This window comes from Malania oleifera, chromosome 4 (genome assembly GCF_029873635.1).
Source record: "Malania oleifera isolate guangnan ecotype guangnan chromosome 4, ASM2987363v1, whole genome shotgun sequence".
NCBI classification, from domain to species: domain Eukaryota; kingdom Viridiplantae; phylum Streptophyta; class Magnoliopsida; order Santalales; family Ximeniaceae; genus Malania; species Malania oleifera.
The window spans coordinates 109,176,943-109,321,121 of record NC_080420.1 but is presented as its reverse complement, the minus strand read 5'-3'; the positions used below and the strand labels follow the sequence as shown (position 1 = coordinate 109,321,121).

The window sequence follows — 144,179 nt, the reverse complement described above, 5'->3', positions numbered from 1 at the left end:
TGAGTTTATATAAAGTTTTATATAGATTTTATACAAAGATATAGTGTTCTATATAAAACTACAGTATAGAGTTTTATATAGACATTTTATACAACAATATAGTGTTCTATATAGAACTATAGCGTTCCTTAAGGAACTACAGTACAGATATTTATACAGAGATACAGTGTTCCCTAAGTGGAATTACAGTGTTCCTTATGGAACTACAACGTTCCCTAAGTGGTACTACAATACATATATTTTATACAGAGATACCGCATTTTTTATAGAACTACAGTATAGTATTTTTATATAAAGTTACAGTGATTTTATATAGATATATAGTATGACAGTTTTAACATGGACGTGTTTATGATATCATGTTATATATATTGTTTTGGAAATCGCATTATATGGTTTAAGAACCCTGATAGACCATAGCTAGGCATGGTATCGTAGCCCCAGAGTTGCCAGTGCAGCCACACTTCTTTGATAGGGTGTTGGTGGCATAGTCGATTCTGTCATTGAAATGCAGAGTTACCCCCTGCAGTCCGAACCAGTTGGGTAGGCGAATCGTACTCATAGTTACAGATATAGTTATAGATACAGACATAGTTGATCTAGTATGGTTAGACCAACCATGGCTAGGTCCAGCCTTCGGACCGCACAACTCGGATCATGTGAGGTTAATTCATGATGTTACAGTAATATCCATCCAGGGCAGTTCTTCTATTCATATATGCGCATTTACTTGAATAGAGATTCTTATTTTATACAGAATATGAATTGAGATGCTTATTTCATATATAGAGTATGAATTAAGATACATATTTTTATACAAAGTATGATTTGAGATACTAGTTTATACAGAGAATGATTTGAGATACTATTTTACTTATAACATGTTTTGAAAGAAAGGTGTGTAATATGAAAAGTATTTTTATGGGCATGTATACGGTTCTATATGACTTCATAGAGTAAAAAAAAAAAAGATAGACTATTAAAGTGTATTTGAAACATTAAAACTCTTGTTGCGACACACTGATAATAATCTATTTTATCTTACTGAGAGGTGTCTCACTCTTAGAATTTCATTAGTTTAGGAAACCCACGTAGACAAGCCTTGAGTTTTTTAGAGCAGAGATGAGGAATACTGTTTAGAGTAAGTAACGGTGAGACATTGTGTTGTATAGGAAAGTATTGTGTATTTTTGAAATGGTTATGGATGAACAGACTTTGGGAAATTATGTATAGTTATGGTGATGAATAGAACTCTAGTATTGCTATTGGATGTGTATGTATATAGATGCTTCCGCTGAGTTTTATGACTGTTTGAGGACCATTGTACCTAGTGCCACTTTAGGCAACACAAGTTACTATAGTGCATTTGCTACAGGAATTAAGTATAGAATTTTACACAAGTTATTACAGTCTGGTATTGGAGTTTTCATGATGACAATATTATTCTTATATCAGAGCAGGTTTATTTTATAGATACAAATGGAAAAAAATGGTAGAAAATTAGGGCATAACAGTTTGGAATCAGCGCCTAGGTTGTTAGGTTTTGTAGACTTTAGCGAACAGCGGATAGCAATACTAGAGTATAGGAATGAATTTTGATAAGGATAAGAGATGGGTAGTCTGTGATTATAGTAAGTCATTGTTGGAGGTTAAGATTGATATTTAGGATTCTATCTCGTAGCTAGGAGGCAACAAATTCTATGGTGGTTTCTATGATTTTCTTGGGGTGAAGATTTCAGGAAAGCCATAGTAAACTATCGCTGGTTCTTGTTTTCGAGTGGTAAGACTGAATCTTAAATTGGGAGTAAGGACGTTAAGTTGGTTAGTCATGTAAGGATATAGTATATTTTATATAGTTTAATGACTGTATCGGCTGTATTAAGATAGTGGAATTCTAAGACTGTTTGTTCCATTTTCAGGATGTACCTTGGAAGTAGCAATGCACAAGCTGGAGGTGATAATGCAGAGCCTTCTAATGTGGGTGGCGGAGATTCAGATGTGGTGTTGCGTAGTGTCACCCAGCAAGTGATGGCAGAAATGACCAGGAATGCTAGGGAACAGGGCTGCACGATTGAGCAGTTCACACATATAAATCCCCCCATTATTTTAAGGAGGAGCGGACCCATTCGTGGCAAAAGACTGGGTCTAGAAGATCGAGGAGACATTGGCAGTTCTACCTTGTATAGATGAGCAGAAAGTCTAATTTGCTACCTTTAATTTGACAGGGGAGACAAAACGCTGGTGGAGATTAGCAAGATTGTTGGAGGAGCAGAGGCCTATGCCTATAGCTATGATCTGGAGCCGCTTCAGGGAATTATTCTTCGAGCAGGTATTTCCCTGTTACCACCAGAAATGCAAAAGCGATGGAATTTTTGAATTTGACCCAGGGATACATGATGATACAACAGTATGCCGCGAGATTCATCAAGCTATCCCGTTTTGCCTTATACATGGTGCCAGACGAGGAAAAGAAGGCTAGAGAATTCAAGGGTGTCCTGAGGCAGGGTATTTATGAGTAGGTGGTGGCATTCCAGGTCCATACTTTTTCAGAATTGGTGGACAAAGTTACAGTGATAGAGACTAGCTTGTAGAGAGGTGCTGGGATACAGAGTCAGAGGAAGAGGCCTACAACTTTTGGCTTCCAGGCGAGCACTAGACAGAGTTAGTGGATGAGGCGCAATGTGGGTCTATGGCAGGTGGCGGGACACCGAGTAGCTCAAGGTAATCCAGAACCCCCTGTTTGTGTTAGGTGTGGTTAGAGGCATTAGGGGGAGTTCCGAGTTGGGATGAATGCCTGCTACCGGTGTGGTTGTCCTAGGCATATTGCGAGAGACTGCTGAGCACAGCCAGCTAATCCACCTGCTCCTAGACCAATCTGAGGGAACCATCAAGCACCTGAGGAAATCAGTAGAGGAACACTGCCCATGCGCGGGTCTATGCACTGACACCGGGAGACGCAGAGGTGGTCGGCAATGTAGTGACAGGTATGAATTCAATTTTGTCATATAGAGTCGTTGTTTTATTTGATTCAGGGGCAACTCATTCCTTCATAGCCCGGGAATTCATCAATTTATGTGATATAAAAGCTCAGCCACAGCCGCTAGATGTCAGTTTATCAGTGGCTACACTGATTGGGACCATAGTGTTGTGTAGAAGGGTACTCAAAGATTGTCCGATCAGTATTCAGGGGAGGTCTTTGCCAGCTAACTTGGTAGTTCTAGTCATGCATGGTTTCAAGGTAATTCTAAGAATGAACTGGCTAACTGCCCACTATGCAAAAATTAATTGCTATCAGAAAAAGGTAATATTCAGACCTCCCAGAGAGTAGAAGTACATATTTGTGGGGTCATGTGTGCGCACCCCACCATAGATATTATCAGCCATGCAGGTGAGGAGGTTGCTTAGGGAGGGATGCCAGGGGTACCTGGCCTATGTAAAAGAAGTACCGGAAGGGGAATTAAAGTTGGAGGATATCTTGATAGTGAGAGATTTTCCTAATGTGTTTTCGGAGGATTTATCGGGACTGCCTCCGGATCGTGAGGTAGAATTTGCTATTGACCAATCTCCAGGAACAACGCCGATTTCTAAAGCTCCGTATAGAATGGCGCCGGCAGAATTACAAGAGTTGAAAGAACAACTACAGGAATTGTTAGACAATGGGTTTATTAGGCCCAGCGTATCACCCTGGGGAGCATCGGTATTGTTTGTGAAAAAGAAAGATAGATTGATAAGAATGTGCATTGACTACAGAGAGATAAATAAAGTGACAATTAAGAATAAATACCCGCTTCCCCACATTGATGACTTGTTTGATCAGCTTTAGGGGACATAGATTTTCTCCAAGATTGATCTTAGATCCGGGTACCATCAAGTGAAGTTCAAGGTAGAGGATGTTCCAAAAACAGCATTCCAAACTCGGCATGACCATTTTGAGTTCCTGGTTATGCCGCTCAGACCAACGAATGCTCCTGTTGTATTCATGGAATTGATGAATAGAGTTTTCCATCAGTACCTGGATTAGTTTGTTGTAGTTTTTATTGATGACATTCTGGTATATTCAAAGAGCCTATGGAACATGTGTAACATTTGAGAATAGTTAGTTCTTCAAGTGTTGAGAGAAAGAAAACTGTATGCAAAATTCAACAAGTGTGAATTCTAGTTGAAACAAGTCACCTTACTTGGACATGTGATATCCAGGGGTGGAATTTCTATGGATCCGAGCAAGATTGAGGCGGTAGTGGACTAGGAAAGACTGAAAAATGTGCAGGAAGTCAAGAGTTTCTTGAGATTGGCCAGATACTATCACCGATTTGTAGAGGGATTCTCTAAATTGTCAGGCCTGTTGACAAAACCGACCAGGAAGAGTGTGAAGTTTGAATGGAAAATTGAGTGTGAATAGAGTTTCCATGAATTAAAGATGTGACTCATTACTACACCGGTTCTAACAATTCCTTCGGGAGAAGGAGGTTTTGTAATTTACAGTGATGCGTCACACAAAGGGTTCGGGGGTGTTCTGATGCAGTGGGGGAGAGTTGTAGCTTATGCTTTACGACAGCTCAAAGAATATGAAAAGAATTATCCTACCCATGATCGGGAGTCAGTAGCGGTGGTTTATGCTTTGAAAATTTTAAGACATTATTTGTATAGGGGTAGGTGCGAGATTTTCACAGATCACAAGAGTTTGAAGTACTTTTTCACACAAAAGAAATTAAATATGAGGCAGAGGAGGTGGCTAGAGCTGATTAAAGATTATGACTGCACCATCAGTTACCACATAGGAAAAGCTAATGTGGTAGTTAATGCTTTGAGCCGAAAATCAATGGGATCAAAAGTATCAATAGTGGTGACTCAGCATCCAATCCAGATGGATTTAGAAAGGCTTGGTGTGGAATTGGTAGAGGGAAATCACCAGGAACTCATTGCTAAAGTAGAGACCCAAAAAATTTATAGAAATTTAATAATAAAGAAAGGAGGAAGAAAAAAAAAAATTTAAAAGGGGACTTACAAGTGTCTCGTCGATGAGTATCCTTCTTGGGCTCGTCAACGTGGACATGCGTCTCGTCGACGAGAACTTACCGAGAGGTCTGTTTCCAGTGTCTGAAACTCATTGACGAGTATTAAGTACTCATCGATGAATATCCTTCATGGGCTCATTGACGAGGTATCGTGGCTCGTCGACGAGGCCACGTGGACAGCACTCTGTATATAGCCCCAAAATGGATTTTCAGCGAGGAATTTCATTTTTTATCAGTTTCTCTCCCTCTCTACACAGTTTCTCTCACTTCTCTCTAGGTTTTCGGCTTCGTCTCTCCTCACTTCAGCAATCAGAAGCTACCACAGTGATCCTAGGGAGATTTTTTACAACATAACAAAAGTAAAATGTTGATTTAAGAAGTTTGGGAACCATCCCAAAACCAGGGTAAGTAGATTATTTGGGTATTGTCAGTATTACTAGGTTTATTTAAGCATAGATTTTGTATTATATGAAAATATACTGGAGTTTTGTGAAGTAAAATTAGGGTATTATATTTTTAGGAATATGGTGTTTTGAGACCTTGTAGGCATGGGTTGAGGACCCCAGTGGGTGATATTTCAGGAACTCAAGTAAAATGAAAAATGGTTTATAGTCTAGAAATTGTGCATTATGTGGATTTGGGGAGAATATGTATGTGATAATTATCTAGGTGAATTCAATTGTTTGATTGGGAAATTATACGTGTGTTATCTCAGGATGTTGAAATTATGAACGCCGCATGCGTGAGATTGTAAATAGTATTTAAAACTCAGATAGTCAGGTAAGGGAAATATGCTATGCTAATTAAATTAGTAATATGATCTGTAGGTTTATGTGTTTCAGGAAAATATAGATTTCAGTACAGAGGCTCTTTATTTAATTGTGTGGCATGAGTTAGTATCAAAATAGTACAGTATTTTTATTGCTTTCAAATATCATGATTTGCAATATATTAGCAGAAAATATTATTATACCAAATTTATACAAATTTCAGAATATCATGATGTACGATATATATATATATATATATATATATATATATATATATATATATATATATATATATAGCAGAATCACATTTTATGAAATATATTTAGAAAAGTAAATAATACAGCATTATTAGTATACCATGATTTTCAAATTTTTGAACCATAATACTTCAGATATTCAGTATTCAGATATACAGTTATTCAGATTACACAGCATATTCAGATAAGTTATTTCATGTTATGGTTATTTCAGTTATATCAAAATCATGGTAAAACAGTAATATAGAAATATTAGTTATATATAATATCAGACCCGATGGACCAAATCAGTTTCAAGGCACGGTACCGTTACTATTTTCAGTTCTGAGTGCAACCACAAAATTCAGATAGTATGTGGATTTTCATTAGTCAATCGTACCTATGTAGTGGACATGCTGCTCGTCAGTTAGGGTTGAGGAGGCAGATCTGACTTTCGGAGTTCAATTGACTTATCTTGGTCGGCCAGCAAGTGATAGGTCTCGCCTGCGGGCCGCACAACCCTATCATGAGGAGTTAAATAATGAGTTTCAGTTATCCATCCAGGGACATTTTTTCTTAGTTATTATATATATATATATATATTAATATATATATCCAGATTTACAGAAACCGTAGACATATCTATGAATATTAGAAGTATTAGCAACATAGGTATGAGCTATACTGTGTATTAATTATACGTGTTTTCTCAGACTCAGTTATTTAAGGTACTTTTAAATTAGATTTTACAATTATGTAAACTCATCTGCCACACACTAGTAATAGCATATTTCATCTTACTGAGCGTTGTCTCATCGTAGTGATTTAACATTTTTCAGGTGACCCAATTAGGTGAGCAAATCGGGCTCGCAGATAAAGGGGATTACAATACTGCCCTATCTATAGGGTGAGTATTTTTGGAAAGTCACTTTTTGAGTAGTCCCTACATCCAGGTGAGGGCATTTTGGGAATGGTTATGTATGCAGATTCTGGAAAATTTTGACATTCTAGAAAATTTTGACACTCTAGTATTGTATATATTTGATGTGGATATTTGCTTTCCGCTTCCTGCTGCATAGGTAGTTTATGGTTATACACGTTCCACGGTTTTATGGTTATACAGGTTCCACGGTCCTTACATGGTCCATGGTGATGTATTGGTTTATATTAGAAGGTATTACAATGGTAAAATTTTACAGTTTATATATATGAGAAAAGCTAATCTAGTACTTTAGCCCACCTTATAGGAAAGAATTAAAGCTACTCAAATGAAAGATGTGGAATTAATGAAAATTATGGATAAAGTGCAGAATGGTCAGGGAGCAGAGTTTAATATCTCAGATGATGGAGTTTTGAGGTTTCGTACCAGACTTTGTGTGCCTGCTGATGCTGAAATTAAAAGAATTATATTGGAGGAAGCGCATCAATCCCTTAATACAGTGCACCATGGAAGCACTAAAATGTACTAGGATCTACGAGAATCTTTTCAGTGGAGTAATATAAAGAAAGAAATCACTGAATATGTAGAGCAGTGTTTGACATGCGAGCAGGTGAAAGCTGAGCATCAAAGACCAGCGGGATCATTGCAACCACTTCACATCCCCGAATGGAAGTGGGAGCATATTTTGATGGATTTTGTTATTGGATTATCGCTGGTATTGCACGGACAGGACGCCGTTTGGGTGGTTGTTGACTGATTGACGAAGACTGCCAATTTTCTTCCCATTAGAGTTAACCGCTCTATGAGTAGACCGATAGAATTTTATATACAAGAGATAGTTAGACTACATGGCGTGCTAGTGTCTATAGTTTTGGACCTAGACCCACAGTTCACATCTCAATTTTGGATCAGTTTGCAAAGAGCCATGGGTTCTTAGCTAACGTTTAGTACAACATTTCATCTTCAGTTTGATGGAAAGATAAAGAGGACTATACAAATACTAGAAAATATGCTACGAGCTTGTGTGTTGGACTTTGGAGATAGTTGGATACAATTTTTACCACTGGTTGAATTTGCTTATAATAATAGCTACCAGGGCAGTATTGGGATGACACCATATGAAGCGTTGTATGGCTGGAGGTGCCGATCTCCATTATATTGGGATGAAATTGGTGAAAGACAGGTATTGGGGCCAGAGATAGTTCTACAGACTTCAGAAAAGATCAGACTCATCCGAGTGTATATAATATCAGACCGAGACCCATGCTTTACATCACAATTTTGGAAGAGCTTGTAGGAGGGTTTGGAGTCTTAGTTAGTATTCAGCACCGCTTTTCATCCTCAGATAGATGGTAAGACAGAGAGGACAATCCAGGTACTTGAGGATATGTTGCGAGCATGTGTATTGGATTTCGGGGGTAGTTGGACCCAGTATTTGTCGCTGGTTGAGTTTGCAACTATCAGGCTAGCATCAATATGACACTTTATGAGGTGCTTTATGGTAGGAGGTGTCATTCTCCTCTATATTGGGATGAGATAGGTGAAAGGTGACTTTCGGGACTAGAAATAGTGCAGTAGGCGTATGATAAAGTTTGACTTATTCAAGACTGAATCAGTGCAGCCCAGAGTCGGTAGAAAAACTATGTAGATACTCGTCATCGAGAATTGGAATTTAAAGTGGGTGACCATGTGTTTTTGAAAATAGCACCAATGAAGGGAGTCATGAGGTTTGGGAGGAAGGGTAAGTTGAGCCCTAGGTTTATTGGCCCATTCGAGATACTTGAAAAGGTTGGGTCAATTGCCAATCTGCTAGCTTTACTACCAATTTTGTTTAGAATACATGACGTATTTTATGTTTCTATGTTAAGGAAATACGTCTTAGATCTCTCTCATGTCATCATTTATGCAGAATTGGAACTCAGTGATGCTCTAGTTTGTGAGGAAATTCTAGTACAGATCTTAGACAGGAAGGAACAAGAATTGTGTAGTAAGAAAATTCAGTTAGTAAAAGTCCCGTGGAGAAATCATGCCATGGAAGAAGCTTCATGAGAGTTTGAGGAGGAAATCAGACAGAAATATCCACACCTGTTTAGTGGGGTATAGTAGTGGTTTGTATAGTTCAAATAATGACAAATTTATTTTATTCAATACAAAGTGATGAATGTATAGTTGTAATTTAGAATATAGGATAGGTAGTTTTTTGGTTTTGGGAGAATTTTATTTTATGAGTATAATTGTAATCTCCCATAACTGCTTATGTAACCACGATATTCCTCCGCCATAAGTGAGGGTTAGTAATAAAATAAGTAGCTATTTTTCTTTAAGGATGGTGTTCAATACAAATAGCAAATTTCGAGGACAAAATTTTATAAGGATGGGAGAATGTAGAGACTTGACAAATTTATAAAAATTAAATAATAAATAAAGGAGGAATAAAAGGAAATTTTAAAAGGGGACTTACAGGGTTCTAGTCGACGAATGCGGGGCGCTCATCGACGAGCATCCTTCTTGGGCTCGTCGACGAGCATCCTTCTTGAGCTCGTCGATGTGGACATGCGTCTCGTCGACGATAACTTACCAAGAGACCTATTTCCAGGGTCTAAAACTTGTCGACGAGAATTAAGTACTCGTCAACGAATATCCTTCATGGACTTGTTGACGAGGTATCGTGGCTCGTTGACGAGGCCATATGGATAGCACTCTATATATAGCCCCAAAACGAATTTTTAGCGAGGAATTTCATTTTTTTATCAGTTTCTCTCTCTCTCTCTCTCTCTCTCTCTCTCTCTCTCTCTCTCTCTCTCTACACGGTTTCTCTCACTTCCCTCTAGGTTTTCGGCTCCATCTATCCCCGGTTCAATGATAAGAAGCTACCACAGTGATGCTGGGGAGATTCTCTACAACATAGCCGCAGCAAAATGTGGATTTGAGAAGTTTGGGAACCATCCCAAAACTAGGGTAAGTAGATTATTTGGGTATTGTCAGTATTACCAGGTTTATTTGAGCCTAGATTTTGTATTATATGAGAATATACTAGAGTTTTGTGAAGTAAAATGAGGGTATTATATTTTCAGGAATAAGATGTTTTGGGACCCTGCAGGCATGAGTTGAGGACCCCAATGGGTGATATTTCAGGAACTCAGGTAAAATGATAAATGATTTATAGTCTAACAATTGTGCATTATGTGGATTTGGGGAGAATATTTATATAATAATTATCTAGGTGAATTTAGTTGTTTGATTGGGAAATTATACATGTGTTATCTCAGGATGTTGAAATTATGAACGCCGCATGCGTAAGATTGTAAATAGCATTTAGGGCTCAGATAGTCAGGTAAGGGAAATCTGTTATGCCAGTTAAATTAATAATATTATCAGTAAGTTTATGTGTTTCGGAAAAATATAGATTTCAGTACAGATGCTCTTTATTTGATTGCGTGGCATGAGTTAGTAACAGAACAGTATAGTATTTTTATAGCTTTCAGATATCATGATTTACAGCATATTAGCAATATATATATATATATATATATATATGTATGTATGTAAAAATATCTACAGATAGATAGATATTTTCAGATTTTGCAGAATCGCATTTTATGGAATATATTTAGAAAAGTAAATAATACAGCATTTTCAGTATACCATGATTTTCAGATTTCCAAACCATAACACTTTAGATATTCTGTATTCAGATATACAGTTATTCATATTACACATCATATTCAGATCAGTTATTTCATGTTATGGTTATTTCAGTTATATCAAAATCATGGTAAAACAATAATATAGAAATATCAGTTGCATATATATATATATATAGTATCAGACCCAATGGATCAGATCAGTTTCAGAGCATGGTACCGTAACTATTTTCAGTTTAGAGTGCAATCACATAAGTCAGATAGTATGTGGATTTTCATTAGTTGATGGTGCCTATATTGTCGACAGGCTCCCCGTCAGTTAGGGTTGAGGAGGCCGATCTGACTTTCGGAGTTCAGTTGACTTACCCTGGTCGGCTAGCAAGTGATAGGTCCGGCTTGCAGGCTGCACAACCCTGTCATAAGTGATTAAATCATGAATTTTTCAGTTATCCATCAGGGAAGTTTTTTCTCAGTTATTATATATATATATATATATATATATATCCGGATTTACAAAAACCGTAGACATACTGAATAGAATATTCAGAAAAACAGTTTATGTTAAGCAACATAGGTATGAGCTATATTGTGTATTAATTATACGTGTTTTCTCAGACTAAGCTATTTACGATACTTTTAAATCAGATTTTACAATTATGTAAACTCATCTGCCACACACTAGTAATAGAATATTTCTTCTTAATGAGTGTTGTCTCATCCTAGTAAAAAACATTTTTCAGATGACCTAGTTAGGCGAGCAGATCAGGCTTGCAGATAGAGGGGACTACAATACTGCCCTGTTTGTAGGGTGAATATTTTTAGGAATTCACTTTTTGAGTAGTCCCTAGGTCCAGGTGAGGGCATTTTGGGAATGGCCATGAATGCAGATTCTGGAAAATTCTGACACTCTAGTATTGTATATATTTGATGTGGATATTTGCTTTCCACTGCATAGGTAGTTTATGGTTATATAGGTTCCATGGTCCTTACGTGGTCTGTGGTGATGTTATGGTTTATATTAGAAGGTATTAGAATGGTAAAATTTTACAGTTTATATATGTGAAAAAAAATGGCATGAAAATCAGGTCGTTACAGCTAATTTAGTACTTCAGCTCATCTTACAGGAAAGAACCAAAGCTGCTCAGATGAAAGATGTGGAATTAATGAAAATTATGGATAAAGTGCAGAATGGTCTCAAGGAGCAGAGTTTAATATCTCAGATGATGGAGTTTTGAGGTTCCGTACCAAACTTTGTGTGCCTGCTGATGCTGAAATTAAAAGAATTATCTTGGAGGAAGCACATCGATCCCTTTATACAGTGCACCCTAGAAGCACTAAAATGTACTAGGATCTACGAGAATCTTTTTGGTGGGGTAATATGAAGAAAAAAATTGCTGAATATGTAGAGCAGTGTTTGACATGCCAGCAGGTGAAAGCTGAGCATTAGAGACCAACGGGATCATTGCAACCACTTCACATCCCCGAATGGAAGTGAGAGCATATTTCGATGGATTTTGTTATAGGATTACCGTCAGCATTGCATGGACAAGACGCCATCTGGGTGGTCGTTGACCGATTGATGAAGATTACCAATTTTCTTCCCATTAGAGTTAACTACTCCATGAGTAGACCGATAGAGTTTTACATATAAGAGATAATTAGACTGCATGGCATGCCAGTGTTTATAGTTTTGGACCAAGACCCACAGTTCACATCTCAGTTTTGGAAGAGTTTGCAAAGAGCCATGGGTTCTTTGCTGACATTCAGTACAACATTTCATCCTCAGACAGATGGACAGACAAAGAGAACTATACAGATATTAGAAAATATACTACGAACTTGTGTGCTGGACTTTAGAGGTAGTTGGATTCAATTTTTACCACGGGTTAAATATGCTTATAATAATAGCTACTAGGGCAGTATTGGGATGACACCATATGAAGCGTTGTATGGCCGGAGGTGCCAATCTCCATTATATTGAGATGAAATTGGTGAAAGACGGGTATTGGGGCTAGAGATAGTTCAACAAACTTTAGAAAAGATTAGACTCGTCCGTGACAGGATCAAAATGGGTCTGAGTCGACATAAAAGTTACACTGACATCTGTCGACGAGAGCTTGAGTTTAGTGCGGGGGATTACATATTTTTAAAAATTGCACCAATGAAAAGAATTATGAGATTTAGGGAAAAGGGTAAGCTGAGCCCTAGGTTTATTAGACCATTTGAGATATTTGAAAAAGTACGTCCAGTTGCCTACATGTTAGCATTACCACCGGTGCTATCCTGAATCCATGACATATTTCATGTATCTATGTTAAGGAAGTACGTCGCAGATCCCTCCCATGTAATCAGTTATAAGGCACTGAAACTTAGAGATACCCTATCATATGAAGAAGTGCCAAAGCATATTCTAGATCGTAAGGAACATGAACTACATACTAAAAAGATCCCACTAGTAAAAGTACTCAGGCGCAATCACGCAGTTGAAGAAGCTTAATGGGAATTAGAGGAAAAGATGCGCCAGAGTTATCCACACCTGTTCAATGGAACCTAGAGTTAGACTAGTAAGAGTAAAAGTAAATGACAGTGTGCTTCCATTGACTTGCGTAGTGTAGAGTAGTTAGTGTTTCGGTTTTTGTAATGAATGGTTTTAGGAGAGTTTTCTTTTCTAGGAATGATTGTAATCTTCCAGGACCCTCATTTGTAACCGCGGTATTCCTTCGTCATAAGTAAGGATAATTAATAAAATTGCAATAAATTTTTCTTTAGAGATTGATACATGAGATAGATAGCAAATTTTGAGGACGAAATTTATATAAGGAGGGGAGAATGTAAAAACCCGAAGAAAAAATTTTTATTATTAAATTAAATTAATTAATCAATTAATTAACTAATTAGTTGATTAATTAAATGACATAATAGAATAAATAATATAATACATATATATAGATTAGGTGATGGGATATATATATATATATATATATATATATATGCTACTTATATAATAATATTATATTGGATACATATATATGTTCATATATACAAGTCTCACGAGAAACCAAATGCGGATTTCATTTGAAACCCACCTTTTAGAGGCCATTTCCACGCTCTCTCTCTCTCTCTCCTCCATCCACCTCACTCTCTCTCCTCAATTTCTCTCAAATCTTCGGCCAAATCAACGATCAGACACCACCACGAGGTCTTGGCTTCGATTCTTAGCAAGTTAATCAGAGCAGATTTTTGATTTGGAAATCCTATGCACCACTCCAAGGCTAAGGTGAGGAGTACGAATTATGTCAGTTATTTTAGAAATTCACCCAGTTAAACCATGGTATATAATTACTGGAATATTGTATATGGATTTTTGAGTAATTTTATGGTTATGAAAATTACGGTTTATTTACTAAATTGTAGTATTTGATTAAATTAGATTTGTGGGAATATTTTGGAATTAAGTTAAACTGTAGGGATTTGATTAAAATTAGATTTTTGGGAATATTTTGAAATTAAGTTAAACTGCAGGGATTTGATTAAATTAAATTTTTGGAAATATTTTGGAATTAGATCAAACTGCGGGGATTTGGTCATATTGGTGTTTTTAAATATGTTAGAAATTAAATTTAAATATGGAAAGTGGATCATACCCACGTTTTTAGAATTTAACCGGGTAACTAGAGCATATGAGCGATAATAATTATTCCAGGATTTAGCCGACTAAGCTAAAATATATGAATACAAGGATTTGTGCGAACACCGCAGACACTACTTTAGGATCCCTGCAGGTATTTCTCAGTAAGCAGGTAAGGGAAAAAGATTATTTCAGGCGTTTTTACAAAGTTAACTGCCTAAATTATAGTATGTGATTTCAGAAATGATATCTAAGTTTTCCTAGGTATACAAATGTATGAAATGAGAATTTTGAAATGATAAATATTTTGTGTAAGTTGGGTTGGGTTGAGTAAAACCCTAGAGATAATTATATCAATATTTTCGGCCGTATATTAAAGTACAGATTATCAAAGAAAATGTGTGGCATGAGTTGAATATTATGCATAAATAACTTTATCAGTTTATGGAAATATATATAGATATAGATATAATTTTTACCATATTATGACAGTGCTTTTTATAAAGCTATAGTGTAACTGAATTTATACAGAGTTTTATATAGATTTTATACAAAGATATAGTGTTCTATATAAAACTACAGTACAAAGTTTTATACAAATATTTTATACAACAATATAGTGTTCCATATAGAACTATAGTGTTCCTTAAGGAACTATAGTACATATATTTATACAAAGATACAACGTTCCCTACGTGGAACTACAATGTTCCTTATGGAACTATAGTGTTCCCTAAGTGGAACAACGACACATATTTTTTATACAGAGATACCGCATTCCTTATGGAACTACAGTGTAGTATTTTATACAGAGTTACAGTGATTTTATAAAGATATATAGTATGACAGTTTTAACAGAGATGTGTTTTTGATATCATGTTATATATATTTTTTTGGAAATCACATTTTATGGTTTAAGAGCCTTGATGGACCATAACTAGGCATGGTATCGTAGCCCCATAGTTGCTAGTGCAGCCACACTTCTTTGATAGGGTGTTGGTGGCATAGTCGATTATTCCATTGAAGTGTAGAGTTACCCCCTAGAGTCCGAATGTAGTAATCCGGATAATTATAGAAATTAAATAATAAATAAAGGAGAGAGAAAAAGGAAATTTCAAAGGAGACTCATCAGGGAGCATTCATCGACGAACAATCTTCTTGGGCTTGTCGACGTGGACACGTGTCTCGTTGATGAGAACTTACCGAGAGGGCTGATTTCAGGGCCTAAAACTCGTCGACAAGGATTAGGTGTTCATTGATGAACCCCCTTCTTGGACACATCGGCGGGGTGTCGTGGCTCGTCGATGAGGCCATGTGGCAAGAGGTCTATAAATAACTGAAAACGACGTTTCAACGAGAAAAATCATTTTCTCTCAGCCTTTTCTCTCTCCTTCTTGGTTTCTCTCCCCTTCTCTCTAGATTTCTCGCCTTGTTACTCCCTGGTTTGATGATCAGAAGCAGCCACGTTGATCCTGGGGAGTTTCTTTACAAGTCTGCTGGAACAGATTGTTGATTGGGGTAACTTGGACACCATCCCAAAATCAGGGTAAGTAGATTATTTGACTATTTTCAATTTTACCAGGCTTATTTGAGTTTAGATTTTAAGTTATATGGGAATATACTGGATTTTTGTGAGATAAAACTAAGGTGTTATATTTTCAGGGTTAGGGTGTTTTGGGACCCTGCAGCTATGGGTTAAGGACCCCAGTAGATATCTTTCCACGAGTCCAAGTATATTTTAATTTAGGAAATTATGAGTAGGCAGGTTCAGGAAATATGAGTACTATAATTTTCTAAGAAAATTCAATGTTTTACTAGGAAATATGTTTATATGCATTATTGCAGGATTTTGGGGATAGTACACCGTGAGCGTGAGAATATTGTTGGAGGCGAGCCTCGCAGCTAATTAGGTAAGGGAAATATGCTATGCGAGATAAATTAGAATTTTTTTTCCAGTAAAGATAGTATCAGATTATGAGTATTTTCAGAATAGATATTATATAGTTATACAAATTATATTTAATGAATTATTAACTGTTGTGTGGCATAAGTAATATGAGTACAGTACTAAATTTATACAAATGTTACAGAATATTGGTAGGTTATTATTGGATATGATGTAATTTATGTGTTGTGATTAGAGGCCTGTTTCTTGAAATGACTAAACTTACACAAAATAAGGGATTTAGTGAGACATTCTAGGGGCAAACCGTCGATGGTTTTCTGTGGCATTCGCAAACCGTCGACGGTTTCAGGAATCTCAAGAAAACTGTTGATGGTTTTGTGTCTGAGTAGTGAGACTGAAACTTAAATTGGGAACTTGGACGTTAAATTGGTTTATTTGTGTGGGGGAATTCCTTAAAGGAAAGCTTAAGTATTCTTGTATGTGGGTATTGTGCACTTTATAGTTTCCTAGTTAAGTGGTTGTACCAATCATGTTACGATATTGGGATTCCAAATTTATTTTTGTCATATCTTTAGGATGGATCCCAGAGATAACAACGTGAATACTAGAGGAAGTAACAATATGGGGGCTTTCAACAAGGATGACATTGATTTTACTTCAGTGCTACGAGGCATAGCCCAACAGGTCATGGTAAAGATTATGCAGAACTTTAGGGGACATCACTGCCCACCCACTGATCAGGGGTGCTCTATTAAGCAATTCACCCACATAAATCCCCCAACTTTTGCAATAGGAGCTGACCCAATCATTGTAGAAAATTGGGTTCAGGAGATAAAGGAGTTACTAGCAGTCCTTCGCTACACAGATGAACAGAAGGTTTTTTACGCCACTTTTAAAATGACTAGGGAGGCCAAGCGTTGGTGGATATTTGAGAAGCTACTCGAAAATAGAGGCCATGACCCGCAACTCTTACTTAGAATCGTTTCAAGGAGATCTTTTTTTTTTTTATTGATACTTCCCCGCTTCCATCAGAGATGCCAAGGCGGAGGCCTAAACACGCCTCAGGTAGTGTTTAGTAGTATTTGATATGCATGGATTTGATGTGGTTCTGGGGATGGACAGCTAGCCTCTAGCTATGCTAGTATAGACTGTTACAAGAAAGAGGTAGTGTTCAGGCCTCCTAGGGGGCAAAAGGTATCTAGGTCCAATAAATTAACCTAAGAGTTTCATGTATCCATATTGAAATTATTTGAAGTACTTACATGAAATTTCCTACAAACTCCTTTAAATTTCCAATTCTTGAATTCCTTGAGGTCTTTATGCTTGCTTCATCTTTCTTTGAGCTTTCATCAAGTTCTTTTTAATCCTCATGCTCTCATGATCTTCAAGGTTTATCTTTAAATCCATTTTTGAATCCATGCTTCAAGCTTGATATAAATCATCCTTCTTTGAAATATAAACTTTTATGAATTCTTTAACCTTGCATTCATCATTGAGTCCTGAAATTACATCACTTAAACAAAGTATGTTAAGTTCTACTTATTTGTTAGTATCAAAACAAGATGTTAAGCCTTGTAAGGCCAACAATCTCCCCCCTTTTTGATGATGACAAACAAGAAGCAAAAATTGGAGTAAGCCTTAAAAAGACTCCCCCTTTCAATAAGCATCATCTTAACAATATTTGCAAGATCAATATCAATTTCAAAACCTCTTTTACAATATTGCTCATCACTATCAAATACTTCTCATTTTGATATGTATTATGTTCATGCTCAGTTTTTGCAATTTGCAATACTATGCTTAATTTTTGCTTTAAAACTTCTCTCCCTTTTGACATCCATCAAAAAGAAAAAAAATGATTAAGTTCAAGTAAAATCACATATTGAGCATTTCATCAAATATACGTATCAAACATATGAACACACTCAATTTATAGTTTTTCAATATAGCAAGTGTAGTGTGTTATAACATTCAAGTATATGAGTTGTAACTTCATTACTAACAACTTTTTCCTTTAGACAATATTCAAGATTTCAATTGTTAATTTTATGATATCGATTTAAAATTGAATTCATGATATCTATTTAAACTTCATGATACCAATTGAGAATTGATACCAATTGAAAATTTATTTCATGAAACCAATTGAAAATTCTCTGAATTGATTAATAGGGAAACAATCATAATATAAGCAATATGACATAACACTCCCCCTAAATTTAGCACATTCAGTTTTGTTATCAATTTTGCTTTCATCATCCCATGTTTCAAAACATTGATTCACATTATGCATCAAATATCAATATTATGCTCATATCATCAATGTTATACCATGCTCATAGATATAATCATACTTGTCATGCAAAAAAAAAAATTGATCTTTTAGATTTTGATACCAAGTGAGCTTTTTTTAAAATTGTGATACCAAAAATATTCATGGATACCAAAGACTTTATAGATACCAAAGTCATTTTCACATTATACACAGCTCATGGATACCAATATAAAAAGCAGTAAGTCTATTCATGTAATTCATCAATAGCATGCATGATCAAGAATTAATCTCATATCAAAATTCATGCTTATACTCAATAATCTCATGCTCAAATTTTCAACATAGTGAGCCATAAATTTTCAATATAAGTCAAGCATATCATGTAGCATATCATATAGACATGTAAACATATAACATCTCATATAGTCATTCATTCTCAAACTTATCTTAAACTCATCTTTAAGTTTTTATATTTTAACTAGTTTGTTCGTTGATCATGAATTAAGTTACTTTCTCAATTTTTAAAGGGAATGACTTAATCCATGGAGTTTTTCACTTATAAACTAGTCTTTCATGTTGGTACCCATACTTTCTTGGGTCCGGTTGGTTTAACAAGGGATGATTCCTTAATTCTCCATACTTGTTTAATTTTCACACCTTTCCTCTTAAATGGACATTCAAACTTTATATGCCCATTTTTCTTACATTGATAGCATATAGTGTTAGTGTAAGCATTAAAGGATGTGCAAGTATTATCTTTGGAGGCTTTTGAGAAATAACCTATGTAAAGACTCTTTTTCTTTTTATTTTCAACTCCATTGAAACCAATACCTTCTTTGTTTAATGACATTCTTTGTGAGTCAAACATCTTATCAAGGTTTTCCTTTCCTTTTGTAAAGTTGTAAATAATTTTATCCTTATTTTGATTTGATTCTTGAGATCATTTAACTCTATGTCTTTCTTGTTATCAACCTTTTTTAATGATTTCTCTAACTCTAAAGATAATTTTCTTATGTTATCCTCTAATTCAAAAATATTCATATCTTTCTCATACACGGTAGAGGATAAGGATCGAAAATCTTCTATCATTTGGTCATTCTTGCTTTCTAGTTTCTCAATTTTCAAGTTGTTTTCTTTTTTAGCAAAATTTATGGATTCTATTTCTTTCATTGCTGACTCAACTTATGTTTTAATTTCTTGAGTTTTGAGTCTTTATCTCTTTCAGCATTCTTTAAGAATTCTAACTCTTTCATTAAACTTTTATTCTTATTCTTCAATAAGGTGTTTTGTTTATTTGCTTTTATTAGCATCTTATGTACTTTGAATAGATCATTTTGAAGTTCATCATAAGATGGCATACCCTTATCACTTGATTCATCACTACAAGAATTATTTGAAGATTTAGTTGAGGAGCTTTCTTCATTATCCCATGCCACAAAGCACATGTAAGCAACCTCTTGGTCACTTATTTCATTCTCCAAACTACTTGTACTATCCCAAGTAGTGGCTTTCATGACCTTCTTGTTCTTCTTTTTAGACTCTTTCTTTAATAGTGGACATTCCGGTTTTAAATGTCCAGCTTTATTGCAATTATAGCATTTAGATGTTTTATTCCTTGATTTTTTTTTGCTAACTTCTTCTTCTTCTGATTCGGAGTCTTGATTTCTTCTTTTAAATTTGTTTCTCCTTCTTAGTATCCTTGCTAGCTTTTTAGATACGAAGGCTTCTTCATCTTCATCCATTTCACTACTTGAGTTTTCCTCTAAGGCTTTAAAGGCTATTTTTTCTTGGGCTTTGGTTTTCCCACTCTTTTCATTCATTGTCATTTCATATGTGAGAAGAGAACCTATAAGCTCATCTAAAGATGTGTTTTTCAGATTTCTACCTTCCGTAATAGCAGTAGCCTTTGGTTTCCACATGGAGGGAATGCCTCTTAGAATTTTTCTTATCATCTCATAAGAAGTGTAAGTTTTTCCTAATGCATTTAGGGAATTGATTATGTGAGTGAACCTAGTAAACATATTTGTAATTGATTCATCTGGGTTATAGGTTCATACTCTCTTGTGAGCATATCAACCCTATTATCCCTAACATCCGTTGTTCCTTTATAAGGATTCATCAGACCTAGTGTGTCACCCTGGGGAGCACCAATGTTATTTGTTAAAAAGAAATATGGTTCGATGAGGATGTGTATCGATTACTGGGAAATAAAAAAGGTGACAACTAAGAACAAGAACCCATTACCCGTATTGATGATTTGTTTGGCCAACTCTAAGGAACATAGGTCTTTTCTAAGGTTGATCTCCGATCCGAGTATCATCAGGTGAAAGTCAAGTCAGAGGATGTTCCAAAGACTGTATTCCGAACCAGATATGGTCACTATGAATTCTTAGTTATGCCATTCAGAATGAATAATGCTCCTGCTGCATTTATGGACCTTATGAACAGGGTCTTTCATGAATATCTGGATCAGTTTGTGATGGTATTTATTGATGATATTTTGATTTATTCGAAGAGTCTCGAGGAGCATGAGAATCATTTGAGGTTGGTACTCCAGGTGCTAAAAAAAATGAAGCTTTATGCCAAATTAAATAAATGTGAGTTTTGGATGGAAAAAGTTGCATTTCTAGGACATGTGATATCTAGGGGTGGTATTTCTATGGACCCAAGTAAAATAGAGGCAGCAGTGGATTAGGCGAGATCGAAGAATGCTCATGAGGTCAGGAGTTTCTTGGGTCTAGCAGGATATAATCACCTATTCGAGGAAGGGTTTTCTAAATTATCGGTTCCTCTGACAAGATTAACAAGAAAGAATGTGAAGTATGAGTGGATAGATGAAGCTTCCAAGAATTAAAGCAGCGGCTCATCACTGCACTAGTACTGACCATTCCTACGCCAATTCATGGAAGGGTTTTCTAAATTATCGGGTCCTCTGACGAGATTAACAAGAAAGAATGTGAAGTATGAGTGGACAGATGAATGTGAGCAAAGCTTCCAGGAATTAAAGCAGCGACTCATCACTGCACCAATACTGACCATTCCTACAGGGGAAGGTCGTTTTATGATTTACAGTGATGCATCTCAAAAAGGGCACGGGTGCGTATTAATGCAACAAGGGAAGGTTATTGCATATGCTTCTCGAAAACTCAAGGAGTACGAGAAGAATTATCCTACACACAATTTGGAATTGACAACAGTGGTATTTGCGTTGAAAATTTGGAGACACTACCTGTATGGTGAAAGGTGCGAGATTTTTATGGACCATAAAAGCCTCAAGTACTTCTTCATGCAAAAAGAACTGAACATGAGACAGAGGAGATTGTTGGAACTGATTAAAAACTATGATTGTACCATCAACTACCAATCGGGGAAAGCTAATGTGGTAGCTGATGCATTAAGTCAAAAGTCATCGAATGCATCAATCTTAGTGGTGATAACTCAACATCAAATCAAGATGGATCTGGAAAAATTTGGTGTGGAAATGGTGGAGGAAAATCATCAGGCTTTCATTACTAGTCTGGTAATCCAATCAACGTTACTGGAAAAGATTAAGACCACACAGATGAAAGATACAGAGTTAGTGAAGATTATGGGTAAGGTATGGAGTGGACTGAGGGTGGACTTTAACATCTCAGATGATAGGGTTTTGAGGTTTTAAACTAGATTACATGTACCCAGTGATGGAGAGATTAAAATAAAAATTCTGGAAGAAGCTCATCGCTCTCTATATATAGTGCATCTAAGAAGCACCAAGATGTATCGGGATTTACGAGAATCTTTCTAGTGGAACAACATGAAGAGAAAAATTGCCCGATTTGTGGAGCAGTGCCTTACATGTCAGCAAGCGAAGGTTGAACATTAGAGACCCGCAAGGCTTTTGTAACCACTCCATATTCTTGAGTGGAAGTGGAAGCACACTTACATGGATTTTGTAATAGGGTTACCATTAGAACTTCATGAGCACAATGCCATTTGGATAATTGTTGATCGTTTAACAAAAAGTGCCCATTTTTTTCCAATCAAAGTTAATTGATCCATGAATAGACTAGTAGAGTTGTATGTTCAGGAGATAGTTAGAATGCACGACATACCCGTGTCCATCATATCAGATCGAGACCCACGGTTCACCTCCCAGTTTTGAAAAATTTTGTAGAAAGCCTTGGGGTCTCAACTTACCTTTAGCACAACATTTCACCCCCAGACTGATGGACAATAAGAGAGAACAATTCAGATATTGGAAGATATGTTGCGGGCATGTGTGCTAGATTTTGGAGGAAGTTGGATTCAGTATCTGTCATTGGTTGAGTTCACCTACAACAGTAGTTATCAGGCCAATATCGAGATGGCACCTTACGAAGCGATGGTCGGAGGTGTTGATCTCTATTGTATTGGGACGAGGTTGGTGAACATTGAATTTTGGGGCCAAAGATTATACATCAGACTTATGAGAAAATCAAACTCATCCGAAAAAGAATTAAAATAGCTTAGAGTCGACAGAAGAGTTATGTTGATACTCGCCGACGAGAGCTATAGTTTGATGTAGGGGATAAGATATTTCTGAGGGTTGCTTCAATGAAGGAAGTTATGAGATTGGAAAGAAGAGTAAGCTAAGCCCTAGGTATATTGGGTCATTTGAGACACTGGAGAGGATTGGTTCAATTGCTTACAGAATAGCGTTACCTCCAACATTATCTAGGATTCATGACGTATTTCATGTGTCCATGCTGAAAAAGTACATTCTAGATCCTTCACATGTGATAAGTTATGAGTCATTGGAAGTCAAAGACACCTTATCATATGATGAAGTGTCAGTCCAAATTCTAGATCGAAAGGATCAAGAGTTACATACCAAAAAGATTCTGTTGGTAAAAGTACTCTGGCATAATCATGCAATTGAGGAAGTTTCAAAGAAATTAGAAGAGGAAATACGTCAGAAGTACCCACATTTATTCAACGAGGCCCAATGCTAGACAGGTAACCATGACTGTTTAAGTAGTTGCTTTGTTGTTTTGAATATAGGCTTGTTTAGTGTAGGTCGTTTAGTTAGGTTTTTTTAGTTTTAATCTATCTATTTTAAGTTTTAGGTTATAAATGGTGAAATTAGGAATAACTTCCCAAGAGGGGGGGGGGGGGTGAATTGGCTTTTGAAAACTTTCTCTTTAGTTCTTTTAAAGTCATTAACTTCTTTTAATATTTAACCAATTCTTTGACTCGTTTATTTATTTTGTCAATCAAACAAGAACTTGATTTCTTTTGAACAATCAATCAACAACACAATTAAATACAATTAAACATTCAATCTTCAACCACACAAATAATTAAACTAGTCAACCCAATCAACCATAATGCTCAAACCAACAACCAATTTGATTGCCAAATATAAGTTCACTGTAACACTATTAGATTGACGAAATCATTCAAGATTTAGTACTCTTGGAATATAAAACAAATCTTTATACCATCTAATCACAATCAATATAATATATGTAACTTTTAGCTTTTGATATTTTCAGCCCTGTGGTGAATGTGAGTTTTGAACAAAGCCCTGTATATATAAAATTTCTTCTTCAATATGATGTTCAATATAAAATCCAATTACTCTTTCCAAACTTCAGAATTCAAACAAACTCTTAAGTTAATTTATCTTTGGGATGTTTAGCCAAGTAACATAAACATCCCAGTAACATACTCTTGTATGATTTCCGCAAAGAATGATTCAACCAACGTACTGCCTTTCGGTTTCCGTAACCCAAATCAAAATCAAACATTAAGGTTTACTTGATTTCCAAATATACGTAGTTTATATGATTTTCAAATTTAAATCATCCATGCAATTTAAATATGTATTGAAAATAAAGAGTAGGGAAAGAGAGAGTGAGACTGAGATTTTTATGAAGTTCGGCTTATACCCAGCCTACGTCCTCGCCTTTGGTAAACCACCAAAGGATTCACTAAACATGTTCCTTTAACTGGCGGAACAAACATTTACAACACTTGTAACGACGCAAAAAATACTAATATTTAAATATTAAAGAGAGAGGAAAATGGAAACGGAAACAGAAAGAGGCAGTAGAGCGTTCGTCGATGACATTGCACTTTGGAGATAATAATAATAATAATTTCAAGGAAATTGCCAGGGAATTCGTCGACGAATACAGGGTTTTGTCGATGAATACATAAGGAAACTCGTCGATGAATACAGGGCTTCGTCGACGAGTACATAAGGAAATTCATCGACGAATGCAGGGCCTCGTCAACGAGGAAATGCCGAGAGGGGTTGTGGGGCAGCCTGAATTTCATCGACAAATACAGGGATTTGTCAACGAATTTATTGAAAGATTCTTCGACGAGATGACGTGTCTCGTCAATGAAGGTCGCTGTATATAAGGGGAAAACTCGGATTTTTATCACTTATCCGCGCCCCTCTCTCTCTCTCTCTCTCTCTCTCTCTCTCTCTCTCTCTCTCTCTCTCTCCTCTCTCTCTACGACTCTCTCTTACTTCTCTCTTCATTTTCGAGCCCGTTTCTCATTGGATCGAAGATCTGAGGCTACCACGACGCTCCTGGTGAGATTCTCTACAAGTCTGTCAGAGCTGATCGCTGTAAAAGTTGGGTTGGATTTCGTCCTAATCTCTGGGTAAGGCATTTTATTCAGTATTTGTCTTTCCCTCAGTTATAAAAAATGTTGTAGGTTAGAAAATATTGATAATTTGTTCTGGAGGATTGTGTTTTCAAGATGTTGAGCTAGGAACCCTGCGGGTATAGAGCCAGAATTTTATAGGGATTTTTCAAAGTTAAGGTAAGGGAAATATGTTATGCTAAGAGTTTTCATAATGCTATTAGACATTTCATAGACACATATTTAAACTAGTTTATTATACAGTATTTACAGAATATGAGTTAAATTACTTGTGTGGCCTGAGTAGATTTTTATGTAATGAAGAATGTAAACAACTGTTATAAAGTATCATACAATACTGAATATACAGATAGAGATATATATTCACAGAGATTCATATACAGTTTTTATATGAGTAGTTTCATGAAACAGATATATATATATATATATATATATATACACACACATATACATGTATACAATGTTATTCAGATCAATATTTATATTACAGCTTTATACAGAACAGTATGTACAGAGTTAGTATGTCATGTTTCCTATTACCATAGCATACAGAGTATACAAATAGAGAATATAGATAGAGAAACAGACAGACATATATATATAGAGGTAGCATCAAGATGCTACAGATACAGTATACACAGTTTATAGTATTTACAGTACATAAAGATAGCAATATGGTAATTTTGGAAATATGGCGAAAATAGTAAAAGAGTATATATGTATATATGTGTATAGTATCAGATCCCTGTGGAAAGATTACAGATAGATATAGTACAGATATAGATTATAAAGCACGGTACCGTTGTTATATATAGATAAAGTGCAACCACATATCTCAGATAGTGTGTGGGTACCGTCTAACTGTGCTAGGAGAGGATGCAGCTCCCCAGTACGCTGGGTAGAGGGGACTGGTTAGACGAGGTAGCAGCTAGTCCCGCGCCTAGGAGAGGATGCAGTTTGGTCGGGATGAGGTGGAGTAGAGTATATTGACTTATCTGGAGGGCCGACCAGATGAAGTCTCGCCTACAGGCCGCACAACCTTATCATGAGGGGTCAAATCATGACGTACAGAGTCCTAGGGAATAAGTATAATTATGTATATGTATACAGTATTTACAGTATATGATGAGTATAGTATGTTATTATCAGTATGAAAAGTAGAAAACACAGATGATACAATATATTTTAAATTGAGAAAGAAAGATATGTTTTACAGATTATTTATTGCATTATAGTTCAGTTGCTTTTTTTTTTTTTAGTATTATTAACTTAGTTGCCACACACTAGCAATAGCATATTTCCACTTACTGAGCGCTGACTCACCCTATTAATTTACCATTTTTCAGGTGAGCCAGTTAGGCGAGCAAATTAGGCTCGCGGATAGAGAGTGGTTGATCACCCTGGTTATAGGGTGAGTTTTTGACAAAGTTGTATATATTTTTTTGGGTAGATGATGCTGGAGGGGTATTTTTGTATGGTCTGTATATACTGGATTCTGGTATTGTATAGTAAATATGTGAGTGGCTGCATGACATGTGTTTCCGATGCTTAGGCATGGATGTGAATATATATATACATATAAAAAAAATGATATGAAATTTTGAGGATGCTACATTTTGGTATCAGAGCCTAGGTTGCTAGGTTCTGTAGACTCTAGAGTGCAGCGAAAAATAATACCAGAATATAGGAAAAGATTTGAGGTTTTATTCTATGATCTGGATACAGGATTTCGTGGTAGTTTTTGTGTTTTTCCTGGGGTGACGATTCCAGAAAAATCATAGTAACTTGTCAACGAGTCATGTGTTTGGGTTGCAAGAGTGGATTTTCGGTTAGGAGTAGAAGGGATAGATAATAGAGGATTTAGAGTTTTAGTTGAATAAGTTGGGTTTGTAGGAGGATATAATTTTGAAACAGTGTTCTATGTGTTTGCAGGATGGACCCAGGAGACAATAGCGCTCACGCCAGTGGGGATAATGGAGCAGGTCCTTTTGGTGCAGCAGGTGGGGATTCAGATGCTGTGCTACGCAGTGTGGCTCAGCAAGTCATGGCTGAGATAGCGCGGAGCTCTAGAGAGCAGGGAGGTCCATCCTTAGCTTAGGGATGTACCATAAAGAAATTCATGAAGATGAATCCGCTAGCTTTCTCTGGAGCGACTAATCCTGCAGTTGCGGAGAATTGGGTGCAGGAGGTAAAGAAGATTCTGACAGTGCTTCACTGCACCGATGAGCAGAGGGTCTTATATGCTACATATAGGCTAGCGAGGGAGGTTGAGAGATGGTGGGCAACCACCAGGTTGTTGGAGGAGCAGAAAGCTATACCAGTGTAGATGACCTGGGCCCGATTCAAGGACATGTTCTTTGATAGATATTATCTTGCTTTAGTTAGAGATGCCCGAGTACAGGAGTTCCTGAGTCTGTCCCAGGGGTCGTTGACGGTCCAGCAGTATGCGACGAAATTTATTGAGCTCTCTCATTTCTGCCCCTATATTGTCCCAGATGAAGCAAAGAAGGCTAGAATGTTTGAGAGAAATTTGAGGCGTGATATTTAAAGGCAGGTGGCAGTACTGAGGATTTAGGATTTTACAGAATTGGTAGACAGGGCCACTATAGCGGAGGATAGTTTATCTAAAGAGACGGAGACATAGAGTCAAAAGAAGAGGGCTGCGCCCTCGAGTTACTAGCCAGGTCCCAGCCGAGGCACTTGGAGAGGAGGTAGATCTGGTGGAGGCCAAAGACAGATGGTAGAGCACAAAGGATTGTAGAGCAGTCAGCCTCCCGCCACTTGTGCCAGATGTGGATGGAGACACCCGGGTGAATGTCGATTTGGGGAGAATGTTTGTTATCGCTGCGGGAGACTCGGTCATATGGCTCGATCATGTTAGATGCCGTCGAATTATGCACAGACGCCCAGACCATTTCGAGGTGGATATCAGGCGCCCCGCGGTGGTCAGCAGAGGAACACTGCGCCAGCGAGGGTCTAAGCGTTGACATCAGGAGACATTGAGACGGCTGGAGATGTAATCATAGGTACTTTTACTGCTTTACCATATAGAATGATTGTTTTGTTTGATACAGGTGCTACGCACACTCTTTTATATCGACGGGATATGTAAAAATAGCTGGAATAGAGACACAACCATTAGATATAGAATTGTTTGTGGGTACGCCGATGGGATCTGTGATTAGATGCAGGAGGGTACTTTGGAATTTTCCAGTAAGTATTCAGGAGAGAGTGCTTTTAGCCAATCTTGTGGTCTTGGATATGCAGGGATTCAATGTGATACTGGGTATGGACTGGTTAGCCATTTATCATGCTAGCATAGATTGCCATTAGAAAGAAGTAATTTTCAGACCCCCAGGTGAACTAGAATTTAGATTTACGGGTTCACGTGTGCATGCCTTGCCACAGTTGGTGTCGGCTATTCAGGTGAGGAGACTGTTACAGGATGGTTGTCAGGGGTATGTTGCATACATAAAAGAATTGCCAAAATAAGTATTGAGACAAGATGACATACTAGTAGTGAGGGAATTCCGAAATGTATTTCCAGAAGAATTGCCTGGTTTACCACCAGATCGTGAGATTGAGTTTGCTATAGATTTGTTGCCGAGATCTGCACCAGTATCTAAAGCACCGTACCGTATGACACCAGTCGAGTTGAAAGAACTGAAAGATCAGCTACAAGAGTTACTGGATAAGGGTTTTATCAGGCCCAGTGTGTCGCCTTGGGGTGCGCCAATTTTGTTTGTGAAAAAGAAAGATGGAACCATGAGGTTATGCATTGATTATAGGGAGATAAACAAACTGACAGTCAAGAATAAATATCCTCTCCCTAGGATCGATAATTTATTTGATCAGCTCCAGGGGACCTAGGTTTATTCTAAGATTGATCTGCGGTCAGGTTACCATCAGGTGAAAGTTAAAGCAGAGGACATTTCAAAGACGGCTTTCCGTACCAGATATGAGCATTACGAGTTCTTAGTGATGCCATTTGGGTTGACTAATGCACCAGCGGTTTTCATGGATTTGATGAATCGGGTGTTCCATCAGTATTTGGACCAGTTTGTGGTTGTGTTTATTGATGATATACTGGTCTACTCGAAGAGTTATGAGGAGTACGAGCATCATTTGAGGTTGGTATTGCAGGTATAAAGGGAAAGAAAATTATATGCAAAATTCAAGAAATGTGAGTTCTGGTTAAGGCAGGTTACTTTTCTTGGCCATGTGATTTCTGAAGCAAGCGTATCTGTTGATTTAATTAAAATAGAGGCAGTGGTGAATTGGGAGAGGCCGAGAAATGTTCAGGAAGTTAGGAGTTTTCTAGGGTTATCAGGGTATTACCGACGCTTTGTGGATGGTTTCTCCAGGCTATCGAGTCCATTAACACGACTTATGAAGAAAAATGTAAAATTTGAATGGACTGATGACTGTGAGCAGAGTTTTCAAGAGTTAAAGCAGCGGTTAGTTTCAGCTCCAATAATGGCTATTCCCTCGGGGGAGGACGATTTTGTGATATACGGTGATGCCTCTTTGAAGAGGCTAGGATGCATATTGATGCAACACGGCAGGGTTATTGCATATGCATCGAGGCAGCTTAAAGAATATGAGAAAAATTATCCTGTCCATGATTTAGAGCTTGCTGCAGTGGTGTATGCTCTTAAGATTTGGAGGCATTACTTATATGGTGGAAAGTGCGAGATTTACACGGATCATAAGAGTTTGAAATATTTCTTTACTTAGAAAGAATTAAATATGAGGCAAAGAAGGTGGCTAGAACTTATTAAAGACTATGATTGCACGATTAGCTATCACCCAGGAAAAGCAAATGTAGTGGCAGATGCTCTGAGCAAGAAATCAGGGGGATCCGTACTGGCAGCTATGCAAATTTAGCGCTCAATTCTGGTGGACTTGGAAAGGCTCAATATAGAATTGGTGGAGGAGAGTCCTTAGACGGGTATTGCCAGCCTAGCGGTTCAACCTACACTTTACGAGAGGATTAAGGCAGCTCAGGGTGATGACACAGAATTGGCAGCAGTGATAGCTAGAGTATGTGATGGTCAGGGTGAGGAGTTCAGGATATCAGATAATGGAGCTCTGCGATTCCATACTAGGCTATGTGTTCCTACAGATGCTGAGATCAGGAGGACTATATTGGAGGAGGCTCATAGATCCCTATACACGGTCCATCCCGGTAGTACTAAGATGTACAGGGACCTGCGAGAGTATTTCTAGTGGAGTGGAATGAAGAGAGAGATAGCTGAATTTGTTCAGCAGTGCTTGACGTGTCAGCAGGTTAAAGCTGAACACCAGAGACCAGCAAGATAGTTGCAGCCATTGTTTATTCCGGAGTGGAAGTGGGACCACGTTTCGATGGATTTTGTTATGGGGTTACCACCAGTGCAGCAGGGATTGAATGCAATTTGGGTAGTTGTTGATCGTTTGATGAAAACTACTCATTTCATCCCTATTAAAATTGGTTATTATATGGACAGATTGGCAGAGATATATGTTCAGGAGATAGTTCGTGTTCATGGAGTACTAGTATCCATAGTCTCAGACCGAGATCCTCGGTTTACTTCATGATTCTGAAAAAGTTTTGAGGAGGCTATGGGTTCCCAATTAGCTTTTAGCACTGCTTTTCATCCCCAAAATGATGGTCAGACGGAGAGGACCATTCAGATACTAGAAGATATGCTTTGTGCTTAATTTTGGAGGCAGTTGGATTCAGTTTATGTCGTTAGTTGAATTTTCTTATAATAATAGCTACCAGGCTAGTATTGGCATGGCTCCATACGAAGCATTATATGGCAGGAGATGTCGTTCTCCTCTTTTCTGGGATGAAATAGGTGAAAGGCGAGTTTTGGGTCCTGAGATAATATAGATAGCTGGCATCCGACAAGTTCGATTAATTAGAGAAAGAATTAATACAGTATAGAGTCGGTAGAAAAACTATGCAGACACTTGCCGCCGAGAGTTGGAATTTGATGTGGGAGATCGAGTATTTTTTAAGATAGCTCCTCTGAAAGGAGTTATGCGATTTGGAAAGAAGGACAAGTTGAGCCCTAGGTTTATTGGCCCTTTTGAGATACTTGAGAGAATAGGGTCAGTTGCCTATAGGCTAGCTTTGCTGGCAGCTTTGGCTCGTATTTATGACGTATTTCATGTTGCCATGTTACGAAAATACGTTCCAGACCCATCCCACATCATTAGCTATGCAGAGATAGAGCTTAAGGATTCATTGGCATATGAAGAAGTACCAGTACAGATTTTGAATAGAAAGGTTCAGACTTTACGCACTAAAGAAATACAGTTAGTTAAAGTTTTGTGGAGGAATCACGCTATAGAGGAAGCTTCTTGGGAGCTCAAGGAGCATATTAGACAGAGATACCCACAGTTGTTCCAAGAGGTATAGAGGTACTCAAGTCAAGCATAATAGTTAGATAGGTTTCTTTTGCAGGTACATGTATAAGATTTTAGCTAATAGATAGTTTTTAGTTTTATATGTGTAATCTCCTAGAACATAATATGTAACCACGGTATTCCTACGCCACAAGTGAGGGCAGGTAATAAAATAAGTAGACCCTTTTTCTTCTACGGAATGATGGAGAGTATAGATAAAGATACAACTAGTAAATTTTGAGGACGAAATTTTATAAGGAGGGGAGAATGTAACGACCCATAAAATACTGATATTTAAATATTAAAGAGAGAGGAAAATGGAAATAGAAACAGAAACAGAAAGAGGCAGTAGCGTTCGTCAACGACATTGCACTTTGGAAATAATAATAATAATAATTTCAAGGAAATTGCTAGGGAATTCGTTGACGAATATAGGGTTTCATCGAGGAATACATAAGGAAACTCGTGGATGAATACAGGGCTTCGTCGACGAGTACATAAGAAAATTCATTGACGAATATAGGGCCTCGTCGACGAGGAAATACCGAGAGGGGTTGTGGGGCAGCCTGAATTTTGTCGACGAATACAGTGATTCGTCAATGAATTTATTGAAAGATTCGTCGACGAGATGACGTGTCTCGTCGACGAAGGTCGCTGTATATAAGGGGAAAACTCAGATTTTTATCACTTATCTGCGCCCCTCTCTCTCTCCTCTCTCTCACTCTACGACTCTCTCTCACTTCTCTCTTCGTTTTCGAGCCCGTTTCTTGTCATATCGAAGATCTGAGACTACCATGACGCTCCTGGTGAGATTCTCTACAAGTCTGTTGGAGCTGATTGCAGGAAAAGTTGGGTTGAATTTCATCTCAATCTCTGGGTAAGACATTTTATTTAGTATTTGTCTTTCCCTCAATTATAAGAAATATTGTAGGTAAGAAAATATTGATGTTTTGTTCTGGAGGATTGTGTTTTCAAGATATTGAGTTAGGAACCCTGCGGGTATAGAGCCAGAATTTTATAGGGATTTTTCAAAGTTAAGGTAAGGGAAATATGTCATGCTAGGAGTTTTCATAATGCTATTAGACATTTCATAGACACATATTTAAACTAGTTTATTATACAGTATTTACAGAATATGAGTTAAATTACTTGTGTGGTTTGAGTAGATTTTGTAATGAAGAATGTAAACAACTGTTATAAAGTATCATACTATACTGAATATACAGATAGAGATATATATTCACAGAGATTCATATACAATTTTTATATGAGTAGTTTCATGAAACAGACATATATATACATATACATATACATATACATGTATACAGTGTTATTCAGATCAGTATTTATATTACAACTTTATACAGAACAGTATGTACAGAGTTAGTATGCCATGTTTCCTATTACCATAACATACAGAGTATACAAATAGGGAATATAAACAGAGAAACAGACAGATATATATATAAAGGTGGCATCAAGATGCTACAGATACAATATACACAGTTTATAATATTTACAGTACATAAAGATAGCAATATGGTAATTTTGGAAATATAGCGAAAACAATAAAAGAGTATATATGTATATATGTGTATAGTATCAGATCCCTGTGGAAAGATTACAGACAGATATAGTACGGATATAGATTATAGAGTACGGTACCGCTGCTATATATAGATAGAGTGTAACCACATATCTTAGATAGTGTGTGGGTACCGTCTAACTGTGCTCGGAGAGGATGCAGCTCCCCAGTACGCTGGGTATAGGGGGCCGGTTAGACGAGGTAGCAGCCAGTCCCGCGCCTAGGAAAGGATGCAGTTTGGCCTGGCTGAGGTGGAGTAGAGTATATTGACTTATCTGGAGGGCCGACCAGATGAAGTCCCACCTAGGGGCCGCACAACCCTGTCATGAGGGGTCAAATCATGACGTACAGAGTCCCAAGGAATAAGTACAGTTATGTATATGTATACAGTATTTACAGTATATGATGAGTATAATATGTTTTTATCAGTATGAAAAGTAGAAAACACAGACAATACAATATATTTTAAATTGAGAAAGAAAGATGTGTTTTACAGATTATTTATTGCATTACAGTTCAGTTGCTTTTTTTTAGTATTATTAACTTAGTTGCCACACACTAGCAATAGCATATTTCCACTTACTGAGCGCTGACTCACCCTATTAATTTACCATTTTTCAGGTGAGCCAGTTAGGCGAGCAAATCAGGCTCGCGGATAGAGAGTGGTTGCTCACCCTGGTTATAGGGTGAGTTTTTGACAAAGTTGCATATATTTTTTTGGGTAGATGATGCTGGAGGGGTATTTTTGTATGGTCTGTATATACTGGATTCTGGTATTGTATAGTAAATATGTGAGTGGCTGCATGACATGTGTTTCCGCCGCTTAGGCATGGATGTGAATATATATATACATATAAAAAAAATGATATGAAATTTTGAGGACGCTACAACACTTCTTGGTTAAGGCTAGAGCCTGCTTTCTCCAAATGATATCCCCTCGTCCGGTCACTCCGTAACTAGGCTAGAGCCCGCCTCTCTAAGTAGTATCCCCTTGCTTAGCCAACGATCGAAACAACCATTGGAATCGTCAATCTACAAGATACAAATCAAATAGATGGGTAGAAAGAACTTGCTCCTCAAAGAGCTGATTAGTACACCAATTTCAGCACTCCTAATATACTTCAACATCAATATGGAAATTAACTTGAAGCTCAATGACGTATATCACCGATTAATTCTTTCAATGATTGAAAGTTTCAGAATTTGTAGCACAATTCTAATGGAAGAAGATCAACAACAACTTAGTTGAATTCGTGCGCAATATGTGAGCTTGAGAGCAAGAGAAAGCCTGAGAAATTGAGAGCAATTTAAGAGAGACTTTGAATTTTTTAAGAATTTGAATTCTTGGTTCATTGATTCAATGATCTTTGAGGCTTATTTATAGACTTTTAAAAGTGTATAACTTGATCCCCAAGTGTCTTGGAGTATTCCCCAAGTTTTTACAAATTTTGAGCCCCAAGCAACCTCATTTAAAAATTTGCCCATTATGAAAAAATTCAAAACAGCCACGTGGCAGTAGACTGTCCATTTGTGGCAGTCGTCTTTCCAATTAAATTAAAGACACAGCAGGGTGGTAGTCGCCTGTTTGAACACAGACAGGCGTCTGTCAGTGCAACACCAAGTTGTCAACTTTGAGCACCCTTTAGTGTTTTGGTCTTAAATTTTTCTTTATAACTCCAAATTTGATGATCTTAGTGTAAAATGAAAGCTAAGAAAAAATCCTAAAACTTTCATGTTGAACATATTTTAAAATAAATATTTTTTGATGGAGAAAAATGTACATAAATGCAGATGTAGAAAAATTAACAACATTTGAGAAATCCTCTTTTTGGTGTTTTTCATTCAAAAAATGATTCTAACCTTTTTGAAACAATTTTTGACCTTATAAAAATATTTTCCAAGTATGTTCAAAGGTATCTAGGTCCAATAAATTTACCTAAGAGCTTCATGCATCCATATTGAAATTCTTTGAAGTACTTACACGAAATTTACTAGAATTTTTCAATTTTTGAATTCCTTTTAAGCTTTCCATGTTGATCACTTGAGCTTTCATTCTTTGAAACTATTTCTTTAATATCAATGCTCTCATGATCTTCAAGTTTTAAACTTTAAATCCATGTTTCAAGCTTGATATAATTATCCTTATCTGAGGTACAAGTTTTCATGAACTCTTTAACCTTGCATTCTTCATTTAGTTTTGAAAATACATCACTTAATGTAGCATGTTAAGATCCACTTGTTTGTTAGCATCAAAATAAGATGTTAAACCTTATAAGGCCAACAAGTGGTTTTTGGGAGAGTTTTTAATAGGCTACTTGTAATCTCCTAGAGGCCTTATATGTAACAACGGTATTCTTCCTCCATAAGTGAGGGTTATTAATAAATTTGGGACGAGATCGCTATGTGGGTGGCTACCGGCTCTTTCTAGAGCCGGGTAATCATTTCAGTAAATTTTAGAGGTTGTGATAAGTGATCGTTAGCAAATTTCGAGGAAAAAATTTTTATGAGGGGAGGATGTAGTAAACAAAAAAAAAACAAAAACAAAAAAAAACAAAAACAGTTTGGTACAAGACCAAACTGTCGACGGTTTCAAATGGGCTGAGGGTCTTTAAGTTGTGAGGAAGCCTAATTTTTTTTAATATATTTTCACTCTCCAATTTAGGCTTTTCTCTCTTTCTCTCTCTCCCCCTTCCTCTAATTCGTGTTCCACTCTCTCTTTCTCCTAACTTCTCTCCACACTCGCTCTCCAATCATCTCTCTCTCCGCTCAACTTGCAGGCTTTTCTCTCCTCGGCAAGGTTTAAGGATACTAGGGTTACATCTTCTGAACGCTGTAGGCACAGTATCAGGAACGTGGTAGGCATATCTTTGGGAATAGGTAAGGGGATTAGATTATGTCAGTTTATTTTGAAATTGAACCGATTACACTTGAGTATGTGGATACAGGAATATTATATTAGATTTTTTGAATGAATCAAGCATATGAAATTGATGATTTTGGTTTATTATACACGTATTTGGGAAGATTAAAGTGAGTAGGGTGATCATCTTCTTTTTCCTGTAAATTATATATTTTGAGTTAAATTAAAACTGTAGAGGTGATCATACCCTTATTTTCAGCAAAATATACCGAGTATATTATGATGTACTTTTTCCGGTCAATTTATTAGATTATGATTTAACACTCAAATAGTGTGGCATGAGATTATTTTTATTGCATAATTAAACCTGTTGGAATTTTTATGGTGTTATACGACAAAAGTTGTGGTATTATACTGATTTCTTGAATTGTTGGGAATAATGTGAATATTGTGAATTTGACGGTTTAATACTGATCCTATGGATGGTTAGAAAATTGTGGAAAGACTATTGCAAATTATGTGTTGAGAAAATGAGATCATTTTACTGTTTTATTATGTAAATTGCAATATATGGTTTAAGAACCATGATGGACCAGATGTGTTGAAAGCTCGATACCATAGCTAGAGAGAAATATTAGTGCAACCACACTGTTGTGGAAGTGTAGGTGGTGAATAGTCGATTTTGCCTAAGAAGGGTTGTGTACCCTCCTGGGTCCGGACCAGGATGCGGTAGACAAATCATACTTACTAACATGTTACTTTGACTTAGTTTTGGTCGGCCAACCAAGCTAAGTCTAATCTTCAAACCACACAACCCGATCATAGGGATTAAACATGAAGTTAGTCCAAAAAGGGAGGTTCTTCTATGCATATTTGTGGATTTATGTAAATGGGGCCATCTATTGAGATGAAATTATGTTTCGAAGGAAAATACGTATTTTCAATTATATAGGCATGGGTACAGTTTACAATTGCCATTTCATTTAAAGTCAAATTAATGGATGCATTTTACTTACATTAAAACTCATTTTAGTCACACACTAATATTAATATATTCCTACTTACTGAGAGGTGTCTCACCCCAATAACCATTTCATATTTCAGGACATACAGGGAATCAGGCTTAGCGAGCTTCGGGGCGGGGTTTAGATAATATAGTTTAGAGTAAGTGCTTGCGTGACACTGAATTAAATATGCTTTTGTATTACTTGTGATATAATATTGTTACTTGGAGATACCTATGTAATTGTGGTGGTTTAGTACTCTAGTATGGTATTTGAGGTTTAAATTATTTTCGCTGCTTGCTTTAAATTAAATTATGGAAAGGCGTACTCTGGACCCCATTAGGATTTGGGTCGTCACAAGTGTGGTATTGGAGCAAATTTTTGGGCTACTACAGTTGGTATCAGAGTTATAGGAATCCTGTTGAGCTCGGGCTACTACAGTTGGTATCAGAGCTATAGGAACCCTGTCTGGTTCGAGCTACTTCAGTTGGTATTAGAGTTATAGGAACCCTGTCGGGATCGGGCTACTACAAATAGCTTGCATTTACTCATTTTTGTCCCAACATAGTAGTGATATCCCAACTAAGTGCACATTTTATCTTAAATAAGTGCCAAATTCAAGCATGGCTAACCATAACTTAACACGAAAATATTAACAAGTGCGAAATTCTAGCTTGGCAAACCACCGCTTAACATGGAAATACTAACAAGTTCCAAATTCCAATTTGGCCAACCATCACTTAACACAAAAATACCCTCCGGAGGTTTAGGGCCTTTCACACAAGGGAAACACAATCCCTACTTGCTCAAATTCCACAATATCATAGCCACGACAACACATGGTACCATCTATTTCACACAATAACAATTCAACATATGCATACACAAGCTTTGACATAGCAAGCACAACCATCATCCTTATAAGAGGAATATCTATCACATGAAAATTTATCAACTAAACAAGATATGCAACTATGATAACCAAAGAAACATGTATGTATTATGTAGCCATATCAAGTAATTAGAAATAATAAACTTTCCTTATTAGGATTCAATTTTTATACAAGTCTCTACTATTGTTTCCTTTAAATACCTAAAATCCCTAGGTGAATAAATGAAAATTTAGAACACCTACCTTGTTTTTTAGCATATTCAACTTAGTCTAAGTTCCCCTCTAAATTTCTTGTATTTTTTTTTAATTTTATCTAAATTTCCCTAATTTTCTGCAGAGTTATCTCTCCCTTTCTCTCTCCCTTCTCTCTCTCTAGAACCAGGGTGGTCTTCTTTTCTATGTTCAGACTATTCTATAGGCTGGAAAAGTCAAGATAGCATCTGGATACATGGCACGACCATAGCAACTGGTGGCAATAGGTGCAATGCTGACGGCTGTGCACAAGGTGTCTGCTACTAGTTTTTCATAACTGTCAAGTGGTGGCTGCTAGTTTGTAATGTTGCCAAGTGTCACATCTAGTTTCAACATGCCCCATCTTTGTTTTATTTTTTCCTCTCTTCCCCAACTCTTATGCTATTTATGTTTCATCTTGACCCTCATAATTTACTTTCATCTAAGCCTCTCCTACCATTAATAAGTCAAAAATAAATTCCAATATCAGTTAATACAAATCGAATAAATGAATAACATGACTACTACGAAATTATTTATTGAAAAACAAAGGAAGTCATGCAAATTTATTACAGTAGTTTAAATTTATTGTGGCCTGGTTATCACATTGCCCATGAGGTTGCAACTTCTTTTCCTTTTATCATGGACTTGGGGGTTTTGGTACTGCTTGATTCTGCAACATTGAAGAATTTCTTTTTTGTTGTGAAATTTCTTTGAGCACTGTCTAAATTTTACCTTTAGAAGCTAAAAATTGCTCCATTAGGACCATGCTCGCTTGTGGTGGGGATTTGATTTGCAGTAACAACTCCAACAATGGGGGAGTTAGCCCCTTATGAGTGAATAGAGATGGAATTGTTATACGAGGTTGACATGATTCTTGTATAATATAGTTTCTTCCTTCCTTACCTGATACACCAAGCTTTTGATTTTGAAATTTACAAGACCATTTCTCTTAATCATCTACAAGAGAAAAAGAAGCTTGGGGGACCTTAGGGTGTTCATTAGGGGAGCATTTGGATGCTTATATCAAAAGTGAAGAGATAATAATGAAAGGGCAACAATAAGAATAAGTCGTGTATCTTACTTGTCCCACGAGCCCTTATTTTATAAATGATCTACCTCTACGTTTAATACCTTATGCTTTCAAGTCGAAGGAGGTTACATGGATTTAATTTCAAGGATTATACCCTTTCATTTCCCTTCATTATTTAGAGGTTACACCCCTTTCTTTTCTAGCCATAATTATTCTTAATAAGAATACATCTTAACCTTTCTTGACCAAGGCTTTGTAATACATTATTTCTATCCCCAAATATAGTTTATTCAGTTATTAAATAATTGTCCAACAATACATTCCAAAGGAAATTCAAGGGGCAATGATGGATTGGGATGCTAATCTCATTTTCTCGCCCTCGAGAGGGGAGGGGGTCCTTCCATGGTCTTCAAGGCTTGGAGGACAGTCTAGTTGGTCACCTCAACTTGGCCACTAGATTGGGGATAGCTTAACAAGGTGTACTAGATGCAAATATTCATCTTGGCACAAAACTCCCTAAATTGGCTATAGTCAAATTGGCCTTCTTGGACTTGATACAAGGGTTCTTGCATAAAAAAATGCACAGGTTGTCAAAGCAGGGCTTCAAGAAAAAATTGCTTGATTTACCAAGGTAAACAGGGGCTCCAAGGAAGCAAGAGTTTCTCCCTCTTCCTTTTTTATATACGGCGACCATTAACTTTCATGACAATATTTCCAAGATGTGCTCTCAACATAATTTAGTGAATTGTTCATGAGAGATTATGGGCATGCCTTGTGCCAACTTCTCTAGACCTATAGCAAACATTACTATGATGTAATTGTGGACTTCCCATTGCACCACAGTTGTGGCCCTTTGTGGGGTGCATGGGCACTTACCCTTGCATTCTACCTTCATCAAATATTTTTTCCTCAAACACGCGTGTGCGCGCGCGCACGCACACACACACATTCACACACACACACACACACACACACATATATATATATATATATATATCTATATTGTTTCCTTTTTCTTTCCATTCATTTTTTTTTAGAAAAAATGATAAATCATTCAAATGCAACCCTAGTGATGAGAGGCAAAAGAACCTCAAAAAAGGAGGCAAAAGAAGAAAATTGTTCCCATCATTAAAGAAGAAAAATATTACATCTGCATTTCAAATTTGGCATTACAATTTAAACAAAAAGAAACTTTTATATAAATGTATCAGGTTATTTATGTTTTCACAAATTCAAACAAGATCCACTCTCTCAAGCACAACCTTAAGAGTAGTAATTCTTGTGAATAGAGCACTAAATTTGTTAGAATTTACGCAGTTTTGAGTCATGTAACTATAGATAGAATTCAATGAGAATTTGTTGCTAAAAATTGGGAACTTTATGAGATCTAAATTGAGTATTTGTGAAATCTAAATATATGACTAGTAGTTATGTCATCTTGCGATCAAGGAATTAAAAGCATCAGCCTATTGATTTTTTTTATTGTAAATAAAATAAATGAGATATATTTATAATAAAAGGGAAAAATTTGAGCCTTACAAAAACTCATTTTAAAAAACCATGCTAAAAGCTTAGCAAAAAAAAAAAAAAAAATGTTAAAAGAGAATCATTACTTTTAATGTTACAAGGAACTTTATGAGATCTAAATTGACTATTTGTGAAATCTAAATATATTACTAGTAGCTATGTCATCTGGCGATCAAGGAATTAAAAGCATTAGCCTATTGAATTTTTTTCATTGTAAATAAAATAAATGAGATATATTTATAATAAAAGGGAAAAAAACTGAGCCTTACAAAAACTCATTTTAAAAAAAAATGCTAAAAGAAATTCATTACTTTTAATGTTACAAAATTCAAATTATTTACGCATAGGTTTGAAAAATGATTAACTTTAGGAGTTCCAAAAAAGACAACGGACAAACTATTATGCTCATTAGAAATTCCTTTCACACACACACACATACATTTAACTACAAATTTTTGCTTGTCCTAGTTGAATAATCGAACCCAATTTAAAATCCACTTCCCCTAAAAAAACACACACCTTGTAAAGGAGGATAAAAGGCGCATCTTTCATACAAATGGGTATGCCTCAATAGAGAGAGAGAGAGAGAGAGAGAGAGAGAGAGAGAGAGAGAGAGAGAGAGAGAGAGAGAGAGAGAGATTGGCCTAGCTACACACGGGTATAAACCGATCACGACACGTGGCCTAGGATGAAGAATCGAGCGAATGACCAGCCAGGTAAGCGCCAAGAACTGTAAACCGCATTCGGCTTAATTATGAGGGGCGCACTCTTGGGGGGGGGGGGGGGAAGGGGGGTCAAACCGAGGGTTTGGTGCCGCACCAGGAGGTCTGAAGGGCTTGTTGGTTGTTGGAGTCTCCACACTAAAAAAAAAAAAAAAAACGAGAGAGAGAGAGAGAGAGAGGCACGTGGGATTGACGGTGGAAGCATGGTGCTTCTAGGCACAAATGTTTTTCTAATATTTCGTTTGGAAGTCAAAAAATATTTAAAAAAATAGAAAATAGAAAATAGAAAAGGTTTAACTTTTTCATATTTGATTATCAAGAAAAGTGAAAAAAATAAAATAAATAATATACCAAATCAATGAATAAATTTAATTTTATTTATTTTAAATATTTTATTTTTTCTTAATTCTTAGTCATATTAGAATAATATTTCGCTTTTAATGATATTTGATATAAATAGATAATATACTGAAAAATAAATTTTTTTCTTATTTTCCTCTTCTTTTCTCTTTCCTCAAACAAAATCCTTGATCCAAACTAGCCCAAGAGGACTTCTAGAAATAAATGAGTTAACTACTATAAAACATAAATCATCAATCCAAATCCTAAAGATTTGTCTTTATATGAATTTGAAGAAACTCAATATAATTTTATATTTCACATCATTCAAATATAATGATATTTGAACTCCAAACGCCCAAATATAATGAGGTTAGGTAATTTTCAAAAATGCTGCAAATGTTCAAACAAGACAACCAGGTTATTACACCAACATTGCCTGAATGGTACAAAAATTTAACACCAGCTTTCAAACCCAAAGATGAAACTGCATTAGCAACTACTGGTTCAAACTTGCCAAAGATTGGATTCCTTAACAAATCAAAAGTCGTGCATCAAAATGTGGCAAAAAAAGTTGGAGGGATTCAAGCAGGAGAATTATGCCCAAACTTTAAAAGTGAGTGAATCATAAATACATTAGAATAGGCATTGCCATTTAACTTGCGAGAAGCAGCCTGACAAAGGCTCCACAGGAGTAAATTTAGAACAGGAGATATTCCAAAATATTAATAAGTAAACCAGGCAAATTATAAACAAAATATCAAAAGTCGGAATCAATATGTATTCCAGAATTGATGGGACTCTCTTGCTCAATCCATTTGCGAGATTCTTCCCACAACTGGGTTTCAATTCCTAATTTCCTGAGCTCTGTAAGGCCTCGTGCAACTGTTTCATTAAAGCATCAACAAATCAATGAATTCTTCACAAGTTACAATATATGTTATTTTCAAAAAAGCATAAAGAGAACATTCAATGATTATATCCATGCCACACAGTTTTTCAGTTGTAGCAAATGCCAAAAAAAATTTGCCATGGGAAAACATATTGATTCTGTTAGCATCCATTAAATCCAGGGATACAACTTGGGTGGAACTACTGGGTTGAGCCACAACCCAACTAAAATTTTAACCCCAGCGGTCCAGCCCAAAGTTTTGATTGAGTAGGAATACCTTCATCCTAAGTAACCCTACCAGCTCAATGTAACCCAACCTTCTTAGTGTGGGTAGAATACCTTCATCCCGTGAGGTTGGATCTTGGGCTTCTTGTCTAGTCCCTAGGGTTTGGCTTGGGCTGGTCATCAACCTAGTCCAATTTGCCCGAGTTGCAGCCTTACTCAAAACCCTCACTTAAAAAATTTGTTAGATGGACTACAATGAGTGAAAACTTTGAGATGCAATAACTTCTATTCAGCTGTAATAACTAATAACTATGGTGGAAAATAATTTTACTAGAACTAAATTGTTTTTAAAAACTACTACTGCTCAAAAGATAACTGACACTAAAAACATAAAAAAAAAAATTATTAGTGTGCAAAAAATTTGAAAGAAAAAGGAACATACAACCATGTCCACTACATATCAGCTAACGTTGTGTGAAGCCAACTGAAAAAATGAACCTCAACAGAAAATTCTTGCATGTATACAACCAGTTAATGGCAGGGTGAAAATTAATTTCACCAGATGTGGGAAAAAAATTAAACAGCATTCAAGAGGCAATTGGTAAATAAATATTACATGGAAAATGCTTATGAGTTGATATATGCAGCACATATCTATGCATGCCTTTGGAGAGAGAGAGAGAGAGAGAGAGAGAGAACCGTCAACTGCATCGTGTGAGGTGGGTGACTGTGTAACGTGATTGATCCAGAACTGCAAACGCTCTTCCGAAATGTCCTTTTCCAACCCATGGTTCTTTGCTCTTCTCCAGAAATATGTAAGCCAAGCCTGAAAGAGCATAAGAAACAAGAAGCAGTCATTAGTAGTGCAGACATATACAGTGAAAAGCGATCTTGGATGTCTTTCCAAAATTAAGTTTCTCCTGCATAGGGAGGACAAAGAGGAAGAATGACCTCTAGTGACCATTAGAATGATTCCAAATCAAACAGTTCATTTTGGGTGCAAGACCACTTTGGCACAACTGTTTGTGAACATTTTTCATCACAAAACATAATATGATCATGGCGTTATTCTGCTAACCATACTAGCCAGAAGGAGTGCAACTTCCCCCAATACTGGACCTATTAGAACCCACAAAACAACATGACATGATTATTTTCCCAAGGACAGTCTTAGCTGCTAGCAAGCAAGTAGACCAGTATCGACTAGGGGAAAAGAAGCGTGAAGCAGAAACATGAGTCCCTTGTCAAAAAATAACTTTCGCTAAACAAGCACAGCGGTTCTGGAAAAAAGTCGCATCCTAAATGGAAAAAGGAAGCCATTTGTCATGTGAATAAAAAATTTGCATTTAAATTGAAACTCTTTTTCCAAATCAGAACCAAGTCAAACAAGTTGCAATTTTTTATCATAGTTGGCATTTAAGATAACTAGTCATGTGCCCAAAATTTAGGCAATGTACGTGCCATGCAGCCCATGCCTTGTAATGCCTTGGCAATACGTTCTTCTCTCCTATATCAACTTCATAGTTGGTTAAATTCTTCTCTAGAAATTAAATTAGAGAAGTATCTAGGATTGTTGTGGAACAACTGGTTACTCTAGAAGCCCAAACTTGTACCGGAGTGGTTTTGTTCCTTTTATATGTATTCCTAAAAAGGCTACCATTAGAGGCTCGATATATATTGTTGGCCCACAATCTAACAGCTTAACCTTTTAGGTAAAGTTGTTATCTAACATGGTATCAGAGTTGGTTACCAAGAGGTCCTAGGTTCTAGTCTTATTGCTCGCGTTATTGTGTGATGTTTAAAAATTATCATACTCCCTGTAATGGGTGATTTATCATTTGTTTATCTCTCCATGTGCTGTCGGGTTGCACGTGCTGGGGAGGGTTAAAAACTTGATATTACATTGTTGGCCCACAATCTAACAGCTTAAGCTTTTAGGTAAAGTGGTAATCTAACAGCTACAACTACTCTTACGCTGCAAGTAACTTGTTGAAGGAACTGAAAAGAATGAGAAATTGGCACCCTGATTATTCCAACGGAATAATGAGGAGATTATGACCAAAAGTGCAGAAAAGAGGAAAATTTTTTACCAAAGGGAAAATGTCATCATACCTGCTTAAAAAGCACATCTTCAGACTCCTCTTGGCTCAATTCTGAAAGCAAATATATATATATTTTTTATTATTTAACACGGATATAACCAAAGAAGTACATAAATTGATGAATAGTGATAAAAATAAGAAAATGATTCCACTGGTAAAAGTACATCTGAATAAATAAATTTAAGCATAGCAATAATTCATGCTAAATTATTAATACAAAACATTGATCTTTCTTACAATGATCAACTTACCAAAAGCTTCTTGGTGCCCCTCAATTGGAAGTTTTAAGTCATCTGCCCACATTTAAATAAAGATAATTAAGAAGATAATATAATAAAATTTTTAACAAGAAAAATTCCGAAAAAATCTAAAACAGTATGAATATGAACCACTTCAATGCTCTTTACTTCTTTTTCTATCGCCAGCTCTGCCAATGAATAATTATGGACTTCTACATAATTATATAACTAATGATTAAGCTGATTAACAAAGGAAAAAAATTATGCTTACTCAGCATGATCAATTTTGTTACCTTCTAAATGTTTTTCCTAATGAAATAAAATGTAGTTATTTAAGAGGAAACCTCTAAATGAAATATTTTATCCATCCTTGCCAAACATAAAATGCAAAATTATAAAATTTCTTAGAAGGGCCATTGCCTGATTTGGTAGTAGAAGTCTTGGCAGTAAAACATGACACTGAATTTGAATCATGAAAGCAGCTACTTCATGCAAAATACTAATGAATGTTTTCCAAACAGAGTCCTCCAAGGCACACTTTGCAGTAGCAGCACTCAGTAATGACCTCTAGCTTTGATTATTCCTATAGAGTACACATCTAAAAATCTCATATTGAATACAAATAGAAACTTCTATATTTGGTTGGGTGAAAGTGGAGAGAAGACAAATAAAACTAAAAGGATTTCTCTCCAGTTCACTTGTTGTGTTCAAATCCCAAGTATCCTTGACAATATTGAGTAAATTAGGAAAGTGAGTAAATGTAGAAAATTGTGTATTATTCTGTAGGGAGATTGTTTCCTTGTTTAGAGTCTTTGTTTGTATTATATATTGTAAGATTGGGATGTACATATTTTAAGAATTCGAGAAATATTGAAATTGAATTCTGCTCACATGGTATTAGAGCTAGGGTTTCTCAACCTTGGCTAACGATGGCTAGGAGCACCAACAGGGGGTCGACCTCTTCTGGAAAACCTGACGGGGATTCAGAGGCTACATCTGCTGGGGGTTTGAATGGGCTGGACAATACAGCCTTTCCACTCTCAGTGGAGAAGTTGAACAGAAAAAACTTCCGTGAATAGGCTCAATCTATAAAACTGGTGATTGAAGGAAAAAGGAAACTGGGTTACCTTACCGGAGAACGGAGGAGACCAGACCCTACCGATGCTGTCGCCTTGCAAAAATGGAGGTCTGAAAACTCCATGGTCACGACTTGGCTCGTCAACTTGATGAAGCCGGCGATCGGAAAAATCTACTTGTTCTTGCTTACGGCGAAGGATGTCTAGGACACCGTTCGTGAAACCTACTCTGATGTCGAGAGTTATTCGCAAATCTTCGAAATCAAAACCCGATTGTGGTAGACGAGGCAAGGTGATAGAGATGTCACGGAGTATTTGATGGAGATGATCCATCTCTGGTAGGAGCTAGATTTGAGCATCAAAGAGGAATGGGAGTGCTCCGGCGACAGCACGCGATACAGGAGGAGGCTTGAAAATGAACGGGTCTTCGAGTTCTTAGCTGGCCTCAACCGAGATCTAGATGACCAGCGGGGACGAATCCTCGGCCGGAGACCTCTGCCTTTAATCCGAGAAGTATTCGCCGAGGTAAGGAGGGAGGAGAGCTAGAGACGAGTGATGTTGAGGCGCCAAGGAAATCGTATCGGGCTGGACCTGTCCGTCCAAAATTCGAGTACAAATGGGAATAGGCTGAATCCCAATGGGCCTGACGTCTCGGCCCTTATATCAAAAGGCCCTATGGGATCCGGGCAAAGATTACAAAAAGGTAAAATATGGTGCGAACACTGTCGAAAGCCAAGTCATTCAAAAGATACCTGCTGGGATATTCATGGAAAGCCTGTAGATTGGAAGTCGAGACAATATCAAAAAAATCGTGGGTATCAGGCTACTACTGACAGTTCAATTGAAAAATCACAAGGTGAAAAAACCAATAATACCACTCCAAGTGGCGTATTCAGTCCTGGGCTATTGGATCAACTATATAAAATGTTTTTCTCAATTCAAACATCGGGTCAGTCTTCCACTGGTTCTCTAGCTCACCGAGGTAATTTTTTGTCAGCCCTAAATACTATATCCCATTACAAATCACCATGGATAATTGACTCGGGTGCATCTGATCATATGATTGACTCTTATCAATGGTTCTCATCCTATTCACCATATATTGGAAATCTGAAAGTAAAAATTGCAGATGGATCTCTATCACCTGTTGTTGGCAAAGGAAGTATTCGCATATCTGATTCTATAACTTTAAAATCTATCCTACATGTTCCTAAGCTATCTTGCAACTTGTTATCCATTAGCCAGTTGACAAAAGATTCCAATTGTTCTGCTAAATTTGTTTCATCTCATTGTGTTTTCCAAGACCTATCATCGGAGAAGACAATTGGCAGTGCTAAGGTGTGTGAGGGACTCTACTACTTTAAGGAGGCAAATACGAGTGAACAATGTAATACTGCAATTTGTGATTCTGCATCTATTTCTAGAGATAGGGAACTTTTGTTATGGCATTCTAGGATGGGTCACCCAAATTTTCAATATTTAAGATGTTTATTTCCTTCTATTTGTTTAAATAAAACGTCTTGTAATTTTCAATGTGAAGTTTGTGAGCTTGCAAAACACCAGTGTAATTCTTTCTTAAAATCCACATACAAACCATCCCGCCCATTCACTATGATTCACAGTGATTTTTAGGGACCCTCACGCTCCCCCAATCGCACTCAAACAAAATGGTTTGTTACCTTTATTGATGATCATACTCATATTTGTTGGGTCTACTTGTTGAAAGATAAAACTGAAGTCCGGTCTATTTTTGTCAGTTTTCACTCCATGATCAAAGCACAATTTCAAACTCGCATTCAAATTCTATGTACTGATAATGGTACATAATATTTTAATAATATTCTGGGAAATTATCTTCAAGAAAGTGGAATTGTACATCAGAGTTCTTGTGTGGATACCCCTCGACAAAATGGGGTTGCTGAACGAAAAAACAGACATATACTTCAAGTAGCTCGGGCGTTGATGTTCACTACAAATATGAAGAACTATTTTTGGGGCCTTAACAGCTACACATCTCATTAATCGAATGTCGAGTCGAGTTCTTTCCTTTAGAACTCCTTTCTAGAAATTCCAAGAATATTTTCCTACCTCTCGACTCCACTCCAATCTTCCTTTGAAAATCTTTGGATGTATTGCATTTGTTTATGTTCATGCTCACAACCGAGATAAATTAAAACCTCGTGCCGTTAAATGATTTTTTATTGGTTACTCTCCTACCTAGAAAGGCTACAAATGTTATGATCCAATCTCCAAAAAAATGTTTGTTAGCCTTAATGTCACTTTTTTTGAAACCACTCCGTATTTCCAGAAGCCCTCTCTTCAGGGGGAGAAGTGGAGTGAAGATCAGTTCTTTGATTTCTTTACTACTAAATCTGTGCCATCTAATGAATCTCCCATTGCTTCATTCCCTGACCTATGTATTGCATCTCCCATTGCATGTCCTAACCTACCATATACAAATGATCACTTAAACCCAGGGGGAGATGCAGAAAAACAAAAGGAAATACTTGTTTACTCCAGAAAGCCAAAAACAAAGTACAGGGAGAATCTCATACCTAAGGCACCAAAAGAGTTGGAACCAGTGATAGCTCTGAGCAACCATGAGTCGACACCTAGTCTTGATCAGGTAAACAATGATCATGAGCTTTCTTCTGATAAGTCTACACCTGATGACATAAATTGACCCATTGCAGTCAGAAAACAAACTAGGTCATGTACTCTAAATCCTTGGTCAAAATACATGTCCTATAAAACTCTGTCTACAGGGTATCGTACTTTTACCTCTAACCTTGACAGGATAAAAATTCCAAAAGATATTCAGGAAGCTCTGGAAAGTCCTGAATGGAGGGAAGCCGTTATGGAAGAAATGTGGGCTCTCGAAAAAAATGAAACTTGGAAGGTTATGAACCTGCTGAGTGGAAAGAAACTAGTTGGCTACAAATGGGTTTTCATAGTGAAATATAAAGCTGATGGGATAGTTGAACGATATAAAGCCAAACTCGTTGCAAAAGGATTTACACAGGCTTACGGCATTGGCTACAAGAAGACATTTGCACTAGTGGCAAAACTAAACACAGTTCGGGTGCTCCTGTCATTAGCAGCTAACTTAGATTGGCCACTACAGCAACTAGACATAAAGAATGCATTTCTAAATGGTGAGCTAGAAGTCTACATGACTATACCACCAGGATTCAGTAAGAAAGGTGAAGAAAACAAAGTATGCAAACTCAAGAAGTCCTTGTATGGACTCAAGCAATCCCCCAGAGCATGGTTTGACAGATTTGCAAAGGTAATTAAAAATCAGGGATATCGACAAGGGCAATCTGATCACACTATGTTCTTCAAATAGTCTGAAAATGGTAAGAAAACAATTCTGATAGTATATGTTGATGATATAATTCTAACTACAGATAATACAGTGGAGATGGAACGATTAAAGAAAGTCCTAGTTGCTGAATTTGAAGTTAAAGATCTAACACAAATGCGATACTTCTTGGGAATGGAAATTGCTAGGTCAAAGAAAGGTATCAGTGTCTCTCAGCGAAAGTATATCCTTGATCTTCTAACCGAAACTGGCATGCTTGGATGCAAACCTAGTGAAACCCCGATTGAAGCAGTAAAGAGGGTCGAAGAATGTGGAATACCAGTTGAAAGAGAAAGGTATCAGGTATTGGTTGGTAAACTAATTTACTTATAGCACACCAGACCCGACATTGCATTTGTGGTAAGTGTTGTAAGTCTACACATGCATTCACCGAAAAAGACTCATCTAGATGTTGTGTATAAGATCCTCAGGTACCTCAAGGGTTCTCTAAGCAAGGGACTCTTCTTTAAAAAATGTGAAAGCAAGGAAGTGGAAATCTTCACAGATGTGGATTAGGTAGGATCGGCAAAAGACAGAAGGTCAACCACTGGACATTGGACCTTTGTATAGGGAAATTTGGTAACTTGGAGGAGTAAAAAATAGAATGTGGTGGCTCGAAGTAGCGCTGAAGCTGAATTCAAAGCAGTTGCACAAGGGATATGGGAAGGACTATGATTACGGAAACTCTTGGAAGAGCTACAGGTTTCAGTAAAATTTCCTATCAAACTCTATTGTGACAACAAAGCAGCCATCAGTATCTCTCTCAATCCAATTCAACATGATAGGACTAAACATGTGGAAGTGGACCGACATTTTATCAAAGAGAAGGTTGAAGAAGGGATCATCTATATGACTTATGCACCTACCAAGGAACAAACTACAGATATCTTTACTAAAGGGTTAGCATGACAGAACTTTGACGATTTCATAGGCAATTTGGATATGATTAATATCTATGATCCAACTTGAGGGGGAGTGTTGAAATCCCGAGTATCCTTGACAATATTGAGTAAATAAGGAAAGTGAGTAAATGTAGAAAATTGTGTATTATTCTGTAGGTAGATTGTTTCCTTGTTTAGAGTCTTTGTTTGTATTATATATTGTAAGATTGGGATGTACATATTTTTAAGAATTCAAGAAATATTGAAATTGAATTCTGCTCACATGTTGGGATGTCTTAATGAGGAGGGAATAGAAAAGAAGAGAAGAAAAAAAAGGAAGGAAAATGTAGACTTGAGTTTCTTTCCAAAATCAGAGAGATATGAGGAGAAACTAAAAGAAGCTACATAAAAGATTGAACATTGAGCAATTCTAAAAAGCAGGCATGTAGTGGACAATATTGTAAATGATGGTAAAAATTTATTTTCTTTCCTAAGATTTCTCTCCCACAAGGAGGAGAGATACTTTTTTTCCTCTCCTATATGTTTATTCTCTCTTCTCCCTGACTTCTTCCCATCCAAGTGTTAATCTATTATTTAAGAGTACATTCTCTTCCATAATAATTGCAGTAAGTTTAAAAAAAAAAATTCATAAATAATTTGAATATGAGGTATCAGACCCTTGATTACCTTGACATTGCCAACGCACATGGTGTTGTCAATTCATGTGCCAAGGCAATAGAATGAGATGGCCTGTCATGAGTTTATCTTGTGGCATTTGGTGAATTTTGACACATTATGTTGCTAAGAGGGAACACATAGGTGCTGAGTTGTCTACTCAACATGGTCAAAAAGGACATGGTTGGGGCCATGGTTTTTGGATTGCTATAGTGGCTGGTTTTGGTTGACATGGCCAGATGGTTAACTCAGACATATGTGAAGTTCCTCATAGACATATGGTGCTTGCTTGTGTGTAGAATAAGTCATGGTTAAGGGGAAATCATGCACGACACAAGATGTCAACCTGCAGGCTGTGTGCGGTGTCAAATGATGAAGGCTGCAATATTGACATGTTGACTAGGCAGTATTGTCAAATGATAGGGGTTAGTATGCAAGCTTATCTGAAAGGATAATTTGTGGGTTGACATAAGGCAATGTTTCTTGCCACATAATTGGACAAATTTGGTTATGTATTGTTGACAAATGCTGGCTGCGTCCAGCACAACATAGATAGTTGGGGTTGAAAACTGCTGACCGTAGATAGTTGGGAGTGTCAATTGTATAAATATGACTTTTGAGTGGCATGGGACACGAGGGAATTCATGCGTGGTGTTTCTGCACATGTTATGAGTGTGTAATCCTCGTCTTTGAATAAGGTTGGGAGGTATTACTCCTGTAATTTTGTTGCCTTATGTGTCCTCTTGTTACACACTCAGCCAACAAATTTGGTTGTGTCTCATTGTCTTAACCAAGTGAGACTTGGAGTCATCACATTATCAAGGTGAGCTGCGAGAACTTAGGCCCTGTGACCGTAGGAATGGTTAAAAAAAAACCAAAAAAAAAAGCACTATGCTTGAGGTTGTTAGATTCAACAGATTTTCTAAATATGAGCTCCCATATAGTCTCCATCCGCTTAATTCTATATTTTTTAAAACTGTTCAAACATACTAGGGAACTGCAATAGAAAATTAAACCAAGCATTGAAACAACGAATAACCTGTGAAAGTGAAAAAAGGAACAAGACTAATCATTCATTTGAATTTATAGGTTAAGGCAAACTGCTAATGCATTCATTTACAAAGCACAAAATTTGAAAGTTAAATAGTTCCAAATCTAACCAATACCAACTCTATCATTGACAAACTACACTATGATTTATAGAAAAATCTACTTTATGGCCTTAAAAGTTATCTATGTAACAGCAATATTCAATAATTGAACCAATGACAGAATATTTCAATAAATGAACAAATTATCCCTTCGCACCAGATTTCAGAGCATTGGGGCGTCTCTGTTGTGCCATTGCAAGTACGACAGCATCCTCAACCTTAAAAAATAAAATTTGAAATTGTTAGCACATGATTGCTCTATACCAACAAAATCTATTTTCAGGAAACCAGAGAAAACAACATCAGCATGCATGTTTATAGATGGATTTGATGCACTGCCAAATTTTTTATTGATGCATTACCATTGTTGACTATGTTTCCTGCTTAATAAGGAATTATGGAGCTACTCTAGTTTTAAAGGCCTTGCTAATCCTCCCTCACAGATACATTGTGCAGAAATATTGTTGGAACTCCAAGACCAATTTTGATACAAAATTTTAAAAGGGGAGAGAAAAGGGAAAAATAGTGAAACAGCCTAGAAAGAATTTCCATATCCATAATTGCTATTAAGAAACTGACATCCAGGTCAACCTCATGTAATGGGAAAGATCATAAACAGAAAGCAATTAACTTATACTTTCACCAACTTCAAAACATCATCAAATGAATATTGCCTTGGTCCACCAAGGCAGGGTGTTGGGAGAATGAGGTTAATATGGTCCTACCATTTGACACTATTGGTCTGAAAGCTGTGCTCACATCTTAAAGCAGCAAAAATATCAGACTTCTGCTACCGTTCTTTTGTTTTATAAACAAAGAATTGTATTAAAGAAAGAATTGGTACAACAGAAAAGGGGAAAATAAAAACAAGGAGAGCCTACAAAATAAAAACAGCTAGAGGTAAAAGAACACAATTATAATTCATGCTGTAATTCTTCTACAGACCACTCAAAAGAATTCATTTGCCAAACACCAAAACATCGAAAGAAACATCACTTCACTCCAAAACAAATTAATAGAAGTTGCCACACCCTTAAAAGTTATGAAATTTTAACAAATACAACAAATGATGGTTGTTAAACAACCTCTTTATCTAAAAGCTTAAGTTGTTAGGTTGTGGGCAAAAAGTTTTTATCAGGCCTTATCACTTCCCCTCATGTGCAGCCTGACAACACGTGGAATCATAAAAAAATGATAAAAAACACCCATTATAAAGAAATATTAAACAAGAAATGCAGGAAACTAGACTAGAACTTAGGACCTCTTGGCAACTTGGCTTTGATACCATGTTAAACAGCCACTTTATCTAAAAGCTTAAGCCATTAGGTGGTGGGCCAACAATATATATCAGGCCTTAACAATAGTCGTCACAGTGCACCACCACAAAGCTTTTGTCTCCCACCCTTACCAAATTTCTAAACATAATAGTGCTGAGAGCCTTCCAGTGTCACTTGGATTTGCCCATTACTGTTTCAACTTCAGGCTCTGGAACACCCTAGTGTGACTTAGTTTTGCCCATAGCTCACTGAAAAGGTACCCAAACATGTACTCAACAGTCCTTAGTTGCATTATCAGTTCTCCACCTTCCTAGTCCTATGCGTTCTTTTGATTTTCCTATTTCCTCTATTTCTATCCCTTCTTCACTTGTTGAAGTACTTGCTAACCTTGAGTGGAAGCATAAAATGGATATAGAATGGATATCTTGACCACTTTAGGAACATGGGACTTGGTGGATATTTCTTCTGGTAAAGAGTTGGTTAGGTGTGTTGTGTCTACACCACCAAATATCTCCCTAATAGCTTTATTAAACATTTTAAGGGTCGATTAGTTGCCAAAGGGTACACCCAAACATATGGTACTGATTATTTTGAGACATTCTCTCCTATTGCTCGACTAAATTCTGTTCCTACATTGGTCTACCATTTGGACGTAAAGAATGCCTTTTTGTATGGAGATTTTTAGGAAGAGGAATACATGGAGCAACCTCTAGGGTATGTTGCTGAAGAGGAGGACGATAAACTATATAGGTTGCATAAGGCCATTTAAGGCCATAAGCAGTCTTCTCGAGGTTGGTTTGACAAGTTTAGTTTGGTGGTTTATACATTTGGCTTTATCTGAAAAAAAAAAAAAAAGGAAAAAGAAAAAGGAGACAATTGTTATACTTCTAGTAGTTTATGTTGATGATATCATCAATACTGGCAATGACCAGAGTGAGATTGTAGATGTTAAGCAGTGGCTTCAATGCTAAATTTCAAATCAAGGACTTTGCTACTCTAAGTTACTTTTTTGCTATTAAGATTGTATGGTGTACGAAAGGTTTGAATCTATCTCAACAAGACTATACCTTAGACATGATAAGTGGGTTTGGTTTGTTAGGAATTGATACTCCCATGAATCCAAACATGAAGTTGTTTAGGGATCGAGTTGGACTACGAAGACACTGGCAGTTGGTTGGCAAGTTGATTGACTTCACTGTCACTAGACCCGACATATGTAGTGGGGGTGGTGAGTCAATCCAAGGAAAGTCCCAAACAACCACATCGGCATGTTGTTTGTAGGATTTTGTGGTATCTCAAAAGCGCTCTTGGAAAAGGTTTGATATATGAATATTATAGAAATTGTGAGATATACTTTGATGCAGATTGGGCCAGCTCTATTAATGATCGAAAGTCTACTATTGGATACATTACATTTGTGGGAGGCAATCTTGTTCTTGGCGTAGTAAGAAACAAACTATTGTAGGCGTAGTAAAAAAACTTTTGTAGCAAGATATAGTGCTGAAGTAGAATACCGATCCATGTGGCTTAAGTTTTTTTATGTTAGAGATACGTTTATTATTTCGAGGGAGGACAAAGCACGTTGAAGTTGACTGTCAATTTGTGAGGGTTGCTGTGTTGAGAAAGGTCATGGAGACTCCCTTTGCATAATTTGTGGATCAATTAGGTGATGTTCTCACAAGGCCATTTAAGCCCTATGTTAGGGATTGACAATGTAATGGATAAATGGGGAGGACATATTGACTTTATATGTACTCTCTAGGGGTTTATATTGAGTCATTGACACCAAACTATTTCTGCTAATGCCTGTACTGTTGTTCTCTTAATTGAATAAAACAAGAAGTCCTTTTTGTCGTTGTATCTCGTTATGATAGATTGTGATGTACTTTGCTAACCTATGAATGCTTTATGTATGAATGCCTCTTGTCTATGTGAACTGTGGTGGTTTGTTATAATACTTTCATGGCTACCATGTGGTTAAAAGAGACTTACATGATACTCATGCCTATAGGCTTGAACGTGTAATAATGGTTGACTTAGTTGAAGGAGAACTTTTGATGAATGCCGCGTGGCCCTTATTAGAGTCATTATTTGAAGGACAATTGGTAGTAGAGTATAGCATGCTAGCACCATGAGTGGTAGCATGAGAACTTCAAGTCTGCAAAGATAGAGCACACTGAAGTGCTTGAGGCAAAAGTGATTGAACTAGAAAACTTGGCAATGAAGTTCTTCAAAACTCCAAGAGTTACCAATAGAGCTTGAGGCCGCCAAAGAGAACATTAGAGGAATCCTTTACAGGGCATCCAAAGTCGAGGAAAGGATAGTGAAACTAGAGAAATTCATTCCACGTATAAACCCTCTAAAGAAAAGGCCAATAGAGATTAAGGCTTTCCAGAGGAGCATCAAGCAGTTGGAAGTTTTTGAGAATAGGCTAAAACAGATTGAGGGCGTGTTGCCATCCTTAACATCCCAAGGGGGGAGAGCCAATAAAGTTTGAGGCATCTCTACAAGAGCTAACAGCTTACAGAAAATGTCAAGGAGTCCGTTAGTGCCATGAAGGAAGATATGAAGGAAATGAGCAAGTTATAGAACACAATGGATCAGTTCCCAAACAACTTACAAGAGATGAATGTCATGTTGAATGCAGCAGCACAAATTTCTTGGAGACCAACAATATATACTATTGAATGATCTCGGATAAAAGTACCAAAGCCCAAATGGAACGGCAGTGCCCGAGATGCCAAGGAATTGGACAACTTCATCTTTGACTTGGAGCACTATTTTAAGTGTTCGAGAATTGAACTAGATGAGGATAGAGTAAACATTGCTATAATATACCTTTCCAACAAGGCAAAGTTGTGGCAAAGAACCAAATGTAAAGACAGCCAAAACAATCGGTGCATCATTAATGCTTAGGAGTAACTGAAATAGGCTTTGAAGGCACAGTTTTACTCAAAAACTGTGGAGTACATTGCACGTTGCAAGGAGTATGACCTACAACAAACAAGCTCGATAAAGGGTTATATATGGGAGTTTTTGGCCTTAATGCCCGACATCAAAGATATGACTAAATCTGATAGACTATTTCATTTCCTTCATGAATTTAGACACAACCAAAGAATGAGCTATGGAGGGAAAGGGTTCACAACCTCCCCTTAACCTTGCAGCGGCTGAGCGATTAGACGATTTTTGAGAAAATTCTTTGAAAAGGAAAAACCAGCTTCCGCCAATAATGAATAGAGGTCCAACAAGGTGAATCTACCTACAAGTGGGAAGTGACTGAGGACCTAATAATTTTGGAAAAGACGAAAGACCCTTAATAACTAGATAGTTAAGGGGCGGATATACAAGGAGTGCGGAGAACCAACCATCAATTTCTTGTTTTTCTTTACATGGGACCTCATTGGGTAGCAGAATGTCAATGTCCCAAACGGAAAACTTTAAACACCTTGAAAACCTTTCGAGAGGGAATAGAACCCCAAAAATATATTGGGGGAGAAACAGGATATGGTGGGGGCCATAAGTTTTATAAGAGCTTTAAAGAGTCAAGAAAATACCAATAAATCCCAAGAAAAGGGCCTAATATATGTGGATCTATTTCTGAATGAAAAGAATAACAAGGCCATGATTGGCACAGGCGCCACTCACAACTTTATCTCCAATACAGAAGCTAAACAGTTGAAAATGCAAGTTGATAGGAACTTAGAAAATCGAAGGCAGAGAATTTGGAAGCTTTGTCCACTATGGGAGTCGCCTCTAAACTTTCTTGCTTGATGGGTCCATGGTCGAGAATAATAAACTCCACAGTGCCCCCTTCGATAATTTTGATGTGGTATTGGGAATGGATTTCCTTAAGATTACTTGATCTGTGCCGATCCCGCCGCCGATTGCCTTTTGATGATTGGAGATACCCCTTGTACTGTTCCAATAGCCCGCAACACCATAAGGACAAAGAAGCTGCTTTTAGCCCTCCAATTCAAGAATGAGTTGAAGAGAAGAGAACCCAGATGCATGCCTGATTGAAATCAAGGAAGTCCTGGACAAATTTAAAGAAGTGATTTCAGAATATCTTCTCAAGGTCTTACCACCCCGATGACAAATAGATCATGAAACAGAACTTCTCCCTAGGGTAAAACCACCATCTTGTGCCCTATAACAAATGGCACCACCGGACTAGCAAAACTCCAAAGACAGTTGAATGAGCTACTAGAAGCAGGTTTCATTCAACCATTGAAAGCACTTTTGGGGCCCTTGTTTTGTTCCAAGAGAAACATGATGGAAGTCTACAACTGTGTGTATATCATCAGGCCCTCAACAAGGTGACCGTTTGGAACAAATATCCCATTCCCTTAATTGCAGATCTCTTTGACCAATTGAGTACAACCAAATATTTCGCCAAGCTGAATTTGGGATTAGGATACCACCAAGTGCACATCGCCCAAGGGGATGAACCAAAGACCACTTGTGTTACTCGGTATGGAGGGTTTGAATTTCTTGTTCTGCCTTTTGGACTAACAAACACACCTGACCCCTTTTGTACTTTAATGAATCAGGTTTTTCAAGACTAACTCAACAAATTTGTAGTCGTCTATATTGATGACGTTGTGGTGTTTAGGTCATCTCTAACTGAACACAAAGAACATCTCCATCAAGTCTCTAGAAGCTCAAGGAAAACTACTTGTACCTAAAAGGGAAAAAATGTGCTTTTGCCCAAAGACGTATCAACTTCTTGGGTCATATCATTGACGAGGGGCAAATATGAATGGATTCGAATAAGTCTTAAGACCATTTACGAGTGGAAACCACCAACATATATTAGCGAGTTACATTCCTTCCTGGGACTTGCCAACTACTATAGGATGTTCACATAGAGGCATTTTAAAAGAATCGTACCATTGAAAAACTTGTTGAAAAGGGGGTCAAGTGGTGGTGGTTAGAAGATTGTCAATCTACATTTGACAAACTAAAGATGAAAATTGTTGGGGATCCAGTGTTACTCCTTCGGAATGTAATGAAGTCATTTGAAATACATGCAGATGCATCTGATCTCGCACTAGGGGGAGTTCTCTTGCAAGAAGGCCATCTAATTGCTTTTGAAAGTCAAAAACTAATGGGTATTGAGCAAAACTATACAACTCAACAAGAGAAAGAACTCCTGACCGTGGTACACTGCCTCCGAGTTTAGAGACACTCTCTCTTGAGGTCTCGGTTATGGTAAATATGGATAATGTGGCTGTCATGCACTTCTTATTACAACTAGAACTAACTTCAAAGGAATCCCATTGACAAGAAAAACTAGCCGAATTCGATTTCCACTTTGAATACAAGGTGGGGAGTACAAATCAAGTGGCAAATGCTTTGAGCAGAAAAACAAACTTGGCAACATTGAAGTTTGTAAGTCATCTTTCGACTAGTAAGGTCACTCTGTCCATGAAGGAACTCATCAAGAAACTCTTGGGAGCAGACCAGCAGGCCAAGGCATTGATAAAACTACTGGAAGAAAGGAAAACATCAGTTATTCTTTAAGCATGTGGGGAAGTATAAGGGAGTCCTAGAGAGCCTAATTAGCGATTGAGATGTTAGATTCACTTGCGGATTTTGGGGAGAACTCTTTCACTTAATAGGATCGAGTCTTAATCTTTCCATAAGCTACCAACTACAAATAGATGGTCAAACAAAATGATATTAATGGTATGTTGGAAGAATACTTACAACACTTTGTGAACACTAATTAGAAAAATTGGGTTTCACTATTGGATACAATGCAATTCTATTTTAATTGTATGAAATCTTATGCAATGAATAAAATTCCTTTTGAGATTGTGACAGGTTAACAACGAACTCTCCCACACACCATTGATAGCATATATAGCAGAAATTGCCCAAAAATGCACCAGTATACAAAGAATTGTATGCAAAACATAGAAGTAATTGGCATACAAAGGGCAACGACCACAAAAATTTGAAGTTGGGGATTTGGTGCTAGTGAAAGTGCCAGTAGAAACATTTAGGTTCCTTCATAGCAAAGAAAAAGACTCTTATGACGGTATGGAGGCCCAATCAAAGGGATAAAGAAAGTTGGACATGCATGTTACCAACTTGAACAACTAGAGTGGATGAAGAGTCATAGGCGACTAGTCCATCTAGTGTTTCACATTAGCAACTTAAAACAATTCCACGTTGATGAAGAAGATCCAAGTTGACAGAAATCAAGGAGATCAACCATTTCTAGAAAGAAGACTACAACCAAAGATGTTAAAGAGATCCTTGCTAACAAAGTCGTCAATGAATAAGGTTGTCAGCAACAACAATACTTGGTTAAATGGACAATGTTGGGAGAAGAAGAGAATAGTTGGGGGAAGACCAAAGATCTCTAGCATGCATCCAGAACATTCAAGATTTCTTGAACTCCAAGACATCGATACCAAAATCAAAGGACTGAAGAGTTCTCACGACAAATCGACGAGGATGTTGATAACATTAGTGGGGGAGGATGTTAGGAGGTGACAAAAGGTGACAATGTAATGGGATAAATGGGGGGGGGGGGAGGGAGGGAAGATATTGACTTTGTATATACTCTCTAGGGATTTTTTTTGACTGTCAAACTATCTGTGTTGATGCCTGTATTGATGTTCTCTTAATTAAATAAATCAAGTAGTCCTTTTCATCGTTGTATCTCATTATGAAGGATTGCGCTAGACTTTACTGATCTATGAATCCTTTATGTAAGAATGCTCTTGCCTATATGAAATGTGGTTGTATGTAATAAGACAAGTGTTGTGTGGCCCTTATTAGAGTCATTATTTGAGGTTCCGTGACACCTTACCTTGTCTAATGGTGGTAACAAGATAGGGGGTTAGAAGAAAATATGTTATTTTAGTAATATTGTTGTGTGTGGGAGGATATTTCTATCCTTAAGTCTTTTTTATTCTTATTAATATATAAGAGGGTAGACCTAGAGGTAAAGCAAAGTTGTACGTAAGGCTCCAAGAGACGGCCACTTCTTTTTTTTCTCCATCTTGCTTTCTTCGTTTCTTCTCCTTTTCTCATGTTCGCTTCTTCTCTATTCCATCTTTAACTTTACAACAAATCAAAAGTAGGATTAACTTCTAAGGGGACACCTAAATAGGCAAGCCAAAGTAAAACGGTAGAGCCTACTAAACTAGCAAAAAAATTTAAATCAATACCTATTCCCACAATGCCACCATTATAAAATTTATTCTCAACCCCAACACTTTTTCAAACACCTGCAAAATGGTTAGCACATTAGATAAACTTCCCATATACTCGAGAGAAAGATATATTTTTACCTATATTTTATAAATTTTGGCCGCAATGGTAATTGTCACCATGATTTTATTCAAATTAAAGAATGTGATTGTGATACCCCGTGGAAGAAAGACTTAAAATGATTAGATGTTACTACCCATATCAACAAGGTGCACATTTCTTTTCGGGAGCCTTCCCATAAGAAATCTAGGGTTAAGCGTGCTTGGCTTGGAGTAATCTTGGGATGGGTGACCTTCTGGAAAGTTTTCTCAGGAAGTATGTAAGTGAGAACAAAACACACTGAAACGGACACGTGTTGGTCTATGGGGCCAGTCATTAGTCCGATAAGGCCCGTTCCCCTGTTGTCTGGTCCAGGTGGAGGAGGAGAGACGCAGTGTTCCCTGGCAGACCCGGGTCGGGGCGTTACAAAATAGTATAATGTGATACCTCGTGGAAGAAAGGCTTAAAAGGATTAGATGTTACTACCCATAGCAACAAGGTGCACATTTCTTTTCGGGAGCCTTTCCATAAGAACTCCACGGTTAAGCGTGCTTGGCTTGGAGTAATCTTGGGATGGGTGACCTTTTGGGAAGTTTTCTCAGGAAATGTGTGAGTGAGGACAAAACACACTGAAAAGAACACGTGTTGGTCTGTGAGTCCAGTCATTAGTTCGATAAGGCCCGCCCCCCCTGTTGTCTGGTTCAGGTGGACGAGGAGAGACGTAGTGCTCCCTGACAGACCCAGGTTGGGGTGTTACAAAATGGTATCAGAGCAATTACCAAACTGGAAGTGTGATGAGATTCACATCGCCCGGGTTTGGAAATGTGGGTTCGCAATGGGGACGTTGCATTCTGAAAGTGGGGGAGAATGTGATACCCCGTGGAAGAAAGGCTTAAAAGGATTAGATGTAACTACCCATATCAACAAGATGCACCTTTCTTTTTGGAAGCCTTCCCATAAGAACTCCATGGTTAAGCGTGCTTGGCTTGGAGTAATCTTAGGATGGGTGACCTTCTAGGAAGTTTTCTCAGGAAGTGTGTGAGTGAGGACAAAACGCACTGAAAAGGATACGTGTTGGTCTATGGGGCCAGTCATTAGTCCGATAAGGCCTGTCCCCCCTGTTATCTGGTCCAGGTGGAAGAGGAGAGACGTAGTGCTCCGTAGCAAACCCAGATTGGGGCATTACAGTGATGGCATAAGACTATTTTATTGAAAAGAACTTTCTATTTTGGCTAATGGGGCAATGGGGCTACAAATTCTAAAAAAATCTATATTGTATCTCATCTATTGACGCATTTTACTCCTTTTGCATGAAAGACCAAAAACATAATCCTTCAAAAAATCATATTAGCGACTATTCCATACTTGAACTTGATTAAATGGGTGACATGATGGAAGTTTGACTATTTAAGTTAAAATCAATAACATCTAAGAAGTTAAAAACCAAAAAAAAAAAAAGTGGATATTGGAGGCTACTTAAAGGGCAATCCAACATATTCATGAGTAGTGGAACTAAGTCGCAAAAATCAAACAATGTATATATGCGTCGTACATTAGTTACAAAAACAGGAAAAGTACCACTCAAAGAAAATACATCAATTATGAAATACATTAAACTATATATATATATATATATATATATATATATATTACTCTATTTGACTAAGAAAACAGACAAAGTCACTCATAAGAAAGCCATGAATAAAACTTTTTCTATGGTTTTTTGTATTGGATTTTTATATGTAGATGCGTGTGATCTGAAATTAAGAATTGTGTTAATTCATGAATAGATAATAGGTAAATTAACCAAAGTCAAGTACCATATGTACTGGTGTGCAAGATACATTAATTAAAGTCATGTATCCTTAATGGTTAATGAAAAGTCTCCCAAGATACTCTGGAGTAATAAAGATACATTGATCAAAATCATGGGTCTCATTAAACAATGTATCATTAAGGAATATATCACATTAAATTACGGAGATTAAAGGTACATTCATCTTGGATGGAGGAAGGGAAAGGCCATATATACATTTATGACTTTTTGATGGATTAAGTCACTTATAGCACTATATAAAGGGCTCTTGGTTCCCCTCACCACTTAACTAAGTTTGGAAGAATTTCCATCACAAAACCAGACCTAAGAGTGAGTTAAGGGACATAAAATCAAGTAGGTTCCGCATAATTAAAACTTGATCAAAAGGTGTAGAAGGGATGAAGAGTTATTTGCATCAAAGTTTAGTCGTCTCAGTGAAAATGGCACAAAGTATATCATGAATTATTTTCTGTATCCCTACTCGGTTATGGTTCATAAAGTATGATAAAGATCCTTCTTATGGAAGTTTTCTAACGGTTCCTACTTGGAAATCCCCCTTTAGACAAGTTTAGAAGGCAAGAATGCCCAGAAATGGCAGAGCCGCATATGCAGCCTGTTGAAACGTCAATCAACAGGCCTCTCAAAGACAAATCAGGTCCTTCCCAACTTCATGCTAATTATATAAAGGAAACAAATGCGGTAATTCAAGACAAAATCTCTAACTGCAGATCCTGTCATGTACTGTTTTGAAATTCTAGTTTTTTGTATAGAAGGCTTAAGTAATTTTTTGTCTAACATTGACTGACCATATCTTCCAACAAACCATATCAACAACTTGAGCTTGGTGAGAATTCAAGCTTACATTTAAAAATGTCTCTATGTACAGATTTCTCGTAGATGGCTCAATACGTAATAAGGTCAATTATTAGAACACAAGATCACACACACACACACACACACGCATGCACGCACGTACACACACACACACACACACACGCATGCACGCACGTACACACACACACACACACATATATATATATATGTATGTATATGCACATGTGTGTGTGTGTGTGTGTGTAATATGTGTATATAGATGTGCATGCATGTGTGTGTCTCTCTCTTTCCCTCACTCAATATACACGCACACAGAACAAGTTAAAAATAAGGATATGACAGAAACCTTTAGTGAGATCAATTCCCTCAGACCTTTCTCAACTAAAAGCATGCTCTCAATGTTCCCCTCTCCAGAAAGTTCATTAAAGTCCTGTGTAACTTTTTCTCTCTCCTCTATATCTGTATTCACTGTTCAGCAAGCAGAAAAAAGAAAATCAGTTGAACTGAGACAAGGGGAAAAATTCAAACATTAATGTTTAATTTCTAATTAATTTAAATTTTCCACCAAAAAAGGCAAATAGAACAAGCAAACAAAGATTAATAAAAAAAAAGACATTCATTGAGCTGGGATCTTACCTGATGAGTTTTCCTCTTTTGCTCTCTGCCCAGCAGCCAATACAACTTCAATAGGAAGAGGAGCAAAGGATGACCAATACTCATATTTTGCTTTGGCTATGTCTGCATGAATACCTGGAAAAATAAAAGCAATGTCCACTAAACATCAAGAAACGTAAATATATTTACCTGCCCTAGAATGTACAAAATGCGCAAAGACATAATTTAACGACAATTTAGTTTACTCCTGATTATAAACTTCCAAAGATAAAGTAAATCAATCATTACAGACCAGAGAAAGATTAAGAAAGAAAGAATTTCCTAAGCAGATACAACACAACTTAAGATATGTTCATAAATTAAAATATTCTAGATAGGGGATCTAATAATCCTGGATTTTCCAGACTTGGACGTAAAAAAGTACCTCAGCTGAACACGAAACAAAAACATCTAACAAAAATTCAAATACAAGAGTACACTCACAACATTCTTACAATTTCAAAGAGTAACCAAATATGATAATTCCAGATATATAATTTTGTAGTAATGCGGATAATTAATATCAAATTAAGTATGGGTTTCCTTGTCCAGAATAACAGACTGGTAGCTTTTATGCTGCTGTGCTGAGCAGCACAAAAGTAAGTAAACTAAATGTTAAGCTGCCGAATGACCCCAAAGAAAACACTCCGCCCACCCCCCCCCCCCCCCCCCCCCCCCCAAACACACAACACACCAAAAAAGAAAAGTGTTTGTTCCCTTTATAAGTGGAGAGGCAAACAAATAAATAATAACATAATAGAAGACAGATAGGAGCAGGAAGGTTTCTGTAAGACCTCTAGAAAATCAAAGCTCTAATATCATGTTAAGCTAATCAGAAGTGAGCCACCAACGCACACCAAGCAACACTTCAAACATGGAAAGGAAAAATTTATCTACGTTCGCTTATTTGTGTTCTTCCTTTCTTTTTGGACACGCTTAACTTGTATGTTTCCATGCAATAAATAATGTAAAGGCGAGTTATTTTTTTATTCAATACATGAACAAATCAATAGAATCTATGTTGGGAAAATAAGTTCTTAAAGAGGTTAAGAACATTAGATTTGCTCTAGCCTATGTTGTGGTGTGCAGTTTTGCTTTTTTATTAGTACTTTGGCTTGAGAGATGCTCAAACTTTTCTCGACTCTCTTTCATCTATTGATCTCCTCATTGGACAAGATTGTTTTCTTCACTTCGATGTGGGTTTTCTTTTAAGGATGTTTTGACAATGTAGTTTTTTTTTTTGGTAATATTCAGTGCAATTGGTTATATCTATTGGTACTTTGTCTTGAGAGATATGCTCAAATTTTTTGATTTCATCTATTGATCTCCTCATCAGACAGGATTTTTTCTTTGCTTCAATCTGGGCCTTCTTTAGGGATGTTTTGACAGTGTAGTGTTTTTTTTTTTTTAAACTAATATTCAGTGGGATTGGTTGTAGTTATTAGCCTGATTTTTATTTTTTATATTTTCGATTTATCTTATTATGATTGCTAAAGGATTTCTCATCTTCCATGTATATTCTTTTACCTCAATAAATTTCTTTTTCTACATAAAGAAGTACACTGAACATGTGATAACCATACCCTTAGGCCACGTAAATTTAAACTACTTTAATAAATTAGCATGACTTTGCTTTGTTTTCAATTAAACAAGTTCATACTAGTCATGTTATTCATTAATTGAGTTGTGTTAATTGATATTGGAAATTCCATTTGACTTATTAGTAGTAGGAGGGGTTTAGATGAAAGGTAATTATGAGGGATATGTTAAAACATAAACAACATAAGAGTTGGGCAAAGAAGAAATTGAAAAAAAAAAAAAGACAGGGCATGCTAAAACCAGGTGTGACAGCTGGAAGCACTACAAACCAGCAGCCGCCACCTGGCAGCCCTGAAGACTAGCAGATGACACCTAGCAAACAGATGGCAGCGGGGTAGGACCTTGCTGCCACCAGCTGCTGCAGTCCTGCCATGTTTCCAGCCTAGAAGGAGACACTTGGCAAGTAGCTGCTGTCTTGATCTTTCCAACCCTGCAGAGCAGCCTCAACACAGAAAAGAATACCACAAAGTTTTGCTGGCACCATAGTGTGATATTGTGGAATTTGAGCAAGTTGGGATTGTGTCTGCATTGGTTGAAAGGCCCTAAACCTCTGGAGGGTATTTCCATGTTAAGTGGTGGTTGGCCAAGCTGGAATTTGGCACTTGTTTAAGATAGAATGTGCACTTAGTTGAGACAGCCCTGCTATGTTGAGAAAAATGCGTAAATGCATGTTGTTTGGATGTTTTGTGATGGTAACTTTAGATGAAGAGATTGCATAGAATAAAGAGTGTGTTCATGCATATTGCTTAGAATAAAGTGTGTTCTGTCAATTTTGGCTTGAATGAATCAATTGTATATTCAATTTTGTATTCTTTACATACTCGGGTCCCTATTTAACATGTACACAGAGAATAAAATATGGAAAAACAGAAGAGGACACAACTTGCTGTTGAGATGTGTAATTTAGCTTTGGTGGGGGGTCTCAATTTATAGCCTCTGTCTTGTGGCAAGATCTCATGGTAGGTGGTGGTGGCACACCCACCATGGTAGGTGGCCGTCATTCACACTGCTGGCTGTCATTCACCAACTGTGACCGTCGTTCACACTGTAGGGATTTCTAAATTATTTACATCCTAAACAAATTCTGCCAACATACAGCACATGTAGTTGTCAATTACAGTACATGCAGCTGTCAATTCTGCTAACATCCCCCCTCAAATTGATGCTAGGCAATCGAGAAGCATCAATTTGGCAAGAAGAAACTGATGGAGAGGACAAGAAAGAGCCTTGGTGAAAACATCAGCGGTTTGGTGTTCAGTGGAAATGTGTGGAAGAGTAATCTCCTGACGAGCAAAGGCTTCACGAATGGAATGACAATCCATCTCAATATGTTTGGCACGTTCATGAAAAACGGGATTGGTAGCAATCTGAATAGCACTTGTATTATCAGCATGAAGAGTAGGAGTAAGCTATGGAACACAAAGTTCTCCTAACAACCCTCGAAGCCATAAGATTTCAGAACAGGCAGATGACATAGCCCGATATTCAGACCTGGTGGATGACCTCAAGACACAAGCCTGCTTCTTACTCTTCCAAGAAATGAGGGCAATGCCAAGGAACTTACACCAACCTGTAACAGAACGACGAGTATCCGCACATCCAGCCCAGTCGGCATCGCTAAAACCCATCAACTGTAAAGAATTCCCTAAAGGGAAGAACAAGCTGCGACCAAATGTTCCTTTGAGATATCAAAGAAGACGACGGACAGCAGCCAAATGTGATTGGCACGGAACCTGCATAAACTGACTGACCTGCTGAACAGCAAACAAGATATCAGGTTGAGTAATGATCAAATAATTTAAACTACCCACCTGCTGCTGATACATCGAAGGATCAGATAAGGGATCACCATCCTCCTGATGCATCTTTAAATTGACCTCCATAGGTGTAAGAGCCAAATTACAGTCTTGAAGGCCGGCTTATGAAAGAAGTTCTTGGGTATACTTATGCTGATGTAAGAGTGTACCATTCGGACAATGTTGAACCTCAAGTCCAAGAAAATACTGCAGTGGACCAAGATCTTTCATATGAAACAAAGATTTGAGGTGCTATAAGAGCTGCACAATTACCTGAGGATCAGATCCTGTAATCACAATATCATCGACATACACAAGAAGTATAATGATCCCAAGGGCAGTCTTGCAAAAGAAAAGAGAGGAGTCACACTGACTCTAAGTAAAAGTGAAATCCAGTAGAGTAGTATGAAACTTCTCAAACCATGCCTGCGGTGCCTACTTCACACCATACAGAGCCCACTTTAAGCGACAAACCTCATTAGAAGAGGAAGGAAACAAGCCAGGAGGAGGAGACATAAATATTTCTTCCTTTAGATCACCATGTAAAAATGCATTCTTCACATCCATCGGGCGAAGTGACCATCCTTTTGAAACAACAATGGCCATAATAGTGCGGACAATAGTCATTTTGGCCACAGGAGTGAATGTTTCCTCATAATCAAGCCCATACTCCTACCTATTCCCAAGTTCCACCAGACGAGCTTTATGTCTTTCAATAGAACCATTAGCACGTAACTTGATAGTGTAGACCCATTTGCACCCAATAGGCTTAACTTCAGTAGGACAAGGGACAATGTCCCAAGTGTGATTGTCCTGAAGAGCCTGAAGTTCGTCTTGCATAGCTAGCCGCCAACACTCATGAGCAGAAGCCTGAGAATAAGACTTAGGCACAAAGGTAGTATTAAGAGTGGCTGAAGATCTGAAGAAGAAAAACCATACCAATCTAGAGGTCGGGAAACCCTAGTAGACGGGTGGGGCGCATGCAAGACAGGGTCAGGTGGCGGTTCAATAGAAGGAAGAGGCAGTGGGCGACGTCGCTAATACACAAAAACTGGCTTAAAACGAGAAGTAATACTAGACACATCATCAAAAGGAGGAAGCGAAATAGAGGAAGAAACATGATTAGTACGAGACGGAAAGATATTTTTGATTTTCAAAAAAAAAATCACATTGCAAGAAATACAAAGCTTGTTAGCATTTCCATGACATCACACAAACCCTTTATGAGAATTACTATAGCCAAGGAAAGCACATTGAACAGATTGAGCAGCAAGCTTGTGACGTTTAATGGGAGGTAAGTGAACAAAACAAACGCAACCAAAAACATGCAGAGAATTATAATCAGGAGAAACACCAAACAGATGAGAATATGAAGAATCAAGATCTAAGGTAGGAGAAGGCAGACGATTAATCAAATATACAGCCGTAGATAAGGCTTCTACCCAAAATTTAGAAGGAACAGAAGATTCAATCATCAATGTACGAACAACATCTAAAAGGTGATGATTCTTACGCTCGGCAACACCATTCTGTTGAAGGGTGGAAGGACACAAACACTGAGAGAGAATACCCTTCTGTTGGAGAAAAGATAGAAAAGGATGAGACATGTATTCGCCCCCAGAATCTGAGCATAAGATCTTAATACAGATAGAAAATTGGGTTTCTACATAGGCAACAAAAGTTTGGAAGGTTGAGAACACATCAGCTTTAGAACAAAGAAAATAGACCCATGTGAAACGACTATAATCATCAATAAATGTAAAAAAATATCTTTATTGAGCTGAGAAATAACAAGACTCATACCCCAAACATCAGAATGAATAATTTCAAAACACGTTGAAGCACGACTACCTTGTAAAGGAAAAGGTAAAGATTTGTTTTTACCAAGTTTACAAGAAGCACAATCAAAAGATATCGAAGAAGATGCACTTTTATTATTCAAATAACTATGTTTCATAAGATGTGTCAAAATTACAAAGTTTGGATGACCCAATTTCTTATGCCAAAATTGGCTATTATTATTAGCAATAGCAAAGCAACCAAGAGAAATTGAATGACGAATGGTAAATGACTGAAGAGGAAAAAGACGTCCCACTTTAGGCCCCTTTGCTATCTCCTATTCTGACGCTTGATCCTGTACACAACAACCAGAACGATCAAAATGAACAAAACAATTTTCTTCTACTAATTGTCCAACCGAAATGAGATTGGCAGATAAATCAAGAGACACGAAAACATTAGTAAAGGAAGACCCCAGATTTCCAACAGTTGTAATAGGAAGAGTACTACCATCGGCGATCTGAATATGCTACTTACCATCATACATACGAACATCATATAAAGTTGCTTGACTGCTAGTCATGTGATTGGAAGCCGCAGAGTCAATTAACGAAGGAGAATTAAGAAGATTTTTCTTACCTTGGAGACCAAAAGTAGAGAGGGCTGAAATGATCATCTCTTGAACTTGCTCGAGAGTAATGTTGGAAGATGGACCCGGAATAGCAGGTTGTGCGGAAGATGTAGGCACAAAATTGGACTTAACAATAGTATGAAAAGCAGGAGCGAATCAATTCTGAGGACCTACACGACAATCCTTAATGATATGACCCTCCTTCTTGCAGTAATTGCAGAATTTCTTGCTGCAATGTGCCCAATTTCCTTGCAATTATAACAATGTGGTGGAGATCTGGATCGTCCTTTGCCTTGAGCGGCATAGGCCACGTTAATTGTCTCAGAACCACCAACATCTTGAGAAAGGCCAAGCTGTGAGGCAAGACGCTATTCTTCACGCAAGATTTCACCCAAGCAAACCTCTAAAGATGGGATAGGTGTGCGATTGATTAACCCAGCTCGTGCACTTTCAAACTCGGGTTGGAGCTTCATCAAGAATTGATCCCGCTGGCTCTCGGAGTGAACCGCTTGTAGTGCTGCCAAAGCTTCTTTGGGAACCTAAGAATGCACCAACCTAGAATAATCATTACATAAATTAATAAAACCTGAATAAAATTGCTCAATGGAGAGATTCCCCTAGTGATAGTTTCTGATGTCTAACTCCAATTGAAACTTTTGAGCACTATTATTTTGATAATAAATTTGCCGAAGGTAATCCCACATCATCTTAGCAGTAATGAACGCACAAAGATTGTTGACCATATGAGGTTCAACAGAGCTGAGTCGCCAAGAAGCAACTTTGGCATCCCTACTTTCCCATCAACTAAGTTCCTTGGAATCAGTTGGAGCCTTAGAAGACCCATCCAAATGACCTCATAACTCCTTCCCTTTCACAAACATTTAGAATTGGAATTCCCAACTAGCATAGTTCTTGCCATTAAGGCGAATAATAGAATTTTCTCCTGACATAATTACCACCAAAAAAAAATTGGGCAGAAGAGAGAAATCTCAACAGTTACTGGAATAAGAATTTCAACAGCCCAACAACACCAAAAAAATATTTGCCGATATCCACACACCCAAACAGAATTGCTACAAACTTATAGCCATAGGAAACGGGCTTGCAATAAAGATATAATCAGAAAGGATAAACCTAATTCACCGGAATTGCCCCTCCAAAATCTGTCGACAGCTACCAAGAATTCGTCACAATCAGAAACAGAACCTCCGAACCAGAAAACCACTGCACTAGGACTTCACAAAAAAAATTCCCGACACCTTCAGTAGAACTGCCGAACAAAAGTTTAGAACCCACTGGAAATTACCGATCTCCTAGAGAAATCGCTACTACCCAGAACTCTCTACAGCTACCAAAAAAATTACCGAGAAACCAAGAAACCAAGAATTTAGCTTCAGCCTGAGAGATAACTATGAAAATAATTTGGGGCTCTGATACCATGTCAATCTTGGTCTGAATGAACCAATTGTATATTCAATTTTGTATTCTTTACATACTCGGGTCCCTATTTAACATGTACACAGAGAATAAAATATGAAAAAATAGAAGAGGACACAACTTGCAGTTGAGATGTGTAATTTAGCTTCGGTGGGGGGGTCTCAATTTATAGCCTCTAGCTTGTGGCAAGATCTCATGGTAGGTGGCCGTCATTCACCAACCGTGGCTGTCGTTCACACTGCTGGCCGTCATTCACCAACTGTGGCCGTCGTTCACACTGTAGGGATTTCTACATTATTTACATCCTAAACAAATTCTGCCAACATACAGCACATGTAGCTGTCAATTCCGCTAACATGTTCATGCACCTTATGATTATGCATGCATATAAGAAATCATATCTTAAAGTGTTGATATTCTTATTTAAATAAGAATATATAAAGAATGTCTACTGAACTCGTGGCTTCTCACCTTATTCCTTAATAATTTCAGGTTCAAACTAAAGGGGAGCCCCAACTATTAAATTCTCTAGGAAATTTCCATTTTTGACATGTATTATAGGTTGACAGGAAGACGATAGGGATACTAAGCATGTATTCAGTTGGCGGTTCTGTATGTAGACTAGGAAGTGTGAAAAATGTTTTATGTGAAATACAGCCCATTGCAAAGAGTTTGTCACTAAAAGTAGGTTGCTTTATGAAATATATGCATGTATCTTGTGTTTTCAACTAATTTTTATTCTTAATTGGTTTCTAACTTGTTTTCAAATGACGGTTTAGCAAAATAAATTCTTGGCTAGGCCTAGTGCCTCCATCGAATTTTAGATGGAGTTACGACCAATCACGTGCCAAAAATTGAGACATGACAAAACAGGACCATAATAATATCTAATAGAAGTTTTGATACCTATCAATTAGATGCTTCGCAATTGTGTGCACTATCCCTAGGGCTGAGGCTTCATAGTGCCTGTGTTTTGAGCTCCTAATCTTTGACCATGTAATGTGTTTATGTTCTCACCAGAAATTTATAACATGGAGGAAAATGAAAACTCTAGGTGGGATCTATCACTTTTAAGTAAATAGAGTGTGTTTCATGTCACATATTATGGTGTGACTTAAGGAATCCTTGAACAAGTAAAATGATTATTAAATTTATAGTCATACTCATATAGCTGGATATATGCATAAATGATCTAGGTGTTTGACAGTATTTCCACACCCTAATAGATCATTCAAGGGCATTAGTTGATAGATAAATCCCAATATGAACTATACCAAAATTTCTTCTTTTAAATTTAGTCTAATCTAGATTCCCATGAGATGTCACTCTTGGACAATGGATATCACAAATTGATTAAGAAAATGAGAAGGTATTCTAGTTCAAGCTAATTAGAAAAAGTTCTAACTCAGACAATAATGGAGAATAATGTCATTATCCCTGCTGCAAGAATCAAAATGAACTTAGTGGGTCGTATACAAAAGAGACAAAGTGCAATTAAGAAGAAAGAGGGGTTTAATGCATAAAATGCATAAATGAGAGATGAAAATGTAATTATTGAGAACATGCATAAAACCCTTATTAGGTTAGGGCTGGGGTAGTCCAACTTAGGGAACACTTTCACACAATCACACACACACACGTGTATGCACACATGCGCGTGTGCATGTGTGTCTACACAGGTGTAAATATGCATGTGTGTGTGAAGGGAGCAAAGAGGAGACAGGCCGCAGTAATCCTCTAGCAGCAATAAGATCGTGGTTTTTAAGTCACTAGGATGGCTAAGCATAGGCCAGACCAGGTTTGAGCGAGTCTAGAGCATGCATTAATAAGAAATACCTTGGTGCCAAGGGCTGCCTCGTCTAAGACTTGGAATTTTTCATAGCTACCTGTCCTGCACTCCTGCTCCTCCTTAGGCAGAAAGTCATTTTCTAGAAGTGGAGAAGAATTGAAATAGTATTTCTTATTATTGTAAAAATAGGTACAATCTAAATGTCTTATAGACTACAAGGATAATCTAAAAGGAAAGAATAATAAAGGAAAGAATAGAAAAAAAGGAAGGAATGGCAATTGCTAACAAATCTCCTAGAATATCTCCTAAGATTATTTACATAATTACAAAAATTTCTCCTATAATCAAGGAGAGTTGACTGGATAAATTTTGAAACTTTCCAACACTCCCCCTTAAGCTGGTTTGAAGATGTCTTCCTTAGCCAGCTTGCTGATCAAATTTTCAAATTGCTTCTTTGGTAGTCCTTTTGTAAGTAAATCTGCTAGTTGTTCAGTAGTAGAGATATAGGGTAAACAAATCAATCCACTGTCCAGCTTCTCCTTTATAAAATGCTTGTTGACCTCAACATGTTTTGTTTTATCATGAAGCATTGGATTGTGAGCAATGGCTATGGCAGATTTGTTATCGCAATACAATCTCATAGGTAGCGGATTAGTGACTTTCAATTCTTCCAATAATTTTTTAATCCACAACACTTCACAAACTCCATGAGCAACTGCTCTAAATTCTGCCTCTGTAGTACTCCTAGCTACCACATTTTGTTTTTCGCTTTGCCATGTAACCGAATTTCCACCAACAAAGGCACAATAACCAGACGTTGATCTTTGATCGGTTATACTCCCAGCCCAATCTACATCAGTGTATACCTCAACTTGTAAATTTCTATGGTCTTCAAAGTGGTCAGGCCCTGGTGAGTGCATGAATTGGCTTACCATACTGTCAGCAAAGTCTATGTCAGGACGTGTATGTGATAGATAAAGTAGCCTTCCAAGCTCTAACCAATCTTTTGTACTGGTCTCTATTGGTTACTTTCTCAGGCTTGGCAGGTTGTAGTTTAAGATTAGGCTCTATAGGTGTCTCAGCTGCTTTACACCCTAGTAAACCTGTTTCTCCAAGCAAGTCAAGCACATATTTTCTTTGTGAAACAAAAATACCTTTTTTTGACCTTGCAAATTCCATACCGAGAAAATACTTCAAGTCACCCAAGTCCTTAATCTCAAATTCATTAGCAAGCATCTGTTTTAATTTCTCAAGTTCCTTGCCGTCATTACTTGTCAAAATAATATCATCAACATAGACAATTAGAATAGCAACCTTCCCTTCACTTGAGTGCTTATAGAACATGGTGTGATCAACTTGACCTTGGCTATAACCATGACCCTTTACAGCCTTCCCAAAGCGTTCAAACCAAGCTCTCAGAGATTTCTTGAGCCCATACAATGAATTTTTTTTCAATTTACACACCTTATCTTTGCCAAGATTACCTTCAAAACCTAGTGGTAATTCCATAGACACTTCATCCTTTATATCTCCATTTAAAAAGGCATTCTTTACATCCAACTGGTGTAAGGGCCAGTTAGAATGTACAACTAAGAAGAGTAACACTCAGATTGAGTTTATCTTGGCCACTAGAGCAAAAGTTTCTTGATAGTCAATTCTGTATGTTTGTGTAAACCCTTTTGCAACGAGTCTTGCCTTATATCTCTCTATATTTCCTCCAACCTTGCATTTAACTATAAATACCCACTTGCAACCTACATTTTTCTTTTCCTTCAGCAAATCAACAATTTCTCAAGTATTGTTGTTCTGTAGTGCATTCATCTCTTCAAGAACTGCTAACTTCCAGTCTGGATGATCCATAGCTTCCTGAATGGTCCTTGGAATATGCTTTTTGGCATTATGAGAGAAATTTGGGTTTGACCTCCTTTGGTGGAAGATTTTTTAGAAATATTATTCATAGGCTTTGGTAGAAGGAAGGATAGAGCAAATTTATGGAAGTGTGGTTTTTTCGTGGTATTATGCGATTATGGATGGAACATAATACTCTGATATTTTCTAGAAAAAAACTAAATCAGTTGCTGGTTTGGGAAAAAATAAGTACTTGGCCTCACTGTGGTGTGTCGGTTATGGAGTTTATAAAGAGGCAAGCTTCCAGGAGTTTAAAAGAGATTGGAGGAACACGTTGACTTGATAATCTCTCTTTTCTTAGGTATTTTATTTGTAAGGATCCCAAAGAAAAAAAATTAATATATATATATATATATATATATATATATATATACATACATATATATAAATTGGGAAGGAGACTTGTGGAGGACACGTCACCTTGCATGCTTTGACAAAAAAAAATGATAAGGAGACATGTCCCTTGGTTGAGGGATGGGTGACACATTTCCCCTCATTAATGTGCCCTATTCCCTTGCCAATGTGCCTTATCCCCTCACTTATATGTCTTATCTCCTCATTAATGTGCCCTATTCCCTTACCAATGTGCCTTATCCCCTCACTAATGTGTTTTATCCCCTCATTAATGTGCCCTATTCCCTTACCAATGTGCCTAATCCCCTTACTAATGTGTCTTATCCCCTCACTAATGTGCCCTATCCCCTTACCAATATGCCCTATCCCCTTACCAATGTGTCTTATCCCTCACTAATGCGCCATATTCCCTTACCAATGTGCCTTATGCCCTCATTAATGTGCCTTATCCCCTTATTTATGTGCCTTAGCACATTTTTATATAAAGGGGAGAGGAGTGCCATATGTAGAAAATTGCAAGAGGGAGAGAAGGAGAAAGAGAGAAAATAAGAGTCTAAAATTTTGAGGATTAAAATTTTGGGTCCCGAGAAATTGTAGCGTAACGGGTTAAATCAAGGTATGTTTCTAAATCGAATTTTGATGGTATACTTTGATTTTTATTATGGTATAAGCATTATCTTAGTTGTTCAATTTCTGAATTTTGGAGCTATCCTAGTATGGTCTTTAGAACTTTCAAGATTTATATTTTGAACCTTGCCAGAATATTTAATGTCTAAAAGATGAGGATTTCTATGGAGCCGAGAGTATGCCCAAAAATTTTGAAATTTAGTGGGCTGCTAGTTAATATATCAATAGTTTTGAGGATTAAATTTTGAAATATTCTGAAGTCATTTGAAAAGGTTTTTGATTTTTTGAAACTATAGTTAGTATGCTGTCAGTATGCTATTAGAGCTACAACCAGACTTAGGTTCCGAATTTATTTTATAACTTCTACTTCGAATCTGACCACGCAATTTGGTAGGCTCATATATAACGTATATAGGAACATATGGATTTAATATGGTGATTTTTGAAGATTGAGAAGATGGCTTTTTGATTTTTCAAAGTAAGTGCTGAATTCTGGGATGCACAGTTCAGTTAGTAGAATTGAAAGTCAATTTAAAAAAAAAAATCAAGTTTAGTGACCAAACAATGTTGTATGGAAACAAAATTTGTCTCTAAATTCTAAGCATAAAAAAAAAAATCATTTCGAGATAAGCCTCATATTTTTCTAAATAGCGGCTTATTAAATACAATCGAATTTAGAATTAGACCTTTGAGCGGGTTCAAAGCGAAATTATAATTCATTTTCAAAGTCATGGCTTTGTGGTTATCATGTGATAGGTTAAGGATTTACTAGAAAGTTTTCAATTCCCAAGGAGATCAAGGTAAGTGGGTTTGATTATGTCAGCTTTTTATAAAATATACTCAAGTTTATTTTTAAAGAAAATATTTTAATTCTCTCAGGTAATTTACAAAATTATGTTGTTCTATTGAAAATAAATATTTTTAGCACAAAAACCGTGTGGTGTGAGCTTATTTTTATTAAAGTGCATTACATGTTTTATGAAATAATGAGCAATGATAATATTTTTATGATGCTATTTTTATTGCATGATTTAAATATTAGTATGTTTTAAAAACTCTTATGGCTCAGAGATTACAGAGTTACAAATGCTTGGTACTGTAGTTTACAGTTTACAGTTACAGAGATCAGAGTGCACCCACACTGTTCTACAGTGTGGTTTTTAGAGCTGTAGATTCTCTCGAGTGCACACCTGGTTCCGGACCAATACTTAATAGGTAAAATATCACTTACAATTTACAGTTAAAGTTTGACTTAGTTTGGTTGGCTGCCAGCTAAGTCTAGTCTTTGGACCGCACAACGTTGCCATAGGGACATGGCCCACAGTTTACAGGCCTAAGGGATGTTTTACAGAATAAGTATTAGAGAATGAATATATATATAAGTATTATAGTTATAGTTCACTTTTTTAAAAAGCAGTTACAATTTACAGCTAACAGTTACACTTTTACAAATGCAGTTTTCAAACTACAGTACTAAATGTTAACTATTGCAGAATTATGGCACAGTAAAGCTCATCACAGCTACACATTGATATAATCTTTCGTCATCTCACCCAATTATTCTCCTGCCTTATAGATAGCTTTGAGGAGCGTATTGAGAATCAGACATAGCAAGCACATGGGCAAGATTAGAGAGAGCAATTTAGAATAAATACTAGTATAGTATAGCTGGAAATGCTTTTATGTTTTGGAATTTCTAAGAATGTTAATTTTGATGTTGGAGATACTCCTATAAGGTAGTTATCTAGCACTTTGGTATAAAAATTTATGAAGTTTTATTTGCTTCCGCTATTTATATTTTTTTTTTTGCGTCAACTGTGCAATTATTATAGGAAGTCGCACCTTAGACCCTACAGGTTTGGGGCATGACATTATTTGTTCAGTTTCAGAATGTCTCAGTTTGTCTCGGGAGATATCTCCTTCTCCCTCTTGCAAATTCTTTACCTATCAATGAAATCTTCTTTTGTTATAAAAAAAAAAAATACATCTTCTTTTGTTATCAAAAAAGCTATGTACTTAGTTGATATATCCATGTCCTGCTAGAGATGTAGGTACATTGACATTGAATGTGGGAACTACAACATTTGGCCCAAGCCCCGGAATCTGGACAATTCTAAGCCCAAGTGAACCTATAATAAGACGTGGTCAAAGGCTGCTCCAAGCCACCTAAAAGATTGGCGGGTGTGTCCTGGCCTAATAAAGAGATATAGAGTATATATGTTAATAAAATAAAATAAGTAGTCTTGGAAATATTTATTGTTCTACCCATTGGCCTAGAATCCCATTATGGACTTGGCTAAAATAGTTTAACACCTAAAAAAAATTTATTATATTTATATTATACTTTTTGATAAAAATATTACATTTATATTGTCTGTGTTATTTCAGTTATAGACTTATATATGTATTATACATGCACATTGAAACTGTTAAGATTTGATTAAAATGAATGACCTAACTTGAAGATAAGTCTCTATCTCTATTTATAATACAAATTAAATACATTACAATGATAATAATACCGTTACTAACTCCCACTAATTAACATACTAAGACGATGTTAAGAACCTCTAACACTTACCCTCGAGCTGGAGCATAAATGTCATATGCTCCTAGATTGTTACAAATGAATTTAACACGAGCACCCTCCAATGCTTCGGTAAACAAATCAGCAAGCCGCATATCCGACTTCACATAAGCGGTAATAATGAGCTTCTGATCCAGCACTTGACTTTGCCACCACAGTTTGTTTCTTACTCTTCCAAGAAACCAAAGTACCACCAACCAAGATACTCGGTTGTGGATCTCCTATTGGAAGGCGCCAACCCAATCTGCATCTGTGTATCCATGGGTATAAGTGTGACCTTAATCACGGTATAAAAGACCTCTCTCGGGTGCACCTTTGAGATATCTCAAGATGTGAATTACTGTGTCCCAATGACTTATCATCGAAGAATGTAGAAATTGACTCACAAAAAATGTTGCAAGAGATATATCCGGATGAGTGACTATGAGATAATTCGATTCTCCAATAAGTCTCCGGTATTGTCTAGGATTAGGTAGCAAATCATCCATATTAGCACTAACTTCTTGTTAGGATCCATAGGTGTGTCAACCGGTTTAGATACCAATAGTCCAGTTTTATCTAATAAATCAAGAACATAAGAACTCACTTCCTCTGTGACAAAATAGTTCCCCTATGTGATCGAGATATGTCTATATCCAAGAAGTATTTCAACGGTCCCAAATCTTTGGTTTGAATCTTAGTCTATAGAAAAAGATTGAGACTCTAAATACCTTTATCATCATCACCAGTAATAACAATATCATCCACACAAACAACAAGAAGGATCCTGCCCAATGAAGTATGACAATAAAACACGAAATGATCCACAACACGCCGTCAAAGACCAAACTCAAGCACTATAGCACTAAAACGACCAATTCATGCTCTTGGAGACTGTTTTAAACCATATAGAGCCTTCTTGAGCTGACACACTGAGCCCAACTCTCCATTAGCAACAAACCCAGGTGATTACTCCCTATAAACCTCCTCCTCAAGGTTACCATGCAAGAAGACATTTTTCACATCTAACTGATGCAAAGGCCAATGACAAGTAGTAGCCAAGGAGAAGAACAGATGTACTGATGCAAGTTTGGCAACCGGAGAAAAAGTATCAGAATAATCCAAACCATACACCTAAGTGTATCCCTTAGCAACAAGATGGACCTTTAGACGAGCCACAAAACAATCAGGGTTAACTTCCACAGTGTAAACCCAATGAAAACTAACCACAAACTTGTTAAGAGGAAAAGGTACCAAGTCCCAAGTACCATTGTCATGTAAAGCATTCATCTCTTCAACCATAGCATCCCTCCACCCATAATGGGCTAAGGCTTCCAAAACAGATTTAGGAAGGATAGTAGATGATAAAGCAGTAACAAAACAATAATAGGAGGATGATAAGGAGTCATAACAAACATAGTTGGAAATGGGATGTTGAGTACATGTGTGTTTACCTTTCCAAGCAGCAATAAGAGGATCAACATCATGGGAATATGAACATTAGACAAGGAAACCAGAGGCATGGAAGTAGAAGCTAGAGGGAACTCTCTTCCTTGGAGCCGACACCGTGAATACACCTGCAAATTAGGATGATCAAGATTATGAGAAGGACTCGAACTACATGGAGACTCAAATGGTTGGTGGGCAAGGACAACAAAGTAGAATCTGGAAGATTAGGCAAAGAAAGAGACTTATTGAGCTCAAAATCACTCAGTGACTAGGTGTAGTCTCAAAGAAGGTAACATCAGCAAAAACAAAGCAATGCAACACAGGACTATAACAATGGTATCCCTTTTGAGTGAGTAGCCCAGAAAGGCACATTTTATAGCATGAGGATCCAACTTATCCACCCCAGGAGTTAGATGATGAACAAAGGACATAGGCAAATATACAAGGGGGGGGAAAATAAAGGTGAATTAGGAAAGAGAATGGAGTAGAGAATTTTCCACTAAGAATAGATGATGGCATTCTTTTGATTAGATAACGTGCAATAAGTACAACATCACTCCAAAACACTTTAGGTACATGCATTTGATAAAGCAAGGTGCAAGTGATTTCAAGAAGATGTCTATTTTTTCTCTCTCCAACCCCATTTTGTTGAGGAGTGTGGAGACAGGATGATTGTTGGACAATATTAGAGTCATATAAGTAGTGAGTTGTGCACTGAAATACTCTAGCACTATCACTTCAAAGTATTCAAACTAGAAAAAAAAAAAATGAGTCTGTATTTCATAACAAAAGGCACAAAATACACGAAATAACTCAAAACGATCTTTTATAATTATAAGCAAGTCATTCTTGAATAATCATCCACAAAGGGTTACAATATAATAGAAACCCAACTTGGACACAACCCTACTAGGACCCCAAACATCATAATGAACTAACATAAAAAGGCTTGTAGCCCATTTATTGACTCGGGAAACTAAAGGAACACGATGGTGCTTTCCCAACTGACAAGACTCGCAATCGAGACAAGACACAGAACTCAAACAAGGAACATAAAATTTTAACTTTTCCAATGAAGGATGACGAAGGCGGCAATGAATTTGAAAAGGTGTGGCAGAAGAGTGCAGGCAGTAGAAGGAGATAGTGGCTTAAAGTGATAGAGTCCACTAGCTTCACACCCATCGCCAATCATCTTCCTCGATTTCAAATCCTAAATGACCTCAGAATCAACAAAGAATGTCACTGAACAATTCATGGATCAATTAATTTTTCTAACAGACATAAGATTGAAAAGAAATTTGGGAATATATAAAACCAAAGGAAAAGAAATAAAAAAGTCAAATTTATAGTTCCAATTCCTTTGATTGCAGTGGTGGATCTATCAACATAAGTAACATAAGGTAAATTTGAAGGATATTGAAGAGTGGAGAAGAAGTTATGTATACCTATGATATGATTAGTGGCAGTGGAGTCTATGACCCAACGACTAGGACAAGAAGTACTGGATGATACGCATACTGTGTGATTACTTGTTTAGGCAAGAGATGCAATGGGAAGAGAAGCTTGTTGTGACGCTTGATACTCCTGAAACTAGGAATACTCTTCCTTTGACATGGATACAATACCTTGCCCCCCACTCAGCCCCAAAGGTGAGGAGTCCGTGGTGGCTGCATTGGCTACCCCAAAGGTGTGAAGTCAGTGGTGGCTGCGTTGGCAACACATGAGGGTCTACCGTGAATATCCTAACACTGCTCAATAGTATGATTATTCTATCCACAATGAGTGCACTTGTGAGGAGTACCTTTACCTCGTCCATCTCTACCACTACGACCACTCGAACCACCTCGATAACTTTTGCAATTGTTTGGTTGAAAACTAGAATCACCCTATGTAGAAAAGGTTGTCCTCTCAGAGCTAGATACAAGAGCAAGAGAATGCGTGCTAAAGGAGGCACAAAGGGCACAAAAATAAATATCAGCAAATGATGGCAGCTCGACATTACTAAGTATCTGGGACCTAACTGCCTCAACTAGAACACAAAGAACTGTCATCTGCTCCTTCTACTTCTGCATCTCACAAATATTGGCAGCTATAGGTTGCATGACCTTAAGATCCACATGAATATGCTTCATCTCTCCAAAATAATATGCAATACTCCTATCTCTTTGTTGTAACTGAAAGTACTCCTGAGATAAATCATACATACGCGTAATATTTCTAGAGTATAGAAGTTTGACATAATCACAAATCTCCTTGCACGTATCTACATGCATACACATCCATGCAATCTATGGCTCCATCGAATTCCATAAAAGGGAAACAATCAAAGCATCTTCTTGGACTCACATATTTTCTCTTCTCATCAGAGGGATTAGATTGGAGCAAGCGGTCAGGTTTTCCTAATCCTACTAAATAAACCCGAACAACTTTAGACCGTTGAACATAGTTCTTTCTATCCAAATTTTGAGTCATTATTTGTGTCAACGATGTAGGAAACAAGTTTTTGGGATTCATAGATTTTATCCCAACATCACAAATCAGCAACCACACCAATGTCAAACAAGAAGAACAATCAAAACTAATTGGGACAATCACAAACTATGTGAAGCACCGACACAACCATAGATGAGGTAAACCACTCACCGACGGATATAGCACTGCCACAACCTTACAACTGAACATCTAAACGCCACTACTCCAAAAATCCCACAAAGAAGCCCTCACAAACCCTAAACAGAGATTAACAGAATACCTTGAGTGCATGGTTAAAAAAGGATGAACTTTTTAGCAAAAAACAGGCCTACCAGCTTGATAATATTGTCTAGTGAAGGAATTAGAACATGACAGAGGGGGGGAAAAAAGAAAAATAAAAAAGTAGCCAGAAATTCACTCACGCACTGGCTCATGGGGTTGGCATTGTCGGCATTTGGCTAGCATGTGAGGGCTCCTCCAGCAATGGGGTTTTGTGGGGTTAGGCTTCCGGGGGGTCTATTTATGGGTGTATAGTTGGTTTTGTGAAATAATGTGAGGAGGAGACCGATCAGGGAAGGATAGCAATAGGAATGGTGTTTTCTGGCAATGGTTTAGGGGAATAGGGTTTAGGTTGGATCATGCTCGGATACCATGTTGAGATTTGATTAAAATGAATGACCTAACTTGAAGATAGGTCTCTCCCTCTATTTATAATACAAAGTAAATACATTTTAATGACAATAATACCCTTACTAACTCTCACCAATTAACATACTAACACACTTAATAATAATACTAAAAAACATAAATAACCTCTAATAGAAACAGATATGCATACATATATACATAAATATATACATGTTTTTCAAGCTAGGCTATAATTTTTTAATGTTAATTAAAATCACAACCAGCCTTAAAATTTGTCAGGATAGTTCGAGCCAAGCCTGTTGGCCTTTTTTATGTTTGCACCTGCCTAATCATCAAGGCAGGACACACAACTCAATGCTCAAATCTAATTGCTAGGGTTATGGTTTTATCTTTTTATGGTGGCAAAAGGCAAGGAAATATACTCGGAATCTCGAATTCTGGAGCTTTTATTAGGTAGAAGGATGAAATGATGATAAGGGTTGAAGAGAGGGGGAAAAAGTTGTCAAAGAATTATGAACAGTGCAGCATGAGCAGCATCCAAAAGAAGAAGAAGATGATGATGATGAAGGAGCACTTAAAAGATATAAGGAAGAGAGAAATCATTCTAGGCACACATGCATTCAATAAGTCAAATAACTCACATTTTTTAGTAGGATCCAATTACCAACCCATATAATTTCCGCACAGGGTACACTACGATTCCTAAAACTGCTAAATAACAAATTCACAAAAATACTAGAATATTACAATTCTGCATCGAAAAAATAACAGAATCTGGAGATATCCTAGAACTCTTGCTTTTTCTCTTTCTTGATCCTCTTATTGCCTATATCACTGTAAAGGGGAGCAATTCAACGGTTCATCTTGTAATAAAAAGCCACACATTGTGGGCCACATAAATACACCACCTGTACCTGTGACCATGTATCCATAAAATAAGCATGGATGAAATGAGTATCAACGGAATAGCAAACAGCAAAGCAAAAGATTTCTTTCCTTACTTCATCCCACATTTATTTTCCTTATATTTCAATTCATTATTTTGTACAATTAGCATATATTTAGTTTACATGTATAGGGCTTGACAGATTATAGTTTACTTGTATAGGGCTAGAATCATGCTAGACCTTATTTACTTTCCATGTATAGCATTCTTGTAAAGTCTATATATAATATACAGAACTCAAGGCATATTCTTTCGGCCATTCACAGAATATTTGACATGGTATCAGAGCCAGCCGACTGCTAGGTTTTTTTTCCCCTTTGATTTTTTGTCTTCTCAGTTTTGTGGCTGTTGTGGCTTTGTTTTCTCTTCCAGATTTTTTCTCTGTTCTTTCGGTACTTCTGTGTCTGTGTGATTGTCGGCACAGCAGGTTTCTGGGTTGCCATTTATTCCTCCAGTTTATGTCCTTGTGATTCTCGGCAAGTAGGCAATAGTTTTCTATTGCTGTTTATGACTTTCAGCAAGCAGGCACAGCAGGTTTCTAGTTTGCCACTTATTTCTCTAGTTTCTATTGCTGTTTGTGACTCTTGGCAAGCAGACTTGTGACTTTCGGCAAGCAGGCACAGCAAGTTTCTGGTTTCCCACTTATTTCTCTAGTTTCTGTTGCTGTTTGTGACTCTCGACAAGTAGGCAACAACTTTCTATTGCTGTTTCTGACACTTATCTTCTTGGCACAGCAGGTTTTTGGTTCAAGATTTAATTGTTAGTGCATTTTTTTTGGTTCAAGATTTAATTTTTTTTAGTGCAGGGAGGTTGTTCTTAGTTTTTATTTGCACCTGTGTTGTTTATTTTGGGCTTCTAGATTTTTCTGACACTTATCTTCTTGGCACAGCAGGTTTTTGGTTCAAGATTTAATTGTTAGTGCATTTTTTTTGGTTCAAGATTTAATTTTTTTTAGTGCAGGGAGGTTGTTCTTAGTTTTTATTTGCACCTGTGTTGTTTATTTTGGGCTTCTAGATTTTATGGTGGTCTGTTTCTTTCAGCACAATCTATTGTTTTGGGCTTCTTGATTTTCTCCATTATTTAGCATGGACTCCGCACCTATGTGTGCCAAGTTTACGGGGAACAATTATTCTACGTGGGCTTTTCAGTTTGAACTTTTCCTAAAGGCAAAAGATCTTTGGGGTCATATTGATGGCACAGATTGTGCACCCAATCTTGATAAATCCAAGGAGTCCACAACTTGTCCTTCATGGGCTATGCTTGATGCTCAGATTATGTCTTGGCTCTTGGCTCGGTTGAGCCACATATTGTCCCCAACTTGCGACTTTATCGCACCACTCAACCCAAGTGGACTTATTTAAAAATAGTATATCATCAAGATAATGGTGCCGGTCGTTTTCAATTAGAGCATGCAATTGCCATGTTTCAACATGACAATCGTTCCATCCAAGACTATTATTCGGGGTTTCTAACTCTTTGGAATGAAAATTCTGATCTAGTTACTGCAGACGTTCCTTTGGCTTCTCTTCCCATTATTCAATGTCTTCACGGGACTAGTCATCGTGATCAGTTTCTTATGAAACTCTGCCCCAAGTATGAATCTGTTCGCTCGTTTATGCTAAATCGCTCTCTTTTTCCTTCTCTGGATGTTTGTTTTGGTGAGTTACTTCGTGAAGAACAATGACTTAGTACTCAAGTTACTCTGGCACAATCTCATGGTAGTTCTGGGTCTGTCCATGTGGCTTATGTTGCTTAACGACGAGGACTGCCTACGCATTCTAGAGCTTTGCAATGTTTTTGCTACAAAGAATTGGACATATCACTTCTAATTTTTCCAAGAAATTCTGCTCTTATTGCAAGAAGAAGGGTCACATTATCAAAGAATGTCGTATCCGCCCGCAGAATCATCCGGCCCAAGCATTCAAGACTTCTGTTAGTGTACCCCACCCACAGTGAATTTTGCGGCCCCTGGCTCTTCTTCAAGTGACTTCTTTGCTCCTGCACCTCCTCGAGCGAATTACTGCACACCTGAAATGGTGCAACAAATGCTAATTTCGGCATTATCAGCAATGGGGCTCCAAGGTAACAATTCTACTAATCTCTAGTATGTGGACTCGGGAAGCTCTAATCACATGATGAATAATTCCACTACATTGTGTCATGTTCGGCCCTATGCTGGTCAATCTGTTATTCAGATTGCCAACAACAGTTCTTTGCCAATAGCTGCTGTCGGAGATGCCTCTTCTAAGTTCACTAATGTGTTTCCTGCTACTTAGCTTTCCACGAATCTTATTTCTGTTGGTCAATTAGTTGATAACATTTGTGCTGTTAATTTTTCTGGTAATGGTTGTGTAGAGACCCACAAAATTATGGTAATTAAATAATAAAAGAAAAGAGGAAATAAAGGAAAGTTTTAAGAAAGTAGCAGGGTCTCGTCAACGAACGCAAAGCGTTCGTCAACGAACCGGCTTATTGGGATCGTCGATGTGGAGACGTGTCTCGTCGACAAGAAATTACTAAGAGCTGTTTTCAGGCCTTGGATTTCATCGACGAGGGTAATGTGTTCGTCGACGAACTTGCTTCTTGGCCTCGTCGACGAAGTGATTTGTCTCATCGACGAAGCCAAGAATATAAGTATGCCAAAATCGAATTTTCGGCGCAGAAAAATTTCATGCAGCCCCTCTCTCTCTCTAACTTTGTCCTCTCTGCCTTCTCTTTTGTTTTCTGGCCTGGTTCTTCGTCGGTTTAACGATCTAAAGCTGCCATGTCACTCCTTGGAAGATTCTCTTCAAATTTGCTGGAGTGATTTGTTGGTTAGGCCAACTTGTGCACCATCCCAATTTCAGGGTAAGTGGATTATTTGAGTATTTTCAGTATTACCCAGTTCATTTGAGGTTAGATTTTGTATTATATGTGAATATACTGGAATTTTGTGAAGTAAAATTAGGGTATTATATTTTCAGGAATAGGGTGTTTTGGGACCCTGCAAGCAAGGGTGAGGACCCCAGAGAGTGGTATTTTAGGAACCTAGGTAAAATGATAACATGGTTAATAGTTTGGAAATTTCGAATATGGATTTGGGGAAATATGCATGCGATAATTTTTAGGTGAATTTAGTTGTTTGATTGGGAAATTACGTTTGTTATTTTAGGATGTTGAAATTATGAAGGCCGCACACGTGGGATTGTAAATAGCAGCTAGTGTTTAGATAATCAGGTAAGGGAAATATGCTATGCTAGGAATTTTATTATGATTATTAGCAGAAATTACATGTTTTACTAGATTATTATTATTCAGATTATAAAATATTTGTATAGCAGATAATACAGATTTTGGAGCATGTGAATTTATTTATTTAAATCGTGTGGCATGAGCTTATAGTAAATTAGTACAGTATTTATGCAGTTACAAATACCATATTTTACAGTATATTAGCATAAAATATTATGGAATATATATAATAAAATGATGAAATTTCAGTACATATACAAATAGAAATTATACAGTATATTTAGAAATATGATTTACAGTATTTGTATAGAAATATATATATTTTCAGCAATTTCGGAATACCATGATTTCTGAACCATAACACACAGATACTTAGACATTTAGACAGTTATTCAGTTATACAGACATTAATTATTCAGTCAGCTACTCATATTTTTAGGTCAGTTTTGTAATGTTATGGTTATTTCAAAATCATGGAAAAACAGTATTATAGAACCATTAGTTACATATATAGTATTAGACCCTGATGGACCGGATTCAGTCAGTAGAGTACGGTACCGTAGCTATATTCAGTTCAGAGTGCAACCACATAACTCAGATAGTATGTGGATTTCAGTAGTCGATCGTGCCTATGTTGTGGACAGGCTCCCCGTCAGTTAGGGTTAAGGAGGCCGATTTGACCTTCGGAGTTCAGTTGACTTAATCCTGATTGGCCAGCCAGGATAGGTCCCGCCTTTGGGCTGCATAACCCTGTCATGAGGGGTTAAATCATGACTTTCAGTTATCCATCTAGGGAAGTTTTCTCAGTTATTTTATATATATATATATATATATATATCCAAATTTACAGAAACCATAGATTTACCTATGAATATTAGAAGTATTATGTTTAGAAAATTCAGAAAAACAGTTTATGTTAAGCAACATAGGTATGAGCTATATTGAAATGCTTATACGTGTTTCGCAAACTCAATTATTTATGGTATTCCCAAATCAGTTTTATAAATATGTAAACTCACCTGCCACACACTAGTAATAGCATATTTCGACTTACTAAGCGTTGTCTCATCCCAGTGACTTAACATTTTTCAGGTGATCCAGTTAGGCGAGCAAATCAGGCTCACAGATAGAGGGGACTACAGTACTGCCGTGTTTGTAGGGTGAGTATTTTGGGAAGTTATTTGTGAGTAGTCACTAGGTCCAGATGAGGGTATTTTGGGAAAGGTTGTGTATGCATATTTTGGGAAATATTCTGACACTATGGTATTGTATATATATGGTTATGGTTGTATGTATTCTGCTTCTTGCTGCTTAGGTAGGTTATGGTGTTCTGATTCCACGGTCCCTATCTAGTCCGTGATGATGGTTTGAGTGTATATTAGAAGGTATTAGAGTAGTGAAATTTTATAGTTTAAAAAAAAAAATGGCATGAAAAATCAGGTCGTTACAAGTTGTGTTGTGCAAGGCCAGGTAACGGGGAGCCGATCGCAAAGGGACCTAAAGTGGGGCGCTTGTTTCCACTACTTTTGCCTGTTCCAGCACGTTCTCCAATTTCTTCTATTAAGTCTTTTGCTTGTAATAATGTTTTAGATCTTAGTATAGTGTGGCATCATCGTTTAGGCCATCCCAATACTCAAATCTTATCTCATGTATTGAACTCTAGTTTACTTGGTACTAAAGAACGTTCTTCTTTATATCTTGAGTGTGTCTCTTGCAAACTTGGTAAAAGCAAAACTCTTCCCTTCCCTTTGTATGCTAGTAGAGCTTCTCAGTGCTTTGATCTTATCCATAGTGATGTTTGGGGACCTTTCCCGGTTAGTTCACATGAAAAATTTAAATACTATGTGACTTTCATTGATGATTATAGCAGACTTGGGTCTACTTTCTTCGCTCAAAATCTGAGGTTTTTCGTACTTTTATTGAGTTTTTAGCACATGTTGGCAATCAATTTTCTGCTTCTATGAAGACCTACGCACGGATTCTGGGGGTCAATATGTGTCTATTGAGTTTCAGGCATTTTTGGCTTCTAAAGGTATCATTCATCAATGTTCATGTCCCGCTACTCCCCAACAGAATGGAGTAGCCGAAGGGAAAAAAACATCATCTCCTAGATGTGGTACGTACTATCTTGCTGGAATCCACTATTCCATCCTTGTTATGGGTTGAGGCTCTGAAAACTGCTACTTACTTGATTAATCGTTTACCTTCTCAAGTCCAACTCATGGAGTCTCCCTATTACTATTTATTTTCTAAACAACCTAGTTATGATAACCTCCGTACCTTTGGTTGTGCATGTTTTGTTTATTTACCTCCTTATGAGTGACGAAAATTATTTGTTGAATCTATTCAATGTGCATTCTTGGGATACAATGTGTGTCAAAAGGGATTTGTTTGCTATGATCCTACATTACATCGTACACGCATTTCTAGGAACGTTATTTTCTTTGAAAAACAACATTTCTTTCCTGTGCTCTCTGTACCCTCCTCTCCTACTGTGATTCTCCCCTCCTTTGAGGAGTTCTCAGATCCTCATCCAGTCAGTTCTCGTTTTAAAGTAGGTATTGTGTATATGCGGCGCCCCCACCCACAATCTCTTCCGGTCCCTCATCCAATATTTGGTCCTACCACGCTCTAGATTCAGTCAGTTGCAGCATCTCCAGAGCCTTTGGTACATCACTCTTCTCGAGTGTCTATACCCCCGGACAGGTATAGGTTTCCCTCTTCAAGTTCTAGTAACTTTGTTTCAGCTCTTACTGCTGCATTGTACAATTTAGATATTCCCACTTCCTAGTCACATGCTGCCAAGCATGATTGTTGGCAACAAGCTATGCAGGAAGAAATTGCCACTCTAGAGACCAATCACACCTGGGACATTGAGCCTTGTCCTCCCACCATTGTTGTTCTGGGTTGTAAATGGGTTTACTCAGTCAAGGTCCTATCTGATGGAAGTTTGGATTGTTACAAAGCTCGCCTTGTTGCACTTGGGAATAATCAGGAATATGGTGTCAATTATGAAGAGACCTTTGCTCCTGTGTATAAGATGACTATTGTTCGTACGATTCTGGCTATTGCTGCTTCCAGTGAGTAGCCACTACATTAGATGGATGTCAAGAATGCTTTTCTTCACGGGGATCTTAAACAGTGTATTTATATGAAGCCACCTCCGAGCTTGTTTCCCTCTTCGACTTCACATGTGTGTAAGCTTCATTGTTCTCTTTATGGTCTCAAACAAGCTCTGAGGGCCTGGTTTGATAAATTCCGCACCACTTTATTACAATTTTCATTCCAGTAGAGCAGGTATGACACTTCATTGTTTCTTCAGAAATCAAACATGGGTATTGTTGTTCTTTTGGTTTATGTCAATGATATTGTGATTACTAGTTCCGATTCTGCTTTACTTGCTTAGTTCAAGACTCATCTCTCACAATCCTTTCATATGAAAGATCTTGGGTCTCTCACATATTTTCTTGGTCTTAAGGTGCATCGTAGTCCCTTAGGTATTTCACTCAATCAACATAAGTATGCTAGAGACTTGGTGGCCACAGCTGGCCTTCAGAAGGGTACTTTTGTTGATACTCCCATGGAATTAAATGTCAATCTTCGCAAAGAGGAGGGTGATTTACTTGCTGATCCCAGTTTATACCGGAAGTTAATGAGTAGTTTTGTCTATGTCACCATTACTAGACTAGACATTTCTTTTGCTATATAGCAAGTCAGCCAGTTTCTTCAGACTCCTCATCATCTTCATTTGGTCGCTGTTCGTAGCATCATACGCTATGTTCAGGTTACTTCTGCCCATGGTGTATTCTTCCCTGCAGGCAATTCTACTCGCCTTGCTGCTTATAGCGATGCTGATTGGGCTGGTTGTACGGATACACGTCGCTCCATACCTAGTTGGTGTGTGTTCTTAGGCGATGCATTGATCTCTCGGAAGAGTAAGAAGCAAGACAGAGTTTCTAAGCCATCGACGGAATCTGAATACCGGGTGATGTCCCTTGCTTGTTCTGAAATTATTTGGCTTCGAGGCCTGCTTGCTAAGCTAGATTTTTCAAAGACCGATCCTACATCTTTACATGCCAATAATATGAGTGCTATCAGGATCACGGCCAATCCTATCTATCATGAGCGCACGAAGCATATTGAAGTCGATTATCACTCTATCCGTAAAGAATTTGAAGCTCGTGTTATCACTTTTCCACACATTTCCACTGAATTACAAATTGCGGATATCTTCACCAAGGCTCTCACTCATCATCGACATTGCTTCCTAAGTAGCAAATTGATGCATGTTGATCAACCCGCATCAATTTGAGGGGGGCTGTCAATGGAACAGAAAACAGCAAAGCAAAAATTTCTTTCCTTACTTCAGCCTACATTTATTTCCTTATATTTCAATTCATTATTTTGTACAGTTAGCATATATTTAGTTTATATGTATAGGGCTTGACAGATTATAGTTTACTTGTATAGGGCTAGAATCATGCTAGACCTTATTTACTTTCCATGTATAGCATTCTTGTAAAGTCTACATATAATAAACAGAACTCACGGCCAATTCATTCGGCCATTCACAAAATATTTGACAATGAGAAAGCTGAGTTGTATTCTTGGCAAGACAAGGACCAGAAGACAAGGCTGTTAGTTTACTCCATTCGTGTTTCCATCTCTTCCTGCCTCCTTTTGTCTCTTTCCAGACAAGAAGTTCTATTGTGTGAAAAAATACTGCAAATAACTCATGTTTCAGCTTGTCGTTGACTGTCATTAGAAGCTCCAGCATGGATCATTATTTCAAACAACTAACAACCTGATCACGATATATTCCTTTGGAAATTCTAAGGCTCACTAATTTGCTAAAACTAGCTTAAGAAGATCAAACTTGGAGATAAACTTGACACTTGACAGCATACACGCAGAGAGAGAGAGAAAAGGAGAGAAGGAGAGATAGAAAAAGAGAGGAGATAAATGCATACACTTGCAAGGATACCCATGAACAGACAAGATACTCCAAGATTCAAATATAATTATAAACAAAACATTAGAGCTGCTAATCCTCGGGTTACTTTGGAAAAAAAATTATGTAAAAGTCCCATATAAGATAATTAACAATACACAAAAATAAACAGCTAATGATTATTCATAAACTACCATGAGCATTTTCCTTCAGACCAAACTTTCCTCCTCTTATGCAATCTAACAAGACTATCTATTCTGCATCACAACTACTCCTCTAGAAATATAGGGCCTAAATTTCTCTTTGTGACTTTAAGCTCATGCACTCAAATGCTTCCGTATTGAACCAAAAAGGATACGAGTTAAAGAGTGATTCTAGAAAACTATGGCAGTCACTTCTTCAATTTGATCATGGGTAACTATAAAAACTAAAGGCAAGCATCCTGACAATTCATTGTTATTGCTTAATGAGAAACAAAAAATAGCATGAGAATCCATATTGTAGAAGACAAATGAACTAAAATCACTTTACCATGCCGTACACACAAACTCCAATACCGAGCAAGCCAGCACCTCTTCAGAACAACTTCTTCCTAAGATGAAAACTGCAAATCACATAAACACGACAAAAAAGTAAAAAAAAGAAATGTCAATTGGTTAGATGTGTAATGAATACAAACCATCTCTTCCTGAGTCAGCACCAGTCTTTGGGTCACTGACTTCAACGATTTGATTTCACATTCAGCTTCATGAAGCTGCTCCAAAGCAGATGTTGCCTCATCTCGAGCAGACTAATTTAGAGTTGCCTAACTGTTAGTTATACCATGCATCACTGTAACTGCCTAAAGAAGGGAAAGAACAAAAGTGGAAGCCACACATACAAGATATAGTATCTGAATACCTCTGCTTCCATCTGAAGGGCCGTAATATCTTTACCTCTACCACCATGAGTTTTTTCCACAGCTCTAAGAGCAGCCTGCAGTGAAACAATGGCTCTATGAAAATAGATAATAATCTGACAGATTTCAAAGCACGCAGTGAAAAAAATAATGAAGTTATCTAAGATGCAGAGCTTTGTAGCACATCTACAGGTAACTGTTGGGATATGAATCACACCCAAGATCAAATAACACACAAGATTTACGTGGTTCGGCCTATTTAGCCAACGTCCACGGGAGAGGAGTGACTTCACTATATATATATATATATATGGGTATACAGTGAAGGAGGAGGAGGATTACAACGCATTCAACTCACTCACCTTAACACGCACTCACAGTGCACTCACACTTAATGTGTCTTCACTCACTCTCACTCACCCTTTACTTGTATGTGTATCAATTTTACAAAGGAGGAGATGTACTCCCTTTATAGGAGAAAGGGAGGAGATCATTGCAGCAAAAAAAAACATCACCACATCTTTCTTCCTTGGAGTGTGTGCCAACTCACATCCGAATCTGACCACCAGCAAGTCTTTGCCTCCCCTTGATTTATTATTTATTTAAGTGGCTGAAGCAACCTGCTGCCATATCTGACCACCATGTGCAGCCTCACTCTCCTTTTATTATATGAGAGGCGGGCCCCAACAGTAACATGGCAGAAAAAAAAAAATAAAAAATAACCAGTCATATAAAATAAATGTACAGGATAATTGGCGTCTTGATTGAATTTACACACTGTCCGTGCTGAAATTAAAATGTTTTCATGGTTCTACTTCCCACCTAATACTGATCCTGTAGCAGCTTCTTGGTACTAAAGCAGTTTTTCATGGACTTCTATCACCATATCAGCTTATCTATTGTCATTTAAATGCTACAATCTTTCTATTGAACATTTATTTTGGCACAGAAACCGACATGCTCCTGAACAAACATCATAAGCATCCCAGTCATTGGTATCATTCCAAGAGGTCACTTGTTTAGGCGCAGAAGCATGCCTGCAGACCCTCAAAGAACCCACTTGTTTGTCTTGTGATCAGTAATTTCTGCTTCAATCATCCAGTAACTTCTGTATATTTTCTAGTGATAAATAACCTTAACCAGAGGAGCATTGGTCACTCCATCTAAAAGCAAAGTAATGAGTACTTTGAAGTTTTGGAGAAGGTAGTTCTAATGTTTTGACAAGCCAAACTTTCAGAATAAGGTCATACAATTAAAGCTTCTTCAGTTCCTTGACTCACAATATTGCATAACAGATTGGTTACACAGAGCTGCTAAAATTGGCTTACCTAACAGAAATTGGCCTCCCTTATAAAATATGAATGATGTACCTTCAAGCATTAAGAAACATATTTAGGGATATAGCAATATAGCATGCATCTCACACTCACCAAAGGCAGATGTCACCATAATTACTAGCTAAATGATGCTGATAAAAGTTAAACTTCACAAGATCAAATGGGCACAGAGAAAGAGAAGGTCTAGAATCTTCTTGTTATATAACAAGACAACATGTAGACATTACCTGGTGAAGTACCAAGTTATAAAAATTCCACATATTGAATCTGATCCACCATATAAAAGAGGCTATTTTACCCTTGGAAAAAAAGTACTCCTAAAAAACACATATCCCCTTCATTTGCCAATGTGCAATGAACATACAGCACCAGTTCGTTTCTATGCAGCTTCAAAAGACAAAATTCACAAACTAGCATACAAAAAAATCATCCAAGAAATTAAAAAAAAAATGTCAAAATCTGCAAGTGGAATAAAAAGGAAAGAAAAAAGATTGAAACCACAGCTAGGCTCCCTCTGGTAGGGCACCAAGTGTGCAGATCAAAACCTCTCTAATTGAAATATATACATAAACCATTGCATATATCCATGCCTTGATCCACCCATATAGATGCAAAAAAACTAGCAGAATGAACCAGCACATAAGGGTGCCTATATGACTTCTATCCATTGGTGCAAAATTTTAAATTAAATAACATGAATGTTTGCTCATATATAGATATGCATGGTTGAGTACAATATCAGCATAGGAGCAATGTTAATATGCCAGTGGTACAAACCTCCCTTTGCTGCAGTGCTGCCTCCTTTCTGAAGAGAAAGCAAAAGCAGAAATTAGCATAATAGAAGGCATTGTGACACAATAGTTACATTTTAAACCCCAAATGTTACCTGCTTAAGAGGCGTGCTTCTAAGGATACACCTTCTCCAAGAGTAGCAACCTACAAAAATGAAATCATATAACAAGTAAATAAGGAAACCATTTCAATGTTACCACTGCCATCATAATTTGGGATTTGACTGAACTTTAAGTAAGTAACCAAACTACCCAATGCCAGAAGGCACACACACACAGGTACAAAACCCCAATTCCAAATCAAACAATTCCATTCTTTCAAAATCAAAGCCACCTTCAAAAGGGTTTTACGAAACATTATAGAAAAATTACTTTTCTAAATTCTAAAGAGCCTAATTACTAAACAGAAACCAAAAGAAAAATCAAATATATTATAAAATCAAAATCTTAATTGCTTCTGAAGTGGAGTATAAGGCTTCTGGGAAGGCCTATTGCTCCATGATGACATCTCTCTCCCCATCATACTACCCCACCTCTGAAAAGTTTGGCCTCGAATGCCAATTAATCAACAGTGAACTCAGGGCACAAAACAGGCCCATGATGACCAGCACCCTCACACAACCTTGACATCTGGGAGAATGGTTAAGAATGTAGCTCATAGTGGATTGAATCAACGTTGATGCTTGTAATGTTTTCACAGCCATTGTAGATCATGTGATATCTGAACTACCATAGTCTCCTCAATAACATGTCACAAGCAACAATGGCGATGGCTGGAGACTTTTGAATGGAGGTTGACAAGGATAAGCCTTTAGAGGGCCATGCGATACTGTGTATTGAAGATTCGAGACCTGTATGGGAATCAAACTAGTAAAATTTGAGACATCCCGGTGGGTGACGGAAAGAGGAGATTTGGCAATGGGCAATTCTGCGCATTGGGGGGGGGAGGGGTGGGAGCGGAGGAGAATTGTTGAAGTTGAGGGGATTCAGAGGTCCTGCACAGGTTGACCCAAGTGGGGGTTCTATTGAGGCAAGGGAAGCTATGGGGGAAGAGATTTAAGATAAGAGCAGGGCAGTGTCGATGAGGGACAGTGGGACTAGTTTTCCAGCTTCTAAGGTGCTTTGGGAGGAGGATGAGGACTTTGAGAGTTTGAGTGAGAGATGATTACTGCTGCAACAGTTGATGGGATTTCATGGTTACAGCAATGACGCTGAACCTCATGAAATTTCAGGGCAAATGAGGTTTCCTGTTTGGGCTCCATGGATTTGGGGGACTCATTCATATTTTATCTGCAGAAGTGGGGCTTTGGACCTAGGGAGGTGATGCAGCGTGTAAGGAGGAAATAGACTGTAAGGTTCGCCAAATTAGAAATCTGAAAAGTAGGACTAGTTGCATCAATACTTAGTAGCAAAGAAATCCTCTCATGCAGAAATGCAGCAGTGGAGAGCTTGGAAGGGCCTACTAGAGTACTAGGTATATCCTCAACCTACATCCAGACCTCAAGAAATTATGAACATATCAGAACTGAAAACCAAATGGAAAGGGAAAATTCTGTACTGCCTCTTCAGTATCTGAACTAACATAAATATAAGCACACGACAGCCTTTCAAATTAAATGTACTAAGGGAAATGACTATTCTTGACTCAACTGTTCAGTCTGTTCCTAACTTCTCTGGACTTAAAAACCTTATTAATGAACTCTGAAAAGAAACTGGACTTAGGAAATGAAATATTTGACTAGACCCTAATAATGATACTTAGATAACGAGAAGTAATAAATATTATATTAAGTACACTTCACTGGTGCAGAGCACCATTGTTCGAAGAAACTCGCTGCTGTACAAGTTGCCATATTTAAAGGTTCACACATTTCAGCATCACTCCACATATGCCTATCCAAGAGTTCCAGTGGTCAAGGCTTTAATTTCTGCACCTCAATTGCCTTTTTAATGGCAATCATTCTACATATTTTCCCTATCAGGAACTCATCTCCGTCACTGCAATTCACAGCCCAAGTGCTGACTTGACCCTTTCTGAACTTGCAACAATGATCAGCAAATTCTTTTTGTCTCACATTTTCAGATTTCCCTTGAGCTTGTTGAACATCCTGCACATTTCCAGCATTCTTAGCCTCAAAAGAACTACTTTTTGTTGCTATCTCATTCTTAATTTGGCTTTGGTATCAGCAACTACATTAATTTCGTGTACAAGATGCAGATCATCAAAAGCCTTCTTGTTGTGGCAACAGCTCATGGAAACAGGCTAACATTAGTGCTATAGCTTACTTCTGTTGTAACATCACTCATGAATTAGAAGAACATAAGTTAAAGGATGGAACTCTGCCTACTCCAATTCAAGAATTTTCAGGGAAGGACTTTGAAACTCAGAGTTTGTTGGATGACTTGGACCTCATGTTGTCTGATCAAGCAGGAAATGAATAGACTTGACAGTGGCCAATCTAAGGTGAAGAAGGGTCAGAGGGAATTAGCTAATTTGAAATGTTCAGTGCACTATGATGGGAAGGGGTTAAAAGGGGTTTCCTTGGCTGATTTTAGCAGTTTTTATTTTTGTATTGTTTTTAATTTTTAATTTTATTTTTTCTTCTTTTTTTATTTTTTTTCTTTTGTTTTCCCCTTTTCTTCTTGAGGATTAGTATCCTCACTATGATTGTACATGTTCTTTCCTAACATATCTACTTTTATTATAAAAAAAAAATCACTCATAAGTAAAAGAACCCAAATTGTGGCTGTAACTTGACTTTCAGGTTAGGCACATTTCAATTTTATTAAGTCATCCCCATTTTCAGTGACATGTAGGTTTTATCAAAACTACTGGCCTACGTTTCCTCCTCCCTGTTTGTTACATTGACTTTCCTTATGCTTTAAAACTAGCTTCTTTTTCTCCTCACCATTTTTGACATAGGAAGAGTATATATTGTCATGCTCATCACCGACAGCACTTCGGTCACTTTCCCAAGGATGACCAAGTAGAATATGGCATGTCTCCAAACAGATTCCTTATAAGGTATTCCAATCGAAAATTTGAACATACACACTGTTGTCATGAATACTTCCTTCCCTTTATCAGACCAAGCAATGAAATACGGATGTGGGAGTTCCACTTCTTCAAGCTTCAATTTTTCCACCATTACTTGAGCAAGCAGATTTTTGCAAATGTCACTGTCGATAACTAACTTACAAAGCTCTGCAGTGCATTAAAATGAGTCCTCTGCAGCAAGTCATCCATCATCTGAACCATTCTACAATTTGTAAATTCCTTGTCTTTAGTGATTGCTACTGCCATATTAGCAATATTATCAACTGAGATCTTCCTTCTGGTAGCAATAACTAAATGTTTCCTTGACAGCTGGAATAAATTATCTCTGGAATATGGGTAGACAACCATATTAATGATTGAAGCTAGAAATAATACAAGCATGCAAATCCAAGAAACCAAACCAACTTAAATGGAATATATGAAGAACACAATAACAATCAAAGATGAAACAGCAAACAGGAAGCAACACAAACCAACCCGCCAAGGGAGGAACTACTCCAGTACCAATATGATGCAGCATGCCAGGTGGAAGTTGACTGTAAAACTTGTCATATTATACATCTGAAAATTAGGATGGAGTGCAAAGATACCCGGTTGTATATTCTTAATCTAACAATGAATATCTTCTTTTGCTATCACAGAGATCTTCTCACTTGGAAACACAGCAGTGGAGGGCATGGAAGGAGCCACTAGGTGAATCTAACCCACCCTCCCAAGTTCTCAGGAAAATTCTAAACAGATCAGAATTGATAACAAAAATGGAAAGGGAAATTATGTTCTCCTTCATTATTTGGACTAACATAAATATAACTACATGACAGTCTTGCACATTAAATGTGCCCAGGACAATGAACTATTCTCGACTACATCTTGATCTAGGACAAGAAGCATATCCGTGGGTAGACCCTTGTTGGAGACTAATTCAAAAGAATTGGATCAAGGGATTGTAATGTTTGGTTAATTAGTTTATCGTGTATGTTTAGTTGAATTAATAGTAGGATTATGTGTATTTGGGGGTTTGTTCATAATATATGTGCATTTTAGGGGTTTATTTGCAATTTTATGTATTTTTAGTGGTTCATGTGTAATTCATGTAATTTAGGTTTTCTTATAAATAGGGTGTGAAAGCCATGAAGAGATAGTTTTTTTATGAATTTTTATTGAGAAGTTTAATATGAGTTTACCCACTAACTCCTTCTTCATCCTCTCTTCTTCCTTCTTCTTCTCTCCTCTATCTCTCCCACATTCTCACTTAGCTGTAATTCCTTGATGCAATTGTGCATCATTTGGTATCAATGCCCAGCCGTGATGTCTATTCTCCAATTTTCAGTCCCCCATTCCTTCCAATCATTTTTCCCATCTGTAATATTGAAATTCCTGCAAATCCTGAATACAACTTCTCTTCTTCCTTTTCTCCTCCTTCTTCTTTCCCCCTCCTTTCCTATTCTCCCTTGAGCAAAACCTTACTACTGTTTTCCCTATTCTCCTGCAGAATTCTTCAACCAAAACCTCTTTTTACATCTTTCGTTCTTTCCATTCATCTCTTTCCCTCTTTGTCATACTCTCATCTCAACACCATCCATGAATGTCCTTCAATCATCATTTCTGCTATAAAATTTCAGTACAATTTTCAAAAATTATAGCTTTTCCCTCAGTTTTCAAACACCCCTTTCCCAAAAGATTTTAACGACACCAACACCACTAGAAACAGAGACTGCCAATTAGCCCTACCCAAAAAATTCATCGCCGTCCATTCACTTGCATGGTCCCACACACCAGCAGAAGGCTTCTCCAGCCTCTCAAAACCCCTAACTTCTGGTGTTTCTGTGATAACCATACCCTTTAGGCCACGGTAAATTTAAACTACTTTGATAAATTAGCATGATTGCTTTGTTTTTCAATAAATAAGTTCACACTAGCCATGTTATTCATTTATTTGAGTTTTGCTAGCTGATATTAGAAATTCCTTTTGAATTATTAGTAAGTAGGAGGGACTTGATGAAAGAAAGTTATGGGGATTAAGCTAAAACATAAATAGAATAAGAGTTGGAGTAGAGAGAAAAAAAAAATGGGGCTCGCTGAAACCAAGTGTGGCACCTGGAAGCACAACAAACCAGCTGCCGCCACCTGGCAGTTCTGAAAAACCAGCAGCAGACGCCTAGTGCACAGCTGTCAGCCCTGCAGGACTCCTGTTGCCACCAGCTGCTATGGTCCTGCCATGTGTCCAGCTGCTGTCTTGACTTTTCCAGCATGCAGAACAGCCTGAACATAGAAAAGAATACCCCAAAACTCTTACTGAAAACCCTAGTTCTAGAGAGAGAGAGAGGGGAGAGAGAAAGGGAGAGATAACTCTGCAGAAAATCAGGAAAATTCAGAGAAAATTAAGAGAAAATACAGGAAATTCAGAGGGGAACTTAGACTAAGTTGAATAAGCTGAAAATCAAGGTAGGTGTTCTTAATTTTCATTAGTTCACCTAGGGATTTTGGGTATTTAAAGGAAACAAGGGTAGAAACTTGTATAAAGTTGAATCCCAATGGGGAATATTTAAGTTTATTATTTCTAATTACTTTATATGGCTGCATAACGCATGTGTTTTTTCGGTTATCAAGTTGCTTATCTTGTATAGTTGGAAAATTTTCAAGTGATGGATAGATATTCCTCTTGTAAGGATGATGGTTTTACTTGCTATGGAAAAGCTTGTGTATGCATTTGTTGAATTGTTATTTGGTGAAATAGATGGCACCATGTGCTGTTTTGGCTGTGTTATTGTGGAATTTGAGCAAGTAGGGATTGTGTCTCCCTTGGGTGAAAGGCCCTAAACCTCTGGATGGTATTTCCGTGTTAAGCAGTGGTTGGCCAACCTGGAATATGGCACTTGTTAGTACTTCTGCGTTAAGCGGTGATTGGCCAAGCTGGAATTTGGCACTTGTTTGAGATAAAATGTCCACTTAGTCGGGATAGCACTGCTATGTTGGTAAAAAAAATAAGAGTGTAAATGCATGCCTTTTGAATGTTTTGCATTGGTCACTTTAGATGAACAGACTGCTTTGATAAAGATTGTGTTCATGCACCTTATGATCATGCATATATCATGTGTTCTCCTAATTTGAATAAGGGGGAGTTAAGAATGTCTACTGATCTTGTGGTTGCTCACCCTATTCCTTAATAGTTTCAGGTTCAAACAGAAGGAGAACTCCACTTGTTAGGTTCTCCAAGATACTACCATTTTGACATGTATTTCAAGTTGGCAGGAAGGCAATAAGGATACTAAACGTGTGTTATCTCCTTAGCTTAACACTCTCTCCCCCCGAAGACAAAGACCAATCTTTTGGATCCTTAATTATTATCATTGAAGAATAAATATTAGCTAACTCCCCCTTGTCTTGAAAAATCTTTCCTCCTTAATACCCTATGCAAAAGCTTCAAACTAACCCTATCATTTGCCTTCTTGAAGTCAAATTTGCACGAAATGTCCTTCTTATGATGTTGAACATCCTCAACCTCACCTCTCCCTCTCCCTCCCCACACCCTTCTCCCCCCCACAAAAAGGCACTATGGGTAGGAGAAACAGTGTGACCAAGTGTCAGCTCAACCCATTATCAACAACATTAGCAATTATCTTATAGATGCTAGATGTTAAGTTAGTGGGCAAAAATTCAACACCCTTAGTCTACATACTTTCTTTGGCATTAAGGTGATAAAGGTAGAATTGACACTCTTCCCCAACTTTCCATTCCCGTGAAACTCATGAAAGGCCCTATTAAATCCCCTCTCCACATCCCAACACTCTTGAAAGAAAGCTACGTTAGACCTAATTAGACCTAGAGCCTTTTCTCGCTCTAAACTAAACATCACTGTGCAAATCTCCTCCACCTGAAAAACCTCTCCAACCAATACATTTGTGAATAAAAATTAGGATTCTAACCCAACTCCTCAAACATCAGTCTATAATCTTCCTTAATATGAATATTTTCTTAAAAAAAATAGTTAATTTTTTGCAGTCACTGGATATCCATCCTCTACTCCATTTCTCTAATATAATTATGTCTCATTCGCCCATTAGAACCTAAAAAAAAACTCAGTTTTTTGCCTCCAACTTCTAAAATCCTTCAAAGAATCACAATTTCAATCTCTAACTCATTTTACAACAAATACACTAAGCTTCCTCCTTTGTGGAAAGCCCCTATATTCCTCATGTCTATCCAAGACACTCAAATCACTCAAAATACTCGCTTTTTTTTTTGCAACAATATTCCAAAAAACCTCCAAATTCCACTCTTAAGCACTTTTTTTTTTTCTTACCCTATTAGGCTTCTTCATGAGCCTAAATCCCTTCTAACCTACCATAGGTCAACCACCCACCAAGTGCCATGAGCCAAACTTATTGAGGGCATTATGCTTACATTGAGCGCTTGTCTTGGGTACATAACATGAGTAACCGTCTTGTAAATATTAGTGTGGGTATGATAATTCCTTAGTAAAATACTAAATATGACTCCTCGATCACTTTGATGTTTACCAGTAATAGAGTGAGAATAACATAGAAAGTTTAGGGGAGAATGAGTGTTCATCAACCATTATAAAAAACACTAGCTAATGGAAACATTTTTAGCCTAATTGCATCCTTTGCTGAACACTCGTTGCATATCGAGGTGTGAATAATGACTTGTGTTGCTTTACAGTTTACTGCATAACTTTTGTTTGCTTACTGATCCTACTTCATTTGCATTCGATGGTTGTGAATTTTGTTAATGTGGTGAAACTGGTATACTCTAGTTTGATTAGTTAATCTAGTGTGTTATAACTAGTGGTGCACAGCCCTTCACAACTTGTCAAGTGTTCAGCCTATAATAGTTGGAATCAAAGCCTAGTTAATTGCTTCACTTGTCTTTCTAGTATCCTGTTATACTTTCCTTCTATTTTATAGATTCCTGCGAGGGTTTCTAGAAAGATTGAGAAAATAATGAGGGATTTTTTGTGGTTGGGGTTAGGCCGGAAGTGGTGTGCAGGTCTAAACGGGAGGGTGGTTTGGATCTTCGAAATTTAGTGTCTAAAAAGTAAAAACACAAGCTCTCTTGAGTCCTGGCTAAATGGCTTTGGTGGTTCTCACTTGAGAATTCTTTCTATGGCATAGAGTTGTAAAAAGTAAGTTTGGATTAGATGACAATGGGTGAGATACTAATTTGAGATCTAAATGTTCTTTGAAAAGTCTATGGTGCACAGCCTGTGATAGTTGGAATTAGAGTCTGATTAATTGCTTCATGAATTAGTTGCTTTTGGATTGTGGGATTGTGTGACCAAGTTGCACACTAATACCTAGAGAATTGATGTGCAAGAGGCACAAGCTGAGACAACCAACATTGTGGTCCTAGAAATGGTCTCACTTTTGGAATGTATAGACTTACTAGAGGGACCCCATAAATCGCAGCTACTTTAAAGAATTGTTGGGAGACCTTCGTTATATGGTGGAAGCTCTACAACACTATATGAGTGAACTTACTGCTACGATGAACTTGGTGGTTCGTGCTATTTGAATTTTCTACAGGGGCTGAATATGGAAGAACAAGGGCACCAAAAACCCAGAGCATATTGGGGTGCCTATGCCTATGATGCTAAGGAGTTGGATAACTTCTTCATGAAGCAATACTTTTGTGTGGTGAATATTGACTCGTAGGTTACTCTCATTCAAGATTGTCTTTCTAGTATCCCATTATACTTTCTTTCTATTTTAAAGTTTCCTGCAAGGGTTTCTAGCAAGATTGAGAAAATAATGAGGGATTTCTTGTGGTTGTGGTTAGGGGGGTTTAGGGATCATTTGGTAAGATGGGAAGTCGTGTGCAGGTCTAAATGGGAGGGTGGTTTGGATCTTAAATTTGGTGTCTAAAAACAGAGCCTCTCCTAACTAAATGGCTTTGGTGGTTCTTGCTTGAGAATTTTTTTTATGATAGGATACTAATTTGGGATCTGCATGTTCTTCGAAAAGTCTGTGGAAAGCTATCTTTGAGATTTATCTCCTTTTCATTCCCTATACTAAATTTCTTGTTGGGTAAGGAGTTGTAATATTAGCTTTTGGAAAGATTATTGGTTAGAGAATGTTGTTTTGTGCTCCTCTTTTCCTCACCTCTTTCTATTGAGCCTAGGGTAGGATGGCTCCATTTCTTCTTTTGTTGTTGATCTAGGTGGTGCTTTGCTTCTTGGGATTTTCACGTTGAAAATCCATTGAATGACAGGGATACAGTAGAGTTATCTTCTTTTCTAGTCTTGTTGAAATATTGATAGGTTTATTTGGAGGAGGATAGTCAGTCTTGGTCTTTGGATCCTTTGAGGGTTTACTGTTGCAAATCTTTTTGTGAATTTCTGACTAGATCTAATTCTTCACTCTCTTATTATTCAATCTAGAAGGCCAAACTCCACTTAAAATCAAGGCTTTTATTTGGTTGGTTGTGCTTGATAGAATTAATACCAATAACTTGTCGCAAAACAAGAGACCTTTGAAGGCTCTCTGTCTCTCTCTAGATGTTTGTGTACGCTGTTTTTAATTGTTCAGAATCTGCATCACATCTTTTAATACATTGTAATTTTTTCTGGAGGGTATGGAGTTATTTGTTTTTTTCGGTGAATATTGGGTGTGCCCAGATACAGTGGAGGACTTTTTGGCAGTTTCTTTTGTCAGTTTTGGCAGTAAAAAGGAAAGGGCAATGCTCTGGAAATGTGCTTTTTTTTTTGGTAGTATTTTTGTGGTTGTGGATGGAACACAATGCGCATATTTTTTCAGGAAGGAAGTTCTCGCAGTTGTTGGTTTAGGAGAGGTTCATTATTTGGATTCTCTTTGGTGTGGATCATGGGAATTTTTGGGGGAGGGGGGGTAAAATTTTCATACATTCAATGCACAATTGGCATTATTTGTTGGATTGCTTGATTGCGCAATTTTTTTTTCCTTTTCATTTTCGATTTTTTGCTCTATTTTTTCTGGTTTTTTCCAGACTTTTCTAAGGAGATGTCCTATTCTCCTAGTTGTACATTCTTAATCTTTTAATATAATTCTTATTTTGCTATAAAAATAGTTTGACTTGAAGGAGGCAAAAGTATTCATGGCAACAATGCCCTAAAGTGATCACACTAAGCCATGATGGTATACCAAGTACAGTGAGAATTCAAAACAAATGATATGTAATTGATAGTTGGGCAGACTTGAAGAGAGAGCCCAAGGCCCAGTTCTTTCCAGAAAATATTGAATACAATGCCCAGTGTGAACTATGAGACATTAAGCACATTGGTACAATAGTAAGGGAGTATGTGAAACAATTCTCTACTTTGATATTGGATATTTGGTGCATGTATAAGAAAGACAAGCTGTTCTATTTCCTTGAAGAATTGAAGTTGTTGGAAACGACTGAACTTCATCGACAAAGAGTTCAATACTTGCCTTTGCACAGATTGCTGCAGAACAATTGACTATCTATGCTAGAAAGAGTTCCATCACATCCAAGGAGATTGGAAAATCAGGTGGAAATAATGGAAGTTGTTCGCAAACCCAAAAGTGGGGGAACCAACACCAAGGCATCAACTTCAAAAGAAGCTTCTAACACATTCAGAAATAAGGGTAAGTAAGTGTGCTTCTTATGACAAGGCCCTTACAGAGTTGCTGCAAGTCATCAGTCAATGCCTTGCAAGCTTCCATTGCAGAGGGGATACAAAAATAGGATAGGGATGAGGTGAAAACCCCGAGGAAGGGTGAAATTGGAGAACGATTCAGGATGCATGAAACCAATCAACTCTGCAGCCAACCTACCCTGGGAATAACCAAGAAAGTGACTGAAGCTAGGCTAGTGGATGGGATATGCAAATTTCTAAGTCGTTACAATAGATGATTTACCAGTGATACTTGAAATTCTTAAGGGAAACCAAGGCGGTACTGATGCCATTTTTTGGTTTCCCTTGTTTGATAGGAGGTCATTCTTTCATAGCGATAGATGTTGTGAAGAAAGGGGATGATGAGAAGTTCTTCTCAACCATGCAACTCAAGTTTCAAGAATAGATTGAGAAGGGGTGAGAAGACATATCTGGCCTCATTGGTAGTAGATGAAGAGGTAAAACAAGAGTGGGTCCCTACTGCCATCCAATATGTGTTGGAGGAGTATGAATTTGTAAAGCCGAATAAGCTACAACAACTTGCCTTTGCTTTGAGGTATCAAGCATATGATTAAGTTGTTATCAGGAGTAAAGCATTTTGCTAAAGGGCCATACCGGATGGCACTTCTAGAGTTTGCAAAATTGAGGAAACGACTTGATGAGTTATTGGAAGTGGATCATATACATCTGAACACTAGTGTTTTTCTAGCGGAAACATGATGGGAGCATGCGGATGTGTGCAAACTACTGAACGCTCAACAAAGTGACTGTGCACAACAAGTATCCCATTCCATTGATTGCTAATTTGTTTGATAAGCTACGTCATGCCTTGACCACACCTGACTAGCGATTATACTACTATTAGGTGAGGGCAGTAGATGGTGATGAGCCAAAGGCTACTTGCATGACATAGTATGGGGCGTGTGAATTCTCGGTGATGCCCTCCGGGTTGACCAATGGGTCAACAACTTTCTGCACTGATGAATTTGGTGTTTCACGACCACCTTGATAAGTTTTTTGTGGTTTACTTGAACGAGGTTGTTGTCTACACTTAAACTCAAAAGGAACATGAAGAACATTCTTGGAGGGTGTTTAATAGGCTGAAGGATAACAATTTTATATAAAGAAAGAGAAGTGCTAATTTGCTTAAAGGAGTACCAAATTCCTTGGTCATGTGGTTGAAGAAGGTTGTATCCAGATGGATATGGAGAAGGTGAGAGTTGTTCGATATTGGATGATCCTAATGATAATCATGAAGCTGCATTCCTTTCTTGCAAGTTTGTGCAGGGGTACTCGAGGAGGACTATCACGTTAGTCGAAATGAAGAAAGTTCAAAGGTGGAACTAGATGGGAGTGCGAGCCTTCGATAACTTAAAGGAAGTCATGATGTGGGATTTGATACGCTCCTTTGAATATCATGAAGCCCTTCAAGGCACAAGCAGATGTATCAAACTATGCCCTTGGTGGAGTGATGGACCTGTTTACACACAAAAGTTGAAAGTTTAGTGAAGCTGAGTGAAAATACACAACTTGAGAGAAGGAGATTCTAGTTTTGAGTCTCATGTTAAGAAATTGCCTGCTTGTGTCTAAGTTTGTGGTGAAAACTGATAAATTAATTATCATTCATTTCTTTACACTGCTAGTTATTCGCCTAGCCATTGGAGAGAATTCTGGTGGGGTTCGATTCCTCTTTCGAGCACAAGGCAAGGCGGATGAATCAAGTAATAGATGCACTATGCTGGAAGGCTGAGCTTGCATCCTTAATGTTATAACTGGTAACACACTTGATGGTAAGCAAGATTACCATGATAATGCAAGAGCACATTAAGGAGAGCTTGATCAAAGATTCCAAAACCTCATGAAGTTGGTAGAAGAGGGCAAAGCGCACCAGTTCTCATTAGAGGATGGATTGCTATTGTCATTTTCTTCCTTCCATGAGGGTGTGAGGCCTTCATACAAAATTATAGATAATGACTCTTTTTATTGGAATTTTCATTTTAAAAGGGGTTTGGATGACAAGGAGTGCCTGTTGTGTTCGAGGGTTGTCATATCTCTAGTATATTAGTATGGCAGGAAGTGGGTTTTGGATTCTTCGGGTGGTTATTCAAGTAAGTTCTTCCATTCTCACCATGTAAAATTTTATGCGCCTTTTCCTCTACATCATTGCATATGGCAGGCTAAAGTCCCTTCCAAGATAAAGATATTTGTTTGGTCAGTGGCCCTTAATAGGACTAACACCAAATATATACTGCAGAGTAGGAGGCTTTCTAAGGTTTTTGTCTCTAGATGAGCTTTTTTGTGTGTGAATTGTTTAGAGAATGTTCCCGTTTGTTTCTGCACCATTCATTTGCTTGGAGTCAATGGAATAGATTATTTGGAGTTCTGGGCGAAGTTTGGTTATGTCAGAAGTAGGTGGAGGAATTGTTGGTTTCAGAAGGGTAAGGATGTTGGGAGGTGTGGAAGTGTGCTCTTCCCGCTGTTTTTATTAGCTGATTGTTCCTCATTCTTTTTTCTTTTCTTTCATCTCTTTCAGTTTAAGGACTCCTTACCCTCTTCTTCATAAATTTTTCTCCTAGCTGTTATAATAATGTTTCTTGTTTTATTTTATTTTATTTTATTTTTAAAAAAAAAACACACACACACACACACAGACAATTTAGAAACTGTTTCAGCACTGTTCATTTACTTGTTGTATGTGGATGATTTGATTTACTTCATGCGGTTTGGGTGTGTCCCAAGACAGTGGAAGATCTTTTAGGTATTTCTTTTACAGAATTTGGGAGTAGTAAGTATTCTTTTTGTTATTGGCGTGTATATATTTGCTGTTTTATGGGGGATCTGTTTGGAACGAAATGCATATATCTTATCCCAAAATAAATTGTCTTCCACTTTGCTTTGGGACATGGTTCATTATCTAGCATCTCTTTGGGCTTTTAGTGCAGGCTGTTTTAAGAATATTAAGCAGGAGTGAAAAGGCTCTATTGAGTTGATAGTCTTTTACTTTTTGTTCTTTCTTTTGGTTCGAGTATTCCTTGTCCTCTTCTTTGTACATTCTCTATCTTCACCTAATATACAATCTGTTTCCTATTAAAAGAAAGTGAAAAAGAAGCAAATTGCAGACATAACAGTGCAACCAGAAAACAACTGTCAATTTCCCTCAGCACTAGCTCACGTCCACACAAGAAGACATGATATCAATGAGACCATGAAGCTTACCCAATACCCACACGCTACAAGATGCCTTAAGCTTAGGTGACAATTGACAATATGAGTCCTCTTCACTGCTAGCAAGCTCCTATGGGTTCATACACACAAGGAATCTCCTTCTAATACATCCAAGGATTAAAGTTCTGATTTTGATAAAAGTTTAGAGGGTGTCAATTTACAGAAATTTGGAATTAAAGAAAAACTTACAGGAAATTATGGGGATTACAAGTGAAATGTTGGAAATATTAAAATATATGATTGTGAATCTTTTAGAAACACAAAAAAAAACACCTATTTTTTTTTATTTTTAAATTTAAATACCTGAAATTTCTGAAATTCTCTAAAATTTGGTCAAAATTTTGCAAAAAAAAAAAAAGAAATCGAAATTTGTTTTTATTTCAAACCTCATAATCCCAAAACATGTAAAGACTTCTTCTTAGTGCATCAATGAGATGTGTAGCCCTTCTCCACACACTTATATCAGTCCAACCAGGGTTTATCTGGTTGCCACTTGCCAGGCCTCCACTAGTTTTGGTGAGATTGGAATTGGAGTAACTGCAGTTTTCAGCTCCAAACAATCTGCCCACTTCTTCCGACTGCCCTTTATGTAAGTTAAATCCTTTTCCATATCCCTCGTGTAGGACATGACTGATCAATGGAATTGAGATGGTGGGTGCTGCGTTTATCTGATGCCATAACACAGACCAACAATCTACCAGATAACCTGTTGATTCTCACTGTCATCAAGTTGATGGATGAGTTTATGAGGCTCCATGGTGTACGAGTCAATTGAGTGAGAACATACAGTGATGAGTAGACGACTTTCATCTAGTTCAAGGTCTATCCAAGTGGTTCCGGTGCTGCAATTTGATAACCCCCCACCAACTGCTCGCATAACCTTTAAAACATGTGATGGCTAGATTGACCATATCCTCACTTCTACTTCACTCCCTCAACATGGCAAATAAGATGTTCTCCAACTGATTAAACCAATCACTTAAGTCATCTGGTTCAATCTCCCCATTGATATCAGGCAGTGTGGTGCACTAATACCATAGTTGAGCACTGAGCATGATAGAAATTACATGGATGGACTCTGCATGAGGTTCTAACCAAGCTATAGCCCATAGGCACTGCTTACATCCACCACTTCCTTCCTTTTTGCTAGGGTATCAAAGTGGTGCCACACAGCTGACAGTTTACTGCAGTAGTCAGCAGTATCCTCTTTGTGTTGTTGAGCTGCAGCATGAGCCTGCTCTAGGAAGCCATGGGCACGGTCTCTCCAGCCTTTTAACCTGGTAACATTGTGTTGAACAATCTCAAATGGATTTTGGCGATCAGCTGACAGAGTGGTGAATTGTTGCCAGTGTGACACGGTGGTGAGGGCAATGATAGAAACTTGACAGTGGTGGAACAACAGGGTAGGGCAAGCACAGAGTGAGGGCAATGGTGGAAGCTTGACAATGGTGGAACAACAGGGCAGGGCAGCAATTGGCTGTGTATTAATACAAGTTGATGCCTGAAGGCACACAAATGCACACTTAAGGGTACAAAACCCTAATTTCAAAATCAAAGGATTCTATTCTTTCAAAATCAAAGCCATCTTTTCCTAAGTTCTCAAATGTAAACAAAAACAACAAATCAAATAAAATGAATCTTAATAGTTTCCAAAATGAAGCATGGGGCTTCCAGGTAGGCTCATTCCTCCACAATGACCTCTCTCTCCATCACTACCATAGCTGGTATGGAAACATTGATCAATCTAATCTATTAAATATATGAGAAATTTAAGACAAAACATCACTAGGGAATTCTTTTAGCACTATCGTTCTTAACATAGGCAAAAACTAGATTTTAACAACTGACATGCCATGTACACCATACATTCATATGTCTTCACAAATTCACGAGATATAACATCAGAAGATTCACTTGCACAGTGGATCAATGACAAAATAAATGCTACAATAGGAATTTGCAACACTTTGCTAATAGTTGAGTTGTTTTAAGTAAACAAATACTGGATTTGACATAAAGAACAAATGTGGAAATCTTATCTATTTTAACCATATCCATGTATGTTTGATGCGGATTTATACTTCTTGATTAGCACATCAGGGGACTGTTTTGGATCTGTCAACATTTTTTCACTAATGATATTTTGATAGAATTGGTTGCAAAAGTTTACCTGCTTCTCAAGCTGCTTTGCTCTCACTTCTGATTCCTCGTACCTTTCCTCTGCAAGTCGTAGCTGGGGAGACATGTATTAGATGGAGTGCAAAGAAACATATGATAACAAAATCAATAATCTGTAAAGACTACTATCAAATTATGGCCCTTGGAGATCATTCAACTTGGAATAGATGTGAAGCTATAGCAATATCAACCCAACAAAGAAAGTATAGTGCAGCATGTTCAAGACAATAAGTTAGACCAATGTTTTGGCTCAAACAAGAGACATGCCTAAAAGCCTTGAGGCTCAATCTAAAATACCAAATCCCAAAGAGGCTAATGCATTACATACTTAGGCTTACACATTTGTACAAAAGGAATGCCTTTTGTTCCTTTTTAGTTGATGCTTACAAATTTCAGGTGTCTGATTCTTGTTAAAGCTTGATATACATTGTTGACACACAACCTAATAGCATGGTCTTAAATTACCACAAAATTGTCAAAATTTTCGGTTTCCATCACCCTCAAAATGTAAACAGTAGTCGATTTCTGTCTTGCATTACTTCCATTGAAATCTCAACGAATCATCCAAAATTATTGAAATCTCAAAATTTTACAACTTTTCCCCCTCATACACAACATGGATGTATTTGACTTGTAAGATATTAGTCCTAAAACTTAATTATTATATTCGTTAACCATTTCTAAAGCGTCACAAAGAATTCCATGCTTTACTACTAATTTCCATTATTTTTTCAAATAGAAATTGAAATTGACATCGAAATCAAAATTTCTGACGAAATTTCTGTACTTTTGGAGCTTTGAAATTTGAGCTGAAATTGAAATATAAGAACTTGCCTAATAGCATAAGCTTTTAGGTAAAGCGGTAATCTAACATGGAATCAAAGCTAGTTACTAGGAGGCCCTGTGTTCTAATCTTGTTGGCTGCGTATTATATTCCCAATAATGAGTGTTATTTACTGTTTGTTTATCTCTCCATGTGTTGCCCGGCTGCATGTTCGGGGTAGTGTTGAAGCTTGATATATACATTGTTGGCCCACAGCCTAATAGGTTAAGCTTTTAGGTAAGATTTGTCTAGAAAATTTTAAGTCCATGTTTCTACAAAAAAATATGACATAATATGAGTTTGATATCTAAAATTCTTGAACCTCAAGCTTTCCAAAATAATTGAGAGAACGTAACTTAGATCTTGAAAATAATTTGAACTTTGTAATGTTATAGCTATCTTTTGTCATGATTTACGTAATGAATTCAAGTTAGCAAGTTTTGAATGACCAACAACCAGTTTGCAAATTATATTTGATTTTTTTCTTTTACATTATATTTGTGATTTTCTTACTTTTTTCTTTATTTTTAACGTATATGTAATTTATTTACATATTTTATCTAAAAATAAAATTTTTCAAAAGGCTTATGTCTCAAAGCCTTAAGGCTTACATCTAGCCTCTTTTGTGTTAAAATGCCTTGCCTTAACCTTTTAAAACATTGAATTAGACATTGACAAGCTAGATTGACATGCTCAAATACAATAAAATATCTCTACTATTACATTAAAGCCAAAGCTAAGAAAACATACAAAATAAATATAAGATATAAAATTTATTGGCATCACCTTTTCGAGTAGACTCTCATTTTCTTCCTGCAGCATATCAAGCTGCAATTTGGAAATCACAACTCATAAATGAAGTTTCTAAAAATAAAAATGAAAATACAAAAATTCCAAAATTTTCCAATTGCTAGCTATGAATAGCATATCAACCTAAAAAAAGTATATTGACATAAATACAAACAAATAGCAATTAGTTAGCAGTCACTAGTTTCCTGACTTCAAACAGCAGCAGATAGCTCTAAGCCATTTGCATGAAGAGCACATGCACAGTTAAAGTTTAGACTGCCCATACCTCATCTTGAAGAGCAGAAGCAGAATGCTGATTGCCAGCTTCTCTCGAATTCCCCAAATCTAGTGAGAATCTGATTTTAGCCAAAAAAAAATATGGTTATGTAACAAGCTAGGCTGCCTTAAATACATGATTTGAAGATGTATGCATATTTTGAACAACCTCCCGGGCCTTGAAGACTAAAATAGCTTATAAGTTGCACTATTACAATCCAACAAACAATGCAATGATTGAAACTCAATAAGCACCCCTAAGTCCACAATAGTGAGCAGAGTAACAGTAAAATCCTTGAATTTGTAACAACAAACAATGAGGCACAAACTGCTTCCATCTGCTTCAAATCAGACTGATCACAATAATAGTACATATTGCTCTAAAACTATCTCAACGACAATGCGTATCATCTTATCCACAAATTAATACCAGAACAAATTAAGCTCCAAGATTTTGTATCAATGATACATGTGGTAAAGAAATGCTTTTTCATTTAAAAATCAGACACTTGAAATTAGAAATACATATTATTTGTCAAAAAAAAAAAAAAAAAACAATGAGGCATAAATCAATAAGTTGCACTATTACAATCCAACAAATAGTGCAATGAGTGAAACTCAATAAGCACCCCTAAGTCAGCAACACTGAGCATAACACTAAAAATCTTAAGTTTGTAACAACAAAAATGAGGCACAAACTGCTCCTATCTGCTTCGAATCAGACTGATCACAATAATAGTACATATTGCACCAAAACTATCAAAGACGACTACGTGCATTATTTTATCCACAAATTAATAGCAAAACAAATTAAGCTCCTAGATTTGTAACAATGAAGCACGTTAAAGAAATGCTTTTTTCATTTAGAAGTCAGTCACTTGAAATTAGAAATAAATATTATTTGTCGAGAAAACAATTGATCATTAGCAAAACAATAAAGAAACTGTTCAAATCCCATGGCACATGGAACAGAGGGAGTGCGTTGGGTGGTTACTCACAAGAGAGTTGACGAGTATATAATTCAGATTAACCTACATATATATATTTATTTCTTTTTTGCCACTCGGTATAATAATTCTTTAAATAATGGCTTTGACATAATTCTATGTTGGTCATCAGCTTGACACAAGCTTCTCTATTCTTAGAGCAAAGGCCAACTGTGTAAAAGATTAAATGTTAAGGACACCATGTGTGGAGTTGGGAAAATAGATTCCACATGATGACTACCATATGATAGAGAAAGTGGGGAACCTTAAGGGCCTGTTTAGTTGAGTAAAATATTTTCCTTTTTTAATTTCCAGTTTTCTGAAAAAAATGCCTTAATTCCACATTTATTTCTACCTTTTTAACATTTGTATAGAAAACTTGTAAACACTTCTTTATGTTTTTTGAGTTCTTCAAAGAAACTTCATTAATTAGAAAACAAGGTGGCATTTAGAAATTATTTGAAAAATCAAAAATGTACTCCACAACTAAACAGGGCTTAAGCTTAATATATGTCGTTTATTGCATTCTCTTTAATGTTTATGAAATTGGAGTTAATAAATCCACATGATAGATATGAATGGCAGTAAAACATTCACAATAACACATTAACACTTTAAGCTGAAACTGTGGGGAAAAAAAACATCTGATTTTCTTCGAACATGATCTGTACTCATTTCAAACTTCTGGATACTTACCTTTTATCTCTTCGATTATCGCCAAGAATCTCCCCAGGAACTGCAGAAGCAGCTGGCCTAAGTGACAGAGGTACACTAGGTGGTACCATTGGAACTGTCTTGACTCCTAGATATGAACGGTTTACTGGGGTAGAGCGCACAGACGGAGTTTGCTCTAGGGAATTGATAGATTGATATGAACGACCAGCTGAACGAGCTGAAGGAGGTTGTTCTATGGAGCTAGTGGACTGAGATAATCGGCTAGTGGTGGTAGACCGAGCGGATGAAGGTTGTTCCACACAGTTGACAGCTGCAGTTGATCTCCCACCAGACGTTGAACGTGCAGATGGAGGTTGTTCTATGGAGGTACGAACTTGCTAGTGGAAACAACATGGAAGTTTCAAAGTAAGCATTGCATCCATATAAAATGAAAGCATGCAACAAAATAAGCACTACTAACAACTTTAGTTGTCCAAAGCATTATATATCAGTTTTATCAGTCAATATAAGAGCATACAGATCTGTAATATCCATTTCTGAGCAAGTAACCTGTGTGTATCATCACATCAATCAGCCCCATCTATCCGCATGAACAGTGCCCAAATATTTTGTCATATAAGCTAAAGTTCATAGAAGCACATAAAAGTGCAGATTGCAGATCATGAAAGCATGAAAATGTAAAATAACAAAATGGCAGTTAATGGACTTTTAAGACGTAGCCACTAGCCATAATAAGGGTAAAGTGTTACTCAATCCAAATATCTACTTAATATGCAATGTATTTTAGATTATAAGCCCAAGTCCAACCTGAATACTTCTGCTTCATTATTTTAATTGTGTTCACACATTCAATTACTGAAAAAATAAATAAAAACAGTTCAAGTAAATGAGAGAGTGAATTTTAGAGGTCTTCAACAATTATTTTTTCCTTTCTGGTCCAGAGGTACAAGACAGTGATGAGATGTACAATGACGGATAGTCTCTCATAACCCATAAACCCTTCCATTCCTAGCAAAGCCAGAACTCAATCTTATCTAATTTCATTCCTTGAGAGACTTAATTCAACAGTAGAAGTGCTCAAATTTAGGTCTGGCCAACTGATTCAACTCAATTTGAATACTCATGAAAAAAATAATAATAAAAAAGGAACTCTGACCTAGCTTTATTCGGATACTACCAGGAGATAGAGTCAAACTAGAGAGTAGCGGTCAAGTGAAATTCAATCCACGAAATAATTTGATCGTAAAAATGAATATTTTAAATTTTGTCACCTTCAAGCATGCACAACTGGTCTATTCCTAGAGCATTTACACCGACGTTCCACTAACATCCTTACAAGAACGCAAATTCGAAAAGATGAAGTGCCAAGTTTACAATAGTCTTTTCGTTCCCTCAGGATAATGAGATTCGCTACAACATTAGTTCAATTAAACGACAGTGAGAGGTTAAGCATGATCATTGAGAGGCCGATTACCATCGGAGAGCGAGAGCGCATTCCCCTCCCAGAAGCGAGCCCAATGCTGCCACCGGCATTTGCAGGGCTGTAATCATAGGAGAGGTCGTCGTCGCCGTCGTCGTCATCGGCGGGCTGATGCGCCATCACATGCGCGAGCCTTTGGGCGGCGGCTTTCGCCGCATTGTTCTGGTTTTTCCTCGCATTCACCCCGCTTGCCGATCCCGACCATGCATGGCGGTGCATGGGCGACATCAGCGGAGAAGTTGGAGCCCCCGATGCACTAGAAGAGCTCCTCTGCCTAACATGCACCGGCCTCATTCGATCCATCTCTGGTGCCATCAAATTAACCAAAATAAACATAGAATAAGTAAACAACCTAAACAAATAAAAACATTCAAATATTCAATCAATCTTCTTGACAATACTGAATTGCATTTTCTGAACAACTGTTGTAATCATGAAATTGACAAAATATGAACATTCAGATTGACGAACAAAAGTTTTCGCATAAATTTATGAGAAGCAACCTCATTCCGCAATGCTCAATTGCAAATTCTGAATTAGAACATAAATTATTATGATAATTCAAAAAAAAAAAAAAAAGCAACCTCGTTCTGCAGTGTTCTATTGCAAGTTCTGAATTAGAGAAAGTAATGAATCTAATGATTATGATAATTCAATTCTGCACTGGTCAATGGCAAATTCTAATTTAGAAAGTATTGATTATGATCAACCTCTTTTTCTAGCCAGGACAGAAACGTAATTTTTTTGAATTTTTTTTCTGCAGAGGGATCTGCAGGCAGAGGTTAAACTTGGAGAGTAGCGACCCCACCAAATCAGCCTGAAGAAAAGGCCATAGCCCAACTCTTGGGCGATCGCTGACACGTGTATAGATCTTAACCATTCATAATTCTTTGGTCGATTGAAAGTCCGCACTTGGGCAGTCAGGCTAGGCTACACAATTGGGAACCTATCTGTATCATGTTTTAACTACTATAATGTTTTGTGGGGGCTCCTAGAGACATTTCAATCAAATTTGAGAGTTTTATGTTAAAACTTTTAATTCAAATCTTAAAAAAAAAAAAAATTAGAGAAGGTATTGGATATAAGTTGAATTATTTTTTTCTATGTAATTCACATAACCTTTGATTAATTAAAAAAAATTAAATATATCATAAAACAATGAAAAATATATTAAATATGTTTTCTTTTAGATACTGTGACAATAAAAAAATGATAATATAAACATTATGATAAAAAAATTTGAAAATTGTTATGAGATCTTTATAATGAAAGTTGCGAAGGAGATTAAGTATTCAGTCAAGGTATTCCTTCGTGAAGATGAAGAAATGGTGCAAAAGATTGTGTATGAGAACTTGCCCTGATACTGTACTCACTGTAAGCATGTTGGACACACGGCTAATTTCTGTGGTATTAAGAAAAGAAATGAAGATGCAACAAAGTCAAAGGAAATGGAAAATAACATGCCTGGGTCAGAATGCCAAAATGCAAACAAGCTGAATTGTAAACAGGTAAAAGGAGATAAGGGAAAAGAGAAGGTGGGGGAATCTGAATGTGTAGCTGGCTCTTCTGATGGGCATTTGTTTGATCCCATTTGTGGAGCTTTGTTGTCTCAGTTGGGTTACAAGAGGATGAATAGGGTGTCTGATTTATTCCTTGAGGTTGAGTATGGAAGCAAACCTGCTTCTCGGCTAGAGGAGAAGTCTGTGGAGGCAGCTTTTGGGGGGGGGGGGGGGGGTTGGGACACTATCACTGAGCTTAATGCAGCAGCTCTTGAAGATACTGAAATTGTTAGATTGAAGGGTGGTGGACCTGATGATGTTCTCACAGTATGCTGTTATCAAGGGGACAGAAGCATTGGGGATAGAAGCAATGATAAAGGAGTGGATTATCAGCCTGACCCAAGTTTGATTGAGGGCCAGTAAATACTATGTGCTCCAGGAGCTAATGGTGATACCATTGCTGGTTGTTCTAGCCAAACTAATAGAATCACAAATGAAGGTATTAATGTTGTTAAAAACAGGAAAAATGGGAAGAAAGGAGGTGGTTCAAGTCGACAAGCTAAAAAAGGGGGGCATGGCCCCCAACATGCTAAATGAAGGCTGCTGTATGGAATATCGGGGGACTTAACATGCCCCTAAAACAAAAAAGGATCAAAGATCTCATTAGGAAAAACAAATTGGATATTATAAGGATTTTGGAAACTAAATTATCATTGGAAAAATTGGAAAAAATGATGAGTAGGAAATTTAGTTTGTGGCAACAAGTCAATAACTTTGAGCTACATGAGGGTGGAAAATCCTAATTCTGTGGAGTTCTCAGAAGGTGAAATTACAAGTATGCCATAAAAGTGAGCAGACCATACATTGTTTGATCAAATGCCAAATAACATTGAATGAATTCCTTGTAAGTTTCATCTATGGATTTAATACAATAGTTGCTAGAAGACCATTATGGATGGACATTATCCAAATTGGAAATGTTTATACTTGTCCTTGGATGCTTATTGGAGATATAAGTGAATGTTTTGATATTGCAGGACTGACTAATCTAAAATCTTCAGGATGCTTTCTCACTTGGTCCAATGGGAGAGTGTGGTGCAAACTTGACAGAGTTATGGTGAACCAAGGATGGTTTATGAATGACTGGAATGCACAGGTCAATTTCCAGTTTCCTAGGAGTATGTCTGACCACTCAATGTCTCTGGTTTCCTTGTTTGCTGAACAGGAATTGGGGAGACTTCCATTCAAGTTCTTTAATATGTGGACAATTCACCCTGAGTTCCAGGATGTCTAGCAGGAAAGTTTTGATGGTTGCATGCAGTACTGTTTTGTTAAGAAGCAGCAAGCATTGAAAAAATCTTTAAGGTCTTTGAATACCTTACATTACTCTCACATTTCAGCTCGTGCTAAGAGGGCAAGTGCTGAATTAATGGAGATCCAGAGTAAGCTACATAATGACCCCTCTTGTGTAAAGTTACAAGAGGAATTGAGGAAAAAGAAATGTGTAGCCATTAGACTGGCGAGTGCTAACAGAATGTTTTTATCCCAATTGGCAAAGTGTAAATATTTGAGACACAGTGATAGGAACTCTTCTTTTTTCCATACTGTACTAAGGAGGAACAGATGCAAAAATCATATTACAACTGTAATGAAACAAAATGGGGAACTTACTAAGTCATATGATCAAGTGGTTGCTGAATTTGTGAATTACTACTCTCAATTACTTGGCACTGAGGAGTGTTGCTCCAAGATAAATGTTCAGGTGGTAAAAAGGGGTCCTGTCTTGAATGACTTGAGAAGGAATGAAATGATGCAACCTATTTCAGATGAGGATATCAGAATGGCTTTGTTCAGCATAGGAGATGATAAAGCTCCAGGGCCTGATAGGTTCACTACAGGTTTTTATAAAAAGGCGTGGAGCACTATTGGTTATGAATTCAGTCAAGTTGTGAAGAAATTCTTCTAGAATGGCAGATTACTGAAGCAAAAAAATCATACATGTATAGCCTTAATTCCGAAGACTTCTTATGCTTGTTTAGTCAATGATTATCGTCCAATATCATGTTGTAATGTAGTGTATAAAGTTATTGCAAAATTGTTAGCTAGCAAAATCAAACCATGCTTAGAAGATCTGATAAGCCTAGCTCAAGCAGCATTTGTTAAAGGAAGAAACATGGTGGAAAACATCTACCTGGTGCAGGAGTTAATAGGAGGATATAAAAGGAAGAGAATATCTCCAAGATCTCTTTTGAAAATTGATTTGAAAAACGCATATGATTTGGTATCACGGGGTTTTCTGGAAGATATGCTGGTAAATCTAAACTTCCCTACTGAAATGATCTCATGGATAATGGAATGTGTGTCGACTACGTCCTTCTCTGTCTCACTGAATGGGAGGATGAATTGGTTTTTTAAGGGGAAGAAGGGACTGAGACAAGGTGACCCATTGTCTCCTTTGTTATTTGCAATATGTATGGAGTAACTGTCAAGACTCCTCAAATCTCTTGAAGGTAAATGTAAATTCAAATTCCATCCCAAGTGTGAAGAGCTCAAGATCTCCCATCTGGTTTTTGCTGATGATCTTATGCTGTTCTCTCGGGGTGATGATGTATCTGTGGGTCACTTATTGGAATGCATGAATGAATTCTTCCAGTATACTGGTATGTCACCAACAATCTGAAGTCCAGCTTTTATCATGCTGGAATGAAGGAGTGTGATTTAGAAAAAATAATGAATCAAACGGGAATCAAGCAAGGTGAATTCCCCTTCAGATATCTTAGGGTTCCTCTGCTGTCATCTAAGCTGAATGCTGCTCATTACAAGCCGTTGATTAACAGAATTGCTGGTCTGTTAAAGGGTTGGCCTCGTAGCACTTTGACGTATGCAGGGAAACTAGAGATAATAAATTCAATTATCCAAGGCCTAGAGTGCTTTTGGCTTGTGATTTTTCCAATCCCACTGAATGTCCTAAATCCAATAATCAAGCTGTGCAGAGTTTATTTATGGAATGGTAGGAGAAAACCCTTAGTAGCTTGGTAGGAAATCTGCAAACCAAAGGAAGAAGGTGGGTTAGGAGTGCTAGATCTCAAGGCGTGGAACAAAGCATTATTGACAAAAGCCTTGTGGAATATACAAGCCAAAAAGGATAGTTTGTGGACGAAATGGATCCATCAGATCTATTTAAAAAATTCTAGAATTTGGGATGCTATAGTAAAAAAAGAAGATTCTCCCCTGTTCAAGAGCTTGTTTGAAATTAAAAATCAGTTACTGCAGAATTCTGGGGGTGTGGATGCAGCCAAAGTAGTGATGAATGAAATGAAATGTAGCTCACACATGTACTATGAATTTTGGAGGGGAAAGTCTCAAAAAATGATGTGGATGAAAGGAATATGGTAAAATGGGAATACACCGAAACATGCATTTTGCCTATGGCTTGGTTGGAAAGGTAAGCTTCCAACTTGTGATATACTACCAGTAGATGGGATAGATTAAAGATGCATATTCTGTATGGAGGATGCAGAGACCAAAGACCACCTCTTCTTCAGGTGTAAATTCTCAGCTGAGGTTTGGGGAAGTATAAAGGAAGTGGTTGGGAATTAAAAGAGCAATGAGTATGATTAAGGTTGCAGTGAAATGGTTACACAAAGAAGAGAAAGGTAAGGGGTTTCTTTCAGCTGGAAGAAGGATTGGCTTAGCTACCACGGTATACTTTATTTGGCACTTTAGAAATAGGAAAATATTTGAAAACTATGTATTACCCCCTATGGAATTAATTAAAGTAATCCAAATACATATCTATAGGGCAGTTTTTGATAAATTTGATATGTACTCAGTTTGATATTGTTGAGCATGTTGATGCTCTTGTAATATTTTGGGCACATTATCTCTTGATTGGTCATTTTGGCCCCTGGGTATGCTCAGGTTTTGATGTATTGTTTTGGATGCATATTCAGTTTATCTCACTTGTATCTAGTTGACCTGGGTATGCCTAGTGTAGTTGTATATATACAGTTGATCAATACATTTACCCATTTGATCAAAAAAAAAAAAACATCAAAGATATGGCTATTATAGCCTCCTTCAGGCAAGGGTTAATAGGCCTCCCTCTTCCTAACCAAAGGGCATCCTTGTTTTCATGTACATAGACCATATGCACTCAAAATGTGCATTACACCTATGGTCAATTTGAGCCGAGACCAACTCCTATTTATAGTCTTTTTGTTCATAAGGGTAACATTGATGTAAAAATCTGATTAGATTTAAGTTCAGTCTTTTACTTAAAATTTGGGATTCAAATCGCATTTCATTACCTGATAGTAAGGTTACAAATGAGTCAAGTCGATCCGAGCTAAGCTTTAGCATGTTTTAGCTCGGCTCAACAAAAGAAGGCATAGACCTAGGCTCAAGCTCAACTTGAAACCCAAATTAATGGCTTAGGCTCAGTTTGAGCTCAACTCAATTTTCAATTGAACAGAAATCAAAAGAAACCAAGTCTAAACCAGTTTGTAAAACTTAAATTAAAAATCTATAGTTTGAAAGTTTAAATTATACTTAGTTTAAAAGTTTAAATTATACTCTTGTCCATGAATAGCTTAAGGATATAATCCTAGTAGGCCCACATGGAAGAAGGCCCAATAGGGTGATTTGTGGATGGGAGAATGTCCAAGGTGTGGCTTTTATAATGAATAGAGGAGTTGATCCTCTATTGCATTTCTAATATGGACAAGCATTAGTTCCCCAAAATTCAACTATCTAGCCTCTCTCTCCCACTTAAAGTCTTTTAACTTTCAATTTCTATTTTTCAGATGCCACATAGGAAGAGGGACATTTTTTGAGTCTTCTTGTTATGGGACCAATAGTGTGCATATTTTGTTTGTTTTTTATATCTATCTTGTAAGTGTATGTAGGTTTTATATGTGGTTGGATGCTCCTTTTCGAGGATGTGCTCTAATATTGGTCCCAAAAGTTAAAGACAACAAAGAGGTTAAAATTGAGGATTCTATATAATGGTTTGGTGGTGATGTGTGTGTTGTTCTTCTATGTAAGGTTAGTGGATTAGGAAGTATGTACTAAATGACGAAGCTTGAATTTTTCTGTAAAAATGCTTATTGATGCAATAAAATTCTATTTTCTTAAAACTTGAGGTTGAGTTAGTTTCATTACAAATTTTTTTAAGAAAAATCATGTGTTCATAATGAGACCATTGGTAATGTCTTTTTTTTTTTACTTTGGATCTTACTCAAGTCTAGCAATTGCATTTTTTTCTTCATTGCGGTCGTGTGTAGTTTGTAAAACTTAAATTAAAAATCTATAGTTTGAAAGTTTAAATTATACTTAGTTTAAAGTTTAAATTATACTCTTGTCCATGAATAGGCTTAAGGATATAATCCTAGTAGGCCCACACATGGAAGAAGGCCCAATAGGGTGATTTGTGTATTGTTTTTTGTCCCACATTGGTAGAATAGTTCCACATTAGTATAAAAGGTTGTTTTGAATTTTTTATATTATTTGTCCCACATTAGAAAGAAGTGTTTTTTGGACTTGAGGTTGAAGCTATATAAAGAGCTCAACTCTTCATTTGTAAAACACACCTCAAAGTTGCACTTTGTCAAGAAGTAGTGGATTGATCATCGGCGCCTAAGGACGTAGCAATAGTTGTAGTATTTGTGTTTGGAACAAGTGGGGTGCCCAACACAACAATTGGTATCAGAGTTAGGTTGAATAGTGTTGATACGGAGGTGTTCCTCTATTAGGATCCTTGATTCCACGTTTGATGTCTAAGAAAGACCTTGTCTAAGCGAGTGCTCAGAGACCATTGTAGCTTAGTCGCTCCTTGGAGGTCGGCCTGATCAAAGTGGAATTTCATAAGATAAAACAAAGTAGACAGAGTTGATACTTACTATTCATCCTAGGTCTTTTGCTTTGTTGGTTACTATTGAATATATAGAAGATGACAGAAACTAGTGCAGCAGTAGAAGAAACTCTGTCCACACGAACTCCAACCCCTTCGGCTTCGACATCATCATCGAAGACGATAGCTAATGCTCAATTTGAGGTGGAGAAATTTGATGGTACCAATAATTTTGGTATGTGGCAATGTGAGGTGATGGACATCTTGTATCAGCAAGAACTAGATATTGCTTTGGATGATAAACCAGTAGATATGGGTGATAGAGATTGGGAAAAGATCAATCGTCAGGCATGTGGTACGATTCATCTATCTCTCTCCAAAAATCAGAAATATTGTGTTATGAGGGAAACATTTGCAAAGAAATTGTGGAAGACATTGGAAGATACATTTATGACCAAGAGTCTTGAAAATTGGCTCTATTTGAAAAAGAAATTTTTTCGCTTCCAGTATCAACAATGTATTTCGATTAATGACCACATAAATGCTTTCAATAAAATTTTGACCGATTTGTTAAATTTGGATGAAAAGTTGAAAGATGAGGATAAAACCATATTGTTACTGAATTCTCTCCCTGATGAGTATGAACATTTGACCACCACTTTATTGTATGGGAAAGATAAAGTTACTTATGATGTTGTTTGTACTGCATTGATTAGTACTGAATGTAGAAAGAAGGATCAAAGGGTCCATAAGGAAATAGCAGAAGCACTAACAATAAGGGGACGTTCTCAAAGTTGTATGCGTGGAAGGAAGAATAAATCTCATGGGAGGAGTAAATCTCGTAGGAGACCTGCTAAAGATGAATGTGCCTTTTGTCGTGAGAGAGGGCATTGGAAGAAAGATTGCCCTAAATTACAACAGAAGAATAAGGGGAAAGCACATTCTAATGCCAATATAGCCAATGATGATGGAAGTGAGTCAGATTTTTCTCTTGTTGGAACATCTTCGTCACATTATTTTGGTGATTGGATTTTGGATTCTGGTTGTTCCTATCACATGTGTCTCAATAGGGAATGGTTTTCTAATTTTGAAGAATTAGATGGTGGGGTTGTTTTTATAGGAAATGATAAACAACTGGAATAGGATCAATACAATTGAAATATGAAGATGAAACTATTAAGACCTTGACTGATGTTAGGTATGTTCCAAGCCTAAAGAAGAATCTGATTTCATTGGGTGCCTTAGAATCTAAAGGGTTCACTATCACTTTGAAAGATGAAACCTTAAAGATTAAATCAAGTGTGTTGGTGGTGATGAAAGGTATAAGGAAAAATAACTTGTATTATTTAAAGGTAGTACAATTATTGGCTCAACAGCTGTTGTTTTTTAGAAAGATGCAGGTTCAGATACAACCAAGTTATGGCATATGCGATTAGCACATACAGGAGAAAAATATTTACAACAATTAGCTAAACGAGGTTTGTTAAAGGTGTGCAAACTTGAATTTTGTGAGCATTGCATTCTAGAAAAACAAACTAGAGTGAAATTTGGCACAGCAATCCATCAAACTGAAGGTATTTTAGACTACATCCATACAGATGTATGGGGCCCCACAAAAACAGCTTCGTTGGGTGGTATGCATTATTTTGTCACTTTTGTTGATGATTTTTCCAAAAGAGTTTGGGTGTATTCTATGAAACATGAAAATGAAGTGTGTGATATTTTCCTTAAGTGAAAAAAATTAGTTGAAACTCAAACTAGCAAAAAGATTAAACTGCTCAGATCAGATAATGGTGGTGAATACACGAGTGACCCATTTATAAAGGTATGTCAGGATAAAGGTATTGCTCGACACTTCATAGTTCGAAATACACCACAGCAGAATGGGTGGCAGAGCGCATGAATCGGACTTTGTTGGAGAAAGTTCAATGTATGTTGTCTAATGCTGAGTTAGACAAAAGGTTTTGGGTTGAGGTTGTTAGATATGTGTGTCATCTCATCAATCGTCTACCATCATCTGCAATAGGGGGAAAAACACCCTATAAGGTATGGTCTGGAAAGCCTACTAGTGATTATGATTCTTTACATGTATTTGGTACTATGACTTATTATCATGTTAAAGAATCTAAGTTGGATCCAAGAGCCAAGAAAGCAATATTCTTGGGGATAAGTGCAAGAGTCAAAGGATATCGTCTTTGGTGTCTGGAGACAAAAAAAATGATTTTAAGCAGGGATGTGACTTTTGATGAACTTTCGATGATGAAGAAAACAATACGCAACGAGTCACGAGTTGAAGAGAAGACCAATGGTACTCAACAACAGGTGGAGGTTGAGACAATTTTGGGAAACCCAGTGAGAAATGAAACTACACAAGGTAACTCTCTAGTTACGGTGGGGAATAGTGTACTAGAAGAGGAAATTTCAATTCGAGAATCTTCATAGCAACAAGAATCAATTATTTCTTAGATGCCAAGACGAGAAATTTGAAAACTTGCTCGGTATACTAATATAGTGGCCTATGCACTTCTAGTTGTGGATGATAATGTTCCTTACACTTTCAAAGAAGCAATGAGGAACTCTGAATTAGACAAGTGGAAAAGATCAATGGTTGAAGAAATGCAGTCTCTTCATCAGAATCAGACTTGGGAACTAGCCCAGCTTCCTAATGGTAAGAAAGCAATTGGTTGCAAATGGGTTTATGTAAAGAAAGAAGGATTTCTAGATGCAAATAATGTTCGCTTCAAAGCTAGATTGGTAGCTAAGGGCTACGCATAGAAGGAAGACATTGATTATAATGAGGTATTTTCTCCAGTTGTTAAACATTCTTCCATTCGAATTTTGTTGGCTTTGGTAGCACAATTTGATCTTGAACTAGTTCAGCTCGATGTAAAAAATGCATTTTTGCATGTGATTTGGAAAAGGAAATCTATATGACTAAGTTAGATGGATTTCAGGTTGCTTGAAAAGAAAATTGGGTATATAAACTGGGTAAATCGTTTTATGATTTAAAACAATCTCTAAGACAATCATACAAACGATTTCATCAATTTATGATGAGTCCGAAGTACATCATAAATAAACATGATCATTGTGTTTATTTTTGCAGACTACAAAATGGATCTTTTATATATTTACTCTTGTAGGTTGATGATATGTTGATAACTTCAAAGAATAGGGAAGAAACCAACAAGTTGAAAAGTTAATTAAATCAAGAGTTTGAGATGAAAGATCTTGATGAAGCAAATAAGATACTTGGCATGGAGATTCGCAGAGACAGAATGAGAGGAAGAGTTAGTTTATCTTAGAAATAGTATTTAAAGAAAGTAGTACAAAGTTTTGGCATGTCTGAGCAGTCAAAACCAGTAAGCACTCCTCTTGCTCCTCATTTCAAACTTAGTGCGGCTTTATCTCCTAAATCAGATAAGGAACGTAAGTATATGTCACAAGTTCCTTATTCAAGTGTTGTTGGTAGTCTAATGTATGCAATGGTTTGTACTAGACTTGATATTTCACAAGCTATTAGTGTGGTGAGCAAATATATGCATGATCCAGGTAAAGGACATTAGCAAGCTGTGAAATGGATTTTGAGATATATTATGAATATGATTGATGTTGGTATAGTATTTGAGAAAAATAATACTATTGATCAACGTGTTGTTGGATATGTGGATTTTGATTTTGCAGGTGATTTGGATAAACGTTGATTAACTACTGGATATGTTTTTACATTTTCTAATGGTCCAGTGAGTTGGAGGTCTACCTTACAGTCTACCATTGCCTTGTCTACAACAGAAGTAGAGTACATGACAGTTTCAGAGGCTGTTAAGGAAGTTATTTGGTTGTAGGGTTTACTTGAAAATTTGGGAGTAATTCAGAAGCACATTGTTGTGTTCTATGATAGCCAGAGTGCTATTCATTTGGCAAAGAACCAAGTCTACCATGCACAAACGAAGCACATTGACCTTCGATTTCATTTTATGCGGGATATTATTGATGGAGGCAAGATAATTATTCAGAAGATTGCTACAACTGAAAATCCTGCAGATATGTTGACCAAGATTGTGACAACAATCAAGTTCAAACATTGTTTGGACTTGATTAATATCCTGCAAGTCTGAATATTTTTGGAAGGCGCCGATGATGTGGAACTCCAAAAAATGTTGGTGACTGAAAAATTTGTTGAAGTTAAGGTGGAGATTTGTTGTTTTTTATCCCACATTGGTAGAATAGTTCCACATTAGTATAAAAGGTTGTTTTGAATTTTTTATATTATTTGTCCCACATTGAAGAGAAGTGTTTTTTAGACTTGAGGTTGAAGCTTTATAAAGAGCTCAACTCTTCATTTGTAAAACACACCTCAAAGTTGTACTTTGTCAAGAAGTAGTGGATTGATCATCAGCGCTCGAGGACGTAGCAATAGTTGTAGTATTGGTGTTTGGCACAAGTGGGGTGCCTGGCACAACATTGTGGATGGGAGAACGTCCAAGGTGTGGCTTTTATAAGGAATATAGGAGTTGATCCTCTATTGCATTTCTGACATGGACAAGCGTTAGTTCCCCAAAATTCAACTATCTAGCCTCTCTCTCCCACTTAAAGTCTTTTAACTTTCAATTTCTATTTTTCAAATGCCACATGGGAAGATGGACATTTTTTGAGTCTTCTTGTTATAGGACCAATAGTGTGCATATTTTGTTTGTTTTTTATATCTATCTTGCAAGTGTATGTAGGTTTTATATGTGGTTGGATGCTCCTTTTCGAGGATGTGCTCTAATATTGGTCCAAAAAGTTAAAGACAACAAAGAGGTTAAAATTGAGGATTCTATATAATGGTTTGGTGGTGATGTGTGTGTTGTTCTTCTATGTAAGGTTAGTGGATTAGGAAGTATGTACTTAATGATGAAGCTTGAATTTTTCTATAAAAACACTTATTGATGCAATAAAATTCTATTTTCTTAAAACTTGAGGTTGAGTTAGTTTCATTACAAATTTGTTTTAAGAAAAATCATGTGTTCATAATGAGGCCATTTGTAATGTTTTTTTTTTTTTTTTTGGTACTTTGGATCTTACTCAAGTCTAGGAATTGCATTTTTTTCTTCATTGCGGTTGTGTGCAGTTGTATGACCCATATTCATCAATCTTTCATATTGTTTGTAATTTCACGTGGACCCGGGGTGCTACATTTCTTCTATTTAGGTGTGGCACTAATTGCCACGTTTGTTTTAGTTCTTATAAGTTCCTATGAAAAGGGAAATGTCCCACTAGGAAAAAAGGAATAAATTGACATTGTGTGAAATAGATGGAATGTTATATTATTAGTTGAAAATTAAATTTTATAAACTTCCAGACCCTATTTGATGGCGCTACTTTGATCAAAAATTCTACATACTATATGGACAACGTATAATCAAGAGGGACAAGCCAGATCGATGGTTACTGTGTCACAAATGATGTAAGGAAAATGAAAAATGCAAAACTCAAAATAGTATCTTGTTATAAATTTGATTTATTATTTGCCATCGAACATCTTCTTACCTCCAATTACTTCAATTACAATTAACAATACTAACACAATTTCTTACTTTAAATTTAACTATTAGACCTTAAAAAGTCAACTTATTGCAAAAGAAGAATCACAATTCCATTTTGAGTTAAAGATAGTTTTGAAAGCATGCTAATGAGTTGCATTTGGGGGCATTTGTGGAAATTAATTTGTAAATTATGTATCAATTATTCTAAATATGCTTTTGCACACTAGAACTTCCCTTCACAATTAATTGGTTACGTATGTGGGATTTTTTGCATCATGTAACCCTTATGTGGGATTTTCTACATCATGTCACCCTTATGTTTAGAGTTTAGGTTGGGTGAATAGACTCAAAATTTAAGTTATGTAAAATTGGGGAGTGCTTAGAATTCAAGTGATGTCGCAATGAAATCTATTACATGCTTTGCTTTGTTTCATTCTCTTTTTAGTTCCAAGCCATCATCATCATGATCATCATGATGCAAGTTATAGTCATTTTTTCATGAAAAAAATCCTTATCCTCTAATGAATCATCATCCTCATTGGGAATCCACATATATTGGGCCACACTTTCAATAGCGATGTTGTGCTTTATGCATAGCTTTATGTGCTTATTTGCATGAACAAAAATGTGCCATCAAAATACATCATATCATTTTCAATTGCTTTTAACCCATCATTTAAGCCTCTCTAGTCATCCCCTGAAAAAAAAAAAAAAAAAAGGACCAAAGCAATGGAACTTAACTCTTTTGACCATATTTTGAACATCAAAGTGATATTTCTTCTCTACTTACCCAATCACATTGATAAACTTCACCACCACTATATATTTTTATTCCCTCTAGTTTTAGTACCTTTGCAAACTCCATACTAAAATAATCATCCCAATGTATAGGCCACGAGTACACAAGGATGTTATTGATTGCACACATGCTCCAAACATGGTTGAATAGAAGCAATAAAATTAAGGGTTAATGCAATGGACAATAAGATCATAAGACAAAGTTTAATGGAATAAAATAGCAGGGAAAAAATTTAATGGAATGAACTAATAGTACAAACAAAAATTAATGGAATAAAATATTGTTAGGCCAAAAAGAAAAGACATAAATGAAAAGAAAAATCCAAGACCCATTTTGTTTCAAATCGTAAGAGTATTTCTCATAGAGAAGGTGTGATATCACAATAAAATCAATACTATTTGACAAAGCACATGTGAAAACTAATTTCCATGTATATTGATATACCCAAATATATCAACCACCATGAGTTAATGGGGGATCAAAGGCCAGCGGTCACCACCGAAGTCAATTGGCTAACAACTGGTGCCAACCCCATTATGGCCAGAGTGATCCATGCCGGCGCTATAATGGCAAGAGTGATCCACAACAACGGGGCAATAATCGGAGCGATTCATGCTCGCACCATAATTCGCCCATAATGGCGAATTGCCCTCAAGTCAAACTCATTTACTATAAATTGGGACCCGGAGAAATGGCTAAGGTATCTCATTCTAAACCCATCTAACCTATTGCTTACAACCTCTTTAGAGCAATCCCTTACTTAGGCATTAGAGTGATCCCACGGAATACACCCTAGATCCTCTAAGCCACTCTCACTTTCTTCTTTTTCAGGCGATCGAGGTCGAAAGGTTCTTCTAAGATCCATCAACATTTTATCTCGCAACATTTGGCACCGTTTGTGGGAACGCTTCCGAGAAGAGTTCATCTTACTTCCGATCTTCGATTCTTGAATCATGGTAGGAACCACCAATTCCAGGTTAGATCCTGCTGCGAGTGATCAATCGCCCCAATCTGTTCACTCTACACCTAGAGACCATTCGAGGGTTACAAGGGAGGAATTCCTCGTCTTCCAAAGGAGAATGGAGGACACGACAGCCTCCTAGAAGAAAATGAGGATATGTTCAACATGCTCTTACAACAAAAAGGGAATGGAGAACCTATTCCCCGCCAATAGCCGATTGATCTTGATTCACAGGAGAAAGCAAAAATCCTGAAGGAGAGCAAAGGAAAAACCAACCCCACAAAGAAGGTGGAGGATGCCAACAGCGTGGGGATCAATGAACAATGATCGATTGAGCTAAAGGAAAAGATCAAGAAGATCGACCAGATAGAAAAGATGATGAAAGAGGGCTGAACCAACCCCTCTCCTGGAGAAGCCTCGTTGATGTCCTCGAATCCGCCTTTGACCAAAGAAGTGATGGAGGTCCTGCTACCAAACAAGTTTAAAATGCCAACCTTTGAAAGATATAAAGGATCAACAAACCCAGTTGATTACCTCGATACCATCAAGGTACTGATGCAACTGCAAAGCGCACTTGATGCTGTCATGTGACGTTCCTTTGCCGCCACCCTTAAAGGTAATGCTAGAGTGTGGTACTGGACACCAAAGCCTGGGTTGATCAACTCTTTCTCTGAGATGGAGCTGCAGTTTACCGGCCATTTCATCAGCAGCCGCGGGATAGCCAAAACCTCGGCCCATCTGATGAGCCTGGTCTAAGGAGAAAGAGAGACTTTGAAGAAGTTTATACATCGCTTCGTCACGACAACCCTAGAAATCCGCAACTTGGATCATGGGGTAGCACTAACAACCCTAACCACTACCCCCCAGCCTGGAGACTTCCTATACTCACTGGGAAAGAGGCCCCCAGCAGACATGGGGGAACTAATGGTAAGGGCACATAAGTATATCAACTTGGAAGAGGTAATGGATACGAGGAGAGGCCAGGCCGAGTTGAAAAGAAAGTGTTGGCCTCACAAGGCTTAATATCCTATTTTGATGCTAACAAACAAGTAGAACTTAACATGCATTGTTTAAGTGATGTATTTTCAGGACTCAATGATGAATGCAAGGTTAAAGAATTCATGAAAACTTATATTTCAAAGAAGGATGATCAATATGAAGCTTAAAGCATGGATTCAAAGATAAAGCTTGAAGATCATAAGAGCATGAAGATTAAAGAGAACTTGATGAAAGCTCAAAGAAAGATGAAGCAAGCATAAAAACCTCAAGGAATTCAAGAATTGAAAATTTGAAAGAGACTATAGGAAATTTCATGTAAGTACCTCAAAAAATTTCAATATGGATGCATGAAACTCGTAGGTTAATTTATTGGACCTAGATACCTTTTAACATACTTGGAAAATATTTTTATAAGGTCAAAATTTTTTTTCAAAAAGGTTAGAATCATTTTTGGAATGAAAAACACCAAAAAGAGGATTTCTCAATTGTTGTCAATTTTTCTACATCCGCGTTGATGTACATTTTTATCCATCAAAAAATATTTATTTTAAAACGTGTTTAACATGAACGTTTTTAGAATTTTCTCTTAGCTTTCATTTGACACCAAGAACATAATTTGGAGTTACACAGAAAAGTTATGACAAAATGACTGAAAGGTACTCGAAGTTGACAGCATGACAGATGACTGTCAAGTACTTGACAGACAATTGTCTGTGCATTTTGAGACGCCTGTCCGTGTTCAGATAGGCGACCACCACCTTGCTATCCCTTTAATTTAACTAGATAGCTAACTGCCAAAAGTGGACAGTCAACTGTCACGCGACTGTTTTGAAAATTTTGTAATGGTCAAATTTTTTAAATGAGGTTGCTTGGGGCTCAAACTTTGTGAAAACTTGGGGAATACTCCAATTTACTTAGGGAACAAGTTAAATACTTTTCTACATCTATAAATAAGTCTCAAATATCATTTAATTAATTAACTAAGAACCAAGAATCAAATTTAGCACTCAATGCTCACTCAATTGTTCTCATCATTCAAAGGCTCTCAAGCTCACATATTGTGCACGAATTCAACTGAGTTTTACTGATATTCTTTCATCGAAATTGTGCTACAAATTCTAAATCTTTCAATCATTGAAAGAATTAATCGGTGATATACTTCATTGAGCTTCAAGTTCAATTCCATATTGTTATTTACTTTGAAGTATATAGTTAGGAATTGTTGTACTAATCAGCTCTTATAGGAACAAATTCTTTGTACACAAATATTTGATTTGTATCTTGTAGATTGATGATTCCAAGGGTTGTTTGGATCGTTGGATAAGCAAGGGGATATTACTTAGAGAGGTAGGCTCTAGCCTAATTAAGGAGTGACCGAATGAGGGGACATTGTTTGGAGAGGCAGGCTCTAGCCTACTGAAAGAGTGTGTAAAAGTATTATTTCACCTGGTAAAGGAACATGTTTAATGAATCCTTTGGTGGTTTGTCAAAGGTGAGGACGTAGGCTGGGTATAAGCCGAACCTCATAAAAATCTTGTCTCACTCTCTCTTTCCCTTACTCTTTTTATTTTCAGTACATATTTAAAATTGCGTGGATGGTTTAATTGGTAATCATACAAACTACATAATTTGGAAGTTAAATAAACTTAAGGTTTAATTTTTGATTTGGAATTGCGGAAACCGAAAGGGAGTACGTTGGTTAAACCATTCTTTGCAAAAACCATACGGAAGTACGTTACTTGGTTAAACACCCAAAGAAAATTAACCAAGAGGTTATTTAAATTCCAAGTTGTTTGGGATTTGAGTTTTGGATTGCATTGAAGAAACCATTTCATATATACAGGGCTTGATTCAAATTTATATACCCAGGGCTGACAACAAAAGCTGAAAGTTGAAACTAATATATTGATTAAATTTTGGTTGAATGGTTTAAAATTTGATATTGATTGGAATGTGTTTATATTTCAAAAGTGCTGAATCTTGCAAGCTTTCATCAATCTGAATAGTGCTGCAATTAACTTATACTTGGCAAATCAATTTGTTGTTTGATTGAACTTTGTTTTGGTCATTTGTGTTGTAGTTGTGGATTGAATTTTGTTTTTAAATATTTATTGTGTATTTGATAAAACAACAAGAAAACAAGAATTCATTAAAAAGACTTAAAAGTAGTTAAGGATTATTGAAGAGAATTAAAAGAAATTTTAAAACCCAATTCACCCCCTCTTGGGACTACACCTTGCTTTTCAAAAAGGGTGTGAGAGACGTCAACAAAACTTCTAGAGCAAGAAAAAGACAGGAGAACAGCAAGCTACAAAGCAGCTCCAAGGGGTTAGGACACACAAGTAAGTTTCAGTTTTATACTCCCCTAAATGCCTCTTGAACTAATGGACCACGAGCATGATACAGAGGAGTGCATTCACCTTAAAAATGAAATCAAGACCCTAATAAAAATAGGGCACCTATCAGGGTTCGTGAAAAGGAGAGATCGCCAAAGGGAAGTTTGTGAACAAAGAAAACCTAATGTAGAAGAGAAAGGGAGAACAAATTGTCAGGGAGATTGTCATCATCTTCGGCAAACCTGCCAGCGGTGGGGATAGTAGAGGTGTTCGGAAAAGGTATGCTAAATAGGTGCTCTTAATATAGGGAAAGGAGCCGAACAGCAAAACACAGAAGCAAAAAGATAGTATCATCTTCAATAACGAAGATGAGGAAGGGGTGCAACAGCCCTATGATGATGCCCTAGTGGTGTCGCTACTAGTGGCCAACTATAAGGTAAGAAGAGTATTGATAGACAATGGGAGCTCGGCCAACATAATATTTTGGTCAGTGTTACAAGAGATGAAAATTGGTAAAGAACGCATGAGTTCTATTGCCACCCCGTTGGTTGGATTTAGAGGAGATGTGGTCTATCCAATGGGTACGATAACACTCCCTATGACGATGGGGACATCCCCACAACAAATCACCTTGATGACTGACTTCTTGGTGGTCGATCGGCTGACGGTTTACAACATCATACTAGGCCGCCCCACGCTTAACGCAACCCAAGCCATAACATCAACCTATCATTTGAAGGTGAAATTCCCTACTCCCCACGAGGTTAGGGGTGATTAAAGGAGACTAGACAGCAGCTCGAAATTGCTACGTGATGACACTAAAAGTTAAGAATGAGGCACGGGAGACCCTAACCATCGAATATCTGGAGGTAACGGGAGAATATCCACAAATTAGCACCCTAGAAGAAGACCTCATGAGCATCCCGATAAGCGACAACTAGGAGAAGTGCGTACAAATTAGGAGTCGCTTATTAGACACTTTGAAAATAGAATTGAGCTGACTACTAAGTTACAAGTGAACCCTAACCATAAGCCTGTGAAACAAAAGAAGAGGAGCTTCGCGCTAGAGCGAGTCAAAGTAATAGAAGACGAAGTGACTAAACTAGAAAAGGCCAATTTTGCAAAGGAAGTTAGCTATCCAAAATGGCTTAGCAACGTGGTCTTAGTGAAAAAGCCAAACAAAAAGTGGCGGACCTACATTGACTTAACATATTTGAATAATGTGTGCCCAAAGGATAGCTTCCCCCTTACGGGGATCGACCAGCTGGTAGACTCTACATCCGGACACAACCTCCAAGCTTCATGGATGCATATTCAGGTTATAACCAAATCCATATGCACCCTGAGACGAGGAGAAGACGTCGTTCATGACCAAAAGGGGGATCTACTGCTACAGAGTGATACCCTTCGGGTTAAAGATGTCGGTGCGACGTATCAGAGGCTGGTCAACATGATATTTAAAGATTTACTAGGAAAAACGATGGAGGCATATGTTTATGACATGCTTGTGAAAATTCTAAAGGCAGAGAAGCATTGCAATGATTTAAAGGAGGCATTCAAGCTCCTACACAGGTATCAAATGAAGTTAAATCCTGCTAAATGCGTGTTTTGTGTCTCTGCAGTGAAATTTCCAGGATTCATAATGACACAGAGGGGAATAGAAGCTAACCCTGAAAAAATATAGGTGCTGCTGGAAATGAAAACACCCCAAACGAAGAAGGAGATCCAGGTTCTAACTGGGAGGATTGTTTCGCTCAATAGGTTTGTCTCCTGCTTGGGAGATAAGAGCCTATGGTTCTTCAAGGCATTATGGAAAATGGGAGGATTCGAGCGGGGGAGGAACAAAGTAAGGCCTTCAAGCTACCTAAGCAATAGCTTGGCTCCCCACCATTATTGACAAAGGGAAGGCAGGAGAAGGCCTTTACCTGTATATGGCCTCCACCTCGCATGCGGTCAGCTCGGTCCTAGTCAGAGAAGAGGGAAGGCAACACAATCCCGTTTACTACATGAGCAAAGTACTAAGTGGGGTTGAGATCAACTACACAACAGCAAAAAGGGTAGCCTTTGCCGTTGTCTGTGTAGCCCGAAAGTTAAGACTTTACTTTCAAGCGCACAAGGTAATTGTGCTGATCAACTTACCGCTAAGATAGACCCTTCAAGGGCTGGTGACATTGAAGAGAATGGTGAAGTGGTCAATTGAGCTAAAGGAATTCAACATAGATTACAAGCCAAGACCTGCTATCAAAGCTCAGGTGCTTGCTGATTTCATGATAGAACTGTCCTGCGGGGGAACAGAGGAGCCAAATGCTTGGGTACTACATGTCGACTGGTCGTCGAATGGAGCCGGAGGGGGAGCTAGGCTAATCCTTACAACACCAAACGACTCAAAATTTTTGTATGCACTAAGGTTGGAGTTCGCAACAACTAATAACGATGCTAAATAAGAAGCCTTGCTAGTAGGCCTATGTCTAGAAAAATTCCTCGGGGTAAATCAACTTCAAGTCTTAAGTGATTCTCAGCTTGTGGTTGAGCAGGTGAAGGGAGAGGTTGAGGCTAGGGACTAGAAGATGAAGAAATACTTGGCAAAAGCAAAATAGTACATCAGAACATTCGCTCAATTCAGTATAGAACACATACCACGAGCAAAGAACTCAAAGGCTGATGCGCTGGTAAAATTGGCCTCAGCCTCAAAACCAGATTAGGAAAACGTCATTTACTTAGAAAGAATTAGGAAGCCTTCTCACGAAGAGGTCGGCATCAATATAGCAGCTGTAGAAGTTAATGAGGAAGACTGGAGGACCCCCCCTAATACAATACCTTTGGGATGGGTCCTTACTAGATTACAAGAAGCAGTCCGTGAAGCTGAGGAGAAAGGCAACTAGGTACACACTCATAAATCAAGAGTTGTACAGGCAATCCCTGACATTGCCATACCTGTGATGCTTCGGAATCATAGAAGGAGAATACGTGTTGAGAGAAATCCACGAAGGGATATGTGGAAACCACCTGGCCAGTAAAGCCTTAGCTCACAAGGCTCTAAGGCAGGGGTTCTATTGGCCCACCATGAGGTAAGACGTAGACGAGATGGTTAAACGGTGCGACAGATACCAAAGGTACGCGGGCATACCACACCTACTAGCTAGTGCTCTCCTCCCCCCCCCCCCCCGACGAGTTTGTGTCCTTTTGCCCCATGGGAACTGGATATCCTCAGACCATTACCTTAAGCAAAAGGGCAAGGAAAATTCTTATCGGTGACCATTAACTATTTCACCAAGTAGGTAGAGGTAGAAACCCTAGCAAACATAACAGAGCGCAACATCACCAAGTTCTTATAAACTTCGGTGGTTTGAAGGTTTGGCATCCCCTAGGCTATAGTCACAAACCATGGGAGACAGTTCGACAATGACCGCTTTAAGAAATTCTGTGCTGACTTGGGCATAAAACTCCTATTCGCGTCTGTTGCACATCTGCAGAGTAATGGAAAAGTGGAGAACATGAATAGGACAATACTGCACAATCTCAGAATGTGACTTAAGACTTCACATGGCAAGTGGGTAAAAGAACTCCCGTCCATTGTATGGGCATACCACACAACTCGACGAGTAGCTATGAGGGAATCCCCCTTCATGCTCGCCTTTGGAATAGAAGTTGTCATCCCTACAGAAGTTGGAGTCTCCTCCTAGCGAAGGAAACATTTTAACGAGGAGAGAAACACTGAAGAATTAAGGGCAGAATTAGATCTCTTGGAAGAAAAACAAGACCAAGCACAAACGAGAATCGCGACATACTAACAAAGAGTAGCCAGATATTACAATACTCGGGTCAGGGCATGAATGTTTAACCTAGGGGATCTGGTGCTAAGGAAGGCGGGAAGCAACCTTGTAAAACTTGGTTCAAACAAACTAAAGCCCAATTGGGAGCGGCTATACCAAATAGCATCGAAGATCAAGCCAGGAGCATACACCTTAAAAGACTTAGAGGGAAAAAAAGATTAAAAAAAACACGTTGAACTCTGATATATTGAAGAAATAATACTCTTAAAAATTTCCATTTCATAAGTTGTACAATTGATTAAGTTAAGAAGGCTTGAGCAGCCAACATACAGTGTCAAAGGTAATAAAATGTTGAGCTGAAATTTTCTAATCACCAGCCTTACTTCCCTTTCTACCTTCCTCCTCAAACTCTTCAGTCTCGTCCATCTCCTCCCCTGATTCTGGGTTCTCATTGCCATAGCCATATGAGCATACACCATGTAGAGAAAGGTTAGGATGCATCGTCTTGACCTGTTCTCGACATCTCCGAAAGCCTACTCGATAAGACTTGAAAGTGTCAAGTATAAATTTCTTGGAGCTTTGGTAATCTGATGCTGCAGCGCTAGCACCAGCAGTAACAGGGATTTCCTCACTCCGAATCATCGCAATCTCCTCTTGAAAAGCTCTCTCATGACGATCAGCAATGGTCTTGGCTTCGTACAGCTCATTCTGCACAGCAACATATTTCTCCCACGACTCTATAGAGATTTGGTGCATCTTAACCACCTTGTCTTCAGCGGCCAAGGACATATCGCTAGCTGTAAACAATATTGAAATTAACACGCAACAACAAAAACAAACCTCGTGTGCAAAACTAAAAAAGCTACCTGATAGGTGGAGTGCCGAATACTAGAAAGTAGATTTTGAAGGAGAGTCGTCTTTGCCTCCACAAGGTCTTCAACGTGCACTGCACGCCAAAGGGCAGGACCATAAAGAGTGGGACAATGAAAATGGGTCCCCCGAAAGAGGCAGTGACGGGGGGAATTGCTTGAGATGAAGGAGGCTCATTATCTGCTATGGGGGCATCCTCCAGTTGAGGAGAATTGCTTTGTAAGTCTCTCCTTTTCCTTTTCTTACTCACCCTCTTTCTTTTCACTTTAGCCATCACGACCTCATATGGAATATAGTTCATGTCTACAAAAAGAAAAGAGAGAGGTTAAGGAAAAATCAAACAGAGCAAAACACATGTATATGCATAAAACTCATGAAAAGTAGAGAGCAGGAGAGACGCGACTTAGTCCCCATTGCACAAGGACTCATTCCTTGAGCAATTGTTAGTGGAAAATAATCCACTGCTGAGCACTAGCCCATAGATTTCAAAGGATAGCTTGCTCTGAGGGGGACAAAGTGGAGCCAAGTGCCGTAGTTGGGCTGCAACAAAGGATATAGTTATATAAAAATATATATAATTGAGCCACATGCATAATAAGTAAAGGATGAAGGGGGAACATCACCATCAAGAGGAGTAGACTAGACGTGGGGACCATTATAATCTAGCTCTCTAGATGCAAAAAAGAACCGAAACTTGCAATCATGAATGGAGGAGCTACGAGGGGTGAACAACTTGTAATCAGGAAGGGAATTGAATTAGTACAGGTCCTTCTCTATGGTATGCCTTCCCATTTTAAAAACAACTTTGAAACAAAGGCACTGTGGACTGGTGACCTCATTTAAAGAGAAGAATGGGGAAATACGTTAATGACAAGTAAGAGTTAGGGGCAAGCTATCAAGGAGCTACGTTATAAAAATGAAGCACATTGGAAAAGAAAGCTAAGAAAGGAAGCCTAAGACCTAAGTCAAGGTAGTCGGTATATATACAAATCTTGCTGGGACTTGGCTATTGAGCATAATCATAGATGGTAGGCAGAATGATGTGGATATTGTCAGGGATAACAAATAAACGACGTACGGTCTGCATCTCTACTAAGGACAGGTTAGATCGAGCATTCCTTACGGTAACAGGGTGCCTAGACTGGGCCTTAGAATAATTCATAGGGACAAAACTTTAAAGGGTCAAAAGGAAAAACAATTTATACTATACAAAAATTTGGATCAACAATGCATATTTCCTATAATTTACGAGGAACACATTCAAAGGAAATGAAGAACATGAAGAACATTCTAACAAAATGTGAAAAACATTAAGAATGCATGAAGAACAAAGCAAAAAAATTAAGACAAAAAAGCAAACAAAAGCAACAAAAGACACAAAGAGAAAGGTGGATGAAGAAGCGTACCTAACATAGACAAAGGAACCTCTCGGGTGAGACAATGAGCAAATGGGCAAGCAAGTGTCTTTTATAAAGAAAATTGGGCTCGAGCCTCCACAACGCACACATCTAGAGGAGGTGGGAAATCATTAATTAGCTCACATCTCGAGGAAAAGGATGCAAGTCCTCATACCATTGCGTGGTCCCAAGAAAGATATAAATCCTGACAACATATCACACGTGTGCTCTAACAAGACTCCGTATAAACATGCATCCCAACCAGGGGAGACACACCAAAGATGCGTAACAACGAATCCCAAGGGAGATCTCAAAACTCTCTAGGTATTGCTCAAGTAACAAGAAATTTTGAAATCTTGCAGGTACGATAAAAAATAATTGAGGATCTTGAGACACTACAAGTGCAATCCAATTGTCGAGTCTCCCTCTTGAAGACAACCCAAAAGATGAACACAACTCATTAGGCCAAAAGACGGCCTGAAAGATGAGCACAGCTCATTAGGCCATAAGACAGCCCAAAATATGAGCACAACTCATTAGGCCAAAAGACGGCCCAAAAGATAAGCATAGCTCATTAGGCCAGAAAATGGCCCAACAGATGAGCACAACTCATTAGGCCAGAAGATGATCTGAAAAATGAGCACAACTCATTAGGCCAAAAAACGGCCCAAAAGATGAGCATAGCTCATTAGGTCATAACTACTTGGCACGAATGTGCACGAAGAGCTACTCGACACGAATGCCTCATGAGCTGCTTGGTACGGATGCCTCATGAAGAGCTGCTCGGCACGAAGGCCTCATGAAGAGTACCTCGACATGAAGGCTTCACGAAGAGCTACTCAGCACGAATGCTGCATGAAGAGTTGCTAGGCACGAATGCCTCATGAAGAGCTACTCAGCATGAAGGCCTCATAAAGAGTTGCTCGACATGAATTTCTCTCTAAGAGCTGTTTGACACAAATGCCTCTCGAATAAATGCTCAGCAGAAATATTCCTCTCAAAGAGTTGCTCAGCACGAATGCCTCATGAAGAGCTGCTTGATGCGAATTCATATCAAATAGCTGCTCGGAACAAATTCCTCTCGAAGAGCTACTCGGCAGAAATATTCCTCTTGAAGAGCTACTAAGCACGATTTCCTCAAAAGGAACCGATCGACACGAAACTTGCTTGGATCAACCGACCCCTCCTCGAGTGTGCCTCGGCAAAGCCGGGTACACAGCTAGTCTGCTCGACAAAGCCGTGTAGGCCTCTGCACCATCTTGGATTAGCCGACTGCCCCTCGAGTTTGGATTGGCAGAGTAGTCAACTTGGCAAAATCGTGTAGGCCCCACACCAGCTCGGATCACTCGACCTCCCCTCATGTTCGACTCGAAAAAATTAGGGACACAACTAATCGGCTTAACAAAGCCGTATAGGCCTTTGCATCAGCTCGGATCAGCCGACCCCCCTTGAGTTCGGCTTGGCAAAGCCGTGCAAGTCTCCGTCTCAGCTTGGACCAGCCGACCACCCATCGAGTCCGGTCGGCAAATCGTTAAAATATATATATAATAACAACAACTTTCGAACTTTAGAAGCCAGCTTCGAAAAATTCGAAACTAAGGAGGGGGGCAACTGATATACCCAAATATATCAATCACTATGAGTCAATGGGGGATCAAAGCCCAACGGTCACCACCGAAGTCAACTGGCTAGAAATTGGTGCCAACCCCATTATGGCCAGAGCGATCCATGTCGGTGCTATAATGGCCAGAGTGATTCACGTCAATGGGGCAATAATCGGAGCGATTAACGCTCACACCATAATTCGCTTAAAATGACAAATTACCCTCAAGTCAAACTCCTTTACTATAAATAGGGACTCGAAAAAGTGGCTAAGGTATCTCATTCTAAACCGATCTTTACTGTTGCTTACAACCTCTCTAGAGCAATCTCTTGCTTAGGCATTGGAGTGATCCCCCGGAGTACACCCCGGGTCCTCTAAGCCACTCTCACTTTCTTCTTTTTTAGGCGATCGAGATCGGAAGGTTCATCGGAGATCCATCAATGTTTTATCCAGCAACATATATGATATTGCTATTGTATAACAACAATGATTTATATAAATATATATATATATATATAAAATAAAAAATAAACAAAACTCCATTTTACTACTTATTATAAAGTGGATGTTATTCCCCTCTTTATTGTCATTTGAAAGCATTGTCGCATTAAAACTTTGAATTACATGCAAGCTAAACTTTTTGTGAGAAAATACTTTCTTTGTAGCTACCAACATTTTTTTCTACAGCATTTGTGATAGCTTATTTCATAAAACAAAATTTTAGTGTTTAATTATTTTATGATTGGTAAAATGAGTGAATGAAGTGGTAAGTAAAGAATATTATGGATAAGAAATAAAGACCGATTGCAGTTCATCCCAATAACATTTTGCTGAATTACCGTGCTTTGGTATTGCATACTGGTTGATATTAAAATGTAATAACAACAACCCTTAAGTCTCATTAGCCATATCAATTACTTGAGTTTTTTTCGCCAATTCATCTAATTGAAATCATTTTCCTCTACTAGTTTAAAAGCTATTAAATCTTTTCTCATTACCTCATTCCAAATTATTTTATATCTACCCTTTTCCTTTTTCATATAAAAAATGATAACTAACTCACTTTTCCTCATAGGCGCACTACTCGGTTAGCATTTCAAATGCTTAAATCATATAAGTCACATCTCCCGTATCTTGTCTTGGACTAGTGATATGCATAGTTTGTTGCGCATATGTTTGTTCCTTAATTTATCTTTTAATGTTATGTTGCTTATCTATCTTAATGTTCGCATTTCAACAACTTTCACTTTTTGTACAAAATCGTTTCTTAGTTGTCTAACATTTTGATTCATAAGGCATACCTAACCTTATAGTTGTATCATATAACTTTCTCTTTAATTTTAATGTTATTTTATGATCACACAACATGTTTGACCCATTCCTCTATTTTAACCAACCTACTTAACTCTGTATATTACATCATCTTCAATTTTCTCTCTCTTGCATAATGAATCCAAGCTATTGAAATTTACTAGTGTTATTAATTTCTTGATTATCAAATTTAATCTTCTCTCCAACACTCCTTACATTACTGTAATTACATTTTATATATTTTGTCTTATTTCTACTTATCCTAAAACCTTTATACTCTAAAATAGTTTTTCAAAGTTCTTACTTAGATTTTACCGATTCTTACTTTTATCAATTAAGAAAATATCATTTGCAAATAACATACATTAAACAATTTGTTATCATAAATTGTATAAAATGTACTAGTAGTTTTCAAACTATCACTCTTATCTTATACTTTCTCCCAAACTTCAATTTGCTTTATACATATTTAAACTTCTAGAATAGTTTTAATGTAGTTCCATTATTATTCTCAATTGAGGATTTTAAATCAGTTTATGTCAACTAAATTGCAGCACTATAGTTCACAAATTGTTAACAAAATTTTATATTTGTACTAAATTATTAACTAAATTTTATATATAACAATCTCTAAGGATGTGTATTAAATTCAATCAATAATTTGAAGTATTAATTTAGTACTTCGTCTAAAGTCTCCACTTGAGAATAAAAGTAAAATAAAATGAAAACTAATTTTGAAGTTTGCAATTATGTTGAGACTATTATAAAAATGCAAAAATAAATAGAAAATTAAATAAGACAAGACAGAAATTTTATGTGATTT

General features: G+C 37.4%; 1 protein-coding gene across 2 annotated transcripts; it reads right to left on the bottom strand.

Moving 5' to 3' along the window:
- Positions 1-42,145: 42,145 nt before the first annotated feature.
- On the bottom strand, positions 42,146-117,257 carry LOC131153034 (coiled-coil domain-containing protein SCD2-like). Of its 2 annotated transcripts, none has more exons than XM_058105052.1 (18): positions 117,014-117,257; positions 116,424-116,734; positions 114,971-115,326; positions 113,299-113,368; positions 113,010-113,051; positions 111,393-111,455; positions 95,402-95,451; positions 95,293-95,320; positions 93,181-93,255; positions 92,960-93,070; positions 92,812-92,872; positions 64,080-64,193; positions 63,790-63,911; positions 52,405-52,465; positions 45,113-45,154; positions 44,872-44,912; positions 43,459-43,585; positions 42,146-42,527 (listed from the first exon to the last, which is right to left on the bottom strand). In XM_058105052.1, the coding sequence occupies exons 2-18, from the start codon at positions 116,730-116,732 to the stop codon at positions 42,403-42,405; spliced, it is 1,797 nt and encodes a 598-aa protein (XP_057961035.1). In that variant the 5' UTR covers positions 116,733-116,734; positions 117,014-117,257; the 3' UTR covers positions 42,146-42,402. The 2 variants fall into 2 exon arrangements, with proteins under 2 accessions (XP_057961035.1, XP_057961036.1); XM_058105053.1 differs by having other exon boundaries at positions 117,140-117,178.
- Positions 117,258-144,179: the final 26,922 nt, after the last annotated feature.

Bases quoted from the DNA above. Each gene is read 5' to 3' on its own strand.
- LOC131153034 (XM_058105052.1), bottom strand. From the start codon at position 116,732: ATGGATCGAATGAGGCCGGTGCATGTTAGGCAGAGGAGCTCTTCTAGT. The intron at 93,071-93,180 runs GTATTCAGATAC...ACTCTAAATTAG, and splicing joins CCCTTCAGATGGAAGCAGAG to TCTGCTCGAGATGAGGCAAC. The intron at 43,586-44,871 runs GTATGATGACAT...ATGCTCTTTCAG, and splicing joins AAGATGTGCTTTTTAAGCAG to GCTTGGCTTACATATTTCTG.